The sequence below is a fragment of the Mixophyes fleayi genome, chromosome 2, assembly GCF_038048845.1.
Source record: "Mixophyes fleayi isolate aMixFle1 chromosome 2, aMixFle1.hap1, whole genome shotgun sequence".
Lineage (NCBI taxonomy): Eukaryota > Metazoa > Chordata > Amphibia > Anura > Limnodynastidae > Mixophyes > Mixophyes fleayi.
In genome coordinates this window covers 326,301,705-326,408,003 of record NC_134403.1, presented here as the reverse complement: position 1 = coordinate 326,408,003, position 106,299 = coordinate 326,301,705, and the positions used below count along the sequence as shown (strand labels likewise).

General features: G+C 39.8%; 3 protein-coding genes across 4 annotated transcripts; 2 read left to right on the top strand and 1 right to left on the bottom strand.

Annotated features, from left to right (window-relative positions):
* The first annotated feature begins 47,107 nt into the window (after positions 1-47,107).
* MED31 (mediator complex subunit 31) lies at positions 47,108-54,090 on the top strand. The gene is made up of 4 exons (XM_075196785.1): positions 47,108-47,187; positions 47,844-47,918; positions 51,449-51,545; positions 53,089-54,090. The coding sequence occupies exons 1-4, from the start codon at positions 47,163-47,165 to the stop codon at positions 53,279-53,281; spliced, it is 390 nt and encodes a 129-aa protein (XP_075052886.1). The 5' UTR covers positions 47,108-47,162; the 3' UTR covers positions 53,282-54,090.
* A 2,637-nt stretch (positions 54,091-56,727) lies between these two features.
* Positions 56,728-67,687, bottom strand: TXNDC17 (thioredoxin domain containing 17). The gene is made up of 4 exons (XM_075196784.1): positions 67,435-67,687; positions 64,319-64,400; positions 62,252-62,327; positions 56,728-58,669 (listed from the first exon to the last, which is right to left on the bottom strand). Exons 1-4 carry the CDS (start codon positions 67,574-67,576, stop codon positions 58,601-58,603), a joined length of 369 nt encoding a protein of 122 aa, XP_075052885.1. The 5' UTR covers positions 67,577-67,687; the 3' UTR covers positions 56,728-58,600.
* Positions 67,688-68,620: 933 nt separating this feature from the next.
* KIAA0753 (KIAA0753 ortholog) lies at positions 68,621-103,526 on the top strand. Of its 2 annotated transcripts, XM_075196782.1 has the most exons (17): positions 68,621-68,708; positions 68,825-68,941; positions 69,330-69,906; positions 72,157-72,263; positions 74,050-74,112; positions 74,442-74,663; positions 77,863-78,067; positions 79,000-79,196; positions 82,985-83,142; positions 83,579-83,701; positions 87,122-87,211; positions 88,569-88,638; positions 91,394-91,528; positions 100,375-100,453; positions 100,542-100,662; positions 101,345-101,551; positions 102,302-103,526. In XM_075196782.1, exons 1-17 carry the CDS (start codon positions 68,679-68,681, stop codon positions 102,420-102,422), a joined length of 2,622 nt encoding a protein of 873 aa, XP_075052883.1. In that variant the 5' UTR covers positions 68,621-68,678; the 3' UTR covers positions 102,423-103,526. The 2 variants fall into 2 exon arrangements, with proteins under 2 accessions (XP_075052883.1, XP_075052884.1); XM_075196783.1 differs by lacking the exon at positions 91,394-91,528.
* The last annotated feature ends 2,773 nt before the right edge of the window (positions 103,527-106,299 follow it).

The window sequence follows — 106,299 nt, the reverse complement described above, 5'->3', positions numbered from 1 at the left end:
GACAAAAATTGACTGGAAATTAATGTTAGTGAGGCTAATAATAATGTATGAACAAAAAAAGAGCCAAATTATGTGATTTTAGCTTTAAAAAAAAATAGGGATTTTAGAAATAAAAAATAGGGATCCAAAACCAAAACAAGTGAGGGCGGTTTTGCCAAAACCAAAACCAAACCACAAAGTTAATCCAGTTTCAAAGCCAAAACCAAAACACAGGGGTCAGTGAAAATCTCTAGTTTGTTTCTTTTGCTTCTAATATACTGTATATAAAGCTTGTGACTTGACACACCATAATCTTAACAACCTTATCCTTCTTTGTCTACCTCTTTTTGGGAACCATTTACTTGAACACTTCAAAAATCCTCAAATATTTTACCAAATGGTACCCATGACCACTTTCCATGCATTCATACTGGAATAAATTTTCTCTTACCCGTTACACTTAGAAACCACTTTACAGAAACAATAGCTTTTCCAAGCCACATATTAAACTTTGCGTCTAATTACCAGTGCGTCTAATTACCAGTGCTAGGTAAATATATGTTTGCCGGCCTTCACGTAGTAATTTTAGTCTATTTTAGCCTAGACATGCTTATTTACAAACACTACCCATGGAAAATTTCATAGCGATAGTGTCTATACATGTCTGGATTTTTACACATTTAGAAAATATAAGTACAAATAGTGATTTTTGTAAAAAAAAATAATGAATAATTACTAATGGGAACAAACAAAATTGTTTTAAAGTAAGGCAATGCTGAACACACAAACACAAATCAGGATTTTGAGAATTTTGTTAATCATAATCTCTCAGGTCAAGATCAGCAATAGGTGGGGCAGAAAAAGGTTTGAAAATTGGCTAAAAAGAGATTTTAAATATAGCAGACAGTAGCTGAGGCTATTTCAACTCAAATAATGCAAGGTCTATCCTAAAACTAATTTCCCTCGGACAATCCTGGTTTTAAGGTGCATCTGACTAGGGTCAGAGCACTCAATCTTTTTATGTCCATGTATACCCAGTTGAAAAGGGTACAGATAGAACAACCTGTAGCCAATCAGATTATCAGAATGCTCACAACAGCTCAGAGTATTTTATCAGATGATACTAAAAAAGTGATCAGCGCACGGAGAACTGAAGCATACAATATGGCACTGAAATGTACGTGAAGATGTTTATAGCCCTTTTGTGACAATGTAGTAAAAATAACGAGTCAGTAGTTTTCAATATGGTCTTACCCTGCTCTTTCCCTGTATACACTCGAAATTTCCTCTCCTCGGTGTCAGCGGAGTGCTGGCTTCCCAATCTGAGGCGCGATGTGTAGAAAAGAGTACAAGTAGTTCCAGATGGTATTCGGCTGTGAGTGCAGCTCGTGCCGTCTGCAGTGGAACGCAGGTAAACCGCACAGTTCCTTCTGTCACTTCCTGTATGGACGGATGCCCAGATAGTACAAACAAGAGTGCAAAAGCTGCAATGGTGCTGAATGGAGAAAAAATGTAAGTTTTCCGACGCGTTTCGTCCCTAGGGACTTTCTCAAGGATAATCCTGGTTGTAGAAGGTTGCTTTTTATAGTCGAAATTTCGACCAACTTTATTGATAAAATAGTGTTTTGACACATAATATAAAATTCATTGATACGCTACAGTATCCGTAAAATATGTACAGATATACTCTGCATATAATAAAATTGTATCTTGATAGGACACAAATGTATAATGCTATATTTTATGACAGGAATGGCCATAAGTCAAATTCTAAATTTAGACCTAAAGGAATGAGGGTTTTTAATTTATATATAAATTCTGTTTCTATTTTAGACATGGTTGCAATATAATTTCCCCCTCTCCAATTCTTTGGTACCAATTTGATGCCTTTGAATTTTAATCCTCCTGGGTCCTTATTATGATAAGTTGAAAAATGTTGGGGAACAGTGTGTGTAGTAATTCCCTTTTTAATATTTCTTATGTGTTCCATAATACGGATTCTCAGTTTTCTTTTTGTCCTCCCCACATATTGGAGGCCACATGGGCACTCCAATAAATATATGGTTCCTTCAGAATTGCAGCTAATATTTTCTTTGATGGAATATATTTCTTTAGTAGTTGCAGAACTGTAGATTAACATCGGGGTAGTTAAATTAATTTTGCAATTCTTGCAGCAAGAACAATTGTTACAATAGAAAAAACCTACTGTATTTCTAGTGGTTTTCTCCTTTTCAATTGGTAAATAGCTTCTTGTGAGCATATTTCTCAAATTGTCTGCTTTTTTATATATAATGATGTTTTTTTTTGGGATGATTTGGCTTAAAATTTCATCATGTAAGAGAATATGCCAATGTTTTTCTATTATGTTTTTTATGACTTGGAAGTGACTACTGAACTTTGTAATGAACACAGTATCAAACTTCTTCAGTTCTTCTTCTTCGTCTTTTCCTTTATATGTCATAAGTGTGTCTCTCTCCACTTCCTTCATATTTTGAAAGGCTTCTTGTAAAATATTTTTATTGTAATTCCTTTCTATAAATTTTTCCATCATGTTATCTCCTTGTTTAATGTAATCAGTTAAATTGGAACAGTTTCTTCGGACTCTTCTAAATTGTCCTTTAGGTATATTTTTAATCCATAATGGATGGTGATTACTGTTTGCAGGAAGGAAATTATTACAGTCCACTTTTTTAATATAGTTTCGTGACATTATCTGTCCATCCTGGATATAAATTTCCAAATCTAGAAATTGAATTTGATAGGTACTGGTACTGGCCGTAAATTCTAAGTTTACATCGTTACGGTTAATATTTCTAAGGAAAACCCAGTTATACGTACAAAAGAATACATCCATACTGACCTCAAAACCACTTCTAGTTTTAATCCTACATATGTTAAAGGTGCGTATATTGAAACGTTCCAAAAACTAGTAGAAGAAGAAATTGAAAAGATTACTGGTAAAGAGAAAATGAGATTCAACTTATCAAAAGAAGAAATTGTTGCTATTAAAGAGCTAAACAGTAATACTGATATAGTTATAAAACCTGCTGATAAAGGTGGTGGCATTGTAGTACTAGATAAATTGAAATATCTAGAGGAAGCATCAAATCTTCTTAACGATACCACCACCTATAGAATTCTATCTGAAAATCCCACTGAAAATTACAACAGGCAATTATTGGAACATCTAGAGGAAGGACTATATATGGGAATACTAACAAAGAATGAATTTAATTATTTGTATAATAAAGACCCAAGAATACCGGTCTTTTACCAACTTCCTAAAATTCACAAGAATTTAGACAAACCACCAGGACGTCCTATAATATCAGGAATCAAGTCAATTACTTCAAACCTTTCCCATTATGTAGACACATTTCTACAATCTGTTGTAACAACACAGAGAAGTCATCTACGGGATACCACTCAAGTTTTACAAATTCTTGAAAAAATTCAGTGGGAACCCACATATATCTTATGTTCATGTGACGTCAAGTCACTTTACACCTGTATAAACCACGCAGATGGATGCTATAACACCTATCAGATGTTATGCCGGAATACAGACCTGCATAACCAACAAATACAGTTCATTATGGACAGTATAGAATTTATACTTACCCATAACTATTTCTGGCATGAGGGTGTATTTTACCATCAGGAGAAAGGGACCGCTATGGGCAGCCGCTTCGCACCCAGTTATGCGAATTTATTTATGTCGCAATGGGAGGAAGACAACATATGGTCCAATAATATCTATCAAGATCAGATCATCTGCTGGTATAGATATATAGATGATATTATCTTTATATGGAATGGGGAACAGAGTATACTGGATAATTTCCTTAGAAATATTAACCGTAACGATGTAAACTTAGAATTTACGGCCAGTACCAGTACCTATCAAATTCAATTTCTAGATTTGGAAATTTATATCCAGGATGGACAGATAATGTCACGAAACTATATTAACAAAGTGGACTGTAATAATTTCCTTCCTGCAAACAGTAATCACCATCCATTATGGATTAAAAATATACCTAAAGGACAATTTAGAAGAGTCCGAAGAAACTGTTCCAATTTAACTGATTACATTAAACAAGGAGATAACATGATGGAAAAATTTATAGAAAGGAATTACAATAAAAATATTTTACAAGAAGCCTTTCAAAATATGAAGGAAGTGGAGAGAGACACACTCATGACATATAAAGGAAAAGACGAAGAAGAAGAACTGAAGAAATTCGATACTGTGTTTATTACAAAGTTCAGTAGTCACTTCCAAGTCATAAAAAACATAATAGAAAAACATTGGCATATTCTCTTACATGATGAAATTTTAAGCCAAATCATCCCAAAAAAAACCATCATTATATATAAAAAAGCAGACAATTTGAGAAATATGCTCACAAGAAGCTATTTACCAATTGAAAAGGAGAAAACCACTAGAAATACAGTAGGTTTTTTCTATTGTAACAATTGTTCTTGCTGCAAGAATTGCAAAATTAATTCAACTACCCTGATGTTAACGTACAGTTCTGCAACTACTAAAGAAATATATTCCATCAAAGAAAATATTAGCTGCAATTCTGAAGGAACCATATATTTATTGGAGTGCCCATGTGGCCTCCAATATGTGGGAAGGACAAAAAGAAAACTGAGAATCCGTATTATGGAACACATAAGAAATATTAAAAAGGGAATTACTACACACACTGTTCCCCAACATTTTTCAACTTATCATAATAAGGACCCAGGAGGATTAAAATTCAAAGGCATCAAATTGGTACCAAAGAATTGGAGAGGGGGAAATTATATTGCAACCATGTCTAAAATAGAAACAGAATTTATATATAAATTAAAAACCCTCATTCCTTTAGGTCTAAATTTAGAATTTGACTTATGGCCATTCCTGTCATAAAATATAGCATTATACACTTGTGTCCTATCAAGATACAATTTTATTATATGCAGAGTATATCTGTACATATTTTACGGATACTGTAGCGTATCAATGAATTTTATATTATGTGTCAAAACACTATTTTATCAATAAAGTTGGTCGAAATTTCGACTATAAAAAGCAACCTGCTACAACCAGGATTATCCTTGAGAAAGTCCCTAGGGACGAAACGCGTCGGAAAACTTACATTTTTTCTCCATTCAGCACCATTGCAGCTTTTGCACTCTTGTTTGTACTATCTGGGCATCCGTCCATACAGGAAGGGACAGAAGGAACTGTGCGGTTCACCTGCGTTCCACTGCAGACGGCACGAGCTGTACTCACAGCCGAATACCATCTGGAACTACTTGTACTCTTTTCTACACATCGCACCTCAGATTGGGAAGCCAGCACTCCGCTGACACCGAGGAGAGGAAATTTCGAGTGTATACAGGGAAAGAGCAGGGTAAGACCATATTGAAAACTACTGACTCGTTATTTTTACTACATTGTCACAAAAGGGCTATAAACATCTTCACGTACATTTCAGTGCCATATTGTATGCTTCAGTTCTCCGTGCGCTGATCACTTTTTTAGTATTGAATGTATATATTTTTTCAGCAGCAGGAGTTCTCGCATTAGGAGAAGCGCCGATAATCCCACTTTGCTTCTATTTTATCAGATGAGTGTGCTGATATTGTGGGAGGCAGTGACCTATCCGCACCTATGATTGTGGTTGTGAGATAGGGGCTGTCTGGGACACTGACAGTGTCATGACGTGAGGAGAGGAATTGGGTTAAGTGGAAAGCTACAGACTGAGTGCTAACGTGGTCACACATGTGCCAATTTAAACCGCATTGGCCTGAGGCTACCGGGCATGTGGGGTTCTACCGAGCACTATAGGTGCCAAAGGCAATGAAATCCTTTAAGATTTCAATCAGTCCTGGACGAAAATGCTCTTGGCCTGCGACCTCCATCACTGTGTGTAGTTATTGACTGACCGCAGTAATGGAGCCCAGACCACTGAACAGGCAGATCAGGCCACTTACTCATAGTTGCCTACTCTCCAGAAATGTCCAGGTGACTCCCGAATTTCTAGGAGTCCTCCTGGACTGCCGGGAGAGCAGACAAACGTCCTGGTTCCTGGACAACCATTAGTTTAGTGGCGGGGACGGGGCTTATGACGTGATTCGCGCATCATAGTGGCCCCGCCCCCTGCTGTAGCTAGCTAAAACTGTGATGTCATTTAGGGGTCGGAGCCAAATGATGCGATTCCCGGAGACCCACCCCCCCACACGCCAGCTTGCCAAGTAGTTCTACAAATGTCAAAATAGCCAAGCAATTTATGACTGTCAGGGCTTGCTGAGACTAGTAGTGCCCCACATAAAATCAATATTCATCATTATGAATCTTTGCACCATGGGTCGAGCACTTGCAATAGATATGCTTCCTCACAGGTTGTATTTATGGCTGCACCTACCTCTGATTATATCGCAATTACATGAACACGTCTTGACCGCACTTGCCCGTCTCTTCATGGGTACAACGCAGCATCAGGCCCGTTATATATAGCTGCCTGTAATGTATGTGTAAACCAAACCCTATGTTAAGCGCTTGTCTCACACTCTATGGGTTGGTCATATCTCCTTCGATGGATGGTCTTCCCTACTTCAGCTGTGCACCACTACATGTAGCAGCTCTGGCTATTACATGGGCCCTACCACTGGTTCCCCCAGTGAGCCCTTCATGCCCCAGTCCAACACTGTCCGTAAGCTTCTTGGAGACTTCTTGAGGTATCTACAATTACTTCTATTGTAACCTGGAATTGCATAGTCTGACATCTTTTTCAGTGAAATGTGTGTGGTTATGGAAAAAATCCCATTACTATCCAACAAATTAAAGGCTTTCCCAGCTAAATACATGGCAGGGGTTTCAGACAACACCACATATATCATATGATACATTATTTTTGGTTTAGCTTCTGAGAGACATAAGAACTTAAAATCACAGCCTGTATGTACAAATTACACATCACCCCAGTGTAAAAGAAAAGTTCACCTTACTCTGCATTACAAATGTAATAACATATATATGCTGTTAAGACAAAAAAAATCACATGTTTAGCATTTTTCACAATATTCAATTATTTTCATGGCATTTAGATCCAGGGTCTTGCTGGGCTGGGGGGGGGCAGAGGGCATCTGCCCCACAAGCCAGCTTCATAGTGAGTCGAATCTTAACCCCCTGGATAAAATTTGCCAGCTTGCCTCTGATTTAGTTTATAATTTAAGGACATAAACAGATGACTGGATAGTTTAAAAAGACAAGACAGCTCACACAAAAGAGATCATGAAATGGAAACTACTACAAAAGAATCCGTGTTACAGAAATATAATATAATTTATAGTTATTATGTAATATAAGATATCAATTTGATTAAATGAAAAAGGTAGATGGAATAGAAATACAGTATGACTTCTACCCATTGTCACAAAATATATTAAGTAAAACAAGGCACATGAACTTGGATTTTAGTAAGCACTATGCGAAATAAGGTTAGAAATGGCCTCTAATGTATTCAGAATGACTTTAGGTCTAATTCCCAGACTGTGCAGAATTCCAGTAGATGGTCTTCACTGGGGCTCAGATCATTTATGTTTAATGTCACATATTTTACCAGTAGTTCCACGTAATGAGAGATTAGAAATACCTTAAGAAGGTGGTACGGTGTACTTAGCAGTCAAGAGCATATATATAAAGTCTATGGGCTTGTTTGCTAGCACAGTGTTTTCTCATAATAGCACACCTTTTATAATACCACCTTCACTTACCACCAGGTATATTCCAGAAATGCACAAAAGGACATTAAAACGGTATTAGTTCCATTACATGTCATATAATCAGGGCCGGATTAAGGGAATGGAGGCCCCTGGGCTAAGGGGGCCTCCATTCCCCCGTGAGGGCCCCCCCCCCCCCGCCGTGATCCGAGCTGCCCGCTCCCCCATGATCCGAGCTGCCCGCCCCCGTGATCCGAAGCTCCCCGCTCCCCCGGCACTTACCTCCTTCTCCGGTGTGCTGTACGCTCTTTACTGAGGAGATCTCGTGAGAGTGAGACTCACGAGATCTCCTCAGTAAGGAGACTACAGCTCGCCGGGGAAGGACCGCAGTGAAAGTGCTCAGCAGCACTGATCGCGCCGGGGGCCCCCCGCCCCCGACCGATCAATACTGTTGCTGAGCACTTTCAAGGGCCCCCTGGATGCAATAGGCCCCTGGGCTGTAGCCCAGTTAGCCGTATGGTTAATCCGGCCCTGCATATAATGCCATCTTTATAATGCCACCCATGCTATAATGACAGTTTTGGCCTTACTCTAAAATGAGCGCTAAGCAGAGCTGAAAATAAGTAAGAGGTAGCTTATTGTTTTGTTCGTTATTAATGATGGACAGACCTCATTATTAATGGGCATGCCAGATCGCACAGGCTCAAATCAAGCCCCTCCTCTGATCTTTTGAGAGCAGAGAGTGGGGCCTGGGAGGCCTGAGTGACATAGCTAGGCCCCTATCTAAATTTTGAAGTGGTGCGTGATGCACTTTTTCGCCATTATCCTAGGTAGCTAGTTTTGACACTATTGGGGGTCATTTAGTGTTAGACGTACACCTATTTTTTGCTGCATTTGCAGCGCCATTCTATAACTCACCACGTAACATGCTCTGAGTAGCTTTATTTGGCTTTCTTGGTAGCACAGAACAGCTCTACATAAATATTTATTATTGTTACCATAATTAAGGGACAGATTGTGTGAACCATTAGCAGCAGTGTTAGGACCAGAAAGATTATGCGACACAGAATAGGTGACACAGTTGAATTCTTGACTACTCTCTTCCCACTCCAGAATCCAAGACTTTTCCCGTGCAGCCCTTCTCTGGAACGACCTCCCTCGTTCCATATGTCTCTCTCCTACTTTGTGCTCCTTCAAACGTGCACTCAAAACTCACCTCTTCCTCAAAGCCTACCAACCATCTACTTAACCCCCATCTCCTCCCTTTTGCTTGTCCTCCCTTCTCTCCTCTTGCCTCAACTGGCTCCTCTTGTGCCTGGTCTGTTTACCCTCCCTTAGGATGTAAGCTCGTATGAGCAGGGTCCCCTCCCCTCCTGTCTCCATACCTGTTCTTCCGCTCCGTCTTTACTGCATATGACTGGCCGGAGTTTCTGAAGTATTGGTACTTTTTGTTCATTGTTCTGTATGGTTTCACCCTGTATAGTCTACTGTTAGTACTGTGTGGGGGGCTGCGGATACCTTGTGGCGCCTAACAAATAAATGATAATAATAATAATAATACTCTCCAGGATTAAAAGTGAGGAATAAATAATGTGAATAATTATTTTATGATCTCGCCATCATCTCCTGAAAGGCAGACCAATAAAATTATAATGTCATGGAGAATGTAATATGTGCACCAACATGCAAGCCCACATATCAACTCTTTTCTTAGGTGGACTTGACTGGGTGCTCTATTTGATTCGGGGACTTAATGGGAGACTTAAGAAAACATAATTTATTTATTTTTGCTTGCAAACCGCCACACATTAGATGTGGTTTTCATATCCAAACCGCAAGATTTATTATTCTGCAGTTTGGAGGGAGAGAACTCAAAATGCATAAGCAACTTAAGTTAACCTGTATGGTAAAACCATGTCTCGGGGGAACCCGATAAAATGACTTAGTAGCTCCGGGCCTCTCCCATAAGACATAAAAAACTACTACTGCATTCCTCAACAAAACATTTGATAGATTAAATAACAAATATAGATTGCACCTAAAAATTCAATCATTATCATGGGTTGATCGCTATCACTTACTAACACTAATGTCTTTACCAAATTTTAATATTCCATGTCCACTGTGGAGAGGTTTTATGAGCTGAACAGAGTATGGCAATTGTTAAGCTATTTTGTCACACAGATATCATGCTTTCTATCTCATTTTATTGTTGCTCTATATGAGGAAGTGAATTGTAATATCTGAAGTGTTATTATGCCATTGTTACAACTTCATTCTTGCTGTGTCTGCAATAATCCAATGGCAAGATGGTAATCCATAAGGGAAAAGGAAAAAAAACACATTTTGCGTTAAGTGCTCCTCAGGAACGGTCTGTTCCTGAGGAGCACTTAACGCAGAATGCATTAAGAACCAGCTCCATTAACATCCAGCCAATCGAGAACGGTCTCTTCCACCGCTCAGCTAGATAAGAGACAGCTCCTGATTGGCTGCCCTGATATTTGCACCAGCCCTGGCGCAGGTCACGGCTCACTCTATACTTTTAATAGAATACATTTTGTGCCTTCAGGATACATTTTAGCAGAGAAATGCAAAGTTCAAACATACAAAAGTAATACAGTCCCAATGTCCCCTCACTCGCACGATTAATTGAAGAAATAAATGGAGGATAAACAAAGCAGTATTTTAGTAGAAAAACATATTGGTTCTAAAGTGGTAGGAGATTGAACTTTTGATGCAACATTTACCATGCTTTCCCACTCTCCCGGAATGTCCAGGAGACTCCCAAATTCCAGATAGGTTTCCTGGACCACTAGGAGAGCAGGCCTTTCTCTTGCAAAAAAGTTGGTAAGTATAAGATTTACACAGCTAGACTCACTTGTGGATAGACTTGAGCCTTTACATGCCCTGTCTAGGGACACAGATGCAAGACACGCGAGTGCATGAGGTATAATGATCTCTGAACATGACATCGCACAGATCATTTTACAGGGACTGTTGATATAAGAAAAATATCCATTAACTATATTTTCTCTATTTTGTAACTAATTTGTATCCCAAATTCTGAAATACTAACATGAAACCATTTCTGACATTTTTTCATTTTTGTTAAATGTTTGGCAGCTCAACAAAAGCTTTTTGTGCAGACTTTATAAAGAGCAGTTATATCAGTCCTGAAAAAGAAGGGAAATTATGGGTTATAAGAATATGGAAACCCATAATTTACCATACTTCAAGTTCATGATTAAAAGCATAATTTCCTTTTTTATCTCTGGTATACAGATATGACAGGAAGCCATTGTGTTGCTTAAAGCATGACAAGTGTATACTGTAAGCCATAGCTAAAATGTAATTTAGTGCATTCTGTGCATTAGAGCTGTGACTATCATGGTCACAGGGCTGTGCACTTTTGTTTGGTAACAGATGTGTCTCTTCATATTAGTCTTGGCACCAGGGCCCTAATTCATTAAGGATCTTAACTTAAGAAACTTCTTATTTCAGTCTCCTGGACAAAACCATGTTACAATGCAAGAGGTGCAAGTTAGTATTCTGTTTTGCACACAAGTTAAATACTGACTGTTTTTCATGTAGCACACAAATACTTGATAGCTTATTTGTACACTGAAATTTAAAGTTGATATTTGTGTGCTACATGAAAAACAGTCAGTATTTAACTTGTGTGCAAAACAGAATACTAACTTGCACCTCTTGCATTGTAACATGGTTTTGTCCAGGAGACTGAAATAAGTAGTTTCTTGTGTTAAGATCCTTAATGAATCAGGCCCTAGGACTTGTGAGTCAATGAGACAAACAAGAGGCAGAAGTGATAACACCATGGCATGTAAAATAGTTAGATATCCTTCTACAATACCATACAGTTAGGAACTAAAGAGTTATATTAACATAACTTTTAATAAAATTATCACATTAAACCAATTTGGCATTCAGAGCAAAGGAATTGAGTATAAAAGCAGTTTAATTCTAGTTAAAGAAGATGTAACTAGTGCTGAATCCCATCTCTATACTACCCAGCAACGAACATATGTTTACTATATTGAGATGTAATGGTACAGCAGCAATACAGTGCACGTCAAAAATTATGATGAAGTGATTTACTAAATCAAATGATGCAAAATCGTATGGTTTTGGTAATGGTTTCTAGATAGCATGCTACCCTGATTGCCAGAAAACTTGTATTTTGCACTACCATAAGTGGAGAGTTTTAATAATAATATTAATAATAACTTTTTTGCCCATATACATGCTGCCAGATAATGAACGGCCTCACTGCTGAATGGCTTGTATTAAGTATACATTCTGAAACTGAATTATAGCCTGTGAGCTTAAATAATATACCAGACGATTTTGGCTGAATCTGAATTCTTGTTGAAGGCTGTTGCATGTAATTATTCAGGAATTGGTAAACTGTTACAGAATAGCAAGTTTGGAATTTAGAGATGGCTTTCTGTGCCATGTTTTCATCATAAAAAGTTACTTATTCTGCTGTATAAACATCATCCACACTGAACATTTAACTAAAAATATTGTTGACATAATTAGCCTCTTAGAAAACTTATCTTGTCTCAACGAGGTAGCATACCTCCCAACATTTCAGAACCTGACATCGGGACAAGCGTTTATTAATAACTGTCAAGGTAATATTTTCTTATGTGTATGACACCTCATGACTTTATTATATTGCATACAAATAGGGTAATGCATACCTCCCAACTGTCCCAATTTAGGTGGGACAGTCTTAATTTGAAGGGACTGTCCAGAAATGTTGTCCCAATTCTATTACAGTTGGGAGGTGTGCCGCTGACAATTTCTTCAATGCCACATGTACCAGCTGCACGTGTGTGCCACATTGAAGGGGGATTTTTAGGGGAGTGAAAGGGGGCTGGGGTTGGCGCATCATCATAATCATATATTTATATAGTGCCACCAATTGCACAGCACTGTACAAAGAATATCTGTCAGCCCATGTGGAACTTACAGTCTAAATTCCCTAACGCACATGGACAGTATAGGGTTAATTTGTTAGCAGCCGATGAACCTACTAGTATGTTTTTGGAGTGTGGGAAGACTGTGTAAATGTTACTGTTTTGTAGCTGAATGCATCCTGAGTTGAGCCCGATGTGAAGACCCGTGGTATTAGAGCTTAACTCACAAGGGGTAACCTGGGACTTCTGGGTCAAGTCACGCAGATAGGAAACAGGGAAAGAAACAACAATATCTTTATTAGAGAGTTGTCTAATTCAAGTTCTCTATATCAGCAAAAGGATAAACCATAAGAATATAAACCAGACTAAGCTGGAGCTCCCTTGCATCCTCTTTCTTTAAAGGGGTTCCAATTCCCACGACCAAAGGCCATCCTGCCAAGGGTGGTCTTAGGAAAAGGTCTCCCCTGATTGGTATAGTTCAATGAGAGGCTGTAGAAGATAGGAAGAGAGCAGCCATGTCTCAGGGTCAAATGAGTTCCTCCCTGCTGTTTTGATGCCACAATGTCTGACAGTACTAGGGGAGAACAATGGGATCTTGAAGTAATTAATCTTGGTAATGGTGGGTTGTGAAAACCACGCTGTGAGTTTGGACTCGAGCGAATAAGACACAAGGCCATACTGAACTGTCCTTATCTTGCTGTGTTACAGTTTATTGTACTTTGTGTTCACATGTGTTTGCTAACATACGCTATTATATTCATGCGCATTTTAGGCTATTGGTTAAGTTAGACAGATTTATTCTGAAAAGTTGTAAGGTGGAGTAGTTACTCAGGGACACAACAAGAGGTCTGGGCTAAACAAACAAACTCCATATCATCCACTTGTCATCTGGACAACAATGATATTACATAATAGTATCTTGGCCCAGAATTTGAGGCATCCTCTCCCAGGGGAACTAGCGTTCCCCAGCCAGAAGGGGAGGACACTCCTGGGTTAGCCCTATCATCTTACCACCTATCGCAAGCTAGCTACTGCCCTAATACGCCCCCTTTAGCTCCATCACCATGGGAATAAAGAGGGCTATATAACCTGTGGTTTTGGTCTGTAAATGTTTCTTGAGGTGACTAGAAACTGTGCTTCCATCACATGCATACACTGTGCTTGTAAGGATTCTTCCGCTTGGTATTTGTACATCGACTCGCTTGTTTTGCCATTTGCTGAATAAACTTACTCCAGCTGCTCCCAGCTTCCTGACCTTAGTGTCTTCACAGGAAGTGACTAGTTCACAATAAAATATCACACTTGGCTATGTTTAAGAACAATACCTGACTGCCCCATCCTCTACTCCAGATGACTGCTGCGAAATAACAATCCTAGTTAAATCCATTCCGTCACACCCAACTCAACCTATATATGTAAATACGTTCAGTTTATGTTTGTCTTTGTGCAAATGTATCCATATCTATACGAGTCCCTCTATATCTGTGTCTACATAAATGTCTATATATTGTGACAAAGGGAAGAGTTTGCCACAGAGAGGAAGCAGCTATTCAGCTGACAGTCAGCAGCTAAAGACTGCAGACCCAGTTATAAACAGGTAAAGCAGTGCACCTAGGTTCAGAAATATACAGGTCTGGTACATGTGTGACAAAGTAGAAGTATAAAATGTGATTTATCTTACATGCTTTGCAAGTGTCTTTTTCCACAGAAACAGCAGGCTGACAAGGTGTGTCTGAAATGAAGATTAGTTACAGAGCACCTGAGGAGTCTTCCTTTTAAAGACAAAGTGGGAGTGGTGCCTGTCCATCAAGCCAAAGCTGTGGGAGGAGTCTTAACTATAAAAACCTGTATTGTACACTTGCACATGGCGACCGATGTCAAAGAGTGGCCGGTGTCTAGACAGGAGGGTTATGTGTATTACTGATAGGTTGCCTGGTGTCACCCTGACAAAATACACTGCTTATTGTGACAGAACAATAAAAGTACTATTTGTTTTAACAAGAAGTTGTCTGTGACTGATGTCTGCAGGTTGCCTGTGTCACAAGAAGGGTGCGCGTGCCACAATATCTATAATAATAAATATTTGGGCCTGTCATTGAATCTGTATATAATTCTGTAATAGATATAACACAAATAAAGCAAATGAGCTTCAAATGAGACAATTATTAGCAGCACTCCAACAAATGGCTAAACTGATAATCCACTGCAGCTCTGCTACAAAATCTTATCTCTGCACTGCTGTAAAGACAGCTGAAGCTGCTCCTACATATTTAAGACAGTCCTAATGGATTGTACTCATTAAAAGATCAGCAGATTGTACCTGCCTGTGGCCCCATTAGCACTCTGTATCATCCTGAGGTCCCAATGGAAGACTGAACCCGTCTGTGGTCCAACAGCACACTGTTCTCTAATGCACATTTACCAGCCTGTGGATCCTAAAGGGGAGGTTGAATTCCTGTAGGAACCTTGCGTAATATGTTCCTGCACAGAAATACCACAATTATGGTACAGGAAACATCACCATTTTTTATTTGCACCTCTATAAAGTAAGAGTAAAAATGAGTGAGGATTCTTATGTGAAACATCCCATGGAGACACATTGTGTGATGTTCCTACGGGACCTTACGATTCATTGAATTAACCCCTAAATGTCCTCCATCTTTTCACCCCCCTGATGGGAATCATTACAACTGGTTCCCAGAGATCAGATCTTGCAGACACGGCAATATGACCGTCTGTACTATTACAACATTCATTGCCACTACATTGCCTTCTAAAACCTCAGTTGTGGCATTTTTCCCTGAACTGTCATGCTGTACTAGTGCATTAAACGTGACATTGTGAAAACGCAATTTCAAACCCAATAGACTGCTAGAGGGGGTTGTAGGTGGTTTATGATTCGGTAAAATAGATGTGCTTTGAATGGTATAAAAGTACCTTATTGTGTAACTGACCTCCCCAAAAGTTGAAAACACCATTAGATATTTCCGAACAAGAAGCCACTTTATTTTACTATATAGGAGTATCCAGCAAGAGGCATGGACATAAATCTTCCTGCACACAGATTCTTCATAGGGCTCCCATGTATCCCAGGAGTGTTCCCTTTGTTTCCATTGACAAATCTTTAACTCAAGTTCATGTTCCCATAATTCAGCTTTCTGGCGTGATCACATGAACAGTAGAACCATACAACTGTGTTACTTTATTTGCACCAAAAAGAAGTATTGGGTGAATTTTATGGCCTTAAGATGACTTCAAGTGACATAGGTAACCCAGTTTTTCATTTCAAAATTACAGAAGCTATAATCTTAGTTTGCTGAATAATTATATTTTGGTCGCCATTGTTTGATTCGCAGATTGTAGGTTACAATTAGAAATAAATATTTAGAATTGCCATATCCCACAAAAAAGCCTAACCTTTATTTTTAAACTAGAATGCCTGCAGTATCTGTTTAATTCTCCTCATTAACATACAGTGACAGTATAGGAGGTAGCAAACATTTCTGAAAGTAATGGACAACACTATGTACAGTTAGTTAGTTAGTTAGTTGTAGGTGTTTTGCAGCACAGGAAAGAAGCACTTTTGCCCTTTTCTTAAATCAAACTTTTAATATATAACAAGACCAAGGGCTAGATTTACTAAGCTGCGGGTTTGAAAAAGTGGGGATGTTGCCTATAGCAACCAATCAGATTCTAGCTGTCATTTTGTAGAAAGTACTAAATACATGAAAGCTAGAATCTGATTGGGTGCCATAGGCAACATACCCACTTTTTCAAACCCGCAGCTTAGTAAATCTAGCCCCAACTCTCTTGTGTCACATGACTTACTAAGGTGGTGTTCTGTGATGGAATGCAGATTTGCCATTAAAGACACATGTTTAGATATGAACATGAGATATGAATTTCATGTCAGAGTTCCGCTCTTATACAGTTTTTACATTGTTACATAGTTTTTAGAATAAAATATATTCCTCTTGCAAAATGTGATATTTCTGTCCTACAGGCTTCATAATATGAAGAAGATTGTTTTCTGATATGAATAAATATTATTTATACATAATTATAGTTGGTTTTCTTTAAAATTTCCACTGAAGGTATTCCTGTGGGTTATAAATAGAACACAAGGCCTAAAGACGTGCTGATGTGTGTAATCTTTCCTGAGCCTGAAATACTAAATACTATTTATAGTAATTGATCTGATATATGTATTAGCAGGTGGGTATTTAAGCATAACTCTTAGTCCATTTAATTGTTCTTGAAAAATTGACCTTTGACATAGCAGAAGTAAGATGTACTTTTTTATTACTCGTTTAATGTTCCTTTTCCCCCTTTCTGTACCTCATACAATCTGCCTCATTGCAATAAGTAAAAAAAACAAGAATAAATAACACACAAATCCTGATTGGACAGTGAGTATGCCGCTGTTAGATTAATGAGATATTCAAACTATTCAGCATGTGCGGTCGTGCAGATGAGACCAGGCTTACATTGTGCCATCCTTGTCAGCAGTTAACTAATTGCCACAGTCTGAAGCTCCACATTACCAGAGTGAACTGAACCAAAGTTTGATTGAACAATTCAACACTTAGATGTGAATATACCAAAAATGGAACTAACTAAAAGGAGATATTTGTACATGTTGTAGAGGAGTCTCACAGTTTTCTGAATGTCAGGACAGGTCAATTTATTCACAAAACATCAAGGGCTAGATTTACTAAACTGCGGGTTTGAAAAAGTGGAGATGTTGCCTATAGCAACCAATCAGATTCTAGCTGTCATTTTGTAGAAAGTACTAAATAAAAGATAACTAGAATCTGATTAGTTGCTATAAGCAACAACTTCACTTTTTCAAACCTGCAGTTTTGTAAATCTAGCCCTTTGAGTTGCTCACTATCATATTCATGTTATCCAAGCCACCAATTAAATAAATAAACTAAGATTTTATTGATGATGTAAACTATAAAAAAAAAATTTTGAAAAAAAAAAAAGTCTACCATTTTGATAATAGACAAAGTATTTCTGATATTGTGTCCTACACCAGTGGCAGCAGTTCTGGCATGTGACAAGAAAAAGGCCATTGTCGTGCCTAGGCATAATACCCAAAAAATCAACTGTTAACTCTATGTGGAGGGGGTGATATACGAACAGTCACCAAACTCCCTTTGTCTATTTATATTTTATTGTACAGTCTTTGCAGGTTGGCTTTTTTTCTATTTAACTACAAGTGGAGGGTGTAATATACACCCAAAGACAATGGCTACATTGCCAATAGGCTTAGATGGAGAGGAAGACAATCAGGTTTGTGTGTAGAATTAAGGACGGCCTACCAGGGATTAAACTGTTTTTTTCCTAATTTATTAGCTTTAGAATTACCTCACTTATCCAAGAAACAGGTGGAGCACTAAATTAGGTTATTTTAGCCCCAAAAAATTGGATTTTTAAACAAAATTGCAAAACAAAACCAAACAAAACCAAAACCAAAACACGCAAGGGCGGTTTTGGCAAAACCAAAACCAAAACTCGAAGGTAATCCAGATCCAAAACCAAAACCAAAACCAAAACACGCAAGGGCGGTTTTGGCAAAACCAAAACCAAAACTCGAAGGTAATCCAGATCCAAAACCAAAACACGGGGGTCAGTGACCATCTCTAATACACACACACACACACACACACACACACACACACACACACACACAGAAACACACACATATAATACATGTACAGTAACACACACATGATTGTTTATTCTGGAGGGGGCAGAGCTTATTTGATTGGCAGGCTGAGACACAGAGGAAAGGACCTGAGGAGAAGCATATCGATGCTGACTACACCGACAAGACATACCCTAACATCTTGACTCCAAACGCCTCCTTCCTGACGAGGATCGATGACGACTGTTCTGGCAGCTGACTGGAACCAATTCCGATGCAGGAAGAAGCCGGCGCGACTTCATGACGACACTGACATAGGAAACGCTATTATCATTTCATCATCATTATACCGTACCCCACCCCTCTTTGCACTGCAGTCACTGTGAGTGACATGGAACATGCATATAATATAATAGCCACCCCTTCCCTCTCAGGTCCTCTCCTCCTACCCTGCTCCTCGAAATCCCAGCCTGTTAGTAGCATCCATCCATGACTCAGTCATGGCACAGAAAAGCATAAAAGATTTTTTTCAGTGGTCGCAGTACTGAATCATCGTCAAAGCGACCACGGGTCACTTACATTAATGCAAGACACATATGCTCCTCACCTTGATGATGGTCTCCATGTAGTAGAAACACCAGGCGGTAAATGTATCAAGCTGAGAGTTTTCCTGCGGGTTTGAAAAGTGGAGATGTTGCCTATAGCAACCAATCAGATTCTAGCTGTCATTTTGTAGAATGTACTAAATAAATGATAGCTAGAATCTGATTGGTTTTTCAAACCCGACGTAAAACTCTCAGCTTGATATATTTACCCCCAGATGTAGGTGAGTTTTTGGTAAAATTATGTCTGTTCGCCGTGGAAAGTTATGCGTACTCAGCAGCCAAGAATCAAATAAAAAATCCATTTTAAAATAATTGAATTGTATTTGTTTAACTAGTAAGAAATTGTTTGCAATTTATAGATTACATTGCTACTGTGCTTTATCTATGCCGATAGTAACATCGTGATTGACTGGAATCAAATCTATATATGTATATATAACATCAATTCGCTTTTTTTCCGGTAATTTTGATGCTCCTAACATTTGATTGATAGTTCTTCAATTGCAAATTTCCGATTTAATACACTTTACATTAGGGATGAGCGCACTCGGATTTATGAAATCCGAGCCCACCCGAACGTTGCGGATCCGAGTCGGATCCGAGACAGATCCGGGTATTGGCGCCAAATTCAAATGTGAAACTGAGGCTCTGACTCATAATCCCGTTGTCGGATCTCGCGATACTCGGATCCTATAAATTCCCCGCTAGTCGCCGCCATCTTCACTCGGGCATTGATCAGGGTAGAGGGAGGGTGTGTTAGGTGGTCCTCTGTCCTGGTAGATCTCGAGCTGTGCTGTTTAGTTCTGTGCTGTGCTGTTTAGTTCTGTGCTGTGCTGTGCTGTGCTGTGCTGTGTTCTGCAGTATCAGTCCAGTGGTGCTGTGTGCTGTGCTCTGTCCTTCTGAGGTCAGTGGTGCTGCTGGGTCCTGTGCTGTGTCCTGTTCAGTCCAGTGGTGCTGTGTCCTGTGCTCTGTGCTTCTAAGGGCATAGTTATTTCCCCAATATTCCCCTGTGTTTAAAAAAATAAAAAAAAGTTTTTTTAAAAAATACCAAAAACTACTTAAATTTATTTTAATTACCACAAAATTTGCACAACCAATCCTGCAGTATAAGCCCATTGGTACTGCAATATTACCAAGTTCACACATTCAGCAGTAAAAGTCCAGTGGTACTGCAATATTACAAAGTTTACACATTCTGCAGTATCAGTCCAGTGGTGCTGTGTCCTGTGCTCTGTCCTGCTGAGTTTCGTAGTGCTGCTGGGTCCTGTGCCGTGTCCTGTTCAGTCCAGTGGTGCTGTGTCCTGTGCTCTGTGCTTCTAAGGGCATAGTTATTTCCCCATTATTCCCAAGTTTTTAAAAAATAAAAAAAAAGTAAAAAAAAATAAAAATTTAAAAAAAAAAAAAAAATATATAATAATTATAACCAAATTTGCAAAACCAATCCAGCAGTATAAGTCCATTGGTACTGCAATATTACAAAGTTCACACATTCTGCAGTATCAGTCCAGTGGTGCTGTGTCCTGTGCTCTGTCCTGCTGAGGTCCGTAGTGCTGCTGGGTCCTGTGCCGTGTCCTGTTCAGTCCAGTGGTGCTGTGTCCTGTGCTCTGTGCTTCTAAGGGCATAGTTATTTCCCCATTATTCCCAAGTTTTTAAAAAATAAAAAGAAGTAAAAAAAAATAAAAAATTTAAAAAAAAATAAATAAATATAATAATTATAACCAAATTTGCAAAACCAATCCAGCAGTATAAGTCCATTGGTACTGCAATATTACAAAGTTCACACATTCTGCAGTATCAGTCCAGTGGTGCTGTGTCCTGTGCTCTGTCCTGCTGAGTTCCGTAGTGCTGCTGGGTCCTGTGCCGTGTCCTGTTCAGTCCAGTGGTGCTGTGTCCTGTGCTCTGTGCTTCTAAGGGCATAGTTATTTCCCCACTATTCCCAAGTTTTTTAAAAATAAAAAAAAAGTAAAAAAAAAAAAAAAATGTAAAAAAAAAAAAATATATAATAATTATAACCAAATTTGCAAAACCAATCCAGCAGTATAAGTCCATTGGTACTGCAATATTACCAAGTTCACACATTCTGCAGTATCTTGTGCTACATATAATGGAGACCAAAAATTTGGAGGATAAAGTAGGGAAAGATCAAGACCCACTTCCTCCTAATGCTGAAGCTGCTGCCACTAGTCATGACATAGACGATGAAATGCCATCAACGTCGTCTTCCAAGCCCGATGCCCAATCTCGTAGTACCGGGCATGTAAAATCCAAAAAGCCCAAGTTAAGAAAAAGTAGCAAAAAGAGAAACTTAAAATCATCTGAGGAGAAACGTAAAGTTGCCAATATGCCATTTACGACACGGAGTGGCAAGGAACGGCTTAGGCCCTGGCCCGTGTTCATGACTAGTGGTTCAGCTTCACCCACGGATCTTAGCCCTCCTCCTCCTCCCCCCCCTACAAAAAATTGAAGAGAGTTATGCTGTCAGCAACAAAACAGCAAACAACTCTGCCTTCTAAAGAGAAATTATCACAAATCCACAAGGCGAGTCCAAGGATGTTGGTGGTTGTCAAGCCTGACCTTCCCATCACTGTACGGGAAGAGGTGGCTCGGGAGGAGGCTATTGATGATGTAGCTGGCGCTGTGGAGGAACTTGATGATGAGGATGGTGATGTGGTTATTGTAAATGAGGCACCAGGGGGGGAAACAGCTGATGTCCATGGGATGAAAAAGCCCATCTTCATGCCTGGTCAGAAGACCAAAAAATGCACCTCTTCGGTCTGGAGTTATTTTTATCCAAATCCAGACAACCAATGTATGGCCATATGTAGCTTATGTAAAGCTCAAATAAGCAGGGGTAAGGATCTTGCCCACCTAGGAACATCCTCCCTTATACGTCACCTGAATAACCTTCATAGTTCAGTGGTTAGTTCAGGAACTGGGGCTAGGACCCTCATCGGTACAGGGACACCTAAATCCCGTGGTCCAGTTGGATACACACCAGCAACACCCTCCTCGTCAACTTCCTCTACAATCTCCATCAGATTCAGTCCTGCAGCCCAAGTCAGCAGCCAGACTGAGTCCTCCTCAATACGGGATTCATCCGAGGAATCCTGCAGCGGTACGCCTACTACTGCCACTGCTGCTGTTGCTGCTGTTAGTCGGTCATCTTCCCAGAGGGGAAGTCGTAAGACCGCTAAGTCTTTCACAAAACAAATGACCGTCCAACAGTCGTTTGCCACGACCACAAAATACGATAGTAGTCACCCTATTGCAAAGCGTATAACTGCGGCTGTAACTGCAATGTTGGTGTTAGACGTGCGCCCGGTGTCCGCCATCAGTGGAGTGGGATTTAGAGGGTTGATGGAGGTATTGTGTCCCCGGTACCAAATCCCCTCGAGATTCCACTTCACTAGGCAGGCGATACCAAAAATGTACAGAGAAGTACGATCAAGTGTCCTCAGTGCTCTTAAAAATGCGGTTGTACCCACTGTCCACTTAACCACGGACATGTGGACAAGTGGTTCTGGGCAAACGAAGGACTATATGACTGTGACAGCCCACTGGGTAGATGCATCCCCTTCCGCAGCAACAGCAACAGCTGCATCAGTAGCAGCATCTACAAAATGGCTGCTCATGCAAAGGCAGGCAACATTGTGTATTACAGGCTTTAATAAGAGGCACAACGCTGACAACATATTAGAGAAAATGAGGGAAATTATCTCCCAGTGGCTTACCCCACTTAGACTCTCATGGGGATTTGTGGTGTCAGACAATGCCAGTAACATTGTGCGGGCATTAAATATGGGCAATTTCCAGCACGTCCCATGTTTTGCCCACACCATTAATTTGGTGGTGCAGCATTACCTCAAGAGTGACAGGGGTGTGCAGGAGATGCTTGCGGTGGCGCGCAAAATTGCTGGACACTTTCGGCATTCAGCCAGTGCCTACCGCAGACTAGAGGCACATCAAAAAAGCATGAACCTGCCCTGCCATCACCTCAAACAAGAGGTTGTGACGCGCTGGAACTCCACCCTCTATATGCTGCAGAGGATGGAGGAGCAGCAAAAGGCCATTCAGGCCTACACAGCCACCTACGACATAGGCAAAGGAGTGGGGATGCGCCTCAGTCAAGCGCAGTGGAGACTGATTTCCGTGTTGTGCAAGGTTCTGCAGCCATTTGAACTTGCCACACGAGAAGTCAGTTCCGACACTGCCAGCTTAAGTCAGGTCATTCCCCTGATCAGGCTGTTGCAGAAGCAGCTGGAGAAAGTGAGGGAGGAGCTGGTAAGCCATTGCGATTACACCAAGCATGTAGCTCTTGTGGATGTAGCCCTTCGTACGCTTTGCCAGGATCCGAGGGTTGTCACTCTTTTAAAGTCAGAGGAATACATTCTGGCCACCGTGCTCGATCCTCGGTTTAAAGCGTATGTTGTGTCTCTGTTTCCGGCGGACACAAGTCTACAGCGGTGCAAAGACCTGCTGGTCAGGAGATTGTCCTCTGAAGAGGACCGTGACATGCCAACAGCTCCACCCTCATTTTCTTCCACATCTATGGCTGCGAGGAAAAAGCTCAGTTTTCCCAAAAGAGGCACTGGCGGGGATGCTGATAACATCTGGTCCGGACTGAAGGACCTGCCAACCATTGCAGACATGTCTACTCTCGCTGCATTGGATGCTGTCACAATAGAAAAAATTGTGGATGATTACTTTGCTGACACCATCCAAGTAGACATGTCAGACAGTCCATATTGTTACTGGCAGGAAAAAAAGGCAGTTTGGAAGCCCCTGTACAAACTGGCTCTATTTTACCTGAGTTGTCCCCCCTCCAGTGTGTACTCGGAAAGAGTTTTTAGTGCAGCGGGGAACCTGGTCAGTGAGCGGCGAAGGAGGTTGCTTCCTCACAACGTTGAAAAAATGATGTTTATAAAAATGAATAATCAATTCCTCAATGAAGTACAGCACTGCCCTCCAGATACTACAGAGGGACCTGTGGTTGTGGAGTCCAGCGGGGACGAATTGATAATGTGTGATGAGGAGGAAGTACACACTGTAGGGGGAGAGGAATCAGAGGTTGAGGATGAGGACGACATCTTGCCTCAGTAGAGCCTGTTTAGTCTGTACAGGGAGAGATGAATAGCTTTTTTGGTGTGGGGGCCCAAACAAACCAATCATTTCAGCCAAAGTTGTTTGGTAGGCCCTGTCGCTGAAATGATTGGTTTGTTAAAGTGTGCATGTCCTATTTCAACAACATAAGGGTGGGTGTGAGGGCCCAAGGACAATTCCATCTTGGAACTTTTTTTTTGGCATTATATGACCAATCAACAGTCGTTTGCCATGTTCAAAAAGTAAAACCAAATTTTAAAAAATTCTAGAAATTAAACCAAAAGTAAAATGCCGTGTCATAATTTAAAACAAGAGGTATTGACGTGCTCTAAAACTACTGTATTGTTGTTTATATTTTATAAACACTACACTTGAAAGCTTGAGTCTTTCAATAAAAAAGTAACTGTCCATTGCACGAATATTTGCAACAGGGACAATTTTAGGGTTAAGAAAGCCAACTAATAACACTTCGACGCTGTCTGTCTTTATAAACACTACACTTGGAAGTTGGAGGAGGTATTGTGGCCCCGGCACCAAATTTACTACCGGGGCCACTCCACTGTGCAGTCCATATTTAGGTGTATCAGATATTAAACAATGGTGACAGTTGATGCCCAATTTTTTAATTATATTGTGGCCTCGGTACCAAATTGTGTACCGGGGCCACCACACTACGCAGTCCAGATACTTGTTTGGTGGAATTCAGACCAGTTGAGGGTTTTATTATTATATTGTGGGGACCACTCTATCTATACCACACTACAACTTTATACCACTCTATTTCATACTTTAATTCTATTTAATAATTTAATTCTATTTCATACTTTAATTCTATTTAATACTTTAATTCTATTTCATACTTTAATTCTATTTAATACTTTAATTCTATTACTAATTACCATAAAGAGGAACTGCCGCTTCTATTTAATACTTTAATTCTATTAGTAGTTACCATAAAGAGGAACAAAATAAACCAATTTTACCAAAAGTATAATATGACTTAGACTTACAAACACTACACTTGAAAGATGGTGCCTTTAAATGAAAAAGTCAGTCTTCATTGCACGACTATGTGCAACAGGGACAGTTTTTTGGTTTACAAAGTCAACCAATAACACTTGGACCCTGTCTGTCTTTAACATACTTAATGGGATCTCAATGACGAATTGTCTGTACCATGTTTGGAGGAGGTATTGTGGCCCCGGTATCAAATTGGGTACCGGGGCCACCCCACTACGCAGTCCAGATACTTGTTTGGTGGAATTCTGACACGTGGAGGGTGTATTTATTTTATTGTGGCCCCGGTATCAAATTGGGTACTGGGGCCACCCCACTACGCAGTCCAGATACTTGTTTGGTGGAATTCTGACACGTGGAGGGTTTTTTAATTATATTGTGGCCTCGGTACCAAATTGTGTACCGGGGCCACCACACTTCGCAGTCAAGATAGATAGATGCGTATCATAGATAAAGTACATTCAGTGGTGTGGGGCAAATTGAAAAATATTCAAAATGCACTGACATTATCAAAAACAAGAGGTTGTCACACGCTAAAACTCCAACATGTATATGATGGAGAGGATGGACGAGCAGCCGTATGTGTAGTGTAATGCAGACCTGTTGAAGGTTTTTTATATATTTTATTGTGGTGCCCAGTGCCCACTAGTCTAGGCAGTCCAGGTACATTTATTGGTGTGATTCATAAAAGTTCAGGGTTTTTAATATATTGTGGTGACCCACTCCTCTACGCAGTCCAGGTACATTTATTGGTGCGATTCATAAAAGTTGATGGTTTTCTTATTATATATATTGTGGTGACCCACTCCTCTACGCAGTCCAGGTACATTTATTGGTGCGATTCATAAAAGTTCAGGGTTTTTAATATATATTGTGGTGACCCACTCCTCTACGCAGTCCAGGTACATTTATTGGTGCAATTCATAAAAGTTCAGGGTTTTTAATATATATTGTGGTGACCCACTCCTCTACGCAGTCCAGGTACATTTATTGGTGCGAATCAAACAAGTTGATGGTTTTCTTATTATATATATTGTGGTGACCCACTCCTCTACGCAGTCCAGGTACATTTATTGGTGCGATTCATAAAAGTTCAGGGTTTTTAATATATATTGTGGTGACCCACTCCTCTACGCAGTCCAGGTACATTTATTGGTGCGATTCATAAAAGTTCAGGGTTTTTAATATATATTGTGGTGACCCACTCCTCTACGCAGTCCAGGTACATTTATTGGTGCGATTCATAAAAGTTCAGGGTTTTTAATATATTGTGGTGACCCACTCCTCTACGCAGTCGAGGTACATTTATTGGTGCGAATCAAACAAGTTGATGGTTTTCTTATTATATATATTGTGGTGACCCACTCCTCTACGCAGTCCAGGTACATTTATTGGTGCGAATCAAACAAGTTGATGGTTTTCTTATTATATATATTGTGGTGACCCACTCCTCTACGCAGTCCAGGTACATTTATTGGTGCGATTCATAAAAGTTCAGGGTTTTTAATATATATTGTGGTGACCCACTCCTCTACGCAGTCCAGGTACATTTATTGGTGCGATTCATAAAAGTCAGGGTTTTTAATATATATTGTGGTGACCCACTCCTCTACGCAGTCCAGGTACATTTATTGGTGCGAATCAAACAAGTTGATGGTTTTCTTATTATATATATTGTGGTGACCCACTCCTCTACGCAGTCCAGGTACATTTATTGGTGTGATTCATAAAAGTTCAGGGTTTTTAATATATATTGTGGTGACCCACTCCTCTACGCAGTCCAGGTACATTTATTGGTGCGAATCAAACAAGTTGATGGTTTTTTTATTATATATATTGTGGTGACCCACTCCTCTACGCAGTCCAGGTACATTTATTGGTGCGATTCATAAAAGTTCAGGGTTTTTAATATATTGTGGTGACCCACTCATCTACGCAGTCCAGGTACATTTATTGGTGCGAATCAAACTAGTTGATGGTTTTCTTATTATATATATTGTGGTGACCCACTCCTCTACGCAGTCCAGGTACATTTATTGGTGCGAATCAAACAAGTTGATGGTTTTCTTATTATATATATTGTGGTGACCCACTCCTCTAGGCAGTCCAGGTACATTTATTGGTGCGATTCATAAAAGTTCAGGGTTTTTAATATATTGTGGTGACCCACTCCTCTACGCAGTCCAGGTACATTTATTGGTGCGAATCAAACAAGTTGATGGTTTTCTTATTATATATATTGTGGTGACCCACTCCTCTACGCAGTCCAGGTACATTTATTGGTGCGATTCATAAAAGTTCAGGGTTTTTAATATATTGTGGTGACCCACTCCTCTACGCAGTCCAGGTACATTTATTGGTGCGAATCAAACAAGTTGATGGTTTTCTTATTGTATATATTGTGGTGACCCACTCCTCTACGCAGTCCAGGTACATTTATTGGTGCGATTCATAAAAGTTCAGGGTTTTTAATATATATTGTGGTGACCCACTCCTCTACGCAGTCCAGGTACATTTATTGGTGCGAATCATAAAAGTTCAGGGTTTTTAATATATATTGTGGTGACCCACTCCTCTACGCAGTCCAGAAAGATACCTTGTTGCAACGTTTTGGACTAATAACTATATTGTGAGGTGTTCAGAATACACTGTAAATTAGTGGAAATGCTTGTTATTGAATGTTATTGAGGTTAATAATAGCCTAGGAGTGAAAATAAGCCCAAAAACTTGATTTTTAAACTTTTTATGTTTTTTTCAAAAAAAATCCGAATCCAAAACCTTAAATCCGAACCGAGACCTTTCGTCAAGTGTTTTGCGAGACAAATCCGAACCCCAAAAATAACGAAAATCCGGATCCAAAACACAAAACACGAGACCTCAAAAGTCGCCGGTGCACATCCCTACTTTACATTTGTGTATTTGATTGATTTTTGACTGCTGGTTAGGCCTGTCATGCATATGTCAAATTTACAAACGTTACTACAGGTGATAAAAAGTTTATTTTTCCTAATTTACATACTATAGATGCTACAAGAAGACCTGAGAAAATATGAGACAAAGCAAGAGAAGTGGGATTCAGAATGTTCCTTTCATTCAAGAGAAATATCAGCCTTCGAAGAACTTCGCCTTTCTGGAGACTGTGGGTAGAAAAGTGATCCATGAACAGTTCCAGCGGTAGGATTGGCTGCAGTATGATTCAGAAAGGGATTCTCTATTCTGTTACACTTGTGTCCAAGCTTCCAACATGGCTACGAAAGATGATAGCTCATGGTACCATGATGTAGAGCTGTAATTTTTAACTGTAGGTTTTAAGAACTGTAAAAAAGCGACAAGCAAGTTCACCATTTACCAAAAAAGCCAGTTTCATAGGGAATGTGTTGAGGTTATTTTGAAATAACAGGTAGTTTCTGTGAGTGCTCAGCTGTTCAGCGTAAAACAGATATTAGTACTCTACCCTACTTAACGCCCTCTGGAAATGTGAGGGTATGAAAACTACAAAGGTAACTTGATCATGTAATTGAAAAAGAAAGAGCACAGCATAAGCCAGGTCTTAAACAGTGGATAGCATACTGTAACACCGACTTCAGCCCTCAAATCTAAAACTAACTAACTCACATGGTCCTCCGAGGTAGAATAACAGAAGCAAAAATTTCTCCATGGTTTGCCATCATTGCTGATGGCACTACTGATCAGGGGCGGATCTAGAATATTATTTTACTGAGGGCGATTTGGGGGAAGGGGGTGAATTAGTCCCCGCCCCCTTTTTACAGCTAAGGCTGCCTGCGGCTGCACACTGTGTGCAGGTCTGTTCGGCACAGACAGGCAGGGAGAGTGAGCTGCCTGGTCACTTTGATTGTGTTTAAAACACAATCAGAGCAGCCACAGGCAGCAAGCCCTTTCCCGGGGGGAGGGGGGGGGGGTGCGGATTGCCCCCCTCTGGATCCGCCAATGCTACTGATGTAGCTGACATTTCTATGAGTGGCAGAGTTGTTAATCCGCAAAAATTCGAGATAAGTGAAATCTTCCTAGGAATGTATGATACTCATGATTCTAAAAGAATACCTTGGCTACAGTGATCAAAGATATGTTGCTACAGTTGAACCTACTTATTGACAAGTTCGGGGACACTGCTTTGATGTCGCTTCCAATATGTCTGGATGTAAGAAAGGAGTACAGGAAATCTTGGCAGACGAACAACCCACATCACTGTTCGTACATTATGCCAACCATTCCACAGATTTGGCACTCCAGGAAGTGACCCGCAAAACAGTAGGCACAACCTTCTGTGCTTGGTTAAAGATTCCTCCAATTGTATACAGGAGTTTGTGAAGAGGAAGACAATATATGAAGACATTGTTCTGCCTGCTGGTGGCTCCGAGTCAGTTCTTCCGAGACAGCTTACTACCATGTGTCCTACCCAATAGTGTATCAGGGTCAAGTCTCTTACACGATACCACCAGGAGTGTGCAAGACTCAAAATATACTTAACACTAAGGGTGCTATTTCAGACGAAAGTTTGAGACAATGCTTTTACTGAAAATAAGCATTGAAGTTTTCAGTCCCTGTGAACAGCTAGTTTGTGTCTTGCAGAAACCAGAACTAACTGCATCAGGTGCTAAGGAAGCTGCAATGCTGGTAGTCAGTCAGCTGAAAGGCCTACGATCAGAAGAGAACTTTGATCGCATCTACAGTGAAACATGTAAGATAGCAGAGGATCTGGAGTTGGAGTTTCCAGTACACCCCAGGTCAAGAAATCCACCACGTTGTCTGGAGCAAACCAACAACCCTACAGCTCCTGTGCACCTCCAGCCAAAGGACATATTAAGAAAAGAATATAATGAAATTCTGGACCTCATGATGACAGCTCTTTAGGATAGGTTTGATCGGGAAGGCCTCAACACTCTAACAATACTTGAAGGCCTTATCCTTGATGCACTGCAGGGAAATGTGTCAAGTGTTGATGCTGTTGAAGAGGCACTGTGTGTGCCTCTTCGCTGAAGATTTTGATATTGCAAGTATGCATACTCAACTCCAGCTGATGAAGAATCTACCCGGCGAAGCACTCACCTCCAATGGTTTTGCTGAGAAGCTCAGTAAGTTGTCTGATACAACAAAAGCCCTTCTCTAGCAGGGGGTATTGCTCTTGGTGCTCGTCATGACTGTGTCGCTTCAGCTGCAACATCGGAGTGTATCTTTAGCGCAATTCACCGTCTGAAAACGTATCTATGGTATGGTACCATGACGCAGAAACGCCTAATGCAGATCTTGATACTTCAAGTTCATCAAGAACATACAGCTGCACAAAACTTGTACGATGTGTTGAGAGATTTTGTAACCAGAAATGAAGAGAGGAAATGTATTTTTGTCAAAGTGTAGGAGTTGGTACTTAATGCTATTTTCTGAAGGCATGGTATCTGCTCTAAACTTGTGAAACTTTTATAAATTATAGATTGTCTATGTATAACTACCAACTGTTCTTTAATATAGATGCAATACAGATTGATTGATTGATTGATTTGTTTATTTAAAAAAATTATAAGTGTTACATTCATAAACATTTGATAAATAACCTGTATTGATGATGAACAACCATTCACTTTACTTTTACCCTGAATTTTGTGCAATACATCCAGTAACAAGCATGAGCTATAGCAATTTGAATTTATAGCACATACCATAACCAGTGAGACAGTGATTATAGATTTAAAAATACCTCCAATCAAATGAGATTAGGCTGTCAACGAAATCTGAATAAAAATTAGGTTAATGACTAAGAAAAATGTAAATTTTTAAGATGAACAATTTAATTTATCTATCTTTCTAACAGTGATTGTACTAATTGGTAGTTAATATTAATAATACTATTTATTTAAGAATGTATAAATACTTTTTTAAAGTAAAATAAACAATACAACTGGGGTTGGCCAAGCCCTGAAATACTGACAAAAATTAACATAGGATTGTGATATCTAAAGTCACTGTTACAACTGTCATAAAACTAGAGATGAGCGGGCTCGGATTCCGCTAATCAGAGCCCACCCGAACAGTGCGGATCCGAACGGGATCCGAGCACTGTTCGGATATTTCCGGCGGGCAAAAAAATGAAAACGAGGCTCTGTCGTCCAAGTCTTGCGTCGAATCTCGCGAGGGGTGGGAGGGAGGGCCCAGAACAATTCCATCTTGTACCTCTTTTTTTGGCATTATGTGCTCAAGCTACCTCGGTGCAACCTTTTGGCCTAAAAACAATATTGTGAGGTGTTCAGAATAGACTGGAAATTAGTGAAAATGATTGTTATTGAATGTTATTGAGGTTAATAATAGCGTAGGAGTGAAAAAAAAACCCACAGAACTTGTTTTTAGCACTTTTTATGTTCTTTTCAAAATAAATCCGAATCCAAAACCTTTCGTCAGGTGTTTTGCGAAACAAATCCGAACCCAAAACCTCAAGCAAATCCAAATCCAAAACACAAAACACGAGACACCAAAAGTGGCCGGTGCACATCCCTACATAAAACGAGATACCAAACGTGAGAAAAATGGGTTCCAAGTCCTATAGTAGTGCTTGGTCTTTTGTCCTCCAACCTCCAATGAAAAGGGGAGGGGACAAAAATGGACTGGTAGAGGTTAAGGGGTTGCTGTTTCCTGTGATATGTCAATGCTGCCTTATAAAGGAAGATCTACCCAAAAAGAGCCATTAAGTGCTGTTACTGAACTATTGCCTGAGGGATGTTTGCAGCAAAAGTATGTAAAAGACAGATGTAAAAGCCAGCCCAGAAGGAAGTATCTTTGGAGTATAGGAAAATACCTAGCTTGCCAGAGCGTTGGTGGTATGTGTTAAACCACAAAAAGCTTTTATACTTGACCAGTTTCTTAGTTTTATTTCTGAACTTGCTGTAATAGATGACAAGAATTTTAACAATCACAGTCATTATAACTGTAGAATAAATAAAAGGTATCGTTATTTATTGAACTTGTATTATGCGTATATATTATTATTTGAGACTGCAGCTTAAATATATTTTTGTATTAATTTTAAACAATGAAAGAAAATACACTATATGTATCTTAAAGGGCATAGGGCCACAGTATAAAAACTAGTAATGAAATACATACCTTTTATAAACCATATAAAATACAGCAAGCACAAGATGAAGAGCTGACGGAGCACACTGAAAGTGAGGCAGACACAATGAAAAATATTTTCTGTCTTTGCAATGTATGCAATAGTTCGATACAAAGTTGACTCCGGCTGCATGTTATGATCCCAGGTTAGGATTCATCGCTGAGTCGTAATAGTAACGATCCGAGCATATATATTGTATGCGTCGGCCTCACATAAGACATAACCTGAATCAGAATAATTTTTTCAGAGTTATTTATTATATTCTTAAATATAAAGTATCCTCAAAAAATTACTTTATTAAAATAGTAATACAATGTAAATTTTAATTGTATACAGTAATAACATTGGATCTTCTATTATATTTTCAAGCTTTAACATTTTTAACATATTGTCTAATATTTAAGGGGGCCCACTACACAGGGCCCACAGGGCCCACTTGCAATCGGGCAAGTTAACACCCTGACCAGTCCGCCACTGAGCCTATTGGTTCTAAAGCAGTCTTAAGATAAGAGTCCGACTTGTCAGACTTGTAAAGGTCAATATGGCTGACTACGTAAACAAATAGTTGTAAATACATGCAGAAATAAACCTCTGTATCTAGTCTTCGCAAAAATATCGAAACCACATGAACAAAAATCTAGGATTTGTAATATGATCCAACATAAATATCATAAAGATCTAATTATATGGCTCAAAGAAACCTATTATATTCAAGTGTGAAGGGAATTAGTGAATCCAGAGCACCTCTTGTCTACATAGTTTTTATATCTATCCCCTCCATGTTTGGTGGACCTAATATGTTCCACCCCTGTAATGCTAATGCAACTTGTTTCCTATAAAGCAAAATGTTTGAACACAGTTTGTGTCATTGATCTGTTTTTAATGTTGCTTCTGCATTCATCACATCTGTATTTGAGAGACCTTGTGGTTCTACCGATGTAATAAGTCACAACTGCAGCGTAACAAATGTGTTGCAAAGTGAGTTTTGCAAGAAATAAAACCTCAGATCTTAAACTGTTTGGTATTTTCTTTATCTGATATTACATTGTACTAGTAGTAAAACTGCAATTGATACATCTTGCTTTTGAGCTAAAGCCTTGTGGAATCCCAACCTTAAAAACTACGAGCTTGTAAATTTGTTAGGTTGGTCCCTCTTTGGAATATAACAACTGGAATAGAGGTAATAGAGGTCTTAGTGTTGCATCTTGTTTTAAGATTAGAAAATAGTTTTTGTTACTTAGCGTCATTTCATATGATAGCCTATTGAATTTGGACATAAAAGCTACATTAGAAAAATGTTGTGATGCTATATTCTGACATTTTCTATCTTGTCTTTTTTATAAGAGGACATGATTATGGTATCACCACTGACCAAAAGGAACAGGTCCAGGAAGTCGGTGGTGGTCCTGTAATACTTATACAATATACAATTATTAATATAAATTTAATCATTTGTATTAAGAAAATTAACAAATTCCAGCTCTTTGTGTTCACCACCTCCCCAAATATTAAACAGATTGTCAATATAACGGCCATAGAGGACCAGGTCACCACAAATTCACCTTCCCAAATGTAGTAAGATTCACGTAAAGGTTCATATAGCTAGGGGTGAACTTAGTCCCCATGGCCGTACCCATACCTGAGGAATCTGGATGGTCTTTTCTTGAACTCTTGGAACTCTCAGAAATGTTACTTCCTAAAGACTTACTACTCCACACTTTCAGTGACTATTATGTACCAAGACATGTGTTTGTGTCACGCAAATGCACTTAGGTGCAACTGTAAATCAGGCCCATAATAGATGTAGGGAGTATACACCCATTACTGTTAGTCTTCCTAATAGCTGCTCAGTTACAGCCTGAGGATTCCTGTGTACCACCTTGTTCTGCTCTTATATAAAGAGTCTGCATGTTGCAATAATCTCTATACTTATCTGGCTTGAAAATGATTTGCCTTTGTTTAATAGTGACATCAACAAGCCTGTTACTCCAGCCCTACAAGATTTTTGTAACCATTTAACTTGAGTTTTCTTGTTCGTTTTAAGTGTGACATTTTAACACCTGTGTTCCAGAGCCTATGCAAAAAGGATGGATTTCCAGGTTACTTGCAATATATTCTGGTGGGAAACAGATTGCAAATGTTCCACTGTTCTTTTATCACCGTCTGTATATAAGGGCAATTTTATTTCTTAATTAAATGTTTAAAAAAAACACTTGATTTGGTTTTTTTATCGTTTACAGCACCTTCCAGATACATATTGGTTTTAACATTCTTGACTAATACCGGACAAGATTGTCTCCTGCTTGTCCTACTTTAATGTCCCAGTATATCCAGAGTTGATAGAAGTTCTCTGTCAGTGATTGGCCCCCACATCATCCCCCGCCTCGTGCTACCGCTCTCCTCTGGAAAGGGCTGGTGAAAATACACACTGATGATGATGATGACAATCGCCAGCGCTAGCGGCTTCTGATTGGCTGATTGCGATTCACCTCTGCAGCTTTCTTCATTGATCGTGTTATATCATAAGATTTCCTGGACCTATTTTGATTTAAGTTTTTGCTACTTTCATACCTATACAAGAAGTGAGATTAACTGCTGTTCTATAGAGTCTCTTTTTCATGCAACTCAAACCTAATAGTAACTTTTCACTGTCAAAACAAATGTCAGTGTATTTGGGTGTAAGTCTAACGCAGTCCTGGTGCATATGCGCTTGGTGCAGAGCTGGATGTATCCGCTGATGTATTTGACCCAACAGATAAATATGTATCTTACCTTTTTTCACATCCCATGTGATGCGGTGGTGCCTAAATACGCTCTGTGGGCTCCTCCACTTCCCAATCATATATCCAATAATAATCGTTATATCAGACAACACACCTCATATATGGCATATGGTTCAAATGCTAATCAGAGTTGCTTTATTGTGATAAAGGTGGGTGTCATGACACATAATGTTTTGAGTATGGGGGCCTCCACCCCACCCTCCTACTTCAGGTGAAGTCACTCCAAGCAGACAGGAAACAGGTGGATAAAAGCAGCACCTGTATATGACATTGATATATCTTTCATTTACGCAGATTTTTTTGCTACCTCTTTTTGACCACATATCTGTTAGATCTATCATTAGTTCTTATGACGTCTTATAAACATCAGCTGCCTCATCTCCTCCTTAGATCTAGTGCCCATGGTGCTCCCCATGTTTCCATCAGTAGATGGAGGAGACACACTAGGGTGAGACTGGGGCACTAGGGGTCATTGATACATGAGAATAAGCAATGCCTGTGCACAAGGGGGGTTTGTTCACAAAGACCAAGACTACTGTGGATAGAAAGGACATGTCTTATCTTGTCCATCCATAGAAGACAGAAAACTGGAAATAGCACAGATGCATTATAATCACTTGTGTGCACTTAGCCTTAGTCTTTTCCTACATAACCCCCAGATTTGCATTTTCTAACCTCTATCTTCTCTATACCTTTGGTTTATGTTTAGTAAGCTGAGATTTCATTCTTTCAGTAACCCCTGTACTGCCCTCCAATACCATCTCTGCCCCCAGTCATTATCTCGCAAACCACTTATCTTCCCATTTTAGAAGCATTTATTCAGAAAACACAAGGAAAATCATGCAAATATACAGTATTTTAAAATATATTTATTAAAGTTTTCTTTAAAATTAAAACATACATTTCTTATTCTGCATAATAAAATAGGAACATATGGTCGTAATTGGCCTATGGCTATTACAAACTTGTTCTATAAGAGAACTAAGATACTGGATACCCCTGGACTCACGAGGAGTCATCCTTCAGCGCTCAGGAGAGGAAAAACCCCCTGTGGAGGAAACCTCTGGGGAACCATGGCTGCAAGGATTGCCCTTCCCTCTGGGCATTAAGGGGCTATGCAGAGTTAAATTACTGTGCCTTAATCAAATATGTACATGTTAAGGGGAAATGCTTGTCACTCCTGTGAAGGCGAAATGCTTGTTGCTCCTGTGAAGGCGAAATGCTTGTTGCTCCTGTGAAGGTGAAATGCTTGTTGCTCCTGTGAAGGTGAAATGCCTGTTGCTCCTGTGAAGGTGAAATGCCTGTTGCTCCTGTGAAGGTAAAATGCTTGTTGCTCCTGTAAAGGTAAAATGCTTGTTGCTCCTGTGAAGGTAAAATGCCTGTTGCTCCTGTGAAGGTAAAATGCCTGTTGCTCCTGTGAAGGTGAAATGCCTGTTGCTCCTGTGAAGGTGAAATGCTTGTTGCTCGTGTGAAGGTGAAATGTGTGTTGCTCGTGTGAAGGTGAAATGTGTGTTGTTTGTGTGAAGGTGAAATGTGTGTTGTTTGTGTGAAGGTGAAATGTGTGTTGTTTGTGTGAAGGTGAAATGTGTGTTGATCATGTGAAGGTGAAATGTGTGTTGTTTGTGTGAAGGTGAAATGTGTGTTGTTTGTGTAAAGCCGAAATGCGTGTTGACCGTGTGAAGGTGAAATGTGTGTTGATCAAGTGAAGGTGAAATGTGTTGATCAGGTGAATGATCAACACATTTCACCTTCACACGATCAACACACATTTCACCTTCACACGATCAACACACATTTCACCTTCACATGATCAACACACATTTCACCTTCACACGATCAACACACATTTCACCTTCACATGATCAACACACATTTCACCTTCACATGATCATGTGAAGGCGGAATTTTAGGGTAATCAAGTTCTGAGTCTGCAGGTACATCCACAGGTTTATGACGACGTACTTACAAAATGTTGGCCTATTTTGGGGAGATGGTTACAAGTTTCTGTAGTAAATGTCAGAGGATGGAGAGGTACAGAGGATATAGTCAGTATATGCAGGAGAGCTAGTGATGTATGCTGGTGCTGGGTCAGTGTCCTGGCTGTGTGTGACAGAGGGTGGAATCTTGAAGCAGTGATATCAGCAGTTACCATTATGATGTCACATCATGACCTCACTCAGCTTAACATTCCATAAAGTCCACAGGCTGTTTATGACACATCTGTCCATATAGTCCTCTGTCACCAAGATTTTTTTTCTTCTCATTTACTTTCACTCAACTCCTATCACATACTGTCATTTAATATATAGAATTTATCTGACACTCTTTTTCATTTATTTCTAGACCTCTAAATAAACTGTTGATTAGGTCCATAACTGTCAGAAGATGGCAGTTATTTAAAGGAAAAAAATCATGGTTTTCTACCTTACAAAGATACAATAACCAGGACTATACTATTATGCATTTATTCCTATAACACATTAAGAATAAATATGTCACAATAAAACACTGCCCCCCATCCCACTAAACACATTTATTGGCATTAAAAATATTTCAATTTTATCTAAGAAGATTAATGAATGTCCTCTCTTCCCAATAATAGTACTTTGGTGTTGGTCCCTCCCCTCTTCACAGTAGAGGAGATATGACACAGTGGGCCTGATTCATTAAGGCACGCAAAACGAACGTAATGTGTGTCTGCAAAAAGAGCCCGTTAAACGGGTGTACGCAGATCCTTATTTCCACAAGGAGTGTATTTGAAGATACGTCTGGTGATGACTATGGGTGTACGTCTGCTCTGCTCTGCTTGGCAATACACTGCAGGATACGTCCAATACATATATGGAATATAAATTCACAAAAGAACGCACAGAAAAAAAACCTATTCAATTAATGTCACCTGTTAATAATATAGGGCCCGATTCATTAAGGAAAGTACTCATCTTTTTGACCTATGTTATCTCCTGGACAAAACCATGTTGCAATGCCAGGGGTGCATTTCAGTTTATTATTTTGCACATAAGGAAAATACTGGCTTTTTTTCCTAGATCAACCTTAAATTTCAGTGTACAATTAAGCTATCAAGTATTTTTGTGCTACATGAAAAAACAAACAGTATTTCCCTTATGTGCAAAATAATAAACTATTATCACTCCCCAAGAATTTAACCTTATCTGCCATCTTAAGCTGCAGATTGTCAGTCAAACTCTTACAATTCCTCTTGAAATATGGCGCCCTACTCCCCTCTCTGCAACTATAACATGTGATATATATATATATATATATATATACACACAAATATATATATCTATATATCTATCTATATCTATAGCTATATATATAGTGACCACGTAGGGCAGCACAGTGGCCTGGTGGTTAGCACTTCTGCCTCACAGCACTAGGTCATGAGTTCAATTCCCGACCATGGCCTCATCTGTGTGGAGTTTGTATGTTCTCCCTGTGTTTACGTGGGTTTCCTTCGGGTGCTCCGGTTTCCTCCAACATTCCAGAAACATATTGGTAGGTTAATTGGCTGCTATCAAAATTGACCCTAGTCTGTCTCTGTGTGTGTGTGTTAGGGAATTTAGACTGTAACCCCTAATGGGGCAGGAACTGATGTGAATGAGTTCTCTGTAGAGCGCTACGGAATTAATGGCGCTATATAAATAACTGATGATGAATAAACTAATATCACTCTGCAAGAATTTAACCTTATGTTGCAGATTGTCAGTCAAATTCTTACAATTCCCCTTGAAACATGGCACCCTTCCCCCCTCTTTGCAACTATAATATATATACATATATATATATATATATATATATATATATATATATAGTGGAGTCCATATAGGGCAGTGGTCAGGGAACAGGGGTAAATTACCCCAAATGGGGTAAAAATTAAATTCCTGGGGGTAATGCTGCTGATTCACGTGCTGTCAGCTGGATTGTAGACCCCTTTAAATGTGAAATTGCTGTTGTATCAGAGGAGCCTCAAGGGTTGGCAGAGGCACTTCTTGAGCTTTGATGCAATAATGAAGCACGTATTGCATTTGAAAACAAAGCAGATCTGTCATATTTTTGGATGTCAACAGATGCAGAGGCATTCAAAATTGCACATGAGGAGGCAGTCAAAAAGTTGCTGCCTTTTGCAACAACCTACCTTTGCGAACAAGGATTTTCCACTCTAAAGAACATAAAAACAAAGCAGAGAAATCAATTGGACACTGAAGACTGTATCCAAATTGCTCTGACATCAAAATGCCCCAATATTGATGTTCTCGAATCAAAAATGAAGCAACATCATTTCTCCAAAACCTGAAGTTTTGAAGTTGAAGCTTCCAAAGAAATTTTGAATAGATTCAATAAAATTTTGAATTCCAATAATTAATAATACATGATTTCCTTCCTTTCAAATCAAGGGGTAACGTCGGCGTATCTAAATATATTTGGGGGTAAAAGGTAAAAAAAGTTCCCTGACCCCTGATATAGGGGGAGTCCAGAGTACCATCTACTGACTGACAAACTAAGACAAAATAAAAAGAAGTTTCAGCACAGTTACTTACAGGCAGATATTATGCTTTCTCTCACAGAGACTCTACGGTCCCTATCCCTAGGCAGTGAGAGACTGACTGAGCTGCCTTGTAGCCGCCATTTCACAACACCACTCAGGTGCAACTCCTGATTACCTGATCACTGGTAACTTGTAAGACCCGGTGTATGGGCCTAATGTATGGTGTCCACCCTAACTCTCCATCCATGAACCCAGGACCCTTTTCCGGATTTTCAACTGGCCTGAAGACCTTCAGCAGATCACATACAATAACAATTCCCTGGAGTTTTAAAACAAGTGGGTTAGGAATCTAGGTGAAATTTACCTGTCTTTAAACACTAATCCAGTTACGTTGTCACAATATATACACTATGGGCCAGAGTCATTAAGAGGAGCAAAGCATAAAAAGGGATAACTGTGCACCTGGGCAAAACCATGTTGCATTGGAGGGGGAGGTCAATTTAAAATGTGAGGAGAGATTTATAGTTGGGGTAGGGCATGTCCTAGATCAGTGATGGCCAAACTTTTTCAGGAGCGGGCCAAATAAAAAAGAAAAACTTTAGGCGGGCCAATATAATTTATTAACAAACTCAAATATCGAAATATATAATACAATTATTTTTAATAGGACGGGAGGGTGTTATATAGCAGTGTTACCTCTATAAGTGCAGCGATCGTACAGACACAGCACTTATTTCAGAAATTTGTTGCAGATCCGTCTTTCTGGTGAGCCACTAACTGACAACACAGCAGCCAATCGAAATCCGCCTTAGTATATGGCCCAGCCCATCTCTTCTCACATGACTTTCAGCCATTAGGGGGTGGGCAGGTGTTTGAGTGATTGACATACAAAGTGTCCTTTTAGGAAGGAGGATGAAGTGTAATGGAGGAAATAGCTGGGAAGGCAAAAATGTGCAAAATTTTATGCATATTTTAATGAAATTTTTTAAAATATTGGCGGGCCGGATAGAACCTCTAAGTGGGCCGGATCTGGCCCGCGGGCCGTAGTTTGCACATCACTGTCCTAGATCAACTTTCAATTTCAGTGTAAAAATAAAGCTATCAAGTATTTGTGTGCTTAACTTACATGCAAAATAATAAACTAATTTGCACCCCTTGCATTGTAACATGGTTTGTACCGGAGAACATATACTCCTTTTATTGCCTTACTTTCCTTAATGACTCAGCCCCTCTATGAACAAAAGTATTTAGACGCTTGACCATTACACCAACAGGGACTGTAAGGACATTGTACTCATACATATACTTTAATATGGAGTTGGTTCCCCTTTTGCAGCGATAACAGCTTTCACTCTTCTTGGAAGGCTTTCCACAAGATGTTGGAGTGTTTCTGTGGGAATTTGTGCCCATTCATTCTGTAGAGCATTTATGAGGTCAGCACTGATGTTGGACGAGAAGGCCTGGCTCACAATTTCCGTTCCAGTTCATCCCAAAGCTGTTCGATGAGGTTGAGGTCAGGACTCTGTGCGGACCAGTCAAGTTCTTCCACACCGAACTCACCATGCTGCGCTCCGCAATGGATGTCAGGCGTGACGTCATTACGCCCGACGTGCACTGCGAGCGCCGCACAGAGGAGGAGACCAGGGAGGGAGCCGGATCGCCAGCTGACCGCAAGGTAAGTATTTTCTGGGGAGGTTTTTGCCGGGTTTTTTGCTTTAGTGCTGCCTCGGACGGGCCCCTGGCCCGCAGGGTCGCCGGGCACCTGCCCATTGTGCCCAATGGTAGAGACGGCCCTAACGTGATGGAATTCTCCCCGCTGTAATATTGGTGGAGTTATCAGAAATCACATATCCTCAGTAGACTCGAAGCAGGATAAGCCATGTTGCAATGACATCCCTTAGTTTTTAAAACAGGTTGTCAGCGGTATCAACTCTGACCTGCGCCTTCTCTCGTGTCTGATAACCACCTCTCACTCCCGCCTTCAAGACTTCTCCCGTGCTGCTCCCACTTATGGAATTCCCTACCACGCTCAATCCGACTTTCCCACAGCCTTCAAATCTTTAGATGCTCTTTGCAAACACATCTCTTTTTTAGAGGTGACCTTATCCCCGATAACACTATGGACACTAATAATATATATATATATATATATATATATATATATATATTTATATATATTTATATATATTAAAGATGAGCGGGCTCGGATTTCGCTAATCCGAGCCCACCCGAACAGTGCGGATCCGACGGGATCCGGGTATTTCCGGCCGCGAAATGAATCCAAAACGAGGCTATGACATCCAAGTCTCGCATCGGATCTTGCGAGACTCGGATGTCATAAATTACCCGCTCGCGGCCGCCATCTTCATTCTGCCTGCGATCACTGAAGAGGGAGGTGTGGTTTGGGAGCCCCTGTCCTGCTTATTTTCAGTGGTTACTTGGGAGATCCTGTGCTCTGTCCTGCTGATCAGTTTAGTGGTGCTTTGTCCAGTGCTCTGTCCTGCTGAGTCCAGTGGTGCTTTGTCCAGTGCTCTGTCCTGCTGAGTCCAGTGGTGCTTTGTCCAGTGCTCTGTCCTGCTGAGTCCAGTGGTGCCGTGTCCTGTGCTCTGTCCTGCTGAGTCCAGTGGTGCTGTGTCCTGTGCTCTGTTCTGCTAAGGCCATTGTTATTTAAAAATTATTAAAAAGTAAAAAAAAATTATAAAAAAAAAATACAAAAATAATTTAAAAAATATATAAAAAAACTTTAAAAAAAGTCTATAAAAATTTCTACTGCAATATATGAATAGGTTCACTGTTCCTGCAGTCAAGAAATATTAGTACTGCAATATATAAAAATACGTTCACTGTTGCTGCTGTACCAAAAAATAGGTACTGCAATTTCAAACTACGTTCACTGTTGCTGCAGTCCAGAAATATTAGTACCAGAGATTAAACTACGTTCACTGTTCCTGCAGTCCAGAAATATTAGTACCAGAGATTAAACTACGTTCACTGTTCCTGATTGGTTTGTTAAAGTGCGAATGTCCTATTTCAACAACATCAGGGTGGGTGCGAGGGCCCAAGGACAATTCCATCTTGCACCTCTAGCAAACTCTTGCAAACTGCCATCCTGTCTGCCACTGCAGTGCCACTCCTAGATGGACCACGTGTTTGTGCCGCCCACTTGTGTCGCTTAGCTTAGACATCCAGCTACCTCGGTACAACCTTTTGGACTAAAAACAATATTGTGAGGTGTGAGGTGTTCAGAATAGACTGGAAATTAGTGGAAATGAATGTTATTGAGGTTAATAATAGCGTAGGAGTGAAAAAAAAACCAAAATATGGATTTTAGCACTTTTTATGCTTTTTTAAAAAAAAATCAGAACCCAAAACCCAAAATCAGAACCAAAACCTTTCGTGGGGTGTTTTGGCAAAACATATCAGAACCCAAAACCCAAAACACCAAAAGTGGCCGATGCACACCCCTAATATATATATAATAACAATAATATGCCACTTAGTGAAGCAGATGATACACAGAGTAGCCTACCTCAGAAAAATGTGACGTACTTGGGTACATGTTGCTGCTGTTCCTGCTGGTGAAGGTGAATCACTGACCTAGTGGACTGTCACAGTCATATAATCTTTAGTTTGTCCAGTTCCGCTTGTCCCCATATCTGTGGTTAAGTGTACAGAATGGCATTTTGTAGCCCAATAATTACATTTTACTAGTCCTCTGTTAGGGTTGAGGAATAGCTTTTCTAGTAAAATGGTGTTGTGTTTGAAGTTGGTAACGGGGACACAAGACCTCAAGTAATTGTCTAACACCAGCTGCATTAATAGTGGATACTGGACGCAGATCTAATACTAGCATAGTCCCCATGGCGTCTGTGATCTGCTTTGCGACTGGATGACAGCTTTCTTACTTTCTTCCTCCAGCAAAAAAATGTTTAACAGTCAGTTGTTGTAAACAACTAGTAGTCTTCTTCTGGGTTAAAGATCCACCCCCAGCAGCAGCGGGACTAATGCTCAATAATTCTTCAGAGAAATCATGGTTAGTGGAGGAGTCATCTAGCCTTAGCAACTTGGATGCAGGACTAACTCCCATCACTTGTGAGCATATTGATGATTTAGGTGTTGGATCTAGATGAGAGAAGGGAGGTAACTGATGCTGGACTGCTTGTTGTTATTTTTTTTAACATAAGTTTCTGATTTTCCCAAAAGCTTTCCATGAACTTGATTCAAATGGCGTAACATGGATGAGGATCCTAGATGGTTAAGGTCCCTACCTCTACTGAGTTTGGCTTTACAAACGCTACAAATGGCTAGACAACTTTTGTCAGGATTTGTGTAAAAATAATTTCACACATAAGATGTGGATTTTTTCTTATACCCAGGCATGACAATGGCCTTTTTCATATCACTGGCAAGAACTGCTGCAATCTTTGTTTGAGAGTGTATGAAAATAATATTGTGACCTGTGAGGTGGTCAAAATTGACTGCAAATGACTTGAAATTAGTGTTATTGAGGTTAATAATAATGTAGGTTCAAAAAAAGAACCAAATTATGTGATTTTAGTATATTTTAGTAGTTTTTCTAAAAAAATATAGATCCAAAACCAAAACACATGAGAGCGGTTTTGCCAAAACCAAAACCAAAACACAAAGCTAATCCAGATCCAAAACCAAAACCACTTCACGGGGGTCAGTGAGCATCTCTACTATATATACTACCTAGATATGGTACTTTTGGAGCAGAACAGTGCCATATGTAATTATTATATATGATGTAACTCTGCTTAAAAACAGAGCAGAGCTGATCCTTGCCATCTCAGGTGTGACAGAGGGAAGAACGTTACACAAGCTGCATAATAATGACTGATCTCATTAACATGCATAAGTCCCTTGCTCCGTAATGACTCCTCCTCCAGACACGCCGCCCTGGTGAAGGCCACCCATTTATGGAGGAAATAATGGAAATGCACGGCACTTTCTTCCATATTTGCCTCGATACACTGACCCCTTAGTACCTACCAAGCTTGTCACAGGTGAAAAGGGCTGCTAGTGCAGGGAGATTCTAGGCTTGGTTGAGACAGGTAAGTGGTGCACTTATTACAGGCTGCACTAGGAAACAGGCAAATATACTTTCATAGTGAGAAAACTGTATATTTCTAATTAATATTTGCAGGACTATTTTTTGAGCGTCAACTCACTCTATATATTAACGAGAAAGTAACATCTAAGTAACATTTATCCACATGTTGAGGCCAATGAAGCTTCTTATTGACTGATAATATATTAGAAAGCATTTTATTCACTGATTTTATTTCAATATGAAACTACCATGATACGTTACACAGTATTTTAGAGACAGAAAACAAGGCCTTCCTTTAGACATGAAGTTTGCCTTATTGTACCTCCCAAAATGAAATGCTGGGACAAATTAGGCTCAACACCGCTCATCAGAATACCACCATATTTAGATGTGACTGCCGTGACACTTTCGCTTGCTATAAATGGCTAAAATCGTGTCTGATGGGATATCAACTCTGCGCACAATTGATTAGTAATACCATATACTTCACTGCTACAGTTTAGACCATTAATAAATTACTTGCAATAATTCTATTACTGCTCAGCAGAGTAGTTTACATGGTATGTAAAATCTGTAACAGTTGGAAGCATCATATGTTGTTTTAATAAATATCTCAATAATCTCCCAAATAGATATCTGTCTCATTACCAGAGTGGGATGTTCATAATCACGCTCTAAAAGCTAAACTGGTCGAGGCTGTAAGTTTCAAAGCTGAGGGTTAATAAGCTCAGTTATAAACCCTCTAGCTAATCTAAGACACCGATTCAAATAATGATAATAACTCCCGCTTTCACCGTCAGTTTTAAAGATATCATTTTAAGCATTATTCAGCATATAGGTAAATAGCTTCTTTCTTTAATAAAGTCCCAATCTAGTATCATCCTCACAAAATTAACATTTCAAGACTCCTCAGCTCTATCTCTTATATGCGCTTATTATAAATGCTGATAAGTACAATTCTGATTAATACCTTGGGACATTGGGATTTGAATAATGATTACAGATTAAAAGATATCCCTAAAGACATGGTGTAATGTTGCAAAGTACGGAAGATATTAAGGAATATTAGGCGTTTCATCCAAGGAGTCTTTTTATTGTTGAAAAACAATATTTTGAATACACTCTACATTCTTCATACTTTTCACTGGCTCTTGCTATATTTTAATATTTTATCTTCTACTGATCTCAATATGTGGTAGTTGAAATATTATTTTAATTAAGGAAATATAGAATTTCTGGTTTTAATAAAGAAAAATAAAATGTTATTGTTGGTTAGTGAGTGTCCCTATTACAATAAACTGTCTCCTTCTCTTCAAGTTATGAATTTAAGTATTCTCTCTTAGGATAGCACCACCTGCATCATCTCTAATTGACACAAGACACAAGCTCTTTTCATTGGGATATCAATTCTCACTGTAGCAGGAATCTGCATTTTAGTAAAATAAATATTTTTAAATGAAAGATTGTCAGAGAAGTCCATAAAGGCACATGGAAGTTCCAAAGCATAGGGCTGTATATACTAATTAGTCTTCACTTTAATGCCATGGGGATATGACATTTCAAACAGCCAAAGAGGGAATTTGTCATGCGTAAATCTCTCAATATACGTCTGGACATAAAATATCATAAATCACAACTACAAGTGCTACAATCCACTGAAATGTATAATAACTTACAGAGTGACTTCTATTTCAAATTTAAGAGCCAAATATACATACCTTTGAGAGTCAATTGAAGAGATCAACTATATAGTTAACAGCAAGAGCCTGTAAGGAAAAAGGTGTAGGGAGATGTGGGTCACTAAACAGAGAATGTTTACCTTAGGACAGTTAACTGATATTTTGCTGCCAGGAAACACTTTACTGACTGTATTTATAAATTACATACCACCAATCTATCTTATGCAGGTTTGACAAACTGGCACCTTTATCTAAAAATTCAAATGACATCATTCAGAGACCTTCACATGAAAGCCTGCCATCTTGTGGCCTGACCTAATATGAGAATGCAGCTTATCAATTCACCAAGAACTAGAGTTCCTTGTAAAACTGTCAGAATGATCACAGGCACACAACTTTTACAACAATGTAATACACTAACAAGCAGTTTAGTCTGCATTAATAAATATCAACTAATCTAATTGGGGGTTTATTTGGAAGCTGTGTGTGTAGTATACAACATGGGGTAAATTTATCAAACTGCGGGTTTGAAAAGTGGAGATTTTGGCTATAATATAACAACCAATCAGATTCTAGTTATTTATTTAGTACATTCTACAAAATGATACCTAGAGCCTGATTAGTTGCTATAGGCAACATCTCCACTTTTTTGACCCCACAGCTTGATAAATTTTCCCCTGACAGAGTTTAGAAAATAATTCATGTAAGTAGAAACTTGATAACATGGCTTTTTTTTTTTTAAGAAAACAAGATCCCTGCATACATTATGCATACACATCTGATTTACATTAAATTAACAATTAAAATTCATGCGCTGCAGATCCAGAAAGAGGCTTGGATTACACGCACATACTTCCGCCCACACTTACATTACTTCCGGTTTCGGTAATGGTCTGGAAACTTCTGGTTCATATCACTTCCGGTTTCCAGTGGTGTTGGTGGGTTTATGTTTATCCAGTCGTTGTGTGAGTGCAGATATGGCGACCAGCTCGGTTGAGCCAGGTACGTGTAATAAATACACAGAATGGGAAACACGTGTTACCGGGACCATCACTCTGTGTATTGTGCTTCTGACATAACATGGACCTGAACCCTGTATAGGACCTTTGCCTATAGCTGTAGATAAAGAACAGTTGCGGAAATAAAGCAGTTTGTTAAATAATAGTTCAACCTGGAGGCTCAAGAATATCAGCAGTTGTCTCCCATTTGTGCTTGTTGGAGAAGCTCGCAGGGCCCAGTGATCTGGTGGGGGTCAGAGAGGTTTCCAGACTTGTGGGGGCTGTTGAAGAAACGTCAGTGCTATATGAGGCAATCTATGTAATTGCAGTCATTGCATGACAGGACCTATCTGAAACATTGTGGAAGTGTATTCCTGGTATTGGCCATTTGCAATGTATTTTGTTAGTGTATTTTACTTTAAAATTGTACTAAGAAAAGCCCCATCTGTTACAACAAAACATAAACCTTTTGTGATTAGGGGTTTGCACAAAAGCACCACTATCAAAATAAAGTAGATTCCTAACATAAAAATCACATGTGTTCTTATCAATAGACTAAAGCAATATATATTCATTATCTGAGAATAAAGCAATGTGGCATCAAATTTCAAACAAAATAAATTAAAAATGTCTTTTTTTACATTTATTTATTTTTTGCAGATGATCAAGCACGGCTTAGATTCCAGCTGGAGTTAGAATTTGTTCAATGTTTGGCAAATCCCAATTACCTTAACTGTAAGTATCCCTAATCATTATGTTCACTGCAGTGGCAGGTTGTGTGTTATAAATTTGAGAATTATGAAGTCTTTTCTCTAGTTTTTAATTTCTACCTTTTTTTGTATTTTACTTTTAATTTACGTGCAGCTGGGCAGGTAATTGTCTTTCTGTAGTGGCATTACATAGTCATATAGCCAAAGTAAAGATGGATGCAATTGTGCTGGATTATATTTACACTTTCTGAAGGCATGTTAGCCTGTAAAATAAAAGTGCCTTTGTTTTACACAAAGTGTGTGCATGTGCTGAAATATAATGAGTGGATATATCATTAAGCCCTTTGATAAGTATTATATATTCAGATTGAACTTCTATTATAAGAACGATAGACTTGTTTTGGCTGGCACCTTGAGGGTGTTCACAATTGAGTCTGTTGATTACGCCATAAAACACCTACTTCATAGAACGTTATTACCATAAAAAAAAATGATCAAAAGTAGAAGAGACACATAACAGGAAAGCTATACAAATTAGAATGTGGTCTTGCACTCTAAAAATCATTTTTGCTAAATGCCCTCTCTATATTGGTACTTTAGTGGTGATTCTTCCCATTGGACATGAGAGGCTGTATTTAGCAGTGCTTTAGCACTTGCATACAGCCAGAACCTCTACTGGTCACTTTCGATGCTTAATGGCTAATGCAGCAGGAGAGTTTCATCACAGTGGTTCTAATTAACAGCCTTAAAGCTGCTGTTTTGGACAGACGGAGCCGAACATGAATGGTAGAGGTTTTGGCTATACGAGGTATGTCTATTAAATAGACGAGACTATGATTCCACCTAGTAAACAAAGCAGTCAGAACCGGTTATATCTGCATACGTAGTAACCTTGAATCTGCATGACAAGCTTCAATACTCTGACGTTCAGTTGATTGTGAGTCGCCATTTAGTTTGGTTGTATTTTCTGAAGAGTGCCGCAAAAAATGCTAAGTTTAAAAGTTGAACAATGTGTCAATTTGAAATTTTTTGTAAAATTGCACAAAACACCAACAGAATGTTTTCAAATGCTTACTACGGCGTATAGGAATGACTGCCTGTCTCGTGTGTGTGTGTTTGAGTGGCACAAAAGATTTAGCGAAGGACGTGAGAATGACAAAGATAATGAATGCCCTGGATGACCTTGCACTTAAAGAACCGAAGAAAATGTAGAAAAAAATCAGTCAGATTGTTCGAAAAGACCACCGACTCAGTGTTCGAATGATGGCTGAATCCGTGAACATTGACAGACACCGTATGGAAAATTTTGCTGGAGGATCTTAACATGACGAAAGTTTTGCAAAGATGGTCCCAAGGGTTCTCACACCAGAGCAAAAAGAACGTCGCAAGGAATGTTGTGTTGACATTCTGCAGCAACTTGACACAGATCCAAACCTGTTTCATACAGTAATCACTTGTGATGAGACCTGGATCTTCCAGTACTATCCTGAAACCAAAACACAGACAATGCACTGGAAAACACCGTCATCACCAAGAATGAAAAAAGCTTGTCAAAGCAAGACAGCATTCAAAGCAATGCTCATTGTTTTTTTCAATATCAATGGTGTAATTTTGGAAGAATGGGTTCCAGAAGGCATAACAGTTAATCAGCATTATTATAAGGACATTTTGCAAAAGCTGAGAGTCGGAAAGAAACAACTGCAACTGTGTAAAAATGGTTTCTATTTTCACCAGGACAATGCGCCTGCTCACACAGCACTTTCTGTGAAGCAGTTTTTGACCGCATTACTACGCTTGAACAGTCTCCATATTCGCCCAATTTAGCACCTTGCTATTATCTTTTCCCAAAAGTTAAATCCGTGGTTAAAGGGGCACATTTTGAGTCAGTTGATGCTGTAAAGAAGAAAATGGCAGATATGTTGAAACAAGTGACAGAAATTTATTTGCTCCATGCCTTCGACCACTGGAAAACAAGACTACAGTGATGTATTCGTGCAAATGGGGAGTATAATGAAGGGGACAAACATTAAATTTGTAATACCAATAAATAAAGGTGAGTTATTTAATAGACATACCTCCTATGCAAGTGTCATAATGCAAAGTACAGCAAATAGTGTGGGACCCAGAGGAAAGACCCCCACCAAAGTACTATTATTGGAAAGGGAAGGTGTTTAATTATTTTTAAAGTGGAAAACCCCTTTTAAGCAATATTTTTTTTTTCCAGTATTCAGTGACAGGTTATCTGCAAGATGCTAGTAAATGTTGGTTTAATACAAATGTACAAAAACATGAAACAAAATATGGGACAACTCCAGTCCCAGAATATAGCAAATCTAGATCGTTGTTGAAACCTATATTGTACTGTAAAAATAGTAACGCACACTTCCACTCAAACCCAACAAGAAACTTGTACCAACAATGGTTTTACAAACAGGATTGTATCTTCGTAACACCAGTTGGACAAAGACAATACTTATTATAATCATAATGATCACAAAGTTTAAAAACATACCTATATCTCAGACGAAATCTATTATACCCAATCTCTTTAAGAAGGACAAAATGTTTGTCTTGTGCATTTTGACCAATTGAAGTTTCCAATATATACAATATATTTTCTATTAGATGTAAATGAAACTTTTAACCGAACATGTTAAGAGATGATGAAATCTCTTAAGGTCAACACCATTGGTTACAAATTAGGGGTCTAAAATCTTCCATCTTGCAATTCAATACATTTCAGAAGGGCAGCTGAGCCAGCGACACTGGCCGGCAACGGTAAGAGGAGTCTTAGCAGTCCCTAGGTCAGTCTGTTGCCAATCTGTGCACGCGGGAGCCAGCTCACGCTTGTACACTGGAATCCTCGACTTGGGCTTCCAGGCTCCCGATAAAATGTTCTTCTTTTGTTCCCTGGCTTAAGTGTTAACATGTACCTTTGATGGTCATGATAAATAGGCTTCCCCATGCTTTGCATTATGGTCTCCGCCGGCCAGGGTGCTTGGATAAATGGGGCGAAAATCCCTAAATCAGGTGACAACCCCAGTTTTGCCGGATCTAGGGTATTTCTCCTATTGATGAATTTACCCCTCAGTGTTGCATTGTTATAACACCATGGACATGTAATTGGGGTAATGTGATGCCCATGGTGATGAAATAATTTGAGACTAAATTTAATGATTATGATATAATTGTTCTGTTTCTGTGTCCTGAAAATAATAAAAAAAATATCTAGGATGTAAGCTCTTACGAGCAGGGCCCTCTTCCCTCCTGTCTCTGTACCTATTCTTGTGCTCCACCTTCACTGTACCAGCTATGCTTGGAGCTTTTGGAGTCCTCGTATTATTAGTTTATTGTTTTGTTCTGTTTTCCTCTGGTCAGCTGTTTGTATTCTGTACGGCGCTGCGGAAATCTTGTGGCGCCGTATAAATAAAGGATAATAATAAGATGTTATAGCATCTATTGCTGTGAAAAATACTTTTTTTCAGTTGTCTACCAGTGTTATACAGACACCATCTACTGTTTACTGTATTACACAATTGTTTTTTCCATCTCTAGTCCTAGCACAGAGGGGATTTTTCAAGGATAAGTCGTTTGTGAACTATCTGAAATATTTGCTTTATTGGAAAGATCCTGAGTATGCAAAATATTTAAAGTAAGTATAAGAATTGTCTTTAACAGTACTTAGTGTATCTGTGTTCAGTGATGGTTGTTTCCATCGTTTCTGATATTTGAAATGCCCAGTTATGGACACGTAACTCACACACACACACACTCTCTCTTCTGGACACAAATTGTCATAAATGTTGACTTGCTATGTCCACTCAAACAACACACAACGCATAATACAGATGTTTAATGTTTTTTTTTTATATATTTTTTAAGAACACACACTCCAGGGAGATATTAGTCAGTAGACATTCCTATTATGAGGGGATGTAAAAAAAATAATCTATTTAAATCCCATTATGACTTTGGTTGGGTTCCCTATTAGATGTTTGTTTATTAATTTTATACAATTCTAGTTACTTTAGTGCCCTAAAGAGCAGTGAGCTTAGCATCTTGCCCCCTGAAGTGCCAATGAAATGGAAATTCATGACATTAGCTGTTCTAAACATTTGTATATAACCAGTGTAGAATAGAAGTGATACATTGACACTGTAATTTACTAACCAGAGAGATGTAAATCCAGTCATAGATAATACCTACACTATAGGGATGTTTATTCCTAAAATAGCATGACCTTCTTTTTAAAATAAGTTTAATTATAAACATAAAAATGCTACGTTTTAATCTGCAAACATATACAAATAGTGAGAGGAAGAACACAACTGCTGCATTCACCGTTAAAGACCAAATGTGTGGATACCAAATCCAAAATGGAGTACCGTAGTTACATGAGGAGAAGACATTTTCAGGTCTTACCCAAGTAAAACATATTTAAATGTAATCAACATTTTGTTCTGGGTCTAACTCAATGAAATAAACTACAAATAATATAGTGTCTGCACACTGGTTCCATTTAGAAGGAATGGGTGACTTCAGGAATTTCTTAAGACAACTGTGTCCACATGCTGTGGGCAACTTCATCATCATTTTCAGATAGTGGGAGTGTATGAGCTTAAAGCATTAGGCTCAGCTGAAACAATAATGCACTTGCCTATCACACCAGTGGTTGCTTCATAGAGAGGCATTACCATGGATTCCATGGTTCTTCTCGCAGCCCCAGGAATAACCTAAGCATGGTGCAGCCTGCAGGGTTCTGGCGATGGGATTGATAGGTAATAAAATGTAGGTGGTAGTTCAAAAAAATATTCTCCGCTAGACCACCCTCTCCCCAAGTTAGAACCATGGTGTCATGAAATGCTCAAACCTGCTGTTGTGTCTCCTATGGTTAGCCAGATAGAGAGGTCTTTCTCTCTCCAGGGTTGTTAATTATTAACTGAAGGGATGAACCAGTGACAAACTGAATCTGGAGGATGGTGGTATCAGTGACCTTCGCTTATGGGGAGAATGATTTGGGAATACATTTTTTTTTTCTTGAACTTCTTTTTATTGTTGTGAGTATGTGTCTAAAAGGGAATTAATCTCTGACTTCTGTTAGAACTGTTGTTTGATATGAATAACTAACTTGATAGTTTTGAGCACTCCAATGCAGATTCTGCCACCCATTGTTGTGCCATTTTGTCTTCCTCCAGATACCCACAGTGTTTGCATATGCTGGAGTTATTGCAATATGAACACTTCCGCAAGGAGTTGGTAAATGCCCAGTGTGCCAAGTTTATCGATGAGCAGCAAATCTTACATTGGCAGCACTACTCTCGCAAACGAGTGAGACTCCAGCATGCCCTGACAGAGCAGCAGCCGCAGAACAACACCATTGGGAAATGATTGTGTGACTCAGAATGCCCCACTTACTGTGGATGCTGGACAATAATCAACCATTACGGAAATACTTTCAACCATATGGATGTTCAGTTTAGGATATGGACACTGAATAAAGAGACCATTCCCTGTTTTGGATTACGCACCCCAAGATACTGGGTTGTAGTACATGGAGTTACTATTACCCTCCTGCATATGATGCCTCAGATTGTGCTGAGGTAAAAAGAAATGGGGCCGCACACTGCAGTTTCTTGGTCCTTTGTGGTTCTTATAGATATACAAAACACATTACCAGTCTAAGTGTGATGCCCTATTGAAACCTGTAGAATATATCGCCAACTATTCATGCTATTGTAAATTGCTAAGAATCATTTGCAGAGCAGATTCCTGTAACATTGTTTTAAGAATATGATGGATATTTCCAATAGTCATGCAAATGACTCCTGCACTATCATTCATGGGAATAAAAGTGGTAGTAAAAACCTTTATACAATATGTATAGGACTTAATAATTTCAAATGCCTGGGTGATGAATGTACTAGTTGCCATGTTATATTTACCCCATATTAGATACACATTGATACCTTCCTTCCTTTCTTTGTTTGCACCATACAGTGACCACATGAGCACTTCCCCAAAGTAACAGCAGGATCTTCTACATCAGATGTTAAAACTTGTTAGAAAAGACAACTTTTTCCCACACACAACAGTTTGTGTTCAGTAAATACTTAGTGTTGTGTTCTTGTTTTGGATGTTTTTTGGTCTTTCTACTTAATTAATTTCAATAAAAAAAAGCTAATATTTTATGTGTGAAACACTTGTTGACAGTATTTAGACCTTGAAATGTAGTACTGAGGATAAATAGAGATGGGAAGTGTTAAAATTAGGGTCCAAAAACTTTATGCAAGCAGTGAAAAAAACAAAATAAAAACCCAAACCTCTCCAGGCAATAAATAAGTCATACTTTAGATAATAAAACTGTTTAAAGAGCAATTAACTGTTTGACATTTATGTGTTTATACATATGGAAATATGTCTGTCATGCTATCTTTCACAGTCACTTGCAGGTTGGCAGAGATACACATTGTGGATTGGTTCATTGATACATGGGGCAGGGCAAGTGATATCATAACCCTGGTCTCTGCTTGTTACCCTGTATTGGATGCCATCAGGACCATGTCCTAAAGATGGAGGAGTTTCCGTTGTCTAGTGGGTTGGGGAAGTATTACTAAATTAGTCCATCCTGACGTTATTTTTGGTGCACGTTACCAAAAAAAAAAAAAAAAAAAAAGCAGAGGGTGAATAATTGCTACCATTCCCTAAATAATAAAAATAAAAATTCAGCCACAATATTAAAACCACTAACAGGTGAAGTGAATAACATTCTCATTTAATGGCACCTGTCAAGAGGTGGGATATATAAAGAACTGGTAATTGCTCAAATCAATTTATAGGCTATAACAGGTGCATGAAAGGGTGGGGTTATTCTAAAAGGAAAAAACAGAGACAAATTCCCCCAGCACACTGCTATAGCCAGCAACAGATCTGCTATTTCTGCTGTAGATAAAAATGCAAAAGTCTCAGTTGCACACATTTGCAAATGTATGTTGAAGCCATCCACCACTCCACGGTGCTTTTGCTAATAGGGTGGTCCTACTCTAAACAATGAGAGTCCCATATATTTGGGCCATACATATGTGTTTTTAAATTGAGAGCTAACTTACCAAAGAGGTACCACAGAGACCTCCAAATAGCAATCCAATGTCAGTACTCTCCCTCAGCTACTGACACCAACATGCCTCTCAGACAAATAAAGAACTGGTAGTTGCTCAAATCAATTTATAGGCTATAACAGGTGCATGAAAGGGTGGGGTTATCCTAAAAGGAAAAAACAGAGGTGGGATATATTAGGCATCAAGTGAACAAACCGTTCCTTCCTAAAGTTGATGTATTTGGAAGCAGGAAAAATGGGCGTGTAAGGATTTGAGCAAATTTGACAAGGGCCAAATTGTAAGGGCTAGATGATTTGGTCAGAGCATCTCCAAAATGGTAGGTCTTCTAGGGTGTTCCCAGTATGCAGTGGTTAGTACCTAACAAAAGCGATCTAAGGAAGGGTGAACAGACGACAGGATCATGGGCGTCCCAGGCTATTGATGTGTGTGGAGAGCAAATGCTAGGGCCAGGGTTTCCCAAACCCTGTCCTCAGGGCTCCCTAACAGTGCAGGTTTTCTGGATCACATGTGACATAATTAGGACCACCTGTGGATCTGTTACAATGTGTCGGTCAGTAATGAATACACCTGTGCTCCAGCAAGGAGATATGGAAAACCTGCACTGTTAGGGAGCCCTGAGGACTGGGTTTGGGAAACCCTAGGCTAGGCCATCTGGTCCAATCCCACTGTACTGTAGCACAAATTGCTGAAAAAGTTAATGCTGGCTATGACAGGTGTCAGAACAGACAGTGCATTGTAGCTTGCTGTGTAGCTGCAGATCAGTCGGTGCCCATGCTGACTCCTTCCCACAGCTGAAATCGCCTACAATGGGAATGTGAGTGCCAGAACTGGACCATGGAGTAATGGAAGGTGGCCTGGTTTTATGAGTCACAATTTTTTTTTTTTTCATATCACGTGGACAGCTGGGTGCATGTGTATATTGTTAACCTGGGGACGAGATGGCACCAGAATGCACTATGGGAAGAAGTCAAGCCATTAAAAATGTGCACTGCTTCCCACAGTAACCCGAACTAACTGAAAATCCTGCCCTTTTTATTATCTTGCAAAGGGGGATGCTTGCTAAAATAAAACAAAATACAAATGAACACACTTAGATTTCTACAATATGAAACCAACTAATTAACAGTGTTACAGTCACAGCAAACACAAATGAGCCCTGTGCGCCCCTCCCCCAAAAGAAAAGAAAAAGTCCAAAAACCCAACTGGATAGAGTGGTCCCAGTCAGATGATTGGTTTACATGCGCTCTCTGTAGTCAGAGTCTATCTTTAGCATGCTTCACTACTGCAATTATAAAGGGCTTGTATGGCTACCGAAATGATTCACATTCAAGGGTCAAGGGAAGCTGTATTACATAAGGGATGTGCAAATATAAAATCTTAACAGCAGCACCTATTGGTAATACGTGGGATGACAGAATAATTTATATTTAACAGTCATTATACCAGTGATTGGCAGTGTACAAACAACTGCCTAATATGTGGCAAACCTCCGATTCCAATTATCACAATTGGAAAATGCTAAATAAATATGTTACACAGTAAAAAGGGAAGGGGAGTCCGCGCTCCCTTAAAATATGGTATGGTGCACAGATTGCTGCCTTGGGGGGAGGGACAAAGAACAAAAGGGAAGTTCCAACCATTGAAAGATAGTATAGATAGAAAATGATTCCCTTAGCGCAGTGGTAAACAGTGACATATATTCAGGGTATGAAACAATAATTCAAAATAAACAATTTTATTGGTAGTACATAATGGATGATGCTTCAAAAGGCTAGTACCTCAACATCAGTAATAAACTTTCACAAGTGCGAATAATGCGGACACAGAGAACAAATAAGTGCAATAAATAATCCAAAGCCTTGATATAAGATGTCACAGACCTCTGGCAATGGTGAATATAAGACAAGATCAGTCTGATGTGGTAGTGCAGCAGAGTACAGAAGGTAAATCCAAGTATTGTTAGCTAGTACTAGTCCATAATACCTCAGACTCTGAGTGTAAATAAAGTACGGATGTGAAACCCATGATCACATATAGTAGAAATGCAAATTCCACCAGTGAAATCTGTAAATGAGTTCTCATTGTCGCTTTAATTCCTCTATCAGTTCCCATAAAAGCAGGTGAGGTCGATTTCAGAGGAGCAGTGTCAGGAGCCAGACAAGTTACCCCATGTAGGGTTAGGGTGGTTCCTCCTTCTTAAGTCCCTACTGCATCTAACACCGTAACGATGAGATTCCGTGTTGGTAGTCAAGAAAACAGAGTGGTCGCAGCCACGACTTCATCCAGACTGCGCATGCGGCTGTAGATGTATTTCCCCTTCGTAATGCTCAGATGAGGAGCACAGTGGAGAATAAGAGCATAAAGTGGCAAGTAAAAGTGTGGACCGTCGCATTTCGCCTACAGGCTTCCTCAGGGATATATATGGCCTGTGACAATAATGAAAAGTTCATAAAGGCGCCCTTTTCCCATTACACAGTGTACTCGTGTTATCAATTTCATTGTAAGGGCCATTTCGTGCTCCAAGTAATTCCTGCTAAATTATCGCACGGGCAGCATGGTGCACAGTGGTTAGTATTGCTGTCTCAAAGCTGGGGCGATGGGTTCAGTTCCAACTAATGGTTTTGGATGAAACTGACTCTAGTATGTTTGTGTGGTAAATAATGTAGAGATTGTAAGCTCCACTGGGGCAGGGGCTGATGGGAGTGAGTGAACATACTCTGACAAGCATTGAAAAATATGTTTGCGCTATATAAATAAAAGGATAATAAATAAATGATCGGTTACTTCAACATTTGTGATTCACAGAGGTTTCCACAAAATAGAATTCTTAGTCCGCACTCATAAAACAGACACATTTCATGTGCAAATATTAGCTTTATTAAAGATAGTTCTTTAAAGCTAGGATGAACATTTACCCGCCTTTACCTAGTGTATAAAATTCCACCCATGTATTTTTCATCCCCCCCCTCCCAGACAAGCTGAAGATAATTAAGTTAATTAAACATGCATAGAACCGAGAAAGTTAGGCCTTATCCATCACATGATGAAAATATGGTCGTCGCAGTCGTTGGAACAATAACTTGCAAGAAGTTATATTTGTATTGATGTATTCTCAGACTCAATGGTGGAGCTACCAACGCTACTGGGCCAGGCAATGCCAGGTCACCCTAGTGAGACCTCTACTCTTCTGATCATGTGCAGTGAAGCCCAAAACTCTCCACCCATTCGGGGGCAGACGGGTGTATTGGAATCTCCAGACACCTCCCCCAACTTTTGCTATGGGGCAGTGCTACCCCCTTAATCAGGTTATATTCATGACAATTTGTTTTACTCCACAAATCCTGGACCATTTTGTAGTGGTGGTGAATGGACCTAGAGCTTATAAAATATATAATAAGAAAAATACTTTTGGTAGAAGAGAAAGGGAGAGATTCATTCAATGCCTAAAATGTGAGCTGTTGTAGAAAATTGCTGTAGTTGATCCAGAACAGTTTTTGCTGAACACACCTTTCTTTTCCCACCACCAGTCCAGCAAATCGTTTGCTAATCATCCATATATAGATTGTGTGCACACAACAGGCACTTTTCAGGTTTAATCTTCTGAAAACAGCATGTGGATCAGGTCAGTTTTAAGGCATTCATCTTCTGTCAGCTTCTGTGGCTGAAAAATAAAAATGTGCTTTGAGACGACCTTATTTTTAATGTTACAACGGAATACAAGATAAACTGGGGTTTGCCAACAATAAATATTAGTATAATAGTAGAATGTAATAACAGGCGTTTCAGATATGTCATCACCCAAACTTATTTTGAACACAACATTTTCTACTGAATGAATGATACATATATGGTTTGCATCAACAAGTCATTTTCTGCAAATGCAGTCATTTTAGAGGGACGGATACACCCAAACAATACATATTTTAAAAATATATTCTTTGTACAGGATTGAATGAAACAGAACATGGGTACTCCCATCCTAGAAATAGTAACTAGAAGAAAACCGAACAATTCAAGACACTATTTCTTTTGCATCTCTGGCTGGGGTTTCATTTACACCCTCCCCCCAAATGTTATGTTTTCAGAAAACCAGGAATATTGGCTTAAAATCCAGGAAACTGTAAAACAAGATAAACACCCACATAAGACAATCTGCAGTTGACCCCAGTTGATTATTTTATTAAAGTTTGATCTGGCATGTAAATGGTTTGCACATGATGTACAGTCCATGGGAAAAGACACCTGCACAGTAAAATAAAAAGTAAACTTTAGGAAGAACAAAAAAAATACCAAAAATTTGCAAATGAAAATGTTAGCTGAGCAAATGGATCATGGGCTGCATTCAGTGATAGGCAACAGGGGCCCTCACAGCTTATCCCAGTTGACAGCTAGTGGTTAGCATTTCTCCCTCTGTACTGAGGGCATGAGTTCGATGCCTGACCAAGGCCTTATCTCTGTGGTATTTGGATGTTCTCCCCATGTTTGTGTTAGGGGTGCTCCGGATTCCTCCCACATTCCAAAAACATACTAGTAGGTTAATCAGTTGCCGACAAAATTATCCATAGTCTGTGTGTGTATTTACACTGTAAGCTCCAATGGGGCAGGGACTGATATGAATGACAATATTCTCTGTCCAGTGCTGTGGATTTGGTGGCGCTATATAAATAAGTGATGATGCCACGTGTCAGCCTCAGCTCTTGTTCTTTGCTTTACACCACTGGGTAGATTTACTATGGAACCACCAATTCCTGGTGCTCTGAAGTAATTTTTTTAAAAAAGCACTTTTATTAAAGACAAAGCCCATCAGGTTTTGTCTTTAATAAAATTGCTGTTTGAAGAAAATTAAGTGCCGGGAATCGTTGGTTTCCTAAATATACCCCCACGTGTAAGCCACAGCTCTCCTTCAATAGTTTATTCAATTAGCAAACAGCTTTTAGTGTCAGAGCTGTATTAACAAGGTACCAACAGGACACAGTGCTGAAGGGGTGGAATAGATGGTATACATGGAGGTCAACAAAACCAGTAATGTGGCTGCTATGTCAAGATTGCCACGTATGGCAATTTCCACAGTCAGTCAATCTAATTTTCAATTTGATTGATTATCTCTGTTTTTGCGAGGTCAAAATAATGGAATTTGCCTAATCAAATGTTAGCAAACAGGCCCAAAACTCTGATTGGTCAACCAGACTGAATGGAGCTCATGCTCACAGTTTATCATACACCACAATGACATACGCCTATGTATAGCCAGCAATAATGTGGAGACAAGAAGTTTGCTGGCTAGGGGTAAGCCAAGGGGTAAATTTATCAAGCTACGGGCTTAAAAAGTGGCGATGTTGCATATAGCAACCAATCAGATTCTAGTTATCATTTATTTAGTACATTCTACAAAATGACAGCTAGAATCTGATTGGGTGCTATAGGCAACATCTCCACTTTTTAAAACCCGCAGCTTAATAAATTTAACAAGTGTCAGTGTATTGTTGTTCTGGGAAGCCAGTCAAGATGCAGATGACAGGGTGCATGTTTCTGTGCTAGATATAAAACAGCAATGAGTACTTTTACTTGGAATGCCTAAATACTAGTATATTAATATAGCATGTACCGTCATAGCCAAAAGTTTTGAGAATGACACAAATGTTATTTTTCACAAAATCTGCTGCCTCAGTTTTTATGATGACAATTTACATATACTCCAGAATGTCATGAAGAGTGATCAGATGAATTGTAATTAATTTCAAACTCCCTCTTTGCCATGACAATGAACTTTATCCCAAAAACAACATTTCCACTGCATTTCATCCCTGCTACAAAAGGACCAGCTGAGTGATTCTCTCGTTAACACAGGTGAGAGTATTGATGAGGACAATGCTGGAGATCACTCCGTCATGCAAATTGAGATAGAATAACAGACTGGAAGCTTTAAAAAGGAGGTTGGTGCTTGAAATCATTGTTCTTGATCTGTTAACCTGCAAGGGAACACGTGCAGTCATCATTGCTTTGCACAAAAAGGGCTTCACAGGAAAGGATATTGCTGCTAGTAAGACTGCACCTAAATCAACCATTTACCGGACCACCAAGAACTTCAAGGAGAGAGGTACAATAGTTGTGAAGAAGGCTTCAGGGTGCCCAGGAATGTCCAGCAAGTGCCAGAACCGTCTCCTAAAGTTAATTCAGCTGCGGGATCGGGGCACCACCAGTGCAGAGCTTGCTCGGGAATGGCAGCAGGCAGGTGTGAGTGCATCTGCACACACAGTGAGGCGAAGACTTCTGGAGGATGGCCTGGTGTCAAGAAGGCCAGCAAAGAATCCACTTCTCTCCAGGAAAAACATCAGGGACAGACTGATATTCTGCAAAAAGTACAGGGATTGGACTGCTGGAGACTGGAGTAAAGTCATTTTCTCTGATGAATCCCCTTTCAAATTGTTTGTGGCATCTGGAAAAATGCTTGTCTGGAGTAGGAAAGGTGAGCGCTACGATCAGTCCTGTGTCATGCCAACAGTAAAGCATTCTGAGACCATTCAAGTGTGGGGCTGCTTCTCAGCCAAGGGAGTTGACTCACAATTTTGCCTAAGAATACAGCCATGAATAAATAATGGCACAAAAACATCCTCCAAGAGCAATTTCTTCCAACCATCCAAGAACAGTTTGGTGACGAACAATGCCTTTTCCAGCATGATGGAGCATCTTGCCATAAGGCAAAAGTGATAAGTGGCTTAGGGATCAAAACATTGAAATTTTGGGTCCATGGCCAGGAAACTCCCCAGACCTTAATCCCATTGAGAACTTGTGGTCAATCCTCAAGAGGCGGGTGGACAAACAAAAACCCACAATTTCTGACAAACTCCAAGCACTGATTAGGCAAGACATGGTCATCAGCCACTATGTGGCACAGAAGATGATTGACAGCATGCCAGAGCAAATTGCAGAGGTCTTCAAAAAGAAGGGTCAAAACTGCAAATATTGACTCTACATAAACTTAATGTAATTGTCAACAAAAGCCTTTGACACTTATGAAATGCTTGTAATTTTATTTCAGTATACCATAGCAACATCTGACGAAAAGGTCTAAAAACACTGAAGCAGCAAACTTTGTGAAAAACAATACTTTTGGCCATGACTGTACAGGCGTAAAAATAATGTGCTGTTCCTAATACACTTATATTGGTCCTGTTCAGTGCGACTCCTGAACAGTACAGGATTAAGCATCAAGAGCAGGATTAAACATTGAGAACAGACTTACCGTTCCAACCTTAGCCAGAGTGGGAACACCAGTTAGTTTTAAATTTTGTCTAAATTCATTATTTGGGTCCTTCCATCTGCAAAGAATAAACAATGGAATTACCTATAAGATGCTACCAATGAACAATGGTCAGGAAATTGCAACTTGTAACCACAAAACTACATTAGTAGTTTCTAAAGTATCAATAGTTTAGAATAACTTAGAGGTAAAAATTATATGGCACTTTTTTTTTTTTTTTAATAGTTTTCATAAAGTTAAACCATTTCTCCAGAAATTACATGTCATTCTTGTGCAGTCTAGTACCAACATTTTGCAATGATAAGTAGCTTGGCTCTGTTTACAACCAACATACAGAAACAGTTAAAAGTTTTCAGAAATTCCTTAAGGATTCTTCCAAAGCAAAAAAAACACTGTATGTTACACTGAAGCTGTGTTCACAGCAGCTTGGATGGCTTTTAAATTAGGAGTCACTAAAACACCTAGTAAATTCGGTGATGGACCAGAAATAGAACAAGCTGCGTTACTGGTCCTTTAAATCACTATGGAAAAACATGGTGTGTGGATAGCAGGTTTACCCTTTTAATAGCCATTTAAGTGGTGAATGAAGCTGTAGTGGAATCTACAGTGATTACATATATGCCCACGTGTTAGAATCTTATAGGATCACAATCAATAATTCTGCTCCTGTACAGAAATCCTGTAATAAAAACCTGCTCTGTAGAAGTATCTGGGTTAATATGAAGTCCAGAAAAAACATTATTGTTGTATAAACAAGTACACACTAAAAACAACAATTTTACCACTCCATGAAAACTACATGGCCTATTTTATTTATGTTTATCTGGGTCTGCAAATATAAATAAAGATAAATCAATATATGTGCTTATCATTTGCTAGGAAAGGCCCATATACCTATTGCTCTGCAGCCTTTTTTATTTGAATATGTAATTACACTTCAGATACTCACATTTTTGAGTATAAAATATTAATTCTGGCATGAAATGGTTCGTGCATGATGCAGATCTAGTCAGACATTTTCAGGTTTTTTTGTTTTTTTTTACAAACTGGTCCAACATTGCAATGTGTGTGGTTGACATGTGATCATTCAAATTCAGACCTGACCAACCTGTCACTCTACAGGTGTGGTGAACTACATGTCCCAGCATGCTCTACCAGCTTTCAGCTTGGTATCTACTGGCAAAGCATGCTTGGGCTTGTAGTTTTACCACACCTGGAGAGCCAGAGGTTGGCCAGGCCTGTTCCAACTGGTCAAAACCTAAACTGACTTGAGCAGGAAGAATAAGCCCCCCTCGTCGGCATGCCAGGGAATATGAAGTGTCCCACTTTACAATTCAGTTGCTTAGCTTGATTACTTGACCACAGATTTTGGTTGGTTGGTGATCAGGACAAACAACCAGACCTGCACTTGGGCTTTCTCAGTAGGGTTGAGGATACAGTTTGACAATATAGAATAACGTGCCTGATGTCACTCATCCTGTTGGTGTGACATGACTTTCTAATATGGAAACTCCAGAACACATGTCAGTGTCTAATCTACTTATTATTACGATTCTATGCCAATCAACTGCAAGACTGCATGGTCATATTTCTAAGGGCACTCAGAAATGCATGGAAATTGAATACAATGTATATACTCTACAAAACGGTGAGTGGGAACAGTAGCTTTGTACAGGTTTGCAGATATGTTGCTTATCAATTGCAGCTAAATGACTCAATTGTCAAGGGGAACTTGGAAGGGAAATCAAAACATTGGATTAAAAGACCATTTTTCACTACTCAGTTGACGGTCTCCCTATTTATTCACCTGCAACAATGTGCTACAATCAAATAATTTAGACACATTTATACACTCACATGGTTTATTTTCAATTGCCCTAACAGTTCAATTCCTTTACCATGACAGATTCCAACCACTGTAGAATTCTTTAACAAGCAAAACATGCTTAATTCATATTGTGTTGGACTCCATGTTAAAAATGGTGGCTCCAGGGTTACCACCCACTCCTGAAAAAAAAACAAAAAACAAAAAGACAAAACAAAACTTACGCAGCTCTCTCTCCAACCAGACAGTATATAAAGACAGACCCTTTAGGAAGATGGGTTAGCTGCCCACGCACGATCGGCTCAGCTGAAAAAAAAAAAAAAAGTTATACATTTCGCTAAGAGGCATTTGACTATCTTCGTTCGACAACTTAAAGCCAGTTATAAAGTTCATGCTAGTATACATTGTGAAGCAATCATGAGCCGCTTATTGTATTCACCTGAAAAATTGTTCTATGTATGTAAAATAAAAAGAACACCTTTATGACATATTATAAAGCAACAAATAACATTTTGCCAACTAGATGGCATTAAGAAGCAGCCGGGTGGGGGTACTTGAAATACTTTGCAATAATAATGAAAAATGTTGGAGGTTATTGCCCACACCTAACAGAACTGCTGGTCAGCGGTCTAACACACACTGCAGGCTGTAGTGCTCACATAGTGCCAGTTTTAATAGGAGAAACATTGGTTTATTCTATTATAATAGGACTGTTGGGCTCCAAGAGCCAGGTGGCAAGTAAAACCAGCCGGGTGGAGCACCCGGGAAAAAGGTGCTGGGGAGAACACTGCATGTGTCCTGTCCTGTTTACATAGGTTCTGGTATAAGGACATGGTATATTATTGGAACATAAGCTGGTAAGGGGAGGCACTTGTGCTGGTCTAATTTTGGACACTAGCTGGGTACAGGTCATTTGGGATGCTCAATATATTTTGCATACTACTTTAATATCTTATCAATGTACATTATTATTTACTTTTATATAGTACCAACAGGTTAGACAGTGGTTACAGCTACAGTAGATAGTTTATTCATTCACATCAGTTCCTGGCCCAGTGGAGCTCACAATCTAAATGTGGAACCATACAGACACGTGCACACGAACATTAACCTACCAGTATGGTTTTGCACTGTAGGAAGAAACATGAGCACCTGCTGAAATCCCACACAGATATAACATACAAACTCCACACAGATACAGCCTCTGTCAGCATAGAACCTATGGCCCAGAACTGTGAGGCCGCAGTGTTAATCACTGTGCTGTCCCAGTACACTTTTTTTTTAACATACTAAATTGTTGTCTCCTAGCTTTTTGCATATATGGTCCTGGTTTGTGTCATAATACCAGGGGTGAACATTGGCTACTATACATGCTGAACAAGTGAAGTGTCTTTAGTGAATATTCCACACCAGTCATTATTATAATGACAAAATTACAGCAGTACTAAAGTGAAAAAAATGTAACTAATACAGACAACAATTTACAAAATTACAACATGCAAAATTACATAAGGAAATCGCTAGCAGAGAGGACTTGCTTTTGACAGCTTACATTCTAGAGGGGATGGACAGACACAGAGAGGGTAAAACCAAGGGGATGGGGGGCAGAGGTGGGGGAATTATTCCCTTGATTTCAGTACTGTTATTACATAAAAAAAGCTGGGTACACACTACAGATATTTTCAACCAATGTGTTATCTATAACTATTTTAACAACAACTGAAGAAAAAAAAGGTACAGTTCACTAAAGTCCTAGGGACATATTCAATTAAGAGAGCAGATCGCGGTTACAAGCAGCTGCACACTTCTCGGTAACGTAACATTGCGGATTTCCCTTCACACCCCATAGAGCTGTGAAGGAAAATCCACAATGTTGCGGTACCGTATTGGCACTTTATGTGCACAGCCACGAGTAGCCGCGATCTGCCGTCTTAATTGAATGTGCACCCTGGATCCCTTTCTATTTTACAGCTGGCTGGCAGTGGTCCAACACAGACAAAATACCTCACATACTCTCTAGCTGAAAATGTTAACATTACTTTCCTGGTTTATTATGACAATGCCAGTTCAGTATCCAATGCCTGCCACGCGCTGTGATATCACAACATGTGTGACCCCAAAAAACCCCATAAAGCCTGATAATAATCCAATCAAAATCGATCAGAACATTATCTAGCATGTTTGTAAATACAATTGGAATATGACCACAGATCGCTATTATCAGCCTGAGTGTATGCTTATCTTCCAAACGCAATAACAGACCCTCGTTATGCTGAACTGATCCAGAGGGTCAGCCAGATCTCATCCAGTTTGGCCTCTGCAGGTCTGGGCAAATTGGATATTGGTCTTGAAGTCAATGCAAGACCAGCTCAGTACTGCTGTTATCAGGGCCCGATTAAGGGTTGCGTCCGCCTTAGGCTATTGCGACCCCCTACCATCCCATACTTCCCCTAATATAGGCATTTAGGACTACTCTTGAATATGAATATTCAGGAGTATTCTCCAGCATTCACATTTAGACATTTATTGTGCAATCTCTCAGTTCTTGTTCTTCTCTCTTGCTTGTTCTTGCAGCTAGCTGCATGTCAGTGCAGCCCAGGCTCTTCTTACTCTGGTCACGTGACCAGAGTAATACGCGCCCGCAGCCACACTGACAGGCAGCTAGCAGCGATCAGACTGCCTTTCATGTGATAGTGACAGTCGGGACCGCTCCTTTAGACCAGGGGCAATCCTGATGATTCCACCCCAGCTAAATTTTAATAAAAAAAGTACATATTGGTGACGCTGCGGGGGTAATGACAGTACAGCAACCCATGAGTATGATAGTCACAAAAAATAAATACATTTCAGCAATTACATTCCACTAATGATTAAATGGATTTCCACTTGACTAGCTAAGGGAACTTTGATACATTCTCCAGGAACAAAGATAAGAAGTTAAATAAAGTTTATGGTTTACATGTTAGTTATATTATAAGAGAATTCAATAGACTAGAAAATTTATTGTGTAACCATGTTCTCGGATTTGTGGAAAGTAATATCAGCATGTACTAGAAACTTTCAGTAATTATAAATGAGCAAACCTTTAATTGTCATAAAAAAATTTGTCAAGACTTTTCACCTTTGTGATATCTCAATAATACAATATGGTTACAAGATCAAATACTTCAACCAAACAAAAATGCTTATGATTGAGTTTAGTAACATATTACTCCTCCCAAATAGTCTACTTTGTAAATACTTTACACAACTAATAAAGGGACTGCAATCTCAACAATTGAGTTTTCAGAATGACTAGTAGAAATAGTGTGTGATGCTTACTCATATCAGGGTACAGTACCTTTAACACAGTCTGGGCACCAACTCTCCCCCTTTTCATTCTTATCACCACAGAACAAAGCAAATATGATCTTCCCCTTGTGCTTAGCCACCTCCTTGCTGTACTCCTGGTACCCATACACCTTCACCTCAGTATAGTCCATGACAGCTGGTAACACTGTGCTGAAGCTGGTGAGAGTGGCTGATCTGCGCCTGCGGCACTGAAAGAAACGAGATGAGCTCTCAGCATGTGATCCAACACAGGGCAGACTGTGGGAAGTCACTTCCTTCCTGCATTTTTAAAGGGACAGTACAATAAACCAACCATTCCCGATCACTAGCATATACATTAACAGGCTACCATTAGAGAAATAATTTATTTTCCCATAGTAAGCAGTACAACCATTAATTGGAACTTTTCACCCTGAGTTTTCAACAGTTTATTACACCGACTGGATGATTTGAGTGTCGGATTATTGTCACACTGATTAAAATCACACGAGGTGGGTGTCTGATTCGTGAGATTTATTGAGTGATTCAATACTGAGAAGAATTATTTGCCTGGATTTTTACGGGACTGTTTTTCCTACACGCCAATGAAGCGTTGTCGGACTTCTTTAGTTAGGTATATGATTGTGCCGCCTTGGAAGCCATCTCTAGTTAGGTATATTATTGTGCCGCCTTGGAAGCCATCTTTAGTTGGGTATATGATTGTGCCGCCTTGGAAGCCATCTTTAGTTAGGTATATGATTGTGCCGCCGTGGAAGTAATCTTTAGTTAGGTATATTATTGTGCCGCCTTGGAAGCCATCTTTAGTTAGGTATATGATTGTGCCGCCTTGGAAGCCATCTTTAGTTAGGTATATGATTGTGCCGCCTTGGAAGCCATCTTTAGTTAGGTATATGATTGTGCCTCCTTGGAAGCCATCTTTAGTTAGGTATTTGGTTATGACGCTTTGGCAGCCATGATTGGTAAAGGCGGAAGTATAGTTAATATAAAATTAAGGTACATTTAACGTCATGACTATCTGTCTAGTATTTATATGCAGTTTTCCCTATTTCAAGCATTACACAATTCATGAAAATGTCGGACATGCAGATGTTTAATAATAATAAAAAAAACATGTAAAATCCGCTGCTGTTCCCATATTCCCGCCGTTTAGCAATTCCCAGGTGAGTTTGGTCCGTGCAGTGACCCGTAGCTGGGTACAGTTGTCATGGCGCCGCTTTCAACTGCTGGTAGAGAATGGAAGCTAAAGCACCATAGATGATACTAGAGGGACCCTGCAGGCTGAAAGTAGGTGACAGAAACTTATACGTTCAAGGCTTATTTTTGAAACTGTGGACATTGTCTCTATCAGCTTGTAAGAGTGAAATGTACACGTAATGTCAGTTTTTATTTTACATGTTTAGATTTTGACGATGGCATTGAATCCCCAGCATTATCCAGAAACCACACAGCAAGGACTGTCAGCTGTTACCCCTGCCCATCCTTTTATGCATAACAGAAGCCATGGGAAAGAAACGCAGGTTGGTTAATAAAAGAACAGTGAGATACATAAATGTTTTACATTTGTTTCATCTTTCCTTAGAAAAGAGTAGTCTACGTTGCATTTAATCATATTTCTATTAATTATGTTTTGCAGTCTCTAGATTTGTGCTCCATTATGTGCTTCACTCTCTGTGGCTGTTTATTTAATATATATTTTATATAGTGTGGTAATGCTATACCTGTATACACCCCAAATCACAACTACCTCTTGGATATGGATGTATTATGTTATTTATTAATTTAGCTTGTAATGAAACTTATAGTATAATAGTAATGTAATTAAAAATGATATATAGTCAAAAATATGCATTTTTCTTTAAATGAAATTAATTGTGCATGTAACCTATTGTGTACTCTTTTCTGTAGCTTCGGTTTAATTTGGATGTCCCTACACACTCTACTAATTTGGCTGCTCAGTTTTCAAACCCCTCTCCAATTACAATAGAGAAGATTTCAACAACACAAAATAAACCCTCAGACAATTTAGCATCTGAAGATTTACTGAGAAATTCTTGTTCATCTGTCTCTTTCTCTGTTGTATCAGAAGAGAGCTTGAACTTTGCTCTCCAACTTGCAAAGAGAGATCTGAAATTGAAACATTTAGGGAAGAAATTAGAATTAAAGTCAAAATCGCACCCACATCAAGGTTCTCCTAAAACCAAATCGGCCATGCTACTCCATAGCCCTGAAAAAGTTGAAGCAAAACCACAAATCAAGAAGAGCAGGATTAAACATGAAGTGACTGAATCGGGTGCTAGGGTGTATGTGTATACGCCTGATTGGAACAGGACAAATATAGGGGTGACACACTCCCCTCCTACCCATGATTCTGGGCCTGGTGAAAGTCCAAAGAAAGGAGTGGAACAGAGTGAGCAAGAAATAAAGCGTCTGCAGAAAGAGCTGCACACTTACATGCGGAAAATTGAAGAACTTGCCAAGAAAGGTAAGGATTTTGAGCCTGAAGTCCTGTTTAATTTGGCTTTATGTCTCACATTTATTGTATGTATACACTTGCTTTAAAGTATTACACCACTTGTATAATGATAACCCACGTTACCTTGCAATTTGCAGGCTATCTTGTTTAGAGGTGGGCAAGTGTACCTGACAAGGTTAATCAGAATAACGCCACCTGGTCTATCTAAAAATGTCTGAAATCCACTTCCACCCCCCAAATATTTTACTCACTATTAAACACCATGTTGTAGCATATATTGCTTCCAGGATGTAGTGTAAGCCCCAATGCATCTTCTCCAATATACTAACTTGATATTTTGAGACCTAGGTGCAGAATGAACCCAAAATAAAGAAAACAATGGGTGAATTAATTTAAGGGATATACTTCCCTAAACGATGAGATAAAGAAATCTATACATAGTGTCTACAACTGACATAATCATTATCAGCTATTTATATAGCGCCACTAATTCCGCAGCGCTTTACAGAGAACACACATCAGTCCCTGCTCCATTGGAGCTTAGTCTAAATTCCCTAACATACACACAGACAGAGACTAAAAAGACATGCCTGATTTATATCCTACTTTTTTTAGTAACAAAAAATTCAGTCCTCTATCAAAGTTTTTGGATTTACCGTCGTGTTTTGGTTATGCCAAACCGCCCTTGCGTGTTTTGGTTTGCAATTTTGTTTAAAAATCAATGTTTTTGGGCATAAAATAACCGAATTTAGCGCGCCACCTGTTTCTTGGATAAGTAATGTAATTGTAAAGCTATATAATTATGAAAAAAACAGTTTAATTCCTGGTAGGCCGTCATTAATTCTACACACAAACCAGATTGTCTTCCTCTCCATCTATGCATGTTGGCAATGCAGCCATCGTCTCTGGGTGTATATTACACCCTACACTTATAGTTAAATATCTAAAGAAATGGACAAAGGCAGTTTGGTTTCTGTCTCTCTAGGCCCCCCTCCACTTGTAGAAAATAGTAAAAAATTCAGCTGTTATAGACTGTACAATATTAATTGAAATGGACAAAGCCAGTTTGGGGTCAGTCTGTGTATGACACCCTAGCCTTATTAAGAAATTGCCAAAACAGCAGCCTTTCAAGACTGTACGTGATATAGAAATGCCCCAAGTCCCTTTCCTATTTGGGGGTAGATTGCACCCTACACTTATACTTATAAGTATACTTATTTGTTTTTTGGGTGTGTTTTTTTACCTGATTTAAAAAGACTATGTACTTTTACTTCGGCTTTACCAGATGACGACTGGAAACACTACCATCAGGACTGGTGCCAGCACCTGCTTGCTGATTCTGCTCATATGTGGACTGCTTTGAATCCATTTTAATTAGCCTAAAGCACTTGTAGTGCAAAATATTGTATTAGATAGATACTGCTGACAAAGATGACTTTTTTTTGACAGCCAGAAAAATTGGTGTAAAACACTGGGGAATATTGCACACCCCAAAACACTTGTAGTGCAAAAAATTGAAAAATAAGCCTCCTCTATCCTCCTGTCTTGCTGCTCTAACAATTGCAAATAGAATTTGATTTAATAATAGAATTGAATAGTTTTGAAATAATAGAAAGAATAAGGTGTACAATTATTGCTCTGTCCCTGCGCTAATATAGCCTGTGACCTAACCCTGCTCTCTCCCTCTGTCAAATGGCGATGGATTGCTGTAGAGGCAGGTATTTATGAATTTCAAATCTCGAGAGAACGATGACGTTTTGCCTCGATTCCGAATGGGCGGGAGAGTTCCGAGCTTGCTCGGCTCAGTACTCGGATAGGCGAAATTCGGATGGATTCGGATCTCGTGGAACCGAGCCCGCCCATCTCTAATTTTAACGGACCAGGAGTGCTACTGTGTCCTACTATTATGAACCTCTGTTCATTTTTCCTTTCTCTCTAATTAATCATAAGACCAGCACCCCACCTGCATATGACATATTAGGTTATAAATAAATATACGCAGCAGGTGGTTGTCCGTTTTTTCCTTGTGCAGAGCATTTTTTTTTTTTGTTTCTCTAGCAATTTAATATATATACAACTGCAGAAAGATGTTTATGCTGCAACAGAGAAATGATTGTTATTTTGTATTTATAATGTAATTATATCATCTTTTTCTGTTTTGAAATAGAAAAGCTAAAATTCATGACAGTTGTAAGCCCAGTGTAGCTATCTGTGAGGAGATGGCAAGATCTACTGTGTGAATAAGTGCTTCTATTTCAGAACGTGATAGCAAAGTGTTAGATCCTTCAGAAGAAGCTAGAGGCCGGATACGCCAACAGCAACGTGCAGCTCGATCTGCTAGAATGCTGTATGTCTTACAACAACAGGTAATGCTAATGTTTGCTATGCAGACTGTGTCTGTCAAAGACCTTTTTTTGTTTTTGTTTTTTTATTTCACATTTCAGATCTCTTTATTCTATCCCAAATATGGCATAACCTCTGCTTATCACTTGATTCTCTTAGCAATAGTTTACATTAAGGAATGTCCTGTGAATGAAATGTCACCTTCTTTAACGCCACACTCTCCATAGTTACAGTATTAATAAGTATCGCACGTAAATTGAATTAACCGTCGTTGACTGTAGTTTTATGAAGTTTAAATTCTATTATGCTGTCCCATTCTGCCCACTAGACTTCAATTTCTGCTGCTATATATAGGTAGCAGCAGGGAACTGGGGCCCCTACAATGGGACGGCCGTGACCGACTATCCCTTGGGAGCATCATGACCAGGAACTTATCAACCTATCACATGATCGCTGAAATATAAACTTAAAGTGATCACAGTAAAAGTTTGTTAAAAGAAATAATATTTTACTAGCATGCCCCCATTCTCCGTTTCTCATAGCTATTATAGCTTCTAACCTCTTGTATCCACATTACGGATTCTATTTACCTCAAAACATGCAAATAGTATCTAGTATTCGCATACTCCAGGAATTCTTTATAAAGTTATTCAATCCAGTATGTCGCCAAATGAAAACTCAGGCTCTTCTGAGAAAAACAATCTAAAATTTGCTTGGTTAGACTTATAAATTAAAGTTATTTCTGATAAAGTCCGTATAGAAAGAAAAGCCAAATATTGTTTTGGTCATCATGGTTCAAACTACCTCAAGTCCTGAAGGAGGTTTAAGGATAACTACACCAAATTTCCATGTTTATGTGAAGTTAGAAATAAGTAATATATATTACTAAAGCTACAGAAAATTACTTCAGATGCGATTTCTGTAACTAATTTTACCAACGAATGAAAGTTCTGGTGGGCGTGTAGATTTGTGTGTACACACCTACAGGATTTATCTTCTTCTCTCATAACCATCTGCTGAAAAGATTGTGACTCTGCATACTCTATGGAGATCTGTCTACACTGTTGGTTGGGAGTCAATACACACTTACACATTTGCCTGACATCGTTCCATCGTTGATAATGATTTTTAGTCAGTTTATAAAATCAAATCAAGCGATACGATGTGCTTTGGTACGATTGAACATAATCGTGGGTACGTATGCGATATACTTACCAGTTTGAAACAAGAAATGGTATTATCAAATGCCAGACACCAAGTAAATAATCTTCAATGTTATTGTTCAACTTAAAACACTCCACCCAAACTGGATCTTTCGGTTTGGTTGGAGTTGTTCTTTAAGTTTAGTGAACAGGACAATGACCCTATAGCTAACACAACTGTAATAATTTGTCAGTAAAGCGTAGCAGCATAAATTCATTGCAAGTAACTAAATTAGCTGCGTTTAGTTTGTTTGTGAAATGGTTAAAATGCCATTGCTGATAGTCATTGGACATAAGGAGTTGTGCTATGGCAGAGAGAATGGTTTGTTTTTCTACTGATTATAAAGCGGTGTCCATGTATACATTAAAATGTTGTGTAGTTGAACTGCCCAGAGTGCTTTTGTCCTGCTCCTGTCCCACAAAGGGTTGTGGGTCTCTACTGCATGCTGTTTCTTTATCTGCCGTTCTCTGGTGTAGTGTATTATTATTCCCACAATGTCACATGAGGCTTTCCTTTAGAGATTAGGCAGTGTATAGTACAGAAAGGTAAAAGTTTGCTTAACTGAATTCTATTTCTTTTTTTTTTTTTTAACTTTATATTAAATAGGTAAAAGAAATCCATGAAGATTTAGAGAAACTAAGCCCTCAGAAAATCAAACACACAAAGAAGGTAAGAATGCAAACTGATGTAGAATGAATGAAGTGAACAAATAAGTTTTCATTGACAACTAGGTAGTTTTAGTGCTGTCTGGTCACAAATTGCAAAGGATATAGGCACAAAGACAAATCCCATCTGATTAGAAATGTTCGGCTGTTAATTGAGACTGACATAAAGTAAGATTTGGTGTGCTGTCCATCTCAAACCACTTTGGGACATGTCTTACATTGTATGCAAGTCAAGTATATTACTGTAGAAATTTGTATTTGATTGTTATTTTAGTTTTGTTTTTGTTTGTTTTTGTTGCTGTAATAGTATGTGATACTTATGTGTTTTATTAGTCTCGTACCATGTCTAGGCTGGCTGCTGCTCACAGAGGAGCCATTCGGGCCCTGCAAATGTTTATTACCCAGCTGAGTGAACGTGGTGAGCAGCAGATCCCTTCTCTCTACAAGGAGCTTGGACATCTCATTCGCCAGTTGTCTCTCTGCACTGCAAAGCTTGAGTCTGGAAGTGATCCCACTTCCACAAACATGATCATCTCAATTCTCCAGCAAGTCGAGGTAGCTAACAGTCTATTTTTTAACATATTAAGTGGTGTTCAGTTTTAGGGCATTGACATAGTGTTTTAATTTGTCCGAGCGGTGCAACCATTTAGGAATTCGGTGACCACACAGCTTAAAAATGACCTGCTGGAGACCACCCGGGTTAAAAATATTCTACTGGAGGATAAATCTTTCTCATTCATTATGTACAGCTCTGAAACTGGAGCGCCTTCTTATGCAATTCCAAAGTGAATTGTTCTTGCTGGTAACCAATATTGATGAGTATTCCCTGTGTATTCAAACCAAAATGACCTTCTTGGGTGACCTTTGGACCAAAGGGATGTATATTTTTATTAATTTCATGTTTGCAAGAAAGGCAAAAACTTCTAGCCCATTCTAAAGTCCAGTGTGTATTTTAATTGAGGTTTGTTGTCCGGTGTGTGTCCCAAGGGAATTTGATGTATTTTGTGAACGTTTTGCTGCATATTGCCATCTTGTTGTATCGTTGGAGATTTGTTAGATCAGCATGTACAATGGGTACTGGGTTTTTTTTCCGTCTTCACTTCAGGTTGTCCTCTGTTGCCATTATCATTTCCAACTAGGCAATTGCAACCCTGGCATTCTATCACCAATGTCTGAGTGAGTGTTACATTACTCAGACAACCTCCTGCACAATGTTACATCTCAAGGGTTACCACATTAATATGTTTAAGTAACATTTGGAGGAACGTGGTTGGATTGTTACCAATGAAAGTAATCTTTGATCTACCTACCATGTTTTTATGTACGGTATATCTATTGTATGGTTCCCTGCAAGGATGGATTTTTTTGTTGTGGCGCCTGTTGTTGTTGTTGTTGTTTCAGAACCAATGGCAGGCTTCCTCTCAAGATCGGTGGATCACGGAAGTCACATGGTAGGGGTACATGATAGACCTTAATGTTCCAACCCCTTGCTGTTTCTTCAACACCTCTTATGTGAATCAAGGTGAGAAGACGATTCACCTCTTGCCGTGGTGTTATTTGCCAGGTCCTGGCTGGTCAGCGGGGTAAAGATATCTATTCAAACCTCTTTCTGGTTCACAAGCCAGATGGCTCATTTTGTCCCATTCTCAACCTGAAGGCCCTGAATCTACAGCTCTGGGTAAACAGGTTTCACATTGTGTTCATGAGGTCAATGATCAACGGGTTTGAACCGGACGAGTTCCTGGCATCAATCGATGTCCGGGATGCCTGTCTCCATGTGCCGATCTGGGTGGACAGATTGTCGGTTCTTCGACTTGCATTTGGGGACTCCTATTTTAAATTCAGGGCGCTTCCGTTCAGCCTTGCCACGACACCTCTGGTTTTTACTTAGATCAGGATGCTAGTGGCTGCACAGTTACGTATCCATCATCCCCTATCTGAACAACTTGCTCTTAAAGACGGAATTGACTCTGATCCTTTGATCCCATCTACCTCTCTGACTATCAGGGTGCTGGAACAGCACAGCTGGATCCTGATCTTCCAGAATTTCCAGTTGGTTCTCAGTTAGCAGATGCTATTCCTCAGCCTTATCTTCGACACCAGAGCGCAGAAGGTGTTCCTTCCAGACAGCAAGATGCGCTCGCTGCAGGCCGTGGTCGAGGGGAGTCCTGGATAAAAGTCGCCCTTCAATCCTTCTCTGTATGAAGCTGATGGGGAAGATGGTCTACACATTTGAAACACTCCTGTATGGTTAGTTCCATTCTTGGTGGGACCTCTTGTTCAACTGGTCCAGATCCCATCTTGAGCTGGCCTCTCAGGCCCTCCCGTTGTCTCTCGAGACGTGTGTCTCTCTCCGTTGCTGGTTGGTAAAGGACCACTTTACAGCGGGCAGGTCCTTTGCTCCGTGATACTGGTGATATCAGGCTGCGGGGGTGGGAAGGGTCTCTGCTCAGCTTGGGAAGCGTCTCCAAATAAACATCTTGGAGCTCCATGCCATGCTACTCGCAGAGGGCTCAGTCGATTCTGTGGGGATCGTCAGTCGGACAATGCCACTGTCTTTGCATATGTCATTCGACAGGGTGGCATCAGGGCTGTTGAAGCAAGACTGGAGGTCCAGAAATCTTTCCTCTCGCGTGGTAGATACCATGTTAAGGACCAGAAGGCCGGTCCTCGTCCGTATATACAAAAGAGTATGGCGAACGTAAGTCCGCTGGCTTAGCAGAGGTCCTCTCATACAGCGGCATTGCAGCTCTCCAGATTCCTGGCTTCTTTTGCAGGATGGATTTGATACGGGACTCCGGCTCAAATCTTTGAAGGTCCAGCTGTCGGCCCTTTTGATCTACTTCAGAGCATCTGCCGGGGATTTCGTAGTTGCATCCATACCCCCTTTTTTTGCCCCCCACAGCACCTTGGGACCTGGACATGGTTCTACTGACTTCTCCTTTTGAACTGTTTGAGACGGTTGAGTTCTGGTTCTTGACTTGGAAAGTGTTTTTTCTCCTCGCAATTGCTTCCGCAATGAGTGTTTCTGAAATTGGTATTCTTTCTTGCCGTTCGCTCTCCTGGTTTTCAATGACGCCGGGGCTGTATTGCGCATGATTCCCTCTTTCCAGCCCAATTTTGTTTACCGGGCTCCACCTCACTTGGACGATTTGCTGATGACTGTGAAATCTCTATAGACTTTTAGTGCCATATTTAAAATGCCCAAACTGTATTAGAGACTCGCTATATGCCCGTTGTTTTAGTATCCCCAAATGGACTCTGAGGAAAGGATTTAACATAAGTATTAAAATCCCATTCTTGTAATCTCCATAGAGCCTTTGAAAAGGAGATAGTGTGTGTGTATATATATATATATATATAATTTTTAAAGCTGGTTTTCTACAAATCCTCATCAGATGCATGCTTTGAAACTACCTAACTTGTTATTGAAAGAAACCCTCTATGTCCGATTGCTGCAACTAAGGTAATGACCTTTTCTATACATTGTACGGACTCAATTTTATTCTTAATACTTGTAAATATCAGTTTCTGTTGATCACCACCTTATTCGTGTGTTCAAAACCATTGTCTTGACTTACCAGAAAGTATTGCAGAGATATTTGCTGATAACTGGAAAGCTCTAGCCTGTGTCTTTTGTGATCCATCTAAATGTAGTGCACATTGCCTGTTGGGGATCTTGCCTATCCTCAGCTAGTGACTTTTTGTAGCTCTGTGCTACAAATTAAATTAACCTATGCTGTCTTCCATCTAGGACTTGGATACTCTTCTTGAAGATAAAATATCTTCCCGTGAAAAGAAGTCACCTAATATTATGGCAAGTAGATCACCACCCACTGTAAAGGATTCTAACAATATTAGGTCACCTGTGAGAGCGTTAAGTTGCTTCCAACCTGTCTACAAAGAAACAGCACCCCATAAAGAGAACTGGACACGTGTAAGCAGACAACTTGTTCTTGGTAAATACAATTGTCCTTATTGCTTGACAAATTAAAATCTGTTTAGTTCATCTGTCCTATTAGTTGATTTGTAAAAATGCAGGAAAATTTGTTGCAGCTGGTGCATTATACGGGTGATGACAGTTGTACCTGAATGCAGTGCTTTTCCCATCACTACTAAGGAAGGAATGTGGGTGCTTCAGTGCAATGTGGAATATAGCCAGTGTGTTTTCACTGTTGTGTGCATAGTCACCTGTGCAAATAATGCATAAATGTCTAGAGCTTCTTGGGAAATTGTACACCCATTTTGTAGAAATTTTTGCATAGCATCGAATAAGTGCTTTTAAAATATAAACCTTAATACATCATACTAGATTAAAAAATTATCCTTTATTTTTTTTTTTTCTTTGAGGAAATATCATGGGTGATATGCAGTGCATTTATACTTCACTAGTGTTTATATATAAAATAAATACAATCTTATATACAAGATTAGGGCTTCTAGCCCTATAGATGCACTGTAACTGTTCAGTTCGTAATCGACAAAGACTTCCTAGTTGTGCTGGGCTACATGCGTTACTAGTACTTGATATCGTGCCATATGAACACTCAAATGTGAGATGAGGGTGTGACTTGATTTGTGAAGGTCCTCTTGCTTTGGTCCATCTAAAAAAATGTAGTTTATCCAAAATGAAGTGTGTGTAATTTTGTACTATTTCCTAAATTTGTTTTAGATTTTAAAGAAGGCTATTTTTTTTTTTTTTTGACCCTTCTATTGCTATAAAGTTTGAAAACAGTACTGTTACTCCCCTATTATATTGTTGCTACTCAGCCTGGCTACACATAAAATGCATTTTTTGAATGTCTTGCCCTGTAATATTGACAACCTTTACCCAGTTTGTGTACAACATTATATTTCATACTTCAAAAAGCTATTATGTTGTCTTATGTAGATAATCCTCCAGAATCACTGAATGGTGCAACCCACACAGAGCCTAAGTTGGTGCAAGAACTTACTACACCAGAGAGGCGAGAGGCCATCCGGTCAGGACTAGAAGCGTTAATTCAAGCTAGTCGTCTAAAAGGTTTGCCTAGGAAGGGTGTTGGACAGAACAGGAGCAAGGGAGTGCTGCTTCCGCAGAGACCAAAGGTACAAAATGTAACAAAACTACTGTTCATTCTATTCAGTATATTGCTCTTTTACTTAGTGCTTCCTTTTGCCTTAAGTAATCATATGGGTATGAAATAGGACAACATACAAAAGTACTTCCCAATCGTTTTTATGTTGTCACACACACACCTCCCTTTAAGCAGTTTCCCCATTTCATCCCTCCATAGAAACTGCTACTGTAGAGTTAATATTCATACTTGCTGAGGGCTAGACAGGAAAGATGTTTGCATTAGTAGTATTTAAGGATACCCCCCTCCTTCTCTGTGATGTTGTCTTTCCTAGCTGAAGGCAAGCATTTCCTGTTAGATTTGTCTTCCTTTGGTGTTTCTGTTTAGTGGAATCCCTTGCCGGCAAGGATGGTGGCTGACCCATCACGGGACAGGGCAGTGGCTGTCCTGCACCTGTATACGGTTCTCTGGAAGAGCCATGGTGGAAGGAAATTTTGAATCTCTTTGCAGGAGCAGGGAAGTCAGCCCTCTATATGGAGGTGATATGGCTGCTTACAAGCATGCTTGATTTAAATATCGACTGTGCTTTGCTGTGAATCCTTAACAGTCATGAAGCTGTAGCAGCAGCTAAAAAGCCACTTTGCACTTCCACAGGATAAACCCTAAAGAAAACTCCCCACCCCTCCCCGTTTTATTTATGACTTCAAAATTTTATTTTCTTATTTAGTTTAGAATATTTTATTTTTTGTGCTTGTTTTGCTCTTAGTCCTGGTTCTCATCTGATGAAGTTAAAAATAGATCCTGCCCAGTCTGTTACCTGCGGATTGCTCACAAGCCATTTGTGTTAATTGTAAACAAAAGGAGAAAATTCAACAGGCCCAACCTCCTGAACAGTATACAGAGCTTTTTAAATGTATGAAAAAGACAATGGAGGACACGTTTGCTGCTACAGAGGGATTAAAACACATCCAAGTATTAAAATGTTCATTCTAGATCTTGAGGTCCATGGGGAAACTGTTTTTTCAGGTTTTCTCCACCTCCTGGTTTAACTGGTCCTCAAGCAAGGAATCGGAGGATTTCAAGGATGAGATGTCTACCTTTTGTTTCTGATATTATTGATACTTGTAAAAAAGATATGAGGGAAAAACTCTGAATATTGTAGAAGACTCTAATTTCCTGCCTTGTAGGTAAATTTATTTGTATCAAAATAAGGACATGATTATTAAAGAACAGCAACTACCAGACAAAAGGCAAGCTAGAAGAAACTAAGGAGGACAAATTTGACACAATTTTTGTGGCTATACATAGACATAATAAATACTCTTCACAATGAAATAAGGGCGATACAGAGGACAGGATATCAGCTGGTATGAGAAAGGCTTGTTCTGTTTAAAACAATCTGGACCTGAATAGCTGGACATCTATGGGTGCTACAAATTATGTACAATAGCTATTTACTGGACTTCATGGTAGACCAAAAAAGGTACGATTATTTTTTAGTCTCAGACCACAGCAGAAAGGTGAGGGGAAGAAGGTTGTTCTTTGAGCATGGAGTTAATCATAATCAACAATAATGTAATTTCAGATATTTCCCCCTAGATTAAAGAGGGACAGTTGTTTGTTTCTATTTGTTCCTAACAAGAAAAAGTTCAGGGGGTTCCAGGAGGGTATTGTATCTCTGGTATAGCTTCAGCAAAGCAGTGAAGTTTCTGTTGAAGGTCTGTCCTGTGTCCTCCGAACCAGGGGATTTCAGGACCTCCATAGATTTAAAGGATGCTTTTCTGTATATCACTATTTAAAAAGTACACCAGCGGTATCACCGGTGTTGTGTCCTAAATTGGCACTTTCAATTCACATGCCTCTTCTTTATACTTCCTACAGCTCCCTGCACCTTTACCAAGTTTTTGGTAGTCCTAATTCCTCTTCTGATGATGCAATGGATCGAGCTATACCCTTTCCCTGAATTACATTAAAGTGAAAGGCTACTCATGGCTACAGGTCCACCAGTACACAGTACAAGTTATTAAAACTCTCCAAAATTATGGATGGATTATCAATGAGAAAAAAAGGAATTTAATGCATTGCACAACAAGGCTTTTTTTGGGAGGGGTTATAGATTCAAAGTGAGGTTCAGTCTCACTGGCTCAGAGAGAATAGTAAAAATAAGGACAACAGTCAGAGCTATCGAAACAAAAGTGGTCATCTGTAAAAACTTGCGTGGTGGTGCGGGTATTGTTTTTATTGATGATCAAAGTACTATATTGGGCCCAATTCATTATGAGAGAGATTTAGAGAAAATGGAAAAGAGGTCCTCTGGACAACTGAATCCACCTGAGAGCAAAAGCAAATCTGTTTCTGAGAGGGTGACAACCGACAGAATACTGGGAACACTTAAGAAGTCTGAAAGGCTTATTATCTTTGTCTAGCAATGGATGCAAGCACAGATCGGTGGTGTATTGCATCAGTGATTAAGGAGGTAGAAAAAGTTGGTCAATGGTGACAGAAGCAAAAAAAATCTTCAATGGACAGAGCAAAAGGTACCACCTAAATCTCGTCCATTCATGTTGTTCGGAGAACAATGCGGTGGCAGACTTCCTGACCAGGAGCAGAATACATCCAGGAGATGGGAAGTTCCTTCAGCTCATAGTGGACAAATATGGGACTCTTTAAATAGACCTCATGGCCTCAATGACAAATAGAAACGTTTCTTTTTCAAGGAGAAAATGTTCAGCAGTGGAGAGCGTGGATTCCCTGACAGGGCCCTGGGACTTCAGCCTGGGCTATGTCTTTCCTTGGATGCCTGTAATACAAAAATTAAGAGAAGGCAGAAGTAATTGCAGACTGTTCTCTCAATCGGTAAATATGGTTGTTGAAGTGCCCTGTCCAGTGCCAGTCAGGCCCAATCTACTATTGGAAGGTCCACTAAGTCACCTGCATCGGCATAGTCTGTGCCTCAGATTGTGGGCTAAATTTGCGAAACAAAGGCTTCTAAAAATGGGGTCCTTAATACTGTCCAGGAGGTCAGAAACATTACCACTTCAACATATTCTGGTAGACTCAGGAAAGTGCTCGGTACACTTTATGCTTCTTGAGAGCACTTACCAAGTTATAGAGGCAAACTGAATAATTATTATTCTGGAAGGTATGCATAAGGGGCAACCTCCAAGTAAGGGCACACTAGGAAGATGTTTTACGGGTTGTATCGTTAAAGCAAAGAGAAACTGCCCCCAGGTATCCTGAAAGCCCACTCTACTAGGATCATAGTCTCTTATGCAGAGAAGACACAGACCACAACAGAGGAACTAAGTAAAGCAGCAGAATGGAGTTCTCTGTATTTATTTGCTTCAGGCTATAGGCTTGTTGTAGTACAAGCTATAGTTACCCAGCCCAGGAGTAAATCTAACTGGTTGGGTACAGACCCTATAGTAAGTGCAGCCATGGAGGGATGAATGGAAAGGTAACCATTTTTACTTGAAAATACAAAAAAAAACAAGACCCATCTCAACCAATGTTTTTTAATTGTCAATTAACATATTTCTTCACATATCCTTCTCCTTTGTTTTTTTTTTTTTTTAACTAATCTTCTTTCTAAATTATCCTTTAAAGACATATGGAGTACCTGATAATGATAATACATTTTCCCAGATGTTTATATATTCTGCATATCTGTCTACTGTGTTACAGTAGACAGATTATGTCTATCTGCCTAAGTGTTACAGACTAGGATGGTCATAGTGTATGTTGCTGTGAATCTGAGCGAATGACAATTATCAACCACTCTACTAGACATGAAGACATACTCTGTATATGATCCTCTAGGTATTCCGACAGTCTCGAAAGACAGACCTCACACAACCTGCCCATTTTCAGGAGAAAACTGTGGCATTCAAGCTGAAGCAGAATCAGCCCATTGTCAGAGAGAGGAAAACTCCTTGGGTGCCTCCAAACCCAACATCTCCTCCAGCCTCCCCCAAAAGGTACAGAAATAATATATTCGTGTACAGTCACACTTATGCTGCTTCTGGTCATACAGCCTGTATTGTATTTAATAAAATTACTGGGTACACATGATTAACTATACACAAAGTTAGTGTGTCCAAGCTATAAACCACTTTCTATTATATAATCTATATGTAATATTTCCTCCTTTTTTTTTTTTTTTATGCCGATAAAACCTCAGACATTCACACTTACACATAATAAAAGAAATAAGAAATAGAAGGCTGGCTCTATGCCCCCCCCCTCCTCAAATTGATCATCTCATTTGTAAGAGTATTGAGGAACAAAGGAGTAAAACATTTTTTAAGACTTACTGGTGTTGTTCTTAAGGTAATATGGGTGCTACCCTAATGATTTATACCTAGACTTTACACATAGACCTTAACCTTACACTAACCACTATTCTTACTGTAGGGTTAACTGGGAGAGAGAAAGCAAAAGGTTGAATGTTTCTCCATCTAGAAAATTGGATCAAAGTGATGCTTTGAATGCAAAGGAGACTGAAAAGGAGGAAGCCAGGACAAGAGAGGCTTTGAGGTATTTGTGTTTGCTTTGTTTTTTTTTTGGGTTTTTTTGTTGAAAATTCTTCACAAACTGAACACTGCCGCCAAAGTGTCCAATATAATATATTTGTCTAAATCTCGTTAATTGTCAAACATAAAATAATACAGATTATTGAAATTATGAGATAAAAGCTCAAGCAAAGTGAATGAGTTGCTGAAATGCAAACAGATGTTACTGAGAGTGTAAGGCTGTGTGCACCCTGCACTAGATGTTACTGAGAGTGTAAGGCTGTGTGCACCCTGCACTAGATGTTACTGAGAGTGTAAGGCTGTGTGCACCCTGCACTAGATGTTACTGAGAGTGTAAGGCTGTGTGCACCCTGCACTAGATGTTACTGAGAGTGTAAGGCTGTGTGCACCCTGCACTAGATGTTACTGAGAGTGTAAGGCTGTGCGCACCCTGCACTAGATGTTACTGAGAGTGTAAGTCTGTGCGCACCCTGCACTAGATGTTACTGAGAGTGTAAGGCTGTGTGCACCCTGCACTAGATGTTACTGAGAGTGTAAGGCTGTGTGCACCCTGCACTAGATGTTACTGAGAGTGTAAGGCTGTGTGCACCCTGCACTAGATGTTACTGAGAGTGTAAGTCTGTGCGCACCCTGCACTAGATGTTACTGAGAGTGTAAGGCTGTGTGCACCCTGCACTAGATGTTACTGAGAGTGTAAGGCTGTGTGCACCCTGCACTAGATGTTACTGAGAGTGTAAGGCTGTGTGCACCCTGCACTAGATGTTACTGAGAGTGTAAGGCTGTGCGCACCCTGCACTAGATGTTACTGAGAGTGTAAGTCTGTGCGCACCCTGCACTAGATGTTACTGAGAGTGTAAGTCTGTGCGCACCCTGCACTAGATGTTACTGAGAGTGTAAGGCTGTGCGCACCCTGCACTAGATGTTACTGAGAGTGTAAGTCTGTGCGCACCCTGCACTAGATGTTACTGAGAGTGTAAGGCTGTGCGCACCCTGCACTAGATGTTACTGAGAGTGTAAGGCTGTGTGCACCCTGCACTAGATGTTACTGAGAGTGTAAGTCTGTGCGTACCCTGCACTAGATGTTACTGAGAGTGTAAGGCTGTGTGCACCCTGCACTAGATGTTACTGAGAGTGTAAGGCTGTGCGCACCCTGCACTAGATGTTACTGAGAGTGTAAGGCTGTGTGCACCCTGCACTAGATGTTACTGAGAGTGTAAGGCTGTGTGCACCCTGCACTAGATGTTACTGAGAGTGTAAGGCTGTGTGCACCCTGCACTAGATGTTACTGAGAGTGTAAGGCTGTGCGCACCCTGCACTAGATGTTACTGAGAGTGTAAGTCTGTGCGCACCCTGCACTAGATGTTACTGAGAGTGTAAGTCTGTGCGCACCCTGCACTAGATGTTACTGAGAGTGTAAGGCTGTGCGCACCCTGCACTAGATGTTACTGAGAGTGTAAGTCTGTGCGCACCCTGCACTAGATGTTACTGAGAGTGTAAGGCTGTGCGCACCCTGCACTAGATGTTACTGAGAGTGTAAGGCTGTGTGCACCCAGGCAGTTTTCCTCTGCTTGTGTTCCATTCTCCATGCGTTTGGCTGCAGGAGAGAGTGAAAATCGCATGGTTTATTGGTTGTTGTGATGGAACACATTACTGCTCACAGTCTTTAGTGAAGCTTTACACTTTGTCGGTGTTCATCCTTTTTTTTTGTTCTCGGTAATGAGTAAAAGATATTTATTATATGGTATGTGGAAACCCTTATGATTATTACATACAATGTGGGTGCATTTCAGAGGCAGGCTTCCAAAGTAGTGTAGCACAGGAAAAGGGGCAAACACAAACTTTTAACAGACACCATTCCACCCTTATTTTATGCCACAAATGTCAAATCTTGATGAATGCATACCATGCACACAGGTTTAAACTGAATATGAAGCATAATTTAAATTGATGGACACCTGCTTTTTAGAAGCGGTCACGTATACTATTTTTGGACAATATTTTTTGACTTCAGAGATACCAGCCACCTCTGCCTTGTAGACACACAAGAGCTGCTCTGATCATTGGGAAGGGCTCCATCGGATAGTTTTCTTGTGCCTCGTTCCAAATGCAATATAACTCTGGAAAATCACTAGAGACATAGCATGACATAGAGATTTGTTGTCCTTTATAATATTCTTTGCCCCACTCTTCCTCGTGCTGTTTCTTTAAGTTTATATGTTATTTGTTATCCCTGATAACACTATTCACACTAATGTATCCTCATAACTGTCCCAATCTTCACTCTGAGCCACATTTGCTTCTCGTTTTAGCTCTGCAATCTTCCACTTAGAATGCATTTATTTTGTCTACCTTGTATGTTCCTGTTTTATGTATGTACTGTTTTCCCTGCTGTATGGTGCTGCGTAGCACTTTGGCACCTTTCAAATCTGCAATAATAATAATATTTGGAATATTTAACATTTGGAATATTTTAAGAAACATTTTTGTTTGATTGAGTCATTCGGTCACATGAGACAGCAACTGCATTTATGACAAATTATACCTTGTAAAAGCAAGTATTAACCCTTTAAGCATTGTTAGATCTACCAATAAGGTAAAAACTATCAATTTATAATTTGAGAAGTCTGAGCTACCTTCACTATTCACTAGATAAGAACTTCGTAGTCAGCCACAACTACTGTGGTATGTATGCAAATTTTCTATTTTAAATTTCCTTGCACACAGCTTGTACATTAAGAGAGAACAATGCATATGAGTTAATTGTGTGGTGATTTTTTTTTTTTTGCAACCCGCTAATATTATCTAATTGGGGAAACATACATACACCCACCATACAGCAAACTGATGCAGGAATCCAGTCCTCTGTAATCGATAATCCAATGCATATCAAAGTATATCTCCATATATTGAGAATTTTTGGGCACAGATGTCTCCTTTTACCAGGTCTTTCCAGAAACGTGATAAATACATGAATCACATTTCCCTTGCTGCATGATTTTTATCTGTATGACAATGTTATTATTGAAATTGCAACTTGAATCTTAAGCACATTTACAAAAATAATCTTCGTAAAATCTTTTTTCCATATAAAATATAGTTTTCTTTACTCTATTATTTCATATTCGAAGAAATGTCATATTACCTCTAATTTCTTCTGACAATGCGGCCTGTTATGGCATACCCATGAATACATTACATATCCGTCTACACTGCACTCAATAGAAGTAGAAATCATTGACAATTAACCAACTCTCTTACAATATGATCAGAATGCCTTGTGCTTCCCTTTAACATGTCTTGGCACTAGAATAAATCTGGTATTTTGATTGTGTGTGCCATAGTATCTGGTTTTAGCAAAAAGGAAATTGGGTATATTTGTTATAAAATATCCTGTGCATTAAACTTGTTTACTGTTACTTGGAAGGTTGACTTGGCTGGACTCTGAAACAGCAAGAAGAATGCAACAATTGGACGATCTCTACAGGGAAGAAATAGCCCATTTGCGGATGCTTAGGTGAGAAGATTGAAACGTAAGCTGATGACAGGAGCAAGTAGGAGTTAATGGAACACCTTTCAGTTTTATAATGATGAATTTTGAGTTCACGTTTTATGTACATCTTATTGATGATCTATCACTGTGCAACTCCATTCTGTTACTAAAGAAAACCTAGATTTCACACTATTGATATCTCTTGTGTCGTTTACTCATGCAGCATCTCTGACTGTCTCAGGGCAATGATGTATGGGTCGCACGTGCAGCCCTTCAACTTCCAAAAGGGCTGCTATTACCCTCCATTACAAGTCTAAGAAAGAAGAGGTCACATGGTCCCAGCTGCTCACATTTAGTTTTATTCTCTGCTTTATAACAAAGTGGAGAATGAAGCAGATCAGGAGCAGCTTGCTGGAGGATGCAGGTCAAGGCTCGGCGGCCACCTGTTGACCACCACTGCTCTAGGGTATAGATGCACTATCCGCTAACTAATGTTAATACAAAGTAACTTTATAGTGTAGTAAAACGTAACAGGCGATTGAGAATAACTGAGAAGTACTTCTTGGAAAACGTCTGTAGTATTTTAAAAAAATCGTACTCTAGCTGTCATTTTGTAGAATGTACTAAATAACAGCTAGAGTCTGGTTGCTATAGGCAACATCTCCACTTTTTCAAACCTGCAGTTTAGTAAATATACCCCTGAGACATTAATAAAATGTTTTTCTGCAACATGTTGACCATGGTGTTTAATATAAAATTCACGTTATATAATTTGGTTGATGTCTATTTAAAGTGGTTTATCATTGTTTATGCAGTTATTTACCAACATTGCTCGAAGGTGCAAAATCATATCAACCAATAACCAGTTAGCTTGTGTCTAGTGTAAGTTGGCCACAGAGAGCAGTGCCTTACTGGTTATTTTGGAATTAGTGCAGAATGTTGGCAAATAATCCTTTAAAAATATGTTTAGTTCTTGTTTCACTTTTTATTCTTAATAGGTGTGTACATAGGGACATAGCTATATGTAATGATTAATAATTTCCTATGCAGGTATCTTTTTGAGATTCTATATGTATCTCCTACCACCCCAGCTGTACTCATTACTGTAGTGTTTCTTCATTTTCTAAGCCTCTGGCTCAAATGTTTAATCGTTTTATGTGTAAAATCCCTGTCTATTTTATGTTGGATGGTATCTAATCCCTTATTTACCATGATTAGTTTTGTGCTGGTAAATAATATTGTGTAATCAGTTTTGTTATAACCCTATTGGTGATATACTTTATGGGATTAATATTTTTAGTGAGCTTTATTTAGGCATACAGTTTTTGTTTGAACGTTTAACAAAAAGAACAAACTCTCTTTTGCCCATTTTACACTACAGGGAGGAAGCCCATGCAGTAAAGAGGTTACCGGATGAACACTATGCAAGCAATAATATGCCAAGACAACAGGTAATGCTTGGTTACTTTATTGCCATATAAAGGACCACTACACCTACTGGATAAATACCTATACAAAAAAAAATAAAACAAATATAATGTATCAATAATTTTACCAAAAAGATCTGAACTTTTGTGTGAAGAGAAATTTAAGTATTTTTTTTTATGGGGAATACATTTTCGGTAGAAGCAATAACTCTTCAGCAACAATCATTTATATTTAATAGAGACCTTTTATAGTGGAATCCAGGCCACCAGCTATAACATCAGAAAACAGAATCTACTTCAGACACAAAGCTCTTTCAGCCATGTGAGAAATTATTCTGCTCAATTATTATGAACCTTTGTCCAATACCTTTTTTTATTTTTTTATTTTTTTTTTCAGCACTTTCAAAAATCATAGACCTAAAAAATGAGTGCGTTTTATTTACAACTGAAAATCGTACCATACCTCCACCTCTGACACATTTGCTAATATTTATTGATCTTGGGCTATTAGCATAAGATATAGCAATCTTCCCCATGTATGCATTAGGCTGGAAACATATCTGCGATTCTAATCAACACAAAGTATCCATTTCATGATCTAAGTTTCTTTTCTTTTAAGGTCCATGATCGCTAGCCCTATGAGCTGACATTTCTGTATATAGTTGTATGTAAGCAGTCTTTTGATGACTATAATTGCTTGGTACCAAAAACAACTGCAGTATTTTAAGCACATGCTTGAATTTGTTCTCAGATTTTCTTTTTGACACAACCTAAAACAGAGGATGTCATTGACATATTGCAAAACAGCCAATGTGCAATGTAAACTTGGGTAGGTTCCCCCTGTGCCCGCCCGTCAATTTGTGCATGTAAGCCTATATTTCTGTTAAAGAGCATGATTTTGTGATGCAGATGGTGGCATTTACAGTGGAGCAGATGTTTGCACAGGCTAAATCATCATAAACAATAGCTCTTTACAATTGGCAACAGACATTAATAAAACAATACTGGGTAATACATACAGACAGAGAGGTAAGATTGCCCTGCTCGCAAGCTTACAATCCTATGGGGCAATGTTTTGATACACAAGGACACGTGCTACATCATATTGTACATTGGTCCATCTAGAATGCAAAGGTAACAAGTATTGAGTGGGCTGTGTGATCAGTCACACAGCAATGTTGGTCAGAGGGTTGTTGTCTTGTGTTAGCTGTGTAGAGGGTGGCAATAGGGTAATCTAGGGAGATTAAGATGGTGGTTGAGGGATATTATAAGCTTGTCTGAAGAGTTGAGTTTTCAGAGAATGCATGAAGGTTTGAAGAGTAGAGGAAAGTCTTTTTTGGGAGGGAGGGAATTCCACAAAGTGGGTGCATCCCGAAAAAGGTCCTGTAACCCGTTAATGGGAGGATATGATGAGAGGAGAGTGGAAGAGAGATGCAGATCTTGTGCAGAACAGAGGTGTCGAGTTGGGAAATATTTTGAGACAAGTGGGGAGATGTATGCAATTTTGTTGATGGCCTTGTATGTTAGAAGAATTTTATATTGGATAAAAACGGACAACCAATGTAGAGACTGACAGAGTGCCTCAGCAGAGGAAGAACATTTTGCAAGGAAATCTTTCTAGCCGCTGCGTGCATAATAGATTGTAGGGGTTAGTCTGATTTTGGGAAGACCAGTAAGGAGGGAATTGCAATAGTCGATGCGGGAGATGATGAGTGCATGAATTAAGGTTTTTTGGAGTGTCTTGTGTGAGATATGTACGTATTCTGAAAATGCTTTTTTAAGATGTATGTAACATGATTTAGATATAGAGTCAATGTGGGGAATAAAGGATAGTTGTGAATCAAGGATTACACCTAGGCAGCGAGCTTGCGGGGTAGGATTTTTTTGTCAAGTTATCAACAGAAATAGAAATGTTATTCAGCAAGCTTCTGTTTTTGGGTGGGAATATCATTAATTCTGTTTTTGAAAGATGGAGTTTGAGTTGGCGAGAGGACATCCAAGATGAAATGGCAGAAAGACAGTCAGTAACTTGAGACAACACAGATGGTGAGAGATCAGAAGAGGATAAATAAATTTGTGTATCATCCATATAGAGATGATATTGAAATCCAAAGGGAGCTTATTAGTTTTCCAAGAGATGTGGTATAGATAGAGAATAGCAGAGGACCTAGGACTGATCATGTGGTAGTCCAACTGATAAAGGAAGTGGAGCAGAGATGGATCCAGAGCAATTCGATAAGTAGCATGAGAACCAGGATCGGACAGTGCCTTCAAGACCAATGGATTGTAGCGTTTGTATGAGGACAGAGTGGTCAAAGGTGTCAAATGCAGCAGAGATATCTAGCAGGATTAGAAGAGAGTAATTGCCCTTAGTTTTTGCTGTGATCAAATCAATGACAACCTTGGTCAGCGCAGTCTTTGTGGAGTGTTTAGAGCGAAAGCCTGACTGAAGAGAATCCAGTAAGTTGTTTGCTAAAGGGGGTAGTTGGACAGTTAAGCATTTTAATGCTCACCTTGGATGGAAGCCATGCAAAAACAGTACTGAAAAACTGTAGTAGACTTGAGCAAAATGCAATTGTATATGAGGAAATGCTCCTACAAAAACCTTGTCTCTTTGGCAAATACAGTTTGGCATATAATTGATATTAATCTGTGGCAGATTCTCCACCGCTTAGTGTGTGGCCATGTTCATGTCTGCTGAATCGAACAGAATACTTGTGCATTATGTGCAAATGATGAAGAAAATGCATAATGCTCCTCTACCGTACATGTTTTGTAGAACAAGAAAGATCTCTTATCAGGAAACAGAAGAGATGAAAGCCTGGAGGAATTGAATCAGAATGATTATTCACACATTTTTCAGCAAGATGATTACGACTTGAAGGCCATGATCCAGAGAATGGAGGAAATTGAAGTAAGTAATTGGCGCTGGTAGTTTTAATTGAAGCTTCCTATTTTTCGTTTGTGGTTGATGGAAGTAAACTCAGTATAGGATCTGAAAAGCTAAACTTGATTGTAACAAGCATCCCACATTGTTCAGTCATTTAATTGTTGAAATTTTTTCTTTGCCTCTTGTACAGCATTTACTCTTTGATTTTCTTTTTATGTCTATATTTCTCTTGCGTCCTATTGGGGGACACTGCAAAACATAGGGGTATAGCTTGTGGGTCCGGGAGTCAGGCACTCCACCCCTGCTATGCCCCTCCCACAGAAAGAGAACTCCGTTTAGTTTTAGTGCCCTTAGAAGTTGGGCATGCTTTCCAGATTTAGATATATAATTTTTTTATTTTAGTTTATTTACAGATTTATCTTAGGGGGGGGAAAAAATTGCTGGCTAGGGGGTACTTCCCAAGGGATGGTTAAACTGATGTCTTCCTCCATCCTGGGTCCTCTGGCCGGGGTGAGTGACTTTAACGGTCATCTCACCCCCAGCTTAACCGGCTATTTCACATAGTGGCAAAGGAGCTTTCAGCGCTCACAGTGCTGACAGTTGCGGCCACACCACACAGCAGGTGCTGCTGTCTCTTCTCTCCCCCCTAGGCAACGAGCAGTAAGAGGGGACCTAAGCAGCCACAGCAAGTTCTCCAGTGAATCGGAGAGTACAGCTGTGGCTGCAGCGCACAGAGGGCACAGATATGGAGATTTCTCCGTTCCTCAGCTGGGCATCCATTTTCCAATACAAAGGAAGGTAGAGGTTCTAGACTCCTCCCCCCTGCTTCCTGGAGCCAACAGACTTTTCATTGCCATTTTCTCTTTCATCCAGTCTGGGGGACACTGCTTTACCATGGGTTGTGGAGGGGAGCTAGGAGTTGGCACCTAACTAGTTAACTTTAGTGCTGCTGATAGACCCCTCCCCTCTACAATCCCCCTGCCTCTTCCTGTACAATCCAGTTTTTTTTAGGTGCCCTGGAGTTGGGCAGCCTTTTTGTTTAGTGCTTAGTTTAATGTTAAGAAATTTTATTTTTTTCTTTTACTTTTTACTTTTTTCTTTCAGGTGGCAGCGCTGGAGTGTGTTCTACTATAGAGAACACACTCACAGCTTGGCAGCGCAGGCATTCCCCTGTCAGCGGAGAGCCAGTGGTTCTCACTGACAGGGACCAAAGTACAGAGTGCCTGATTGAAGGGAGTGACAAGCGGTCTCATGGACCGCTGCACTCCTACAGCCTCCCCGTTAACCGGCGCTGCCATTACAGGCATAGAGCGCCGGTTATCGGATAATGAAAATGGCGGCGGCCATCTTGGATTTCGGCAGCAGCGCTGAAAAGAGGAGAAGGAGGCTAAACCAAGATTCCCCCCTCAGACATAGGAGGGGGGCGTCGGAAAGGTACCGCTGCGGAGACCTCTGTCCTGGGAAGAGGAACTAATAGAGGTCTCCACAAAATCTGCCACCAAAAGCCGTTTTTTCCTATGGATTTTAACAAGCAGGAACATCGGCATCAGGGAAGAGGGGGGAGCTAAAACATAGAGTTCCCCCCCTTCCTACAGAGAAAGAGAGAGATGGACTGTCCCAGGGTTCTGGCGCCAAAGCAGAAGCCCGGGAACAGGAACAGAGCGGAGGGAGAGCACAGACTGCTGTTGGACTTCTCCCTGTCTTGGTGGCCCTTGGGCTAAGTACAAGCTTATTTAAACACATATTTGCTGTTTTATTACTGGCTTAGCAGGTTTACATTATAGTCTCCTGCTAGCCTAAAATATTATGGTGTTTAAAATATTCAAGTACAACTTTTTCAAAGACATTAGTTGATTACTTGTAATTTACTCTGTTCTTTTATATATATTTTTCTCTCTCTCTCTCTCCCTTTATCTCTATCTGTATATTCAGCTAGATTGATTTGTGTGATTGGTGTGCCTTCCTTTATATAAAATGTCAGATAAGGGAAAGGGCCCTATGGCAAAATATTTCACATGTTCTAAATGTCATGTAAAATTACCGTGTGGGCAGAAGGACCCTTTGGCGCTCTGCGCTGCATGCGAAGCAGGGGGGAAATCCATTCGGATCCTGACCATAGTCATTCCTCACAGCAGGAAGTGTACCCTAGAAACCAATTTGTTAATGATTTGGTTTTAGCAGTAAGACAGGCGCTGGACTTCCCAGAGCCGGAGGAGGTTTCCCCCAGGGACAGAAATCTGTTCAAAAAGGTCAAAACAAAAGCCAACCGTTTCCCTCCTTCTGCAGAACTCAAAGAAATTGCTGAAGGGGCTTGGAAACAACCTGAGAAAAGGTTTTTCATTCCCAAAAGGTTCGCCTCTCTGTATCCTCTTCAGGAGGAAGAGGCGACTCGCTGGGAGAGTATTCCCAAGGTAGACATTCCTATTGCTCGCCTGGCTAAACATACTCTACTCCAGCCCCGGGTTCAGCGTCTCTCCCAGACGCCAATGACCGTAAGGTAGAATCCCAGCTCAAATCAATATTTGCGGCTGCGGGTTCTGGCTTTAGACCCACATTTGCTTCAGCCTGGGTAGCAAAAGCCATGGAAGCATGGGCAGACCAGCTGGCAGAAGCTTTACAGGACTCCGAGCTCCTTCCCCTTGCTTTGCATTTAAAGGAAGCTTCGGGGTATCTCTATGAGGCGGCCCAGAATTCTGCAGCGGTTTCCTCTGCTATTCAGGTGGCCTCCATTTCAGCAAGGAGAACACTATGGCTGAAATCCTGGGAAGGTGACGCTGAGTCAAAGCGCTCTGTTGAAACCATCCCCTTTTCTGCAGCGGGCTTATTCGGCCCGGAATTGGATACCCTCATTTCCCAGGCTACGGGGGGCAAAAGCACCTCTTTGCCAGTATACGCTAACAGAAGCCGCGCTCAGAGGAATAGCTCCTTCTGCCAGCCCTTTCGAGGGACTTCCTTCCAAAGGGGTCAGTCCTTTAGAGGAAGACAATCTAATTACCGAGGCTCCTCCTCTAGGGGAAGATCCTCGTTTACTACCAAGCGCCAGGCCGCTAAGACCCAGGAAAAGCCTGCGTCCTGACGACCAACCTGTACTACAGGGGGCGCCAGTGGGAGGACGTCTGTCCCTGTTTCAAAAACAATGGTCAGCGTCTTCCCAAGATCCTTGGATTCGGAGAATAATTGCAGAGGGGTACAGAATAGACCTATTGGGCCCGGCTCCACAGCGTTTATTCCAGACCCCGCTACCTCAGGATCTTTTAAAAAGACGGGCTATACAGGATTGTGTCGCTTCTTTTTTACTCCAGCAGGTCATCTGCAGAGTGCCAGATGGGCAGAAAGGAAGGGGTTTTTATTCAAACCTGTTCCTAGTCAAGAAGCCGGACGGCTCCTTTCGGCCCATCCTAAACTTAAAGGGCCTCAACGTTCACTTAAGGGTGGAAAAATTTCGGATGGAATCTCTGAGGTCAGTAATAAACGGCCTAGAGATAAATCAGTGCATGGCGTCCATAGATGTAAAGGACGCTTATCTCCACATTCCCATCTGGATCCACCACCAGTCTCTCCTCAGATTCTCGGTAGGATCTGCTCACTATCAGTTTCGGGCCCTCCCCTTTGGTCTCTCAACTGCCCCAAGGGTCTTCACGAAGATTATGTCAGTTATGGCAGCATGTCTTCACCTGCAGGGAGTTCAGGTCGTTCCTTACTTGGACGACCTACTTATCAAGGCTTCCTCAGAAGGTTGCCTGCGTTATCACCTGTCCCTCACCCAGGCAGTTCTCGAGGGCCACGGTTGGCTAATAAATTCAAAAAAATCCCAGTTGATCCCGTGTCAGCGCATGGTATTCCTGGGACTCATCATGGACACCAGGAGGCAGAGAGTGTTTCTCCCAGCAGAGAAAATCTCCTCTATTCAGTCGGTAACCTCCCAGGTTTTGTCTTACCCCAGACCCTCAATGCACTTGTGCATGAGGCTACTCGGAAAGATGGTGGCCTCTTTCGAGACCATTCCCTTCGGGCGAGCCCATTCTCGATGTTTCCAATGGGATCTGCTATCGAAGTGGTCAGGGTCACACCTACACCTGAAAAGTCAAAGGATCTCTCTATCTCAGAAAGCGAGAGAATCTCTTCAGTGGTGGATGTGTCTGCACAATATGAGCGTGGGAAAATCCTTCGCACAATGGTCATGGATCATAGCCACGACAGACGCCAGCCTGAAGGGTTGGGGGGGCGATAATCCTTCACCTCCGACTCCAGGGAATCTGGTCGCCTCAGGAATCAACTCTACCGATAAATGTTTTGGAATTGAAGGCCATTCTCTTGGCTCTCCGGGGAGCCCAGTCTTTTCTTCAGGGCCAACCGGTTAGAATTCAGTCCGACAATGCCACGGCCGTGGCATATGTCAACAGACAAGGAGGAACCAGGAGTGCAGCGGCTATGGAGATTGCAGCCCAAATATTTGTTTGGGCAGAGCAATATGTCCCAGCAATATCGGCGGTTTTCATTCCAGGAATAGAAAACTGGGAGGCGGACTATTTAAGTCGAAACCAGCTGATGCCGGGGGAGTGGTCTCTACACCCGGATGTCTTCCAGTCTCTGGTTCTCAGGTGGGGTCTTCCGGACATAGACCTCATGGCCTCCAGACACAACCGGAAGGTCCACAAGTTTTGCGCAAGGGATCCCTTAGCGGCGGCAGTGGACGTTTTGACGATGTCATGGGAGTTCAGGTTGGGATACCTGTTTCCCCCAATTCCCATGCTTTCCCATGCTTCTGCCAGTAATTCTAGTCGCTCCCTCTTGGCCGCGCCGAGTGTGGTACGCAGACATCATATCTTTGGCGGAAGGGCCGGGGTTCCGCCTTCCATATCTAATCGACCTGCTTCTGCAAGGTCCATTCCATTTCCAGAATGTACCTCAGCTCAATTTAACGCCATGGCTGTTGAAGCCAGCCTCTGGAAGGCTAGAGGTTTTTCACCCAGTGTAATTCAGACCCTGATGCGAGCCAGGAAACCTGTCTCTTCTCATATCTAACAACCGGATTTGGAGGGCCTACATTAGATGGTGCGAAAATAGGACGTTCCACTCGTCCTCTTTTCGACTTTCCCGTCTATTAGCCTTCCTTTAAAATGGCCTGGAAACAGGCCTTAGGTTAGGTTCTCTAAAGGTCCAGGTTTCGGCACTTTCTGTATTTTTTCATAAGAAATTAGCCGAATTGCCAGATATTAGGACTTTTTTCCAGGGAGTTTTACATATCCAACCTCCCTATGTCCCTCCTACTGCTCCATGGGATCTCAACATGGTCCTAAAGATGCTCAAGGGCCCCCCCCCTTTGAACCTTTGAGTAAGGCAGACCTAAAGTGGTTGACCTGGAAGGTCCTCTTTCTTTTGGCTATCGCTTCGGCTCGTAGAGTTTCCGAATTAGGAGCTCTGTCCTGTAGGGAACCATATTTGGTTTTCCACGAGGACAGAGCGGTGTTAAGAACTCTCCCTTCTTTCGTACCAAAAGTCGTGTTGGCTTTTCATCTCAACCAGGAAATTGTAGTTCCGGTTTTCTCATCTTCTTCCCATACGGATCAGCAATCGATGGAAAAGTTAGATGTGGTTAGGGCTCTCCGCATTTATGTGAAGAGAACTTCCCAGATTAGACGTACAGACTCTCTATTTGTCCTTTATGACGCTAATAAGAGAGGCTGGCCAGCCTCAAAACAGTCCATTGCAAGATGGATTACGTCTACCATCAGACAAGCTTATATAAGGGCTAGCCGTCCTGTGCCGGAGAGAATCAGAGCCCATTCCACCAGATCGGTTGGGGCGTCGTGGGCAGCAAGGAATGGTGTTTCTGCGGACCAGCTTTGCAGGGCAGCCACTTGGTCCTCTGTCCATACGTTTACTAAATTTTATCAATTTAATGTCTTTGCATCAGCAGATGCAAATTTCGCTCGTAATGCTTTACGAGCGGGATTTTCAGAGTAGTCCCACCCTTTAGGGGCTGCTTTAGAACGTCCCCATGGTAAAGCAGTGTCCCCCAGACTGGATGAAAGAGAAAAGAGGATTTATGTACTTACGTTAAATCCATTTCTCTGATTCCGTCTGGGGGACACTGCGATCCCTCCCTTCTGTTATTCTTCTGTGTGCTCTTGTTTGACTGCCCTTTTTTCTCCTGGGGCTTTTTAAAACTAACTGGATTGTACAGGAAGAGGCAGGGGGATTGTAGAGGGGAGGGGTCTATCAGCAGCACTAAAGTTAACTAGTTAGGTGCCAACTCCCAGCTCCCCTCCACAACCCATGGTAAAGCAGTGTCCCCCAGACGGAATCAGAGAAACGGATTTAACGTAAGTACATAAATCCTCTTTTACCTCACAGCATCATCGGACCCTGCTGTGCTTCTCCTGACAGGACAGTTGTTTTCCAGTTTTAAACATTTTCTGCAATAATTGTTTGTCTTTTAGAGTGTGTGTGCGCTTGTGAGACTGTTAGTTGGTCAAATTATATGCGGTGCTGATATATAATACAGACTGTTTAGTATATGTGATGCCCCTCAGCTGTAAAGTCATATATTTGAACCCATAATATATTTATTCCTACATATATTCTATTATTTTTTCTAGTGAACAGTAATTTATAATTAGTGGCTGTGTGACTAAACATTGGTGTAATATATCCCTATAATAATTTATATAGGACCTCTAAGTAGGCAACTGCTGCAAGGTCTGTGACGCATTATAATTGTACAAAATGTAACTCAAAATTATGTTGTGGACAGTCTGACCTGGAGGCCCTTTTCAAGTGGAGATCCGGGAACACTAATTCTACATCACAACAGTCAGGCTCACAATCTGGACGGACCTCTACAGAGACGTTCCAGGTGGAATCCTCTTTAGCCCAAATTCTAGTGGTCTCGACCCAGTGTTTGGTTAAAGCCTCTTCCTCACTAGAACGCCTTTTCAGTGGTGCTAGAAAACCATCTCATATCCGTCAAATATCACATGAGATTAATGTAGCAGACTCTACTTCAGATATCTCATCGGATGAGGAAGGAGAACTTAACAGAGATTCTGGTGATGAGGATTCAGTTATTCTGGATGACACATCCACGGTTCACGGAACTAATGTTTTGGTACTTGGAGTTAGACAAACGTTAGGTTTTGCCAACCTAGAGGTTTCACGGGCTGCTGGTTTCTCACTTTTTAAAAGACAGATGAAACCGCTTATTGCCTTTCCTCAATTATTGGATGTGATTGCAGAGGCATGGAACAAACCTGACTGCACTTTATCCTGTACCTGTAGAAGACACTGAAAAGTGGGAGACTCTCCCAAAGCGTAGACCCCCCTCATACCCAGGTTGACCCGAACCACTACCTTGCCAGTGCAAGGAGGAGTTTCACTTAAAGATGCCACGGACAAGAAATGTGTTGTTTTGTTTTTTTTTTTGTTGTTTTCTTTTCTTTTTTTTGCTCCGTTCGGCATATGAAGCCGCTGGTACTATTTTTAGACCTGGTATGTCTATAGCCTGGGTAAATAAGGCCATGCAATCTTGGGCAGAGCAGTTGGCCAAAAGAATCCAAGATGGTTCCCCTGCAGGTGAGTTATTAATTCTGACAGACCATATCAGAGAGTCTTCTGACTTCATGGGTCAAGCTTCTCTTAAAGTTAACTCTATTACCGCGAAGCTTTCGGAAATCACAGCTGCTAGACGTTCCTTGTGGCTGCGATCTTGGTCCGTGGATGCGGATTCTAAACGCACACTGGAGGCAGTCCAATTTTATGAAGTATCCCTATTTGGAGCTAGATTAGACCAGCTCCTATCTGAAGCAACCGGAGGCAAGAGCCCCTTTCTGCCAGTTACCCAGGCCAAACATAAAAATCCTAGGTTTCGGTCCTTTCGTCCCTTTAACAAGGCAAGGACATCCCCAACCAGAGGGCAGTCAAATGCTCCTTCAAGAGGTAGTTTTTCGCAGGGGGCATGGTTCTTCCTAGATGCAGAACTTCAAAGCCAACTGAGTCTGCCTCTGCATGACGCGACTCCATACCACAGCAATGTGGTGGGAGCACGTCGTCTTGTATTCCGGGACAAATAGTTAGATTTATCAACCGACCCCTGGATCAGGGGCATTGTCATGAGGGGATATATCATAGACCTGACCCATTTTTCTTACAATCGATATTTCACCTCTGGCCTCCCAACCTGTGGACTCCGGTGCAGTGCTCTGCAAGTAGTGATCCACAACCTTTTGGAGTCGGGGGTAATTATTCAAGTTCCAGCAGTAGAAAGAGGTTTGGGGTTTTACTTCAACTTCTTCCTTGTTCCGAAGCCGGATGGCTGTTTCAGATCAATCCTAAATTTAAAATCTCTCAATCTTCAGGTCAGAGTACTAAAGTTCAAAATGGAGTCCCTCACGTTGATCATTGCGACCATGGAGCAGGGAGAATTCTTAGCATCCCTGGACATAAAGGACGCATACGTTGGTGTTTCCATATGGCAGGGACATCAGCGTTTACATTGATTTACCATACAAGATGACCATTACCTATTTAGGACTTTACCCTTTGGTCTAGTCATCGCACCGAGGGTTTTCAACAAGGTCATGGCAGTCGTGGCAATATATTTACTGATATTGCGGTGAGTGTGGTCAACACTACAAGTAACAAAGACTGTCCTAACATTAAACAATGAGAAATGTCTTGATGTTATGCAACAATAAACATTTAGTAGACAGATTCATGATATTCTACACAAAGGTAAGGATGCTAAAGGGACTTGTACATTCAGTAGAATCACTTAATTCTGTCTGACCTAGGTTAATGTTACCAGAACATGAGTAGGATTTTCCTAACTAACTTGTGTTTAATATTTTATAAACTGGTTTACTCCTTAGAAATACCAAGAAGCAGTTCGGAATAGGTTTACTCGTATAGTTTATTCAGATCCGGAATTCTGGGCACAAGAAGAAAGAGGTTCGTATTTAATCCTACAATTATTTCTTTTTTTGCAGTGTTTTATCAGAATTATGTATGGTTTTAACAAAATGGCTTCTCATTATAGAGCGAACGCATGTACCTACAGACCAGAGACCTCACTCTCCACATCCCATTAGAATAACCAAACCAACAGGGCAATGTGAGCCAGTGGTGAACATCCTTCTGGAGGAACCTTTTGAAGGAGAGTAAGTGAGGTACAGGTCCATTGGAGTCTATGGACATTTCCTTATGCAGCACATCAATCAGTATGGTAGTTTCCAATTTTGTTAGTTAATTCAAGTGTACAGAAAAACAAGAGTATGATGAAGACCTATGCTTTTGGATAAACCTTTCATATATATATATATATATATATATATATATATATATATATATATATATAGTATATCAAATCCTATTGCATTTTAATTGGTCAAACTTAAGTATAAAGAAATCAATGTATAATATTCCTGTTGCACAACTTAGCGTATATAAATGTGTTAATAAATTTGCTAGCCGTTAATTGTATTTGTTCTACAATCTCTTGTTCCCTTTCTCTATCTTGGAGAACCAGCCTTATTGATAAGTTCCATGCTTAGGTGGGAATTATGAGGATTTAAAAGCTGAGATAACAACCATAAATAATAATGGAAGAGAACACCCAAGATGATTATACACAAAGTCAATGTATTAGAAACCTATAAACAAAGGGATTGTAAGACATCAGTGGTGGCAGACACAAACCCCTAGGTTTGATCACAGTCTGACAATAGCATAAAACATATTCAAGTGTATGTATTACTAGGCACAATTTAGCAAATACATTTGTTTAAACCTGTGACGTATATTGATGTCAAATTGTCTCTACTTTTTTATGTTTTTGTATAGTTCATCACAAATAAAAGAGTTGGTCCGAACTTCTCCACACCACATTATTCAGCACTCGGCTACAAGCACTAAAGACCACTTGCACCTTTCTGTTCCTCCACAAATGTTACGGAGTATTCATAATTACACAGAGAGATTTAATCAACACCTCCGATTGACATCCCATGAGGAAGTTGGTGCTTTCAATCCATGGCACATCTCCGAACGGTAAATAGCGCATGTAATTCCTTCTATAAGACACATTTATTAGACCTGCAAGCCATTTGATGCTTCAGTATGGTTAAGTGCAAATACTTTATGACTTGTAATAGAAATAAGATATTTTGTGAAATATTTCATTCACTGAACTACAGGGTTGAAGGATGTTTTGTTTATTTTTTGGGCTATAATATGAAGTTATTGCCCAGTGTAACACTATCAAGATTTGTCATGGATAGGGTTGGTTGAAATAATGCCCAATAGTGACTAATGTTTTGTCAGGTTGGATGCTCTAGAACCATTAGTAGATTCTGAGGTTCCTACATACTGAGAGATTGTGTCTTACAGTGTATCATGGTTTTATTGAAGCATTGCCATAAAGTATTTCCATTCTGAGGTTGTGCATTATATTCAAAGAACCACATATTGGGTAACAAAAATACAGTATTATTGACCACATCTTCCAAAATATGCCATTAATTCATCGTCTCCCTGTAATGAACTTAGTCTTTACACATTTCTTTCCTTATACAAACAGTGCCATTAAGATGGGTGTAAAAACTATTATTTAGATGAACTGGTGATTTGTTTGTTGGATGAAAATATTAATGAATGGATATTTTTATATTTAATTTTTTGCAGTTTTTGCTTAAAAAAAATTAACTACCAACCCATATTTAACCTCCTAATTAACCTCACTGATGATTTGAATAGATCCCCACAGTTCCAGGCTAATGACCCATATCTATTATTTTTCAGTCTTGCGGAAGATCTCATAGATGATGCCTTAGGTGAGGTGGCAGCAGAGCTCCAAGACCTGTGTGAGGGTTACGCTGAAGCTGTCTTCACGTCTGAGTTCATGGAGCCTACAGAGCTCTAGCTGGTGCTTCATATATCTAATATAAGCCTTATTTTACTCCTGAATAGCAATTTAAATTGAATGTACATTTTCCAGTTGCATCTGATTTTGCAGCCACAATTATTGTTTTGGGATGTGTAATAATGTTCTTCAGCCACTTTTTTTTATCTGTATTGATCATGTAATTTCTATCTCATCAACTATAAACATTAATTAACTTTCCCCCATCTTCCATTTTGTATTTGTGCTTTGTAGAGGTGCAAAGTGTTTAACTTATTATTTTACTATATATTATGATATTCTGCTCTGCAATAGTAGAAGCTCTGGCTGTAGGTCTTCAGGTTCTCCAATAGCTGGAAATCCAATGCTTCTGTCAGCCGATGGATTATCGAATATCGAACCAATAATTAAACCATAATGACAAACACAAATGGTAACACAAAGTATTTACACAATGCAGAAATTAAGACCCAACACAACCCTTTGGGGGATACATTTGTGAGTTGATTACAGACCTATCGACAAAAGTTTATAGTTTGTTCTGTGCATACTTTATTTTATGGCAAGTAGATTTGTTTATATATTTATCATCACCAGTTTGTTATATAGAAGTATATATACCTTAGTACATTTACTATTTGAATAAGATGCACCAATGAAACTTTTACATTTCAGGAATGTTGAAACTCCAGATGGCCCAGGTTTTAAGTATTTATTCAGGCAGATTGTATATAAACACTACTGTTTCTGTATGTGAACAGAGATTCGCTACGGATGTCCGATGTTACAATAATTAATTGCTGATAGTGTGCCTTAATTCTTCTTCATTTGAATATGAGTTAGTGAACTGGTCACATAAAAGGACTCTAAAGAAAAGGACATTGACAATGAGGTGCTGTTTTTAAGTTGGTTTAAAACTAACGCCTTTACTTTTTCTGTATTTCCTCCTGGCACTGTATGCTGGTTACTACTTCCGGTATCAGACTCCAGCTTACCCTTATGATGGTCATGGGATTTGCTGAGATACTTTACAAATAACCAGTAACATTAAATCCCTGTATAATGAAAAGTGTGTGAACTTAATCTGTCACGACCTACAGTTGCCATCTCCCTCTCATAGCTTTCTACTTTAAGATATCTTCCACAAAGTTGTAATTCCTCTGTTGTCTCCCAACCAATAGTTCTATTTCACTATGGTTTGTTTTTTTTTAAAATAAACATTCCCTGGAATTTACCTTATGGACAGATCATATAGGAGCTCAACTTTGGAAGGTCTAAATTGCTTGTCTCTGGTAGCGATCGTCATTCATCCTTATATAGATACAGATTGAGGTTTATGGATGACATGGATGTTTCTGGGTCAGACAAATTTCCCTGACGTGCAAAATTGGTGTTTGACATACATTGCTAAATGGAGTAGCATTTGGACACAAAATGTATTGAACACTGGTGCATGAGATTTTTTTAAAGCCAATTTTTAAGGATACCTATTGTGAAATTGAAAAAAAATACTATTGTTTTAGATTAAAATCATTTAATAAACCGTGCAAAAATGGTCTACAATTTAAAAAAACAAAAAAATGGTATTTAAATATATCACTACTGCTATTAATAATCCTAACACCAGTGGAACACTTCCATATGGAAGTTCTCTGGTGTCACATTTTGCTTGGACACTCCTTACAGTCGGAATTTGACAGCTCGCAACTTGTGTTGCGCAGTCATCTGTTACAGAGTGCATTTCCAGAGGAGGAGTTTCCTCTTCAGCAGACAGTACCATGGAGTAGTGCAGAGCAGTCTTTCCAACTACACTACAGAAAAGTTGCAAGCTCTCCTTTTTCAAGTGTGGAATAGTGCGCCATATGAAGGTGGGTGTGTCTGTATCCAGAGAACATCCATTTTAAAATGTAACATGAATGTTGGTGTTTTCTAGCAATACCAATATATTTCAAAATCCTGTTTTGTTTGTACAGCCTTTTGACTTGTAGATCAATTTGGAGAAATATATTCAAGTATTTTCATATAAATAATAGTATTTTCTAATGCTCCAATGTACGGATGATCGTCTATTAACTTTTTCAGATGTTAGGTGCAGAATGCTGTATCTTTTTACACGTCCTTTAAACTTGGGTCAGGTTGATGAATGTCTAAGATCGCTGTTGTGTTGAATCAACTATGCAGTTTCTTATTGTGATGTTAAGGGTTAGTGGGATTGTGAGTGACTCATGCAATCCCCCTCTCCTTTTGTAGATTATAGCATACATATAATGATCACTGAACACCGTGTTCTAGCAAAGAACTGGTTTTAACTAGTTTCATGAGGCGAAAAAGGCGGGTTGGATTCAGAAGTAACCTCTAAATAGCTGCAGTCTCAGCTGGCACTGTGGAGAAGGGTACCCAGTGAATTAACCTGAATACACTGAGTGTTATATGGCAACGGAGCTCCTCGGGTCATGACATTTCTCAATAATTAAATTGTATTCCGCAGCTAAGTACCTATTGATTTTATATTTTACAATAAATATTTGATTTATCCATTTTACAACTGTTGCTGTCTATCAACCATTGTCATTCCACACCAGAACATAAGAGTTGATTTCCGTCTTGAGATATTAATTTACCTTTCTTTATAAACATTGAGCTATTTATAGCATGTATAATCTTTTCTGAAGCTTGTTCATTAAAAATATGGAACGGTCTCCGCAGTTTGTGCCATTTAGTACAATTACATTTTCCAATCCAATTTATGGTTTACAGTTGTGATATTATGACATCTATAGATAACGGACTAAAGTCTCTTCTGTTATGAGCGAGTGTCCCTTATGTGTAGTGCAATACCAAATAATAATCTAAATCAGTGGTGGGCAACAGGTAGCCCATCAAGCCTTCACCTGCAGCCCACCAGCTGACTGTTCCCAATCTTTTTCTCTGCATTGTAATAAGCAAAGAATGGGGCTAACAGACTTCCGCATTACGTGTGGTCCTCTGCAGGGTGCTCCGTATGTGCAGACTTTTTGAAGTCTGGAGGGACGTACATGAGCCCTCAAGGTAAGCGAAGTTGCCCATCACTGGTCTAGATTGCTGTTCAGATTAGATCATTTTTAATACGGTTTTTAAAAATTCATAAAAGCTTTTTCTTTTTAATCATGCCAGCAAATTAGAATCTTCCAATAGATACGAAAATAGGAAATTAATCAATGTGAATAAAAACATTTTGTTAAACAGTGGTTTTGGAACATGATGATTCTCAGGTAAACTTTTATACAAGATCTGGGGGATAAAAATCATGTATAGTAATGTAAGAAAATATTTGGTTTTGTTTTTTTTGTTACCATCATACAGTTATGGGTTTTCATTTGTTTTAGAAGAACTGGTCATTATGTAATTATGTATCATTATATAAATATAATGTGTGTTTTTTGTTTTTTTATTAATCCTACAAATCTTTAAATTGAAAAATAGTGAAATTTTGTTTATTCTTTTAAATAAAATAACTTATTTGAACAAAGGTGTTCCCCTTCCATTCTTTCATACATTCTGTGGCATTGGTTCCTCAGGCTACCTAGATGATGTATCCCACTAATATATTCACATAATTAGTGGTATTACCTCGTGAAGCGTATATATAGCTTGTGTTTACTGTAGATCATACTCTGTGTTTGAACTGTTTTCCGCAGTGTGTGTATCCCACCTCAGTCTATCAAGTTGGACAAGTATTGTGCCAGGATGCGGGATCCACAGGTGTTTCTAGTGGATGCCATGACTGTTCCTTGGAAGTTCAGCTTGGTGTACATTTTTCCCCCATTGCAATGTTGCCTCAGATTCTCCAAAAAGTAGGAGGCAAAAAGGTCCCAGTCTTTCTTAGAGCCTCCAACTGTCCACGGAGGTCTTTGTATGC

Bases quoted from the DNA above. Each gene is read 5' to 3' on its own strand.
- MED31 (XM_075196785.1), top strand. From the start codon at position 47,163: ATGGCGACCAGCTCGGTTGAGCCAG. The intron at 47,188-47,843 runs GTACGTGTAATA...TATTTTTTGCAG, and splicing joins GACCAGCTCGGTTGAGCCAG to ATGATCAAGCACGGCTTAGA. The intron at 47,919-51,448 runs GTAAGTATCCCT...TTCCATCTCTAG, and splicing joins AAATCCCAATTACCTTAACT to TCCTAGCACAGAGGGGATTT.
- TXNDC17 (XM_075196784.1), bottom strand. From the start codon at position 67,576: ATGGACTATACTGAGGTGAAGGTGTATGGGTACCAGGAGTACAGCAAG. The intron at 64,401-67,434 runs GTACTGTACCCT...TTTTTTTTTCAG, and splicing joins GTGCCCAGACTGTGTTAAAG to CTGAGCCGATCGTGCGTGGG. The intron at 62,328-64,318 runs GTAAGTTTTGTT...TATTCTTTGCAG, and splicing joins CTGGTTGGAGAGAGAGCTGC to ATGGAAGGACCCAAATAATG.
- KIAA0753 (XM_075196782.1), top strand. From the start codon at position 68,679: ATGATACTAGAGGGACCCTGCAGGCTGAAA. The intron at 83,143-83,578 runs GTACAGAAATAA...TTCTTACTGTAG, and splicing joins CCTCCAGCCTCCCCCAAAAG to GGTTAACTGGGAGAGAGAAA. The intron at 101,552-102,301 runs GTAAATAGCGCA...ATTATTTTTCAG, and splicing joins CCATGGCACATCTCCGAACG to TCTTGCGGAAGATCTCATAG.